Genomic DNA, 114,956 nt, shown 5'->3' with positions numbered 1-114,956 from the left:
CTTATTGTTGTGCTTTACAAATCATTTGCATCTTAAATATATATTTTTTTAACAACAGAAGTTTCCCTTCATAAATACGTATTCTACATTAACCCTGGGCCTAAGTTGCCTTATTGCTAAATCTGATTCTGATCATGTGAAATTCCTGAGTACAGGAAAATAATAAATATAGAACCTCATAATGTACGTGTTCTATTTCGTCACGTTTTAAAATATGTTAATTTATTTCATTAAGAGCTATATGCATTGCTAAACAGAACCATTCAACGAAAGAGATGATTCGCAACCCGTGTCAACTTTGTAAAATTTTTCGTCGCTTTTCTACCTTTTTCGCTAATCGCGACGATAAGAATGAGTGATGATCAGATGAAATTGAAGGGACACTCACAAAGTACACTTCTGCCCAGGACGGAATTCGAACTCGGGAACTTTAGTGGCGAGATCAAGTTGACCATTTACTTTCTATTTCTTACGCCCTGCACCCCCAAAGTACATAAAGCTATTTATTTCCATTTTTTGCAGAAATGATCTTGTTCAAACTAGAGATTCGAACCCAAGACCCCAGGCGTCGTAGCGTCTTGTGCTAACAGACAACATAATAATGCTTTGTTATTATTTCTTATAATATTGTTGTTATTATTATTATTATTTCAACTCTTCCATTTAATATCAATAGCCTGATTTCTTCCCCTAGAAAAGCTCTGGCGACTCCCATGGTCTCTAGGTGAAATTTTGGAATAGTGACACAAATGCAAGAGATTTTCACTCAAACCATTAAAAATCGTACTGTACGAAGACCATTGTTCTAAAGTCGAGACGAAAACGAGAGCAGACCTCTTGAAACTTATCGAGACAAGACATATGTAACAGTAACGGGTTAAGAACGTTCTATTGGAAAGGCTCTCTATACCTTTAAAGGTGTCACTTCCCACACTTATGGGAAATAACTATATTTCTCCTGCATTCAATAATTCCTATCCTTTGTCACTGCCCCGAACTTCGGCCCTCCCCATACATCTAGCAGCGCCCGTGGCATAAGCCCTCTTTCCCATATGTCTGCAGCCTTGCCATGTATATCCTCGTGCGCACGGAGGGGGGGGGGGCAAGGGAGTACAACTGTCCCCCGTAATCATGGACGTCCGCAGATATTTTTTTTTCCAGGAGGAGGCAAGCAAAGTATTTTTTCCATGGAGTAAATGAGGGGTATTGCCCTCATTATAGTGTTGCGCTTTCAAAAACACCACTTGAGTTTGAAATTACAGTAGAGCGTCGATTATCCGAAGTAATTGGGGGACATGGGTGTTCGGAAAACTGGTTTGTTCGGATAATAATCGAACTGTACATGTTTATTTGCCAAAAAGAAGTACTGTACAGTAAATTTATTCATAAAAACAGGCATCTCTTTAAGTATATATTACAAAGTAACGTACAAAGGCAACTTTAGTAGGAATATATAGTATGTGGTACAGTTTATTAAACAAAAATATGTACATATTACATACGCATTTTGCATGAACAATACACACAGTACACAAAATTAACGTTTAAAAAAATCCTTCATTTTGGTCTGTCTAAGCAAGCCTACACGCTTACGAGCAGCTAAGTCACGTACTTTTTTCATTACAGATATCTGAAAGTGAGCGAGTACACAGTTCGGTTAAGCGGTCGTTCGGTTGACCGACGTTCGGATAATCGACGCTCTACTGTATCACATTCCTGCATCCCCATTACAATAGTTAAGGTAAATGACTGTAACTGAAATCAAATTATATGGATGAAATGTGTACTATTAGGTTTACATTCATTTTCCAGGGGGGGATGTGTGGCCATCCTTGCCCCCCCCCCCCCCCAACCTCCATTTCGGACGTCCATGCCCCAATATAATGAAATATTTTTAAGCATATGAAAGTTCCAAGCAACTTCGGAGAATGAATGTGCATTGTTGCCTACGTAATTTAACTATCCAAATTTCTTGTTATTTACACTCGCACATGCTTTATTCGTCAGTTATGCTGCCTATATGTTGCTGCATTTAATATATAATACGCCTAAAATGACACTAAGGGTATTTTCAGTGGGTCCGTCCGGGCGCACACTATATACGCCCCTGTTTCGTACAGTAAAACAGTGAGATGGAATGAAGTTTTTCTTTTCCGACTGAACTTTCATCAAGATTTTTGTACCCCGTAATCGGAGGGTCTGCGCACGCCTGTGCAAATTACTTATCAATTTGAGAATACAAAATAAAGCCTTTATAGGAATGAGATCGTCCCCTCCTCTACAGAGGAGAGTGATTGCCCCCACACCCCTTGAATCTCCCTTGCAGCAAGATAATAAGATTGGTCCTTCTCCTAAAGCTATTTTCATCACCTTCCCATGTTTCGGCTCATAAACTATTCGTGTATAATGTAAAAATATTAATCTATAGGAACAATATATGATGTACAGTATTGGGCGATTGGATGGCAAAACTGGAAGGGTTGGGGACAGGTTCTTTTCTTGGTAGACAAGGTTTAGCATTAAAAAAAAACAAAAGTATCGTGCCGCCATAAGAATAAGAACCGCCCTCAATTCACAGCACAGAAAGGATATTTTTACAAAATCCTGTTTCTTGCTGGCTGCTTCGGGGAAGAGGATTTCAAAGGTTGCCGCTTGTTGCCCCAACAGGGGACAGCGATAGGCCTAATTGGTTGTTTGACCACAAGTTCCTTCGTAGGTAAACGCGGCAACAGCGGGTCACTGCCATAAAGACGGTCTCCGCGCCGGTTGTTCGGGTGACTTCACTTTAAGACTTGATTCACATCTACGCTGAAGTAACGCTCAGGTCTGGAAAGAATATTTGGCCTGAGCGTGAGCGGAGCGAAGCTTGACCGGACCGAAGTTGGATCGCTGATGTGAACCTACGCGGCCCAGTCTTCAGCCTGGTTACAAAGCCTGGTTACAAAGAACACGTAGCCCAGTTTGACGCTTAAAAGATGAGCGGCCAGAAGTAGAAGACATATTGGAACACAGAAAAATAGATTTTCTTCTCAATTCTGTTTGTACCTAAAATAGCTGTCAAACTATTCGTTTTCATGAACCCGGAAAAAAAACCTGGCTGAATTACAATTACAGCCAATGAAAAATTTCAGTGAGGAACAAATATGATCCAAGAGTACTAGTTGTTACGGCCCGCATCATTTAAAATCGTTAAATCGAAGAGCTAACATACAATGCCCAGAATTATCATAAAGAAACAGAATGTCATGAGTACCGGCAACCCTGAAGTTCGCACTGCAAAGGAAGATGTGTTTGTTTTTCTCCCCCTTATACCCTGCTTAGGTCACATATTTCTAATCTGTGTAGGTTACACCATTCGCTCTCATCCTGCGCTGCTAATTGCCGATCAGGTTACTTGTAAATTGTTTCCACAACTGTTTGAGATTTAAGTTTTGTCGTAAAGAGTACTGTCGCATAATGTTCGACTAGCGAATAGGAGTTCTAGCGAAAAGTTATGACGGAAATATTACACATTAATTTGATTGATTTGTTTTATTTTACTTCACATTTCTTCCATTTTTGGCTATTCGCGAAGATGAGGATGAGTGATGATATGATGAAGTTGGTGAAGGGACACACAAACAACACCCATGCCCAGGCCAGTATTTGAGCCCAACTACCAAGCTTTTGGATATATTTTTGAATACGAATGGTCTGCCTTGTAGAACCAAGTTTACCAGGTTCGGAAGGAGCTGGAATTGTAAAAATGGATGTTACATAACCGCGTTCTAGGGGAGGGATACACGATCAAATATTTCATAATTACTATTTGCAACTTTCGTGTTAGAGATTGTTCAAAGACAAGAAATTGTAATTGGGGGTCATTTTAGGACGGAGTTTCAGTTCTTGAGGGGCTGTATCACCCATCAGTCCCCTTCTGCGTACGCCAGTGTAGCGTAGCAATTGGAGGAATTATGATAACGACTTAGAATAATAAGAATCTATTCCTGCTAAAGACCCCTATTTTTGAAAAGCAATACTCTAAATTCTAGAAGATAAAAACCTGCTTGGATGAACAGTAGCGGCGATTGGGTTCCAAAACTGTAGGGATAAGGTGCCAAAACTGGGAGTCAAGGGGCCAAAACTGGGGGGCAAGGTGCCAAAACTGGGGGGGAAGGACAGTTTACTTTTCCTTGGTACATAAGGTTTAGCATAGTGCGGGAGCAAAAGTGGCAAAAAGTGTGGGGGCAACTGCCCCCCCTAATCGCCGCCACCGTGGACGATATATTGTTTAAATAATACAGTGCAAGTGTATGCTAGAATTGATTCTCGGCGAAGGGGAGTACCCGACTAAAATTCAACCCTCCCAACTGCAACGTCTGGATCTGTCACTGCTTACAGTTGATGTGTTGGGAGAGGAGAGGGGGACAAATTTGTGTGTGCGGCGCACAGGTTTCTGAAAGAGGAGTCCAAAATGAAATTCTATCTAGTATGTATTTATGAACAACACAAAAGTATTTCAAGGACTTCATCAAAATATAACATGAACAGAGAAGTATGAAGTGACGGGTCAATTTATGAAATTAGGAAAAATCTCGTTGACAATTTTTCTAATACTTGAGGTGGAGGTATGTAGTTGCTCGGATTCCACTTTAAACTTCGGGTCCTGTCTTCATTAGCTTTTCTGCGCATAAAGTGAGCTTTAAAAACCGGCGCTACTCGCGGTCGGATCTGCCACGCCGTTACTCCCTCATTTTCGCATTTGTAATTGACTTAGTTTGCTAAATTTGACTCGGATCTGGAAGTTTACTCAACATGTGTTTATTTGGTTTACGAATAATACACATTTTAATAAGTCTAGGATATTTTGATGAAATGATTTCATAACTCCTGCTAAGTACAGTAATCCAATCAGTGCCTTCATAGGCGCCGACTCCATGGGGCTTAGGGGGGCTCGAGCCCCCCCAATGTTAATGATGGGGGGCAGAGCCCCCCCAAATAATTTTGCTTGAGAGGATCTAATGTATTATTTTTCTTCTTTTGTAAAGTTCTCTGAATTGTACCACATGAACTTAACTTTAAATACACATTTCAAATGTTCTAGACCATCAACTTTGGGGTACTGCTATGATCGGAGACAGCAAAACACATGACTTATTACTATATACTAAGCATATAATTATTATTTACTATTATACATATATTAATCAATGACATAATGAATTTAGCCAACGACATGTTAAAAACTGTTTGGGAATCCCTAAAAGAATGCAAATATTTAATGGTATTATTGATGTGAATGAGAAGGCTGGCCATACTGGACTGCGATCATTTTGCCCTCGTCGGTGGACGTTGAGAGCCTCCAGTGTGCAACAGATCTTCAGGAACTATGAAAACCTTCTCAATTTTCTTGAGAAATTTTCTGAAGAAGATTCTACTGACGCAGCATCAAAATGTGCTGGATACCTGGAGACAATGCTTCACTTGAAGACATTTTTCTTTCTCTCCCTCTACTGCCATGTGATGGGTCCAATAGAAGAGGTAAACTATAAGATTCAGTCTCCACGCATTGGTTCTACAGAAGTGGAATCAAAACTAAAATACTTGACTGATATCTTTCAAGAAAAGCAAATGGGTTTTGAGTAGTTCTGACTGAAATGCACAGAGGGCAAACCGAGCCTAGTTGATGAGCCAGAATTGCCCCGACAACGTCACGTCCCTAAGAGACTTGAAAATCCTGATGCTGCCAAACATCACAAGTTCTACACTCCAAAATAGTATTATAAATCAATATACACTGACATGTGTGACACAGCAAAATCACGTGTTAAACAAGGACATGAATCTACAGGACTACAAAAAATAACAGTCGTAGAGAAAGAACGCATCTCAACTGTGAACAGTTGCACAACAAACTTTCAGCAAACGCGAGAATTCTTTCGCCAAGATTTGGATGCCGATAGGCTCTCCTTATAGCAAACGCTTTATACACATGTCCATGCTTGGTGATGTTGCCAAACAGAAGAAAGTGATTCTAACTACCATGCGTGACATAAGGAAGTTTTTTTTTGGAAGACAGCACCCTCCAGGAGCTTCTGCCTGAAGTTGCCAAATTCATGATGGTCCTCCGCACTGTGCCACTGACGACAACCACAGCCGAAAGGTCATTCAGTGCTATTCACCGACTAAAGACATATTTGAGATCTACAACGAGGTAGAAGAGACTAAGCAGCTTAGCGGTACTCCACATACATCAAACTGGGCTTGATAATTTGGACCTGAGGCCGCTCGTTAATGAGTTCATAAAAAAATAACCCACTGCGTAGAACAACTTTTGCTTTATTTTTAAATCATGTTCATATGTTTTTGTTGTGTATGTCACTTTATATCTTAGTGTACATCCTATTTTTTTTATTATTGCAAAATTAAATTTAAAAAGTTAAATATTGTAGCAAGAACAAAAGAGTAAACTATTTTCCTGCGATTTGTGTTAGCATTTATGTAAATAATTAAATAAAACTGTTAAATATTTTAAATATTCGTTATTTTATGGGTACGTCAACACTAAGGTTATTTGTAACCCTTCACATGTCTGTTGCGGACATTGAAACACACCCATGCCCTCGCCGGGACTCGAACCCGAGACATCTGGATCAAAGCGAGTTGAGACGACCACCCAACACGCTCGGCTACCGAGGCCGGCATAAAACTGTTAGGCTGGTCTCTTAATGTAAGTACATACTTTTCAATAAAAATGTTAATTGTTATCTAAAAAACAAATGAACAGACACAAAAGACATAAAGAGTCTTAAACATTTTCTAAACGTTTTTCATGTTACATTTCATTTGCATGAGGAATATAATAGCTGCTTAAAAACTGGTATACGAAGACGTAATTTTTATTTTTAAAAAAGGGAGGGAGTGAGTCATTCATTCATTTATTTCAGTGATCAGAGCCCCCCAATAATTTTGACAAGTCGGCGCCCCTGAGTGCCTTTATCTCGTTCACATTGTGTCAAACACGCCACGAGTGTAATTTTGTCTCATCTTCTGCAAACGAATAGGCCTATTTGTACAATTCACTAGTACAACAATCACATGATCAGGGGACAGCGGCGCCGATTGGGTAAGGTGCCAAAACGGGGGGGGGGGCAAGGACAGTTTACTTTCCCTTGGTAGATAAGGTTTAGCATGTGGGAGGGAAAGTGACAAAAAGTGTGGGGGGGGGAATGCCACCCCCTAATCGCCGCCACTGTCGGGGGAGAATAATTCCCAAAACTCAAAAACTGCCGTCGCATGCTGAACAGTTCCTTTCACACCTGGCGGATGAATAGCTCTGTTCATCTTGCTCCTTCGCCTGTTGCGTGGTGGAGGATGATTGTTCCACGCCGTGAAAATGTCCTTACCGATATAACGAGGCCCACTGTGCTCGCTCGCCGGTGTCAGTACCGTCAGCCGCCATTTCACTGCTGCTATCGTGATGACTGTAATGATAGGGCTCGGAAGTTGACGACCTAAAAAATCTAAAAAAAAAAAATGACTTACAGAATGACCTTAAAATTATAAAAAAATGGCCTAAAAATAATATCCGCCCATAAAATGAAAGCTTGATTTTTTTTCAGAAATTACAGGGGACTAGTTGAATAATTTGATGAAATCTGTAGTTTGGTGGTTGAAACGTTTTCTATATTTTTACTTCAAGGTTGTACATAAAATACTCCGCAAGGTTTTTCTGTGCAAGTCATTCACCTCCTTTCAGAGTCGGTCAGCATCTGAAAATACAGCTTTGTTTCGTGTGCATCAAATTATATTTTTGTTATGTTCAAAGTTGGCTTCACCCAAAGTTTTTTAAGTATTGCTGAAAGAAAACTAAATTTACCACAATTAATTCCACAAAATCCATTGCCAAAGATTTCAGTTGAAAAATAATATTGTGCTTTTACATATTTACGATTAATGGAGTACTTGCCAAAAATACCATGTTCGGAAATTTAAATATATAAGCTTTGTTAGCAAATGCATTTAAAATTCATGAAACAACTTTGCAGGTGAAAAAAGGAACTTCCAAAATTATAAAAAAATGCAATAAAACGGCAAAACTACTAAAAAAATGACCTAAAACCCCAAAAAGGCCGGAAAATGCAAAATAGAAACAATGTTTTCTGGTTCTAACTGAAGCGAAACGGACCCAGTGGCGGTGATTAGGGGGCTAAATTTTATCTACGAAGGGAAATGTACTGTCTTTGCCCCCCCCCCCCCGTTTTGGGACCCAATCGCTGCCGCTGCGGACTACTATCAGGTTTAGCATGTCTTCAAAGCCCAGAAAAAAAAAGATTTGTCATCATCAACTTTCTAGCCCTACAACTTCACCGTTCAAATCCTCACTATCATCGTCTGCCAGCAGGGGAAAGCCTACATTTTCCTCGTTAGGTTCCTCAAAAATCCAATACCGAATGAGTTCATCACGTTCACGTTCCATGTTCAGTGCGTATGTACAGTCACGGATAGTTCTGGGTTTTAACAATCACATTGTCTCCCAATGGAGACCCAGAAGTGTCCGTGACTGTCCAATACTACTTCGCGATCAGAATCTCACTACTTCGCACACTCTAGCTCCCTTCTGCTCGCCACACCCACACGACTCAAACAAAAACGGCTCAGACGCTCAGAGATAAATTAAATTCCAACCATCGAAACTATAAAATACTTGCAATGGCGTAGTGCCTCCCCCCCCATAATAGGTGGGTGCCTCGAGGTGTAGCGGAAAGCGGATTTCGGAGGCAATCAGGATTCGTAATAATTTTGCACTTTTTTTCTCCAGGTGAATTTTGTTCATGAAGCTCTTAAGCTTAACGCCCACTGAGACACGGAGAAACGCGGCAGCAGAACTTCTGTTGTCTGCTTCTATTGAAACCAAATTGATGTAACGCCCACTATAGGGAAACGAACGGAACCGAAGCTGGAATTTCTGTGCCAGAAGTCTTCAGGTTATCGCTCACCGAGATGAGTCTGTTGCGTTTCTCCGTGTCTCAGTGGGCGTCAAGCTTTAATGTTCTTTATTTTAACTTTCGTCTCCTCCTCATTTCACGATTATCTAGGACATGCTAGGTTGGTTGTAGCTCAGTATACATTTAAATTCAAGCCCAGAACAAGCTAGAGCTTTTTATTGATTGATTTTGTTTTATATTTAGCGTCGCTTTTCTTCCAATTCTGGCTAATCGCGGCGACGAGTGATGATATAATGTTGATGATAAAGGAACAGGGCGGGGTTAGAACTTGGGACCCTTGCGTCGTAGCGCGCTGTGCTAACCACTCCGCCACGGAGGTCGGCTTTCCTACTTACCATTACATGTATGCTTTACTTGAAATTTAAATGCATTACTTTTGCCAGCAGAATCACTAATCTTTTTCATGGGAGGCGATGAGGGGAGCGGGGGTCGAACGGGTCCATGGATCCCTTCGCCTGGAAATTTGCATGGCTCTTGATCACGTCTCGGAAGTTGATGACATTAAAAACCTCAAGAAATGGCCTACAGAACGACCTTAAAATTGTTAAAAAATTACCTAGAAATAATTTCCGCAATTAAAATGAAAGCTTGATTTTTCATAAATTACAAGAGACTAGTTGAATAATTTGAGAAAATCTGTTGTTTTAGTGGTTTAAATTATCGAAGCAAAGGGGAAAAGTACTAACGTAGTTTTTTGTAATATTTTTACTTCATTACATGCTATCAAATGCATTTCAAATTCATGAACGAACTGGGAAGGATAAAAAATATAAACTTAAAATATCATTAAAAATAATAAAGCGGCAAAAAATACTAAAAAATGACTTGAAAATAAAAAAATGCCGGAAAATGCAAAAAGATGCAAAATAAGAAAAATGTTTTCTGGTTCTAACTCAAGTGAAAGTGGCTACTATCAGGTTTAGCATTGTCTTCAAATCCCAGCAAAAATACGATTTGTCATCAACTTCCTAGCCCTACTAATGATAGTAAACATTTTTTTTTTTAAGTGGCACCCCTTTACCTACGAAGAAACTTGCAGTCTAACAGCCAATTAGGCCTACCGCTGCCACCATCTTTGGACAAGAGGCAACCTTAGAATCCCTCCTCCCTTAAGCAGCCAGCAGGGAAACAGGGTTTTGTCAAAATAACTATGAATGGGGGCCGGTTGTTAGCATGGTCCTAGTATAAGGCATAAATGAGAGACATGGCGACATTATGTGTTTTGTTATTTTACGCCAGGGGTGTATCCAGAATTTCTCATTTTGTGGAGGGTGTAAGTTTATGTTTAGGACTGTAAGGGTCTATTTAGAGCCAAAATGACCACAAATTGGGCCTTTGTGAAAAATTTAAGGATGTTGTGTTGGGGAAATTGTGGGGGGATCACCGCTTTACGCCATGATGATGAGGATGAATGATGATTAGATAAAATTGAGTGACATCCACAAAGGCACACCCAGAAAATAACTCAAACGTGGAACCTTCCTTGGTGAGATCGTGTCGATGATGCTTACGTTCTGTGCCACTGTAGTATATTTTATATAAAAAAGAACAAAATGTTTAAAATTAGGCTACGGCCTACAAGCTGGCCAGTCATACGATCGGATGTTGCCCAAAGATTTCTACTGTGTTTGCATAAGGTTTTATGTTGTTTCTACTGTAGTCCAGTACAGTGACGTATGCAAGGGTGGGGTTGCGGGGTTTAAACCTCCCCTTGAGCTTTTGAAATATTATGAAAAATGCTGTGAAGAAAAATAAAAATGGCCAATTTATCACAGTCAAAGATCTGGGACAATACTACTACTACTACTACTAAAAATAATAATAGCAACAACTTGAAGAATTCTTATTCCCATGCAGCATGGGGAAACACAGCATTCCAAACACACGCGTCTATCCGAGTGAATGCCTTGAAAATAAACACGAATTCTTGAAAATAAAATATGAAGGCACCTTTGATTCAAAGGAGAAAAAAAGTTGTTTTGTATCTCAGCTGCATCAATGTTCAATGAACCTGTATTTTGTGTGTGTGTGTGAACAATAAGCATTAAATAAAGAAAGTTCTTGGTTTGTTGTAAGTGGGTAATGTATAGCTAGGCGGATAAGAATACACAGCCACTAGTCCACCTTCCCTTTCTTTACACAGGCACGTGTACATTTCCGATTTCAAATGACAATAACATTAACTATTGTAAAATGTTATGTTGGTAAGAACAGCAATATATTCCAGATGTGAATTATCGGGGACATGAGCTGAAAAATTCCAACCAATTCCGGGAATCGAACCCTGATCTCCCCCGTGGTTGTCAGACGCCCTACCAACAACACCACCACAGTTCCTTGGATGAGTTCCATACTTTGATTATTTCCATTTATTTTAATATATTTTCTTGTTTCTATGGATTTTCTTCACACTTAAAGTGTCTCACCTCGTTGACTAGACAATAATTTCGTATCAAAGAAACAAAAAAATGCTCCTAGAATTTGTGAAAATTGAATAACTAGAAAGTAATTTCGTTCTATTCCTTTCATAAATACTACATTTATGTAGATCTCTACTACTTAATAGTAGTAGTGGTATTAGTAGTAATTCAACTAATTAATAAATTATAAGTATTATTAATTAATTATGATTATTATTATTTAATTAAAGTATAATAAAACAATGTGAATTGGAGAAAGCTTTAGAAATAACCCCCTTGATGAAATCCTGTGTACGCTACTGGTCCAGTAACATACAACAGGTTTTATCCGTTGTTCTCGCATTCACTGAAATATGTCATACAGTGTTATTCGGTGTAATGCTTCAATTGTGGAGTGCAATGTATAGAGTGCATAACAGATACAACGTCTCAATCGCCTGTGCATTATGGATGCCTACCAAAATGAATTACACACTACAAACTTCAGATGAAGCAACAGGACATCGTCAGTGAAGTCACAAGGCAATGGCCCTCAAATATCCAAATGACCCTGGTATTTTTTTTCCTTTTGCTGGAAATTTTACTTTGATGACAAATATTGTGAAGTAGTTCTAATACAACAAGATACAGGTTGTGCACTTTATATCCCATCCCACAATACAGGGTTAGCTTAGGAGAAATAGACACTTTCAAAGTTTCACAGAAATACTTACATGGATTGAAGAGTACGTCCTGAAGTTTACATTGGTAAGTTACAAGTGTTCTCTGTGTGTAGAGTTACCAGATCGCTGTAAGGTAAATGTAGGACATGCTGTCCCAAAATGTAGGACATTAAGTCAAAATGTAGGACACAAAACATTCTCAATAAATAATACATATTTCTATAGAACACGTTAGAAAGTAGTTGAAAAATGACACTTTTCAGTTTTAAGAAATGAAATCTCAATGAATATTTAAATGTAAAATTTCAAAACTTGCAATCATACTAATAAATGCACCTCTTACTACATGATTTAAGTGGCACTTCTCAGGAGACAATTTTTATCAATATCTCAGGATTAGTCAAACTATATTTATATTAGAGTGGACAGTCAATTTGAAATTATAGAGACCAGTCTCAAAAGAACATTTTACAGACTTTATGAAAAAATAATTTATCTCGTGAGTCTGTTGTGCTGACGGTAATGAAAGTACTCTCTCAAAATTTGCATTATGACCTGCAATGGCAAACAAATATTTAGCAATTACCGTAATTTAAAATTGTTTGTGAAGTTTCATTTTGGGTAGTTTTTAGTTCAATAACAGGGAGTCTACCAAAATAACACATCCAGAATTCTTGAATTTTTCTGGACTCTTCTAGACCTTTTTTCCATTTTCCTTAACGTTTATTTATTCGACCCCTACTTAGATAAAGCTGGAAATTAGTAATTAAGAAAATAAATATTTATTTAATGAAAATCGCTAACTGACAATAGCAGGACACCCTAAATATCTTTCTTCTCTATACCTCTGCTTTACAATCAAATTATATTGAATAACAATGGGCAACATCTTGTTCCATCAGTATAAACCCCAAGACAAGAAATTCTGCTCAGGCATTGAACAGTGACGTTATCAGAAAATTGTCCTAAAACTTTGTTCATTAAGTGCTTCCATTTTCCCGTTTGTTTAATAGCAGGACAAACATTTTTTTTCCTTTTTGTGCAATGACTGAATCAAAATAAATTTCGCCATTGAGTTTGGAAGCGCAGTCCATAGACTTGTAATTTGCATGATTTTTTTCTGTTACCAATTTTTAAAATTAATATTATGTAACTCTCAAAATGTAGGACATTCATGATATTTTTCAAATTCCTCCCGGATGCCGGACATAAGACTAAAATGTAGGACATGTCCAGGAAAATCCGGACATCTGGTAACCCTATGTGTGTGACCCTTTGGTAACAACAGATATCAATGCAAAAGTCCAGTTCTCCCCAAACACGTCTCAGCATGTCTGTGTCAACAGTCACAGCAGCTACTGTGATGCATTGGCTAAGATCGTCTACACTTTTAGGGGAGAAGGAACAAAAACTCTGTCCTATGTACCCCCATAAGAAGTAGTCACAGGGTGTTAAATCCGGACTTCTTGGTGGCCAACATGTAAGAGCCATGTTCTGGGTGGTTGAAGGTCCAATCCAATGCAGAGGCAAATTTTCATCCTGGTAATTTCTAACTTCAAGGTGCCAGTGCGGCAGAGCCATATCTTGGACAAATATGAAATTGAAATTGTCTTCTTGTAGTTGAGGCATCAGCCACTCACGTAACACGTGTAGCTAAGTTATTCCATACACTGTTTTTTCCTGGAAAAATAATGGTCCATACATCTTTTTACAGCATGCAGCAGAATAAACATTCACTTTAGGTGAATCTCTCACATGCTCCACTACAGCTCTCGGGTTTTCAGTTTCCCATATACAAACAGTGTGTTTGTTCACTTCACCACTAATGTGGAAAGTCCGTCAAAGAAATCATCACTTCCTTCACTCCGTTGCTGCATGTGCATGTCCATACAGAATGAGTGACAGAGGATTTTGTCGTTTTCACAGAGATTCTGCAATAATTGCAACTGGTAAGGGAACATTTGTAAACTTTTATGCAAGATTTTTCCACACAGTCTTTTGTCGAAATTGAAATTCTAAACTTGAACCTGTTGTCGACTTCTTCGGGCTGCACATGTAAGCCTCATGAACACTAGTCACTGTTTCCTCAGATACAGGTGGTCTCCCAGGACTTTTTCCCTTGCACAAACAACCAGTTTCCTTAAATTTCTTGCTCCAATCATAGATTGACTGCCTTGTGGGTGTTTGTTTATCATACAGTGTTCTAAAACGACACTGCACGATAGTAACGGAATTTGTTTTTGCAAATTCAATCACGCAGAAAGCCTTCTCCACCTGGCTAGTGACCATACTGCTCGACTTACGTGAAGGGTGCTCATGTGATGCTGACATCACAAAGACAAACGAAAAGCGGAGGTAAACTTGAAGACTTTCTCTATACTAAATGCTTTCTGATGTAACAAACAAATTTCAATTCATAAAGCATTTAAACTGTCTATTTCTTTTAAGCTAACCCGTGTTTTGCTTCTTTTATTATTGTTTACTACTTTCAATATTTCAATCGCAACTGCATAATTTTACAGTTTAGTTTTGTAAATGTGAGATACGTTCTTGTACATAAGCAAAGTTTAATTGTTAGTAAATAAAAAAAACATATTCATAAGTTTCTAATGATCAAAAGTACCGTAAAAAGCAGAAAACTTTTATTTGTATTTGTATTTGTAACCTTTATGCATCTGCGGATAAATGTAGTGAGTTTGCAACCTCTCTCTGCTCTGCAACCCTCCAGAAGTTACTTCTACCGTTATGCCTCCTTCAGAACCTACCACCCCCCTTGAAATGAACTCCACTGCTCTAGGGCATGTCCTCCGTCGCCCTCTCGCCGATGACAAAAGAACCGGCTGCTCCCTGGGTCTCAAAATAACAAATGTAAACGTCAGGTCATTATTCCCCAAACTTCAGGAAATATGCATCGAAATTACAGAGAAACAGATTGACATTCTTGTTATAACAGAAACGTGGTTAACTTGCAATATAACGGATAATGCATTGAAAATTCCAGGTTATGACTTAATACGCTCTGATCGCCATTACAGCATGGGTGGTGGTGTCTGCATATACGCACGGGAGGGACTAAAACTGCATCCGTTGTCTTTCGAAATCGAAGGAGAGTTTGACGTTGAGTACCTTGCAGCTACGGTTGAAATAAAAAAGGAACGTCTCGGTATTTGTGCCGTATACAGGCCTAAGCGTATTCCATATACACAGTTGTCAATTTTAGAAGATATATTGACCGAAATGTATCCCTTAGTTAATGACCTTGTTATAGCTGGAGATTTCAACATTAATTTCTTACATCCAGACTGTGCTGACGTCGTTTACATTCAAAATTTGTTTAATCAATTTCAATTAACGCAAATAATCAATAAACCGACCAGAATAACCTCCACGACTAAGTCATTAATTGATCTGACGTTTGTCAGCAACATGCAAAATATAATCCAACATGGTGTCGGTGAGCCAGTCAGCAATAGCGATCATAGAATGACCCACGTTGTACTTGCGTATACCAAACCAGAAAGCGTGAACAGAATTATATACCACAGAAAATACGGTGATATTGATTATGATAAATTCGTGAAGGATGCAGAAAAAATTAACTGGGGAAAAATATATAACACCGATAACTTGGATATGAAAGTAGAGTATTATGACGACGGGAAGTAATAAGAATCAGTTTCCTTGACTTACTATTTATTCGACACAAACACGTAAATGCAGGTATTACACCCCGTACAAACGTCTCGTCACTGCTCGGTTCCCAGTCCGACGTCAAGCGATCTGCCGTTTCAACTACTAGCCCCGCCCCCTTTCCACCTCGCTCGAGCCGCGAGGCATGAGGAGCTCTGAGGTAGTCTACCACGTCACAGCGACGTTCCTACCTCAATACACTCGAGTACAAAATTAATCAAATGATACAACTGTCATAACTCCCCTCTCTTGGGAGAAAAATTTCCTTCAAGTGAAATTTTTACAAAATAAAATACCCATTTATAATTTACACATTGTTATCTTATCTACACTCATACTTTGTGTAGTTACAGTTAAGCTGGTATACATCATGATCAAATACACTGGGTATAATCAATACAACAACATTTATGTTAAAGAAAATATAAAAATAACAAATAAATATAAATAATTTTAAACAAAATCTTTCTTTGATCTACCCAAACAAATGTTTGTACAATTTTGGATTTAGTTTTTCCAATTGGCTTAAATAACAACTTCTTTTTTCAACGGTACAATTCCAGATTTTTAGATTATCACTGTGATGGTTACCACTGATATTGCCAGTTTTCAAATCTATTACAATGTATACATTAGTTGCTTGTTTGTCAATTACCATATACGGACCTTCATAGACCTCGCAGTACTTTTTAGTGCGATTTTCTAGGAGGCTGCTAAGATAATGTGTTTTTACAAATACCAGATCTTTTATTTTAGCTTCAGGTCTATTTTCTTGTTGCAAGTTGTACCTGTCATTTCTTTTTTTTCTTGCTTGGAAACCCTTTACAAAAGCCATGTATAGTTTATCTTTCCACAGAGAAATTTCATTAGGCGGTAAATTAAAATGATTCAAAATACATGAGTTAAGATCTCTATTTAGTTGTAACTCGGAGGGAGCAAATCCTAGCTGTGTGTGTACACTATCATTTAATAAGCTTACAACTACATCTATATATTTCGGCCAATCTTTGTGGTTGTTTTTACAAAACACACGCATAAGCCGGTTGAGTTCAGAATGAATTCTCTCAACCAAATTAGAACTAGGGTGATATATTGGGGTATACGCCAATTTTATACCTAAGCTTGTTAAAGTGTCCACATATTTGTTAGAGTGAAACACCGTGGCGTTATCACTGACTAACTTGTGTGGAATGCCAAAATGCCTGACATATCCTTCTAGCAAGGCTTTTACAATACTGTTGGCTGTACCTGACCTCATTGGATAAGCGATCAGATATTTAGTGTTAGCATCTTGTAAGGTTAGAAGAAACCTTTCTCCTGACGAACCTTTAATTAATGGTCCTTGTATATCTAAAAACAAAAGAGTTTCACCCTGGTTACAATGTTGTTGGAATATGCCCTTGGGCGGATGTCTACTCGGCTTCGTTCTCATACATAGTTCACAATCTTTGATATAACTCAGAATACCTTTTCTCATACCAGGCCAAAAGTACAGTTTCCTAACTCTTCTGAGTACCTTTTCACAACCAAAGTGGCCCATATTGTCATGATAATTCCTTAGTATTACAGAAACTAAAGATTGAGGTATACATATTTTCCAGATGTTCTCAAAGTGAAAATCTCTTATCATCAAAATTCCATTGCATACTTTATAAAACTTTTTCCAATTTCTACACCTTTGAGGTAAACTTACATTTACATTTCCACAATTGTTCAAATAATCAATAATAGGTTGAAATAGCTTATCATTCTACTGTTCTTGGACTAACAACTCTACAGGTATATCCAATACTTCATTTTTAAACATTACATTATTGTTTATGTGCATCAAGATCGGCTCTGACTCTGAAAATTGTCTGGACAATAAGTCCGCTAGGCCATTGTCAGATCCTTTGCAGTATTCTACAATGAACTGGTATTTTTGAAGTTGAAGGGACCAACGCAATAAGCGAGGGTTCCAATTCTTCGAATGGTTCAGCCAAGTGAGACACTTATGATCACAAACTAAAGTAAATTCTTTACCCAAAAGATATTGATTACATTTCTCAATACAAAATAAAAGACTTAAACATTCTAGCTCGGTTATGGTGTATTGTTTCTCATAACCTTTCAGTGTATGACTTACATAACTTATTATTCTTTTCTCACCATCAATTATTTGATACAAATATCCTCCGATGCCAAGTAAGGAAGCATCTCCTTGGACATAAAACCTTTGATTAAGATCAGGATGAAATAGTTTAGCATCATTAGAAATTTCTTGTTTGAGCAAATCAAAACTCTCTTGTTCCTTCTTAGTCCATATCCATTTCTTACCTTTCCTTAACAATTCATATAAAGGTGCACATATGGTAGCAAAGTTTGGAATGAATCTTCTCATCCAAGAGAAACAACCTATTATTTTTTGAAGTGTCTTTACATCCTTCGGAGTAGGAAGATTAAGAATAGCCTCTACTCTTTCTGGATTTACTCTTATACCTGTTTTGTCAATAATGTGACCCAAGTACAATAACTTTTCTTTACAGAGGAATGTCTTTTTGAGACGTACAGTCATACCAGACTCTCTTAATTTAGAAAATACACTTCTTAAATGTTCTATGTGACTTTCTAAAGATTCACTTCTAATGCATAAATCATCAACATAAATGATAACATTCTCTGACAGAATGTCGCCTAATACCTTGGTCATTGCCATCGTAAATGCTTGTACTCCATTACATGTACCAAATACTAAACGTTTGTATTGGTATTGTCTACCTTCAAACAAAAATGCAGTATACTTTTTAGATGACTCTGACAACAAAATCTGGTGAAATCCAGAGGACATATCGACCAGTGATACATATGGTCTACCAACAAATCCTTGTAATGCCTCTTCAATATTAATTGGTCTAATTTGACTAACTTTTTGGTGTTGATTAATATTCCTGAAGTCAGTACATACCCTTACACTTCTATCAGACTTAGGAACTATTACTATTGGATTTAAATAAGGTGAATCAGAAAGTTCTATAATGTCCCACTCAAGTAATTTTTGAATATGATCTCTAACATTTTGTCTGTAATGATAAGGTATTCGATATGGCTTAGAAACTAAAGGTTCTGTTGTATCTAATTCAATATGATGTTCATATTTAGTACATAAACCATGTTTTTCATCAAACAGCATCCTAAATTCAAGTAACAAATCAAACAGTTGCTTCTTTTCATCTTCATCGAGTATTTCAGCTTGCATAGCTTTTAATTTAAGATCTTCTACACTAGCAACAGTTATTTCCTTCTTTGACTTTTGTGTTACATTAAGACAACTGCTCTCTGCCTCTTCACTCACATCAAAAGTTGGACAAGATATAGGTAATAATTTAACTAACCTTTCACCTTGTTTGGTGTGTAACAATAAAGAATTTTCCTTGAAGTTTACAAGAGCCTCTACATTATACAAAAAATCTAAACCTAAAAGAATGTCTACTGTCAAATCTTTGACGACAACAAACTGAACAAAAAACATAATATCTTCAATTTCTATATCAACACAAAATTTTCCAAGTACTTTCTGTTTTCTTTTTCCAGAATAGTCAACCAAAATAATATCTTCTATTGGCTCTAATTTAGGTCTGGTGACTTCGCTAGTAATACTTTTCCATTTGTTCTCTGACATCAAACAAATGTCACTACCACTATCTACTAAGCATTTACTCTCTATCCCATTAATATTTGCAAAGATAGAAGTTGTATTCTTGACTTTGTTCCTGAGGTTTACAGGTAACATTAAGTTATTAGAACTATATTTCGCTTCATCTTCTAACAAGTCTTCATAAAAATTAATATCTACCCTACATACATTTTTAAGGCATGCTTCACAGTTTGCTTTACTAGAATTTTCATTACAAAGTTTGTTTCTTAAATCTTCAGTATTAAGATTGGCTACTGACACAATATTCTCATCTTCGTCTATGCTATTCTGTGTCACAATAACAATAGACTCACTATCTAGTTTAAAGGTTGTTCAGGCACAAACCAGGGTGCATTCACCCTAAGTGAAGACCCACCATTACCATTTTCTATTTCTTCCCTAGTACTAGATCTAGGTTCACTTCTTTGAGGATTGTTTTGAACATCATCGTGTGACACAGTGTTTGTACTAGTATTTCTATACCTAGGTCTACTATTATCAGCATTTATATGATTTTGGTTACTATAATTGTATCTACCTCGAAAGTTACTATTTCTATAGTTATTACCAGAATATGGAAAACGGTTTACTCTCCAAGACCTTTGACCAGATCTACTATCATTACTACTATTATTATCAGTGGCATATCTCCTGAAATTACCAGAATTCCTTACATTAGTCTCATGGCTTGTATTAGAATTTTGCATATTGCTTACTCTACAGTGATTATTTCTTTTAGTTTCATTAACAACTTGTACTTGTCTAATACCAACAGGCCTTCCATCTCTCCTACTTTCACCTTCAGCACTTGCATACAAAGCTTCATGACGCGCAACCAATTCCGCAGCGGTACCAAGACTAATATTAGGTTGATTTAAGATTGCTTCTCTAACTCTATGTGGTAACTGTTGGGCTACTAAAATAGTTTTTTGCTGTTCTGGCATGTCTGGCTGAATGGAATTTAGTAAATTAATCTGTGACCAGAAATAATTTAACAGAGTTTGTCTACTTTCTTTGCTGTATCTCTTGCACAAGACATTTGCAAGACATGTTGACTTCCACGATGCACTTTCAAAGGCATTAAGGAAAAGAACTTTAAAAGAACTATAATCTACAATGTGTAGTTTCTCTTGAGAGAACCAATTTTTAGCAACACCTTTCAAAAGCATTGGTACATACTTCATGTAATCTTTTTTGGGAACATTTAACATATCCAAGCGATCCTCAACCTCTTGAAGAAATTGTGACGCCAAATAATCCATCCTAGTTGCAGTAAATTTAGGTAACCTATCTAGATCAGAGTACTTAAGTGTACTAGGTACAAACTTCCTTCTGTAACTACTACTTTTGTGATCAGTTCCACTTTCCGAACTACTATCATGAAATTTATCTCTTGACATGCTTTTCGCAACTCTACCTGTCTTATAGCTACTTACAGATTTACGTTTAAGCCCCCTTAACTGAACTTTAGTTTCAGAGCTAGAAGATTTTACATCTGAATCAGATTCTCCTTTACGTAACGGTCTTTGCTTTCTAAACGTGATATATTCAGTTTTTTCAATGGGTAAAGAAGCTTTCCTTGCTTCCCTTTGCTGTTCAGACAATCTAGGAACATCAGGACTAACTAAGCCTTGTACTCTAGTTTCTAATCCTAAAGAAGATTTTACCGGTTCAGCACTTACTCTTAAAATGGAAAAATCATTCGTTAAATCTCTAACTTGATACCGAATATTCTCCATCTTATCATCTAGAACCTCATATTTGTTAGTAATCTCTGTAAGTTGTTGTAAGCAACCCTTAACAGTAATGTCATTACTAGATATTTTCTGTTGAACGGTTTGAACGCTCAAGTTTAGATCTTGAATAGTTTGTCCAGATTTAACACTAATTTCGTTAAATTTACTATTCAACTCATCAATAGCAACTTCATGTCCACTAATGTTATTAAACAACTCCTTCATACTACTTTCATTTCCATGTACAAGGTTGACTAAACTTTCAAACTTCTTTTGATTTATTTCGAGTGTTTTCTTAATTTCTACACATTCATTTTCTACCTGTTTTACATGAGAATCGAAAACCTCTCTCAATTTTTTATGTTGATTTACAGACGTAACAGAAACCTCGTTTATCTTCTCTTCCAATTTCGTGCTCAAGTTGACCACTTGTTCCTTTAGTTCATGGGCGCATTCCTTTGTTTCGACCAAATTATCAGACACTTTCTTTTCGACTCGTGCTTCCAATAATTCGAAGTCTTGCCTTAAGAGACCTATGCTGGTGCCTACATTACTTACACTGGCCTCAACACTATTAATATCCGCTTTGACGTTCCTTTCAACACTGTTAATATCAGCTTTGACATTAGCTTCAACACTATTAATATCAGCTTTGACGTTAGCTTCAACACTATTAACTTGTTCCGCGAGTCTAGCTTCAAATTGTTTAAAGAGAAACTCCAATTCCTTTTTTGTAGCCATTTTCAATTTCAGTTACTGCTAGCTAAAAATTTTAGTCGCCGTATTCAGTACAACTATTTTATAATTTCGGTGCTACAATCACAGCACGGTAAAGTTATTCGTCACTCTTCTTTTCCACATAGAAAAAGTTCAGTACTTACGTTCCAACATCACAGACGAAAAAGTTGAATTCTTCCATCTAACAGCTACAACCAGATTCTAACGACGTAGACGATCGAGTCCTCCTGTTCGTGCGCCATACTTATGACGACGGGAAGTAATAAGAATCAGTTTCCTTGACTTACTATTTATTCGACACAAACACGTAAATGCAGGTATTACACCCCGTACAAACGTCTCGTCACTGCTCGGTTCCCAGTCCGACGTCAAGCGATCTGCCGTTTCAACTACTAGCCCCGCCCCCTTTCCACCTCGCTCGAGCCGCGAGGCATGAGGAGCTCTGAGGTAGTCTACCACGTCACAGCGACGTTCCTACCTCAATACACTCGAGTACAAAATTAATCAAATGATACAACTGTCATAGTATTTCCATGTCAACTTACTTGATCTCTTTGACAAGCATGCGCCAGTTCGTAACAAACGTATGCCGTGGATTACATCGAATGTGAAGCTGTTGATGAAACTAAGGGACAATGCGTTTCGTAAATTCAAGCGAATCGGAACTGAATCTGCATGGAAAGAATACAAAGAATTGAGAAATTTCACGACATCCGTTATTCGGCAAGAAAAAAAGTGTTATTTTGAGCATAACATCAATAAAACACCAAGACAACCAAAGCATTTATGGAAGCAGCTGAAATCTGTAGGCATTGGCTCAAATAAAAATGACCTCCCCTCCACGTTTGACAATGCGAACGAGATAAATGAACACTTTATTAATTCAATTGATAGTCTAAATATCGACCAACGTCTGATATCTCAAGAATGTTTAAAATTTAGTAACCAAAAGTTTAATAATATGCTTCCAGAATTTGCTTTTAAAAAAGTGGATGGCTATACTGTAAGAAAATGTTTGTACGAAATCAAGTCTACTGCTATTGGTGCAGATGGAATATCAACTACAATGCTGAAGTTATCGCTACGTTTTATTTTGCCTATTATCACACATATTATTAACTTTTCGCTCGAGAAATCCGTATTTCCCAGGAAATGGAAAGAAGCTTTGATAACACCACTCCCTAAGACGACCCGACCAACTAATGTAAACGACCTTCGACCTATTAGTGTTCTGCCTGTGTGTTCAAAACTACTAGAAAAAATAATTTATAAACAGACATTTAGCTTCATTGCCCAAAACAATATTCTTCCACCCTCACAGTCAGGATTTCGGCCGGCACACAGCACTGCTACGGCTTTGCTGAAAGTCACAAATGACATCCTCCAGGCTATGGATAAGAAATTCCTCACTGCATTAATATTATTGGACCTGTCCAAAGCATTTGATACGGTACAACATAAATTACTGCTCAGTAAACTGAAATATTACAGTTTTTCACAATCTACCCTTAACTGGTATTTTTCATATCTAAGTAACCGAAATCAACGTGTAAAACTGTCGCCTACTTTATTATCTAATAAATTATATATTTCATCTGGTGTTCCACAAGGATCTATACTAGGTCCCTTATTGTTTACGATTTATATTGCAGACCTACCCTCAGTTGTCAAATACTGTAACGTACATTCATATGCTGATGACACTCAACTAACCAAATCATTCAATCCAACAGAAATTGCCATAAGTATTGAATACATAAGTAATGATTTGGGTGCGATAAAAACATGGTGATGCAAATGGCCTTAAAATTAATGCTAATAAGTCATGTTATACATTTATTGGAACTCGAAATGCTATTGGTTCGGTCAAGCACACTAATACAACAATTACAATAAATGATGATGTCATACCTAAAGCTCAAGTAGTTAAAAGTCTTGGACTGATATTTGACACTCATCTATCATGGAATGAGCATATTAGCCACCAAATCAATAAATCATTTGGAACACTTAGATTCTTGTTTAAATTTAACAAACTATTATCTTCAGAAATCAAGCAGCGATTAGTTGAAACACTTATATATCCATTTCTCGACTATTGTGACGTAGTGTACTCTGGTAGAATAAATAAAACTTTACAAGCAAAGATTCAAAAATGCCAAAATGCGTGCATGCGGTTCATATTTTGCATCCCGAGACGTGAACATATTTTACCTTCCATAAATAATAAGAATATCCTCAATATGTGCCGTAGGCGGCTACTGCATACATATTGCCTTATACATAAAATTATTACATCTGGCAAGCCGTCGTATCTGGCAGACATGTTGATCCCTCGCACCAGTATTCACAGCCACCATACAAGAAATAATTTCAAATTTAACCTTCCACTCTGCAACACACAGGCATATCAGTCGTCGTTTTCATATTTTGCTGCAAAAATATGGAGTGCCCCACCTAAGACCATGTCGAGCATATCTAAAATAGAATCTTTCCGAAATGAAGTAAAGAATTTTCTTTTGGCAGAGCAGAGATTGTGTTCAAATACTATGATGTAACTTGTATGTTTATGTTATGTATTTTGTCTACATGTTTTTATTTTTACTTATTTTTCATTCATTTTATTTTATTTTTATGTAGTTGTCTTTTCACAATTTTTGTATCATTTTATTCATACATTTATTACAATTATTTTATCAATAGATTTTGTAATTAAATCATACAGTTTATTGCACACTGTATTAATTCTGTAATAACGTATGTATAAGAAATGTAAATTTAAATGTAATCGATGACACGGGTTAGGTGGCAGAACAGCCTTAGGCTGAACCTCGCCCACGTAAATAAAGAATTTGAATTTGAATTTGAACTACTTCAGACATGTCCATATTTTCAGCTGAATGCTATGCCTTGTATAGAGCTTTACTATACAAACTTACCTCAGGAATCCCCACTCTCACATCCTCACCAACACTTTGAGCATACTCCAAACATGATTACGAACAGGCATGTCAGTCTACAGACAAGAGTATTTATTATCAGCATAACATTATGACTACAAAAAATGGACAGGAAGTACCCTTCATATATATTAAGGCAACCACAATCAAAACAAATCCCAAGATGTAGTAGAGATTTATGCAAAACAAGCCAGAACATGCAACTACCCAGTGGCATGCCCAAGGAGGGGGAGGTGTTAGTGTGGGTTAGTGTGGGTCATAACCACCCTCCCTCCTTGGTGCAGTATTTCTAAAAAAGAAAGAAAATATGGCAAAATGAGGGCTGACTTGACTACAAAAAAAAAAGAACACGTAATCCCTCTTTCGAAAATCCAGGGAATGCCACTGTGACTACATTACACAGACTTACTGCCTTGGGTAAAATTAAAAATACAACAATGAAACGACTGGTGTGCATACAAACTCTAAATGAATCAATATTATTAAAAAAATAGTGCATCCATACTCCTCATTGATTTCAAATAATAATTCAATATGAAAAAAAGAATGTAGATTTAAACCAGCAAAAATCCATGTATTATACAGTGTCACAGAAAAAAGGCACTTTTAACAAGGCCCTCTCAAAATTTTCTGATTTTTCATACATAGGTTTACCTTAATGGATGTAGATAGATACCAAATACGAGCCTTGAAATGCTGTAAATTTTGGAATTATGGAGGGGAGAGTTTACATTTTGGAAGCACCTTGTCAACTTCAAATGTTCATAACTCAGTTAGTATTGCAGTTAAGAGATTTTTGGTTCACTGGAAAGCATTTGAAACAACTTTTAAAATGATATATAATACACTTATATAGCACATGTTGTATTAGAGCATTTTGAGGTTGGAATTTAGTATCTACTGTATATTACGCCCATTACAGTGAACCTATGTATGAAAAATCAGAAAATTGCTGAGGGTCAAGTTGGTGACACTTTGACATGGAATGACCGATAATGTTTCCTTCTCAACACTCATCTAGGACCACCTCTGGTTACTATAAATGTTCTGGACCAAAAGGTTTATATTACTCAGCATTTTATTGGAAAATTTGTTCATTCACAATTTCTTACAGCTACAGTCACAAGCAACATGATTGACTGCAATTACAAATGACTATCTCATTACAAGAGCAAGCTGCAAATAAACAAAACTTAAGGTAAAATTTAAAACAAAATATCACATACATAAACACATGCCTTATACTACTTAGAATAAAAATACCCTCTAATTGTGATCGTAGAAGTTTAAAAGAAATATTCATTTGAATGACAACAAGCTTTCACTTTTACTTTAATATATGTATGTAAATTGTGATTTTTGCAATTTATCTGTCAAATGTTTAAGGTTTCAAACAACTAAATAACAATTTTAATGTTACACCTTATAAACAAAGAAAATTTTAAAAATTGCATTTTGAATGCTGACTGACAATGCATGAAAATTAATTTGGAAAGTAGTGATTCACTATACAAATATTCTGTCTAATCCCAATAAATTTACACCAGTTGTTTAGCAACAAAATAGAAAAATAGGAAACATTTTGTATATTTACATTCTCAATCATTATTTGTAAGCAGATTATTCTCATGACTTATTAGCCTTACAAAATACAATCACATTCATGAAAATATTTATACAATTATCTCGTACCTGAAATTTGCTTATACGAGGGGGGGCTGGAAAGTTCGTGAAATCACCCAGAAGAAATAAAAATTGAAACAAATTGTTGTAGCCATTAGAAAGAGCATATATTGTAAACCTCTTATCCTGCATATGATCCTTTTGTCATTGTTATTTTTTTTGTTTCACGTTCAGTAAGAAGAGATGGCGGAGGACCTAAGGAAATTTGAGAAGAATGAGCTTCGCAGTGTCATCAAGTTTTTCGTGTTGCAAGACAAATCCCCCATGGATATCCATAAAACTTTGCATGAGACTTTGGGGGAACATGCCCCAGGATATACAACAGTAGCCAAATGGGTAAGGCATTTTAGGACTGGACATGGTGAGACTGAAGATGAACCCCGCTCTGGCAGGCCTGCAAGTGCAGTGACTAGGGAAAACATTGTCAAAGTGCACGACATGTTCATGGAGGATAAGCGCATATCCACCAAAACCATTGCTGCGTATCTGGGGATATTGCGTGAGTGTGTGGGTGTCATAATATCAGAGTATCTGGACATGCGGAAGCTCAGTGCGAAATGGAACCCAAAATGTCTGAATGCTGACCAGAAGAGAACACGAGTGCAGATGTCACGGGAGATTGTGCGCAAATTTCAACACCCTTATGATTTTTTGCGCTGTCTGGTGACTGAAGATGAAACATGTATTCACCATTATGATCCACAGACTAAAAAGCAACAAATGGAGATGCGCCACAGTGGGTCTCCTCGACCGAAAAGGTTCCGAAGTCAAAGGTCAGCAGGGAAGGTTCTGGCATCGGTCTTTTGGGATAAGGACTGTGTCATCCTCATAAAATATCTTAAACAGGGTGAAAACATCAGTGCTGCTGTTTATTCCCAATATTTGATTGAATTGAAGGCGGCTCTGAAGGAAAAACGTCGGGGAAAAGTGAGCCGTGGTGTGCAATTTCTCCAGGACAATGCGCCCTCGCACAAGGCCCATCAAACCATGCAATTGCTGGCGGATCTGGGCTTTACCTGTGTACCCCACCCACCCTATTCCCCTGATATCGCCCCATCCGACTATCACCTCTTTCCAAACCTCAAAAAACATCTCAAGGGCACACATTTTCCATCCGAAGAGGCACTGGTTGAGGAGGTGGAGGGCTGTTTTGCATGGCAGGACAAAACCTTCTATTTGAAAGGGTTACAAATGTTGAAACATTGTTGTGAAACGTGTATTGAGCTTCGGGGGGAATACCTTGAAAAATGTATTAAAATGGTTGTTCCAGCTGTATTCCTTCTGGGTGATTTCACGAACTTTCCAGCCCCCCTCGTATATGTACAACAGAGAATTGTAATGGAGACCAGTTGTTGGTATGGTAAACCTGAAGTTGTTGGACTTCTGCCTTTATTTTACTTGCATACCTACATTGGTGTTTTATTTATATTATACATAATGAATTAGAATTATTGCAGTAAACCAGTCAAATTTTCAGAATATGCCAGAATATGATTAATTCCCATACCAATCTGAATGTATATTCAGTGCTTGTATAGTGACTATGTATATTTTCTCCTTAATAATGTATTCTACTTTTTAAAAGTACATTAAGAACAAAAAGAATCTCAAGAGTTGTGAAAGTTTTGGTATAAATAAAAATAATTATTAAAAAATACACAATAATGAGCTCTTTCACTCAAATAAAAATATTGCAAGAAATATCATCTTTGAAAACCCTCAGTGCACATACAGTTGCACTCTGTATAATATTAACACCTAGATAATAGCAGGATTGAAACAGATGTGTACTCATGTATGAGCAACATCATCCATAAAAACAGCTTCTACAGACCATACATTGTATAATCAATTGGCACTTGGATATATTTGTGATCAGTATATACTAATAAAGGAAATCAAATTCTAATCTTTATACATGCACTGAAAGTTTTTTCATCTAAGAAATCATACTTCCCAGTCATTGTAAATAGATGTAATCATGACAGTCACGCTTTCCGATTTCTATTTCTTTTGGAGAAAGTGCAAGGATATACGTATAATCCAAGATCAGCAAGGTATGTAAAACTTATATATCAAAATTTGACATCAATGAAGTAGCAAAATTTCTATCTGTAAGGCTGATACAAAAAAAGAGAGAAATACTAAGGCATAAGGACAAAAGAGAAGTTCTGAACATTTATAGACACTATTGTAGTCGATATCATATGAAGTATGTTGGCAAACTGGCAGAAATATTGGAACATTTTTCATTTAGGAGTCTTCTATATGTTACAGAGCTACTTCCTTGTATTTATATTTTAGACACTTGTATATTTCACTGATATCTGTGAAAATACTGCAAACAGTAATTCAATTGTGCACAAGAAACCTTTGTGTAACTTTAATAATTAACCATACAATTGATATACAACCTGAATTCAATTTAAAATTAGACATGTTATTCCCTTTAAAAAAATATATGTGCATTTGAGTAAAGGATACAAATTGTATCTTCAAGTTGTATTACTTCTTGTAATTGTCTACACATAAGGATATCTTATTGCTGGGTTGTAATGTACTGTCGAAGGAGCACCAAATCTTCGGTGGACAAATGGATTGTGGACTAAAACTCTGTTCTGTGGTGGGTCAACCTTTGCTTTGCACTCAGTACATTGACCAACTTCCATGGCCCCTGCACAGTTACCCAAGGAATAATAATGGTTGTTCTGGCATTTAAACCAATCCCCAGCTGCATCCATTGCCACCACATCCTGCTCAATTAGCTTCATTTCCATTTCAGTTAAAATGTCAGGAAAATTCTTTGCTAAATCTTTGTGTAAGTTGCTCACTGTGGAATCAATTTCATATGAATATCTTTCGATGCTGAATATCATTTCCTCACTCTTGTTACATTCTAACTTTACATTCTCCTGATCAGGTACAGAATTCGATCTGGCCTTTATCTGGTAAAATTCAGCAATTCTGTGCAGACGTAACAATTCCAGTTTGAAATCATCCAATTCTTGATGACTAATAAACAGTTCATGTTCACTCATGATTTGTAACAGTTTGCAAGCATGCTCTGAAAATTTTGATTTCATATCAAGTGACACTTTTGATGCAACAGTGTTCATCAGCCTATGAACTGCTATGAGAATGTTGCAATGAGCACAGATAGATTGGATGACAAGACCATGAAGTTCTCGTAATCTTGAAAAATAATGTCCAAACTTTCCTCCAGTTCCATAATAATAATTCAATATCGTTGAAATATTTTGTACTATTGTATCTACAACTGTACAGCCTGTGGATTAAAAATAAAAAACTTTTTAGAAATTACATTGCAAGTTCAGTGCTGAAAATCTGGAAAACCTGGAGAAAAAAAAAAGCAAACAATGCATGAATTACATAAGAAAAACTAAGAAAAGTAACCCATATCAGAAAATACATAAATCAGACTTTGAGGTATCATATTAGATTATGAAGAACTATCCAGATTAACTTATGATAATTGGTTAATGACTGATTATGCAAGATAATTGGTTAATGACGTATTATGCAAGAAGAAATAATACGTGTATCACTTTTCTTCCACTTGAAATGATGTACCACTGCACAAGGTCTCACACTTCCAAAAGATAAATGATGTGTCCGAATCATTCATTTATTGTGAAAGCATTACCACATCCAAAGAGAAAGAACAGGGGAGAAAAAGAGAAACCTATATGATGAATTACAGCAAATATATTACAGAAAAGTGGAAACTGACATTTCAAAAGGGAACTGCAAAACACAACAAATACACATCTTTGATGTGAAACAAACATGCTGTGATAGGAAAAAAATGTACTGTAACACAGTTCAAATTATTTATTGTGGACAACTATGTGTCTATATTTAACACAGTCAAAATTTGCCAAAAAGGAACAGAAGCTCATTTGTTTCATATATATGATTTGACTTTCAACTGACTTCCTGCCATCTTATAGAATTTTGTTTTCTTTCCTGAGGCCTGATTGAGAGAGTACAGGGAATGTAACAAGATTCTTTGTGTTGAAGCTGAGATACTGAATTTTAGAGTATGTGACTATAGTTGTAACTTATTTCGCTGGGGCAAGCCCCCACCCCTCCTCTCCAAATTTTGAAGTCCATTAAAATTTACAAGTTAAGGATACTTTTGGTGACCTCTTTGAGCTTGAGTAGCATATTAATAAAGAGTAATATTTGTGATTTCACAAACGTATCAGTTATGTATCAAAGAATCCTGGACGCTATTGTTATGGGATAGAAAACTTTTTGGTTTGATTCTGTGTCCCCCCCCCCACTTTTTGCCCAACTTCTGACCCCAAAGTTAGAGTTCAAGTTGCAACCATGTGCATGTTGACCGAGAAAAGAAGTGGGGTCAACTGGGGCACTCACTCCCAGCCATAGGTGCCGACTCCATGGGGCTTGGGGGGCTCGAGCCCCCCCAATGTTAACGATGTGGGGGCAGAGTCCCCAAATAATTTTGCTTAACAGGATCTAATGTATTATTTTGCTCCTCTTGTAAAGTTTACTTTGAATTGTGCCACATGAACTTAACTTGAAATACACATTTGAAATGTTCTAGACCATCAATTTTGGGGGGGCTGAGACCGCTAAACCACCAACTTTGGAGGGGCTATGACCAGAGACAGCAAAACACATGACTTATTACTATATACTAAGTATATAATTATGAGTATTGTTACCATTTTTACTAAAAAGAGTTTCAAAAGACGATGTGCATGATCTAGGGGAGTGTATGGGACGTTCGGGCTACAAATGGCTCTCACGTGATATTCAGAACGAGATCGTTGATATATTAGGGAGATCTGTTTTGCACTCCGTGGTAGCAGATATTAAATGTCGGGAATATTTTGCTATTATGATTGATGAAACTTGTGACATATCCATTTGTGAACAATTGACAATCTGCATACGAACTGTGAATGAAAATTTTGATATTTTTGAGGAATTCATGGGCTTTTACCAGATTCTGAACACTGAGGCCAAAACTTAAAAAAGGGTGGGAGTCAGTCATTCATTAATTTATTTCAGTGATCACAGCCCCCCCCCCAATAATTTTGACAAGTCGGCACCCCTGCTCCCAGCACCATCTTTCAAGGAGGGCCCACCACTGATGAAATCCATACCCATGCAAAATGGGTCAACGGATGAATAAAGATTATGACTATTATTATTATAAGGAATATTGCAGATTTAGCACTTTCCATTTGAAATGGCAGTTAGGTGGAAAAGGCAACTTGGTTGGAACACAGGAAAGTATAAGTTTATGTGAAAGTATGTAAATTACTCCAGAATCACATGTAAAACTTACTGCCCTTACCAGTTCTTTGTGGAAGAACTCTAGTCATCCTAAACAATTTTGATCTCTTTCCTGAGGTATATTTTTCTTCAGTACATATCTTCTTCTGAATTACATGAAAATCACCATACCATTCCCTTATCACATTTCCAAAGCGAAAATTTCTTGTAATGGTGGTATTACATCTTGGGCATGTTTTTCTTGTGATTTCCTTGTCTCCTTCACCTGAGTGAGTCAACCAGTGTTCCAGCCCTTTTGCCTCAATGGTGTGCCCACAATCTTCCAAATAAACAAATCTAAAATATGAATTACAATGAATAAGATAAGATAAGATAAGATTTATTTCCATCCACTTGATCATATGAGTACAAATAGCACTATGATATGAGATAGGTCAATTACATGTATAATTTTGAATACAAAGGAATTAACACATACTTAAGCATATTAAAAAGTATAAAGAGTATAAAATAAAATTACATGTATGATTTTGAGTACAAAGGAATTAACACATACTTATGCATATTAAAAAGTATAAGAGAGTATGGAATAACATAGAAAATAGAAGAAAAATCAAAGGTTATGACTATTAGTGAACATAAAAATACAAGAAAAGTCAAAGGTTATGTCTATTAATGAAAAATATGATCTAAGTACTCCTCTGTGCTATAAAACAAATACTTCATAAGTAAGCTTTTTACTGTTATTTTAAATTTGGTTGGATTATGATTCTTGAATTCCTCTGGCAGCTTGTTATAGAGTTTTACACCTTGAAATCCTAGACCACTATGTGTTTTGGATGTGCGGACAGTAGAAAGGTGGAGGGAGTTATGCATACGAGTGCTGTACTTGTGTATGTCCAGATTTTTTGAGAAGATTTTAGAATTTGTATGAATAAAGTACAACGTTTCTAATATGTACAAACATGGAAGAGGTAATATTTTAAATTCATTCAAAATTTGTTTTGTTGGGTTTGAGAGGGATACATTCTTCATAATTTTTAATATGGGTTTTTGCCAAATAAAAATTTTCTGCATTTTGGGTGAACTGCCCCAGAAAGAGATACCATATGTGAGTACAGGTTGAATCTGTCCAAAACATACTGTCCTTAAATCATTCAAAGTTAAAACATTTCTCAAAATTCTCATCATGTAGCAGAGCCTGCTTAACTTTTGAGTTAAATTAGTAATATGCATGTCCCAAGACAGGTTTGTGTCTATCTATACTCCTAAGAATTTTATTGCATTGCATTCTTTGACAACTTCATTGTTAATAATCACATTTAAGTTTTTTATTTGTTTTGCTGGATTAAAATTTATTAGAAATGTTTTATTAACATTCAGGGAAAGCTTGTTGTTGTTTAGCCAGGTGTTTAGTTGTGTTGTTGTTGAAATGGAATTCTTTTGAAGTTGCTCATATTCCAGGCTTTTTACTATGATATTTGTATCATCCGCAAAAAGTATTGTTTGAGACTCTGATAAGGTTTCTGGAAGATCATTTATGTAGAGTAAAAGCCCGACCCTGTGGCCGAGTGGTTAGCACATCGCGCTGCGACGCCAAGGGTCCCGGGTTCGAATCCCGGTCGGGCTTGGTTGTTTGTGAATGTCAATTCATCAATTTCATCATTTCATCACTCATCCCCATCTTCGCAAATTAGCCAAGAGGCACAAAACGCGAAGTAAAATAAAGTAAATCAAATCAAATCAAATGTAGAGTAAAAATAAAACTGGTCCTAGAATTGAGCCTTGCGGTACACCTGTATTGAGGAACAGTTGGTCTGATTTGATTTTGTTAATATTTACATACTGACATCTGTCTTTTAAATAAGAGGTGAACCATTTTTTTGCTAAACCTCTGATACCATAATGGTCCATTTTATCTAGTAAAATGTCATGCTGAACCAAATCAAATGCTTTGGTGAAATCTAAAAATAATCCATGCACATGCATTTTTTTGTCTCTCGATTTTAGTATGTTATTTGTAAATTCAAAAATAGCTTCTGATATTGACTTACTTTTTTGGTATCCAAATTGATGTTTGGATAAGATGTCGTATTTTTCTAAGAAAGTTACTAATCTATTTAGCATAATTTTCTCGATTACTTTAGAGAAGACCGATAAAAGAGAAATTGGCCTATAGTTTGAGCATTCTTCTTTGTTGCCTTTCTTGAATAATGGTCTCACTTTTGCTATTTTGTACTCAGTAGGAAAAATACCTGTTTCTAAAGATGTGTTGCAAATACTTACTAGTGGTTGTAAAATACTATTCGCACATTTTTTTAGTAGAGAACTTGAAAATTCATCTGGCCCTGATGAATACTTATTTTTTTAAATTTATAATTACCTTCTCGACTTCTCCCTCAGTTACTGGTGTGAGAAACATAGTGTTTGTGTTTCTGGGACTGTTGAAATATGTTCTTAATCTAAGTGTAGAGATTACTGAATTTTTATTTACGGTATTGGGAATGTTCACAAAGTATGTATTAAAAATTTGTGCTACATCAAGGGGATTGCTTATTTTCTCTCCATCAGCCATAATTTCTTTCTTTTCATTCACGTTCTTTGTTTTCTTACCAGTTACATCATTAACAATTTCCCATAGTTTCTTTGATTTATTAGCAGATTTGCGTATTTTATCTGCAATGGCCAATTTCTTAGCATTGTTTATTACCTTCCTGAGAATAATTACACATTTTTTGTAGTGGTCTTTAAGTATGGGATTCTTGTTTTTCTGGATTTCTTTACATAATTTTCTTTTTGTTTCACAGGACTTTTTTACCCCTTTAGTTATCCAGGAAATTGATTTTGTTTGATTTAGGGGTTGTCTGTATGTTTTGTATGGAAATGCTACTTCAAAATGATATTTTACTGTCTTTGTGAATAAGCTTACTTTTGTATTTTAAATTTTCCTCCATGAGCACATCAGTCCAGTTTTCTTTCTTTAATGAATATACAAAGTTTCCTATATTTTCCTTTGAATTTTCTTTTTTCTACAGTAGTGATATGTTTTGCAGTTTTTTCTTTTATATTCTCTGGTATATGGACACTTATGAAAACTGCTTCATGATCGGACAAGGCTAAAGGTAAAATAGATGTGGTGTATTCAAAATCTTGGTTAATTATTATTTGATCAATACATGATTTACTTGTTGGTGTTATCCTTGTTGCTGAATTTATTGTTGCAATCAAATTATGGGAGGTTAGAATTGTATTTAGTTCATTTTTTTCCGGACTGTTCTTTAAAAAATCTATGTTTATATCGCCCATCACTATAATGGGTCGTTTCTTATGTAGTAAAATGGACAACATTGTTTCTAATTTTTCAAAAAATGTGCCTAAATGTCCATCTGGTGTTCGGTATAAGCAAACTACTGTTGCTTCATTTTGTTGTAATTTTAAATTCACTACTGCATGTTCAAAATTGAATTCTTCATTTAAATAATTAGTTTTTGTTACGTTTTCATATGGTATATTGCTTTTAACTAGTATGGCAGCACCACCTCGTTTGTGTTGTTTACGGCAATATGCGCTGGCTAAATTAAAATTTGGGATTTGTGTGGAAGAAAACTCTTCTTCTCGCAACCAATGTTCAGTGGCACAAATTATATGTGGGACTATTTTGAGGGATCCAAGAATCACATCCAGCTCATGGACCTTGTTCCTTAATGACTGAAAATTTTGACTCATTAACCTAAAAATATTTTTGTTTTCAGAGATAAGAAGTTGTTCATTTTTGTTTATGTGTCTATAAGGTGTGTGTGTTTGGTTTGTGTTTTCTAAATTAAGCGTTTTTGCTGTGGTGAGGCCTTGTAAGTTTTGATGAAATATATTTAATGTGTTTTCTTTTGCATTTACTTTTTTAACATGAGTACCTTTCCCTTCTTTTGTTTTTTTATCATCACTCTTGACACTTGGTTCTAAAATAAAAAAATCTTCATGAAATTTTTGTGGTACACGTTTTTCCCTTCTTGACAGTCTTGAAGCTCCGTCACTTCTGCTGGGAGAGCGTTCGACATGCCGCCTTTTCTCTTCAATGAAACCAATATCACTCACAGTTTTCATAGCAATGTCGCTAGCTTCTACACCCACCCTATCATTTTCATTGCTGCTCTTGTTGTTTGTCTCAGTCAAAGTGTTCTGTGTTTTTCCCTTGTCGGATTCAACTAGCGCTGCTCCACTTATCCACTTCCTTGTGTCAGTACACTTTTTCAAGCAGAGTGGGATGATTTGATTTTCCTGTGATTTTCTGTTAATAACACCATGGATCATTTGACATACATACTGTTTTCCTTGGTGGTTCAAGTGCTGTCCATGTCTTGTACGATATTCTCTGCTCATGGTGTCAAGGTCGATTATGGTTACATTTTTGAAGTGTTTACAAGTGTTCTTCATCTGTTTATTTATTTTTTGTATTTCGATGTTTACATACGACTGAGGGATGAGATCATATCTGTGGGGTATAGTAGTTACAATTACATTTGTATGAGTCAGTGAACCTAGTGAGTCACGTACTGCCATTATTGCATCGCTGCCCTGATTTGTCGCAATATCATTGGAGCCAGTGACTATAATAACATAGTCATTTGAGCTGAACCTCGAACACTCCTTCCTTGCTGCTTCTAGTACATGTTTTGACTTTGCCCCGGGTTTCACTGAACCATATATATTCATTGCTGGTAGAAAATCTTTCATATTGGTGGCCAGGTAGCGCCCATGGCTGTCGGCGAAGATCACTGCTTTGGGTCTCTTTTCTTTGATTTTCAGTTTTGTAGTACTTTGAACTTTCCCATCTCGAAGTGCATTGATTGGGTCTGTTGTATGCCTCTTTCTTCTTTCTTGGTATTTAAGCTCCCTACACTGATTGCGTGCACTTTCGATTTCACCAGGTTCATCGATCAATGCTGCAAAAGGGTTGGTATGCTCAAATGAATTATCCAAGCACTTTACTTTTGGGGCATTAGTGGATGGATAGTGCCGATTGAATAGAACTCTCCCATGTTTCACTACTTCACTCCAACTATCTTGCTTGTTTGTCTCGCACAGATTTTGGGCATTCCTTCTTTCTTCTTCTACATCTCGAAAGTCCAATTTCAGAACGTCGATAATTTTTTCCTTTGACGCTAGTTCCAGTTTCAGTCTCTCACACTCGAGGCGTAATGATTTACAGCTGTCACAATTCGGCATCCTGTTTTTTGACTTTTGTGATTCGTTTGCCACAATTTTTTGCACAGGTTCGATCAATACACCACACTCACGTCAAGGTTGAGAAATAGAACCTACACTGAATTTCTTATACTTTCGTTTTCACTGCACTTCCTCACTCCCGAGTTGGGAAACACGCCTGACAATGGTGTGAATACCTCATCTGGTTTATGAATGTGCTTCGTAAACAAATTACTTACTGCCTAATTATTATTATTATTATTATTATTATTATTTCACTGTTCACTTAAAGGACCCGTTCTTCCGTATGCATGTATATCTTGCGACTCATTGTCACTGTTCACTTAAATGATCCATTCTTCCGTATGCATGCATTTCTTGCGACTCGTTGTCACTGTTCACTTAAAGAACCCGTTCTTCCGTATGCATGTATGTCCTGCGACTCATTGTCACTGTTCACTTAATGACCCGTTCTTGTGAATCTGGACGAATCAAAACATATCGCTGTCTCTGTGTCTCAGGGGGTGCAGTTTTCGGAGATTCTTGGCAAATTGCTTTTCACAGTGGGATTAATTTACTTGCGATAGGCACTGGTTGGTATCTGAAAACACTACAGGAGACTCATTTGCTTCTACGATCATATTTTCCTTTCAGAATATAAATGTACATTTTGACCATTATAGGTAATACATGAAACATGTGAAAAAAAAATGGCAGATCAGTAGGAACATACAAATATAACTTGAAAAAGGGTGTTTTTCTAAATTACAACTATGATAATTAAAGTCTGAGATTCGATAATTTATCTGTCTGCATCTACATCTTTCGTCTATTACCTCTGACATACTCATATTGGTTTTTGTGACATGAATAATCACACAGGGTATTACTGTAGCCGAACACTTATTTCTCTTAACTCTTTTGGGGTGGTGCCTATAGATGTCAGAAGTAATATGTTTTGATAATAAAAGTTTTAATAAACAGGAAACCGAATTAAAAAAAACACACAGAATCTTTTTGGGTTTAATCTCTAAGCTTTCACCTCACATCTGCCATCATCGCCGAGTAGACTCTGATGTCATTCTTGCACCGCCAGGCTGATTGTTGTGCTGTCATATTCGCCTTTATATAACTTGGACAATCAGCGACCGACCATTGGTGGTTTGCCCTGATCGATGGGTGCATTTCTGATGACATATCTGTGGTCAGTTGTGATGAAAATTCTCCTTGATTTTGAGTTCTTTTTTATATAAATTTACTATTTGTATTATCGTTTTGATACTACGTATTCGCCTTTATATAACTTGGGGCAATCAGCGACTAGTGGTAGTTTGCGCAGATCGATGGGTGCTAGCGGATTGGTTCCATTTTGAGTTCTTTCTATCTTTCTTTTTTTTTAATAAAATTTACTATTTGTACTATCGTATTCGCCTTTATATAACTTGGGAAATCACCGAATAGTGGTGGTTTGCCCTGATCAATGGGTGCATTTCTGATGAAGTCTCTGCTGCCAGTTGTGATGAAAATTCTCCTTGATTTTCAGTTTTCTTATTTTTTTTTAATTTACTATTTGCATTATCGTTTTGATACTACGTATTCACCTTTATATAACTTGAGGCAATCAGCGACTAGTGGCGGTTTGCACAGATCGATGGGCGATAGCGGATGGGAGCTAGCCAAAAAAAAAAAAAAAAATGGAAATTCCTCTGTCCGTTGCTTCCGAAAATAGGCACACATAGACATGTTTACCTTACAGAACAAAAGGCTTGGAAATTCTGAATAAAACGAGTCCTCATTTGCATGTTTCGTGTTATTACAACGTTTGTAACAAAACATTTTCCAAAATGTTACATTTTGCTTCAAATGAGCCCCATCCTTGGGGGATTTCCATGTGTGACGAATATTTCATCATCCGCCTCGAAAGGGTTAAAGTCAAGTACTTTAATTATTTCTTTGTACAATATTTTTCATCATTTGTAAATGTTTTAAACTATTTTTCACGAATAATATTTCATACTTAAGAATTTTTAATGACAAAAGAAATGTGCCAATCCCAACAAATTAACAATTCAGAAAGGGAAATTAACAACTACAGCCTTAGTGCAACTTATAGAAATGTAGAAATGAAGGACTCAGGAGTAAAAATATTGAAACTGAGAAAAACCCAGATCTTCCCATGTGTTTTTCACTGTCACTGGCTAATGAAGGGTATTTATTCACTATTGTACAGCAACTGGAGACTGTGCAACAACTGAATTCAATTTCGAACAGAGTATGGGTTATCAAGTTTTACTCCAGGGCCACTCAAATAATCATGGATGCATTCTCAACTGAAATATTTTGGTGAATTGTAACAAATTGCATTAATTTGTAACCAAAAAGAAGATTGAAATTATTTTTGTTCAATTGTAACGCACCCGCAATCTGGAATAGATTATGTTCAACTGTAAGCAATCGTTGAATTGAAAGGAAAGAATTGCATTCTGTTGTAATCAATAGACTTGGCACAGAATGGAATCAATACATGATTCATCCCCATAATCATGATGAATGACAAACTGATAAAATTGGCAGAACAAACACATGCAGTACGTAGGGGATAAAAATTGCAGTTTTTTGAGAGTTACAAACACTGAAATGAGACCTGAAAGAGGGAAATATTACTGTATCTTGATGTTCTCTACACAAGGGCACCCAAGGATTTTATCTCAGGGGGGCAGAAGTGGTCGAGGAGGAGAGGCATGAGGGATGCTATTTCCATGAAGAAAATTCTCACCAAGCATCAAGGATAATTTGCACACACACTGTATGTTCTCCATGTTGATCCATAAAAGTATCCCCACAGCTAGGAATTTCCACTCCAAGAAACTGGGGAGGGGGCAAAGTAAAATTTCATATCTTGCCCTTCAAAAACCTCTATTTTACCTTCATTATTATTTATTTATTTTACAGATTATAAAATTAAAATTGAATTCAAATTTACTAAACATTGTTGTCAGGTCCAGACTATTGTAAGTCCTCCTCTTAAATAGAAACTGGATTCAACTTGCTTCCTTTCCATAAATATTTATCACTTTGTTGATGGACAGTTCTATGTCTTTTTCTACTTCTTCACAACCCAGATATCAAATAGAGACCACTTAGAATTTTCAGTGAAAAAATGCAGGCTCAACCAGGACTCAAACCTGGGTTTCTGGCATACCATGCCATTTCTCTATTTTCGTGGAAAATTCTACGTAGTACATCTTCCGTGTGTAACAAATATTTATGTTACTTACTTCTCTACGCTGGAAGTAACCCGGCAATGGTGATGTCTTCAGTGTTTCAAAAGGCAACAGATTCCATTGTGATTGCACTGACAAGAGACAATTCCACATGGGTAAAATGGTAAAAGCGAAAAATGTGGCGAAGCCAGGGTGGCTCGGTAGCTCAGTGGTGGAGCAATGGCACAGTATGCCAGAGACCCAGGTTTGAATCCTGGTCAAGCCTGTATTTCTCACTGAAAATTATATGTAGTTCATCTATGTGTGCCAAATCTTCATGTAAGAGACCACTTAATATGCTCTGTCATTGCACCCATCATCCATTTTCACCTTATAATTTGAATTATGTGAAATTTCTTTAGGATATCTTAGAAGCAGGAGGGGGCAAGTGTTCCCTCTGCAGGTGTCCTTGTCTACACATTGTGAAACTTTGTCAATGTTGCATGCAACCCCCCACCCTTCTCACTCTCCCCTCTCTCTATTTCTCTGTGTGTGTGTGAATGAGAGGAGAGAGAGAAATGGAGAGAGAGAGAAAGGGAGAGAGAGAGAGGGAGAGAGAGAGGGACGGAGATAGAGAGAGAGAGAGAGAGAGAGAGAGAGAGAGAGAGAGAGAGAGAGAGAGAGAGAGCAAATACAAGAAAATGGAGAATTGACTTCAGTCACTTACCTTGAGTCTACTTCGCCTTCCATTCCATATAAGAAGAACTCTTCAGTAAGTGCATGGGCATCGCATATTCTACACAGTGGTGGGCACATTTCTCCACAATAGCCAACACAAGGATGTCCACATTTCAGCTGCTTTTTACAAGGCTCATTGCAAGGGAGTCTGTCACATATCTCATAGCACTTCTTAGTGCATTTATAGTGCTCACATTTCCATTCACACTCTTCCTGCAGAAGGAAAACATATTTGATTACTATTTAGTTTATAAGTTACAAATATTATGCATATAATGTTGAAACAGAAAGGAATAGGAAACACTCACAAGATAAAATAAAGCAGTTGACATTTCACAGCCTGGCTGCATAATCAGCTGTGCATAAAGTAGCATGCTAATTGAATATTATTTCTCGAATAAGAAAAATGATAGTACAGTATGTCCAGTTGTAAAAGTAAAAAAAAAAAAAAAAAAAAAGTAAAGTGTTCCCCTGTGCTTAGCACCATACCATGAAGGCATATAGGGGGTGTGGGGATAACACCCCACACTTTCTTGATCCGGTCGTAAGTGGGGGTGATGTGATCAGCACCACGCCCCTGACTGCCTTTACCCCCAGGGTTTCCCCCAGGGTACCCATGTTATTCGACACTGGGTGGGCGCCGGGGCCGCTTCCATCTTTAGAAAAGTTCCCTTATTTGAACCGGCCAGGGATCGAACCCGGGACCTTTAGCATGGTAGTCAGACGCGTTACCGACTGAGCCACCGTGGCCAACTGTCCAGTTGATGAAGTGTAAAGTTCCTGATTAATGTTTTATGCATATTATTGTAAGTAGTAATGTGCATAAATCTTCTTAGGCACTGTCAACTCAAAACCATACGATCCCAATAAAATCCTTGCCTTCGTGTAAGTTCAGTGGAAATAAATAACCCTGGATTATACAACGAATGCTAAGCATCTATATTTTGATTATTTAAATTTAACACTTGGCAAGTATTTTTTTGGGGTGAGGGGGGAGTCCAGGTGTCCCAAACTCCTCCTCTAAATATGCCCTTAATTCCTTCTCAGAACACTGACAAGGATAAAGTCCAGGTGGTTTCACTGCCTAAATCGTATTGGAATAGCTGACAGTGACTGTATGATCAGTGTTGATTGGTTTCAGATGTGTTGTGCAACATAGACATTATGTGGTAAGTGTGATGTTAAGGTCAAGGTAACTTCAGAGGGAAGAGACATGTCCAATTTCTAATATACTTGCCCTACATTGTATGCATATGTTCCCACATTTATTTGGACATCGAAATTTCCTGTAGGCATGAATACAAGGTAATGGTTGCTTGCAATTCTTCCTTTTACATTTGTAGTTTGGAATAAGATGCCTACAACTGTATTCACATTTTCTGTCACAGGGAGAGCAGGAACGATTACATGCTAATCCACAACTAGAAAAAAAATTGATGTTTTTCAGTACATGCATAAACAAAGGACAGTTCAAGCATTAATACAAAATCAATTGGTCTTATCATCACTGAAACAACAGTTGTTCTTGGAGTAGGTAAGAGTTTTTTAATTAACATATGAAAATCTACATATACTGAATAAGCAAATTAACCTTTAGTATGCAGCACGGGTCTGACGAAAGTAAGCCCAGTGTCGCCGAGGCTTTTTAGCGCGAAATTTAAATTTGTATACTTAATGGAGAAAAATTGTAATAACTCTTGGCACTATGGGACCAATCTACTTCGGATAACTTTTGTTTTGCAGCTAGAACATCAGCGCATGCAACCTTGTAATTTGGAAGCCACAACCACGGGGGGTTACGGGCAGGGGCCGGATCCCACGAATGCCAATGAAAAAACTTAAAAATGTGGTTTGCCCCCTCTTCCCCTGCAATTTTGGTATGAAAACCCGAAGTTTTGCCTTTTTTTCAACGAATGGACCTCTTGCAACAGAATGAAACTTGTTTCATGTTTGTGGGTGCAATACAATTTGAATAATGAGCCAAAATGTAAATCTGTTCTTTTTACAAAAAAAAAGCCAATTTGCATATTACTCATAAAATTGCTATCACTCTGACACTATGGGACCAATCTACTTCGGATAACTTTTGTTTTTCAGCTAGAACATCAGAGCATGCAACTGTGTAAAATTTGGAAGCCCCAACTGCGAAGGGGGGGGTTACGGGTGGGGGCCGAATCCTCAGAATGTCAATGAAAAACATAAAAATGTGGAGTTTGCCCCTCTTCCCCTGCTATTTTGGTAAGAAAACCTGAACTTTTGCCTTTCTTTCAACGAATGGACCTTTCGCAACAGAATGAAACTTATTTCATGTTTGTGGGTGCAATACAATTTCAATAATGAGCCAAAATCTAAAACACTGTTTTTTACGAACACAAGTTCAAAGCACAAAGCAGGAAGCACAAAATGAGAAAAACACAAAACACAGTCTTCCACATTCACTGCTCAAACAGATTCTGCTGAGACCTCTCCTAAAAGTGCAGGGGAAAGCCTTTTCATCCAGCTTTGTTTTGTCCATGCTTCTTCCTAGATTCCAGCTGCATTCCATTTATAGCATAGAGGTGATAGAAATCTGACCCCCCCTCCCTCCCCCAAACACTTTAGCAGGACCTCCTGTTGCAAGCAAGCTCCAAAAATTCAAGAACAAAGACGATGGTGTGCCTTATCTCTGGTGAGTCACAGCATCTAAGCTTGAACGAAAACTGGGCATAAATACCAAGCATTTATTGCTTCTCTGTCAACTCAGGACTCCAACACGTGACATGGGCATGTTGGAAGGGGGAAGTTTGGAAACACGATTGCAAAATATGTTCCGGACAGGACTGTCAGTGTTCCCACCGCAATATACCAATATAAGGTTGGCAAACCCTCGATAATTGTATCTAAAGCTGCATGGTGCATATCTGCACCAAATTATAGATCCACCAAGCTTTCTGAAACCTCGGAAAATATGCGAACTAACCGGCCTCCCCCACCCCCTTCTTTCACCCCCGGTGTTTGCTCTGGCGCTGGTCAGGCAAGGACCTTCCCACTTCCGCTGACACAGTGTTGCTAATTTTACTCTCTTCAAGAATTCGAGGAGTATTGTTGATGTGCGTAGACGTGTTTTTGAGTAGGCTAAGTGTAAAGTGTCGAAAGTTGTGCACAGCAGTGAGCGAAATTTGCTACTACGAATCATCGAGAAGGGTGGAATTATCCTCGCGATCAATCCCTAAAGAGAGCAGTATATCTAACGGGCGCTACGACGCCAAGGGTCCCGGGTTCGAATCTCGTTCGGGCTTGGTTGTTTGTGAATGTCCTTTCATCAATTTCATCATTTCATCACTCATCCCCATCTTCGCAAATTAGCCAAGAGGCACAAAACGTGAAGTAAAATAAACTAAATCAAATCAAATCAAAATATCTAACGGGACGGTTGGAGTCATTGCTTAAAAAACTGAAAAGAGAGAAAAAAGATTTACAAACCCCTGACAAGAAATTGTCCATGAAATGTACCTAGTGAAAAGAGAAGTTCCTACAATATTGAAACTTTTAGCTATTGCTAAGGAAGAAATTAATTATCAGGGGGGGGGGGGGGGGGCAGAAACATTACGGAAAATTATGAAACAAATCGGCTTTAAATTTAAAAAATGTAGAAACTCTCGCTTAGATCTGGTTGAACGAAGCAACATTGTGGTTTGGAGAGCAAGATCAACAGATCCGCAATGAAGGGAGGCCTGTTGTTTACATTGATGAAACTTGGATTCATGCTTTTTTCTTTTTACATTTTTTTTTTTATAGTTTACATAATTTGAATATTAATCTTATGTGTTTAAATTGTTGATATCCTTCTGCGAGACAGCAGGCGTTTTTAACTTTAGTGTCCCCCTCCCTCCTCTCTCTTATGCTATATTATTTGAATTACCACGTCTAGAAACGAAACTTAATATTCGGCCTGCATATTTGTTTACTTGCAAACCTTTCACGGCACACGCCCACTTCTAGATTTGGCAACACAGGGGGAAAACACGTGTTTCTGCCATCCCTTCCCTTGCCCCAGAGTTCCCGAGCTCCCCTCATACACATTCGACACTAGCGCCACTTGTTTCTGGCCAGGGTTTCAAATAAGTTGGTGGATCTATACGACAAGGCACTTACTTTTTTCGTCCCATATCTGGGACAAATTTCAACTAAAGGTTAAATAATAAGTACATTTAAATAAAATTACGAGCACGTTAAAAGACTTGAAGGTTCACACCCATTATTTTTGCTCAATACGTATGTCACATAATCTTCAGTTTTGTATTGATTGATGAATTAATTTTTGCTTTACTGTTTTTCTGCAGGTAATGATGTGAGCTTTTATTGTCTGTCATTTTATTGTGTAAATATAAACCTTGGTATTGCAAGCCATCTTGGGCCTTGGAGATATGGACTGGATTGGCATGTGGTAGCCACAGAAAATTTCTACTGTGCATAAAAGGGGAAGAAATTCAGCATATCTCAAAGAGGTTAACATGGCACTATGGTCACTGTGGAAGAACCTTACTTATTCCCTATAATTGCGCACACACAGGTGATGTATGTACATGGAAATTCAAGTGAAAATGCAGACAATTTCACACATGTAAAATAACAGAAGTGAAAAATCAGACAAAAACACAGTTGGCTTGGTAGCTCATTTGGTAGAGCAATGACATGGTATGCCTGAGACCCAGGTTCAAGTCCTGGTTGAGTCTGCACTTTTGCATAAATTTCAATCTTGTTTCCATTGTCTAAAATACAATGCATATATATAAGGTAAAGTTTGGGATACACACAGGTATTATAAATATATTTTTTGATTTTGCAGTTACTTAGTTATTATTGTGGAGCTATGGCTGGTGATCATGCAGATGCACTCTATTACAACTAATAATAACATATCTTCAATCATAGAGTTCCAGTTGCTCAATGCATACAAATTTATGAGCAAAATGAATGTCTACAAAAGTGAATTTTGTACCTAAGGTCTAATATGAAAATCTTTTTGAGTTTTCTTTCTGCATGGCAGTTTTGGGCTTGTAGTCGGTGATTCATCCACATGCACCAAACATGCTATCCCTCCCTCCCTCCTGAATTTATTTATTTTACAGAGACCAAAATTTTGTTTCATTTAGATCTTACTGTGAAAAATTGCAAATGAGTGTTGGGGAAACTAATGACAAATGAGATTAGTTTTTTTCATTATCATGCCAACGCAATATATCACATCTGCTCATACCTCTTTACTTTTTTTAAAAAAGTAATATACTGTTGTGTAAAACTAACCTGTGACCACAGATTAAAGTCCTTCCACATTTTTCTTCACAAGCCTTGTGTATCCGTCCCTGGAGGCATGTGGCACATGTCCCTTGGCATTTATGGCCACACTGTAGAAGAACTTCACATGGTTCTCTGCATGAGGCCAACAAAATCTCAGACTTTGGGTTTGACATAATGTCTGCGAACAGAAGATTTATTTAAAATGAATTAAACATGAATGAAATTACAATGGAAAGAAAGGGAAAATGGACATGTATTAAACATGGTGAACTATCTATGATATCTTCCCTATCATGGATCTTGTTTAATTTTTTCTGTGCAAAAAAAGAAATCTGTGATACATGTATGGTGCCAGATGTCCTTTTTCCCAGATATGTCCAATATTTTGATACATGTAGGGCTGCCAGATGTCCGTTTTCCCAGACATGTCCAATATTCTCAATCTATTCTGGCATTGAGGAGGATTTTGAAAGAATCCCAAATGTCTCAATTTTGACCAGAAAATAATTTACATCAAGGAAACATGTTTTATTAAAGAAGAAACAGAAAATCAGAAGAAAAATTTGTAAAAATTTGCTCCTTTGAGAATTATACTTGAAACTAGATCTTCTGCTCCAAACTTTCAATACTAGGCTCAGGGGAAAAATTTCCCATCCAAATCCCAACTTTAAAAAATTGTTTCTCAATACTTGGTATTTTGAACAGTTGAAAAATTTTGAATGATAATGCTAAATTCTCAAAGATTTCTTGATGTACAAGAATTTTCTTGGAAATGACAAGAAAAAAGTTTCATTCAAGAAGTTGTGGAAACCATCAATTTGAGATTTTCAGTGCGTGGAAGTTCTGAACATTTTCCACACTGACAACTTCCATAATTTGTCTGAAAACAGTTTTGTCTGAAAACAGTTAACACTTCTTATTTCAAATGCTTGGATTTTTAAGTTTTCCATTCTGCTCCTGGAGCAGTTTTCAATATTGAGCACTTTCTAGTTGAAAAATATATGGTAGGGTTATTGATGAATGGTTTGAAAATTTTTCACTGAAGTGCTAATTTAAAAATTCATTACTATTTTCTTGTACTGACAATGTGTCATTTTCACATTATTTGCTAACATTCCAAGTAACATATTATATTTACTGCAAATGTGACTGTGTCCTACATTTTGGACAGTGTCTTCTACTTTTTGCTTGCAGAAATCTGGTAGCCATAAAAACTGTTTCCCCACAGTGCACAATGATCCAGAATGACAAAACAAAGTCAGCAAAAATAGAAATTTTGACTTTTCAGTAAGGGGATGAAACATGAACACTTCTCTAAACAACTAAATGGGGCATGAAACGGCCAGAGAAATTTCTCTCTAGTCTATCTTGATATTATTACCAGTGTGTAGTTACAGATCAGTTGGTTCATTGAACTCTCCAACCTAACTATTGCCTATTTTTGGGGGAGCAGGGAAAGGTTTTATAAGCTCTTGCCTTGACTCATATCATTCACCAGGTCGTTAGGTGCCGGGCTTGCCCGAGTTAATAGCTTCCTGGAGATGTGGCCTGCTCGAAAAAGGTTTCATAAAAAGTTCATCTCTAAATTGATTATTTATTCTTATTTTTGGGCCTCAAAATGGCAGTTCGTGAAAATAGAATTTTCGGACTATATTTTGTACTTATTTTTAAGACTTGATGTAGCAATATTTTCTTTGCCGTTTAATAACATTGTGCTAACTAGACAAGTAGACTCTCAACTTCTCAGTAATGCACAGGAAAAGAACACATATTTGAATTAAAGTAAAATATAGCCTTTTCATTATTGACTTGAAAATACAAAAGTTATCTTGAGTTAACATAGCTTTCGCCGAAGTTTCCCGCGATAATGTATAAATCAAAGGATAGGCCTACTTGAAAGTATTGTGAAAATGGGATGGGAGAAAAGTTTTGCTACTTTTGACAAAATTAGCTTATTTGTAAATGTGTGCTCTGCTGTTAATGGGGTCAGCTGGCAACCCTGACTCAAACATGGTTATGTGTGAGTGTGTTGGGGGAATGGGAGGTGTCCGATTTCGCTATCAGCTGATGCTTAATAAATATAGTAATAGTGTAGTATAACGCCCCCAACAACCTATAACAGGCCCCAAAACTTTCATTAACACCATCCCTAAAATTTCTACCAAAGGCTCACGCTGTGTACAAGTAAATATTACCCAGAAGCAAAATGAGTTTGTAAGTCCAAATTATAATTACATTAAAGCATTTGATTAACAATACCTTTATTGGTTAAAATGGTTAAAGTAAAATGTACTAATTTTGATCATCTTTATTGTATTTCACAATTGATAAAAAATATTTCAAAATCGCTTGGGTCATTTTTACCCATTCACGTGTCGTTACGGGTTAATGGCGGTGGTGTGTCATAGAAATGCACAAAACATTCATCATGAAAAATCTGATGAAGATAGGAATGATCAAATTAAGCATTTGTTTCATTCAGGTTAGATTCTGTAACTATTGACAATACCGCTGAAGATTGTGTTACGAACATTAGTGTTGATGTGACACAGTTCTGCAGCAAAGTATTTTAAGGATATGGAAACTGTCGCCAAATAGTAGATAAATTTCTTAAAAATAATTTCAGTTGGCTTTAAAAAATGCGTGTTTGTAGTTGCTTTTTCTTCTACTCTATGCACTCTCAAAAGAAGATTGTCAGTTTTGAAGAAAGTAGCGACAGAAATAAAATACAATAAACTGAAGAACTTAGCTGAGACAAAGCATCTAAGGAACTCGCATTAGCAATCAAAGCACATTTAAAGAAGGAAGGATAAGAAAAGGTATCGGAACTTGTGAATAAATATTTTTGAACGCCTTAAAAGACATTGATCTATCTGGAAAGATATTTGATAGGAAGTCTGTTTTCCTGGCTTTAAACATTTATTGTGCATTAATTCATTATAACGATATTTTTCACAATTATGATTATTATTGTTGTTTAATCTATTTCTGGGAATGTATTTCAATCGTCCAAGTGCATTGTGTACATTGTTTAGTTTTACAGTGGTCCCCATGTGTGTATTGAAATGTCAAAACTATACTTTTTTGTATAAAAATCAAAATAATCAATCTCATGTGAATTCTGTGAACCCAAAATATCAATTTTACCTTAAATATGCTAATCTTACACATTTGGATTGATTTAGGGATCAAATTGCGAACTCCTGATTTCTGCCGATTTTTTTGGCATTCTGGATCACTGGGCGGTATCAGATGTAAATTTGTACTTTTTTACAATTACGCAAGAGAAGCATAGGTCATTCTCATTAAGTAATTTTTAGTTTAGTGTGTTTCTAATTTATCATTATTTCACAATTCTTTACTTATAATGTCAAAAAAATATGAATTTGCATAAACTTTCTGACCTACTCTACGTCAATAGTATTTCTCTAAATATGCACTTTAAAGTAAGGTTACATTAGCTGTTACCTGCTAGCAACATCTTAATTGGTACTTCAGTTTTTTTAAAAAAATCCCCAAACCAGTATATGAGGAAAAGCAGCATGTATGAGAAAAATATAAATATGATGTTAATGATGTTTTTAGAAAAGTGTGAACTTACCATTATTGTTCTTCAGTGAACAGAAAATTGAAGATTTATGTCCACATGCAGGAAGAATTGGACTTGGAACTAATTCTTGACAGTCCAATGTGCAAATGTCCTTGCATAGTAGCTTACACTGATGTCCACATGGCAGCATTTTGTTACATTGGTTCCAGCATTGTTTTCTGTAGGGTTTATGGTAGCAACTGGTTTTGATGCTGTGTCCACATTCTTCAATAACTTTTGTGACCATTTCATAGCACCTTCCACATGGCGCGTAACACTGTAATTGGCACAGATGACCACAAGACAACATTTTGTTGCATAACTCATGACAAAATGTATATTTACGATCCCAACTGCATTGCATATCATAAAAATGTCCACATGAAAGTTTCAAGGTCACCCTATGTAAACATTTTCCACATTTTTCCCAGCACTTTTTAACACACGTGTGATTCTCAGTACATTCAGAATACTTCCTAGTACAAGGCTTCAGACATTTGTAATCTAAATGGTCTGGATCTTGCAAGACATGACATCTCTTCTCACAGCTATGACCACATTGTAAAGGAATTTCACACAGAAATGGACAAGTGACATTTAAGGGATTGACACTGCAGTCCATATTAACTTTGTGTTGACAGTGGGGAATCTCTTTCATTACTGCAATGGGACAATTGTACTGTTCAGGATTAACATGACAAGGCAATGCCACCTCATGTCCGCATGGTAAAACTTTCAACAGTGGAACCATGCATTTTTTACAATCCTCGTAACAAAATTTCTCACATTTATGCTCCAATTCGCACAGCACCTTCTGACATTTTACTCGGCACTTGTAGTTTTCATGATTCCTGTCCATGGTATGGCAAATTTGCATACACTGATGACCGCAAGTTAATGGTACGTTACATATCTGAAGGCATCCTCCCTCAGGAGTGTTCTTTCTGAAATCTGCAGTTGTTGCGACTTTAGTAACAGAAGAAGGGTGTACTTGGCATCTCAATGCCAAATGTGTCCCTACAGCATCTTGAGCTTTCAAAGTGGCATTAATTTTTGGCCAAACCTTGCTTTGGCTCACAAGCATGTCCATATTGCCCATGATGTAAAATCCTTTCCTGGCCCTGGAGAGTGCAACACAAACTCTGTTAGCAGTTTTCAGGAATCCAATCTTTCCTTCCTTGTTGTTCCTGACTAAAGACAGAAGAATTATGTCATTCTCTTCTCCCTGGAAGTTGTCGACCACAGACACTCGGACAGCATCAAGCAGGTCAAATTTCTGCTTCATCTGAAATTTATAAGTAAATAAGGTATCAGTTTCTTACAATAACTATTCCAAAATAGTTTTCAAGATAAAAATAAGACCCACGAAACAAATGTGCAAGATACAAGAACTAATAAGCAATCACTATCCCCGGAATCAAATCATTTAGGTCATATCAAACAAGTAAGAGCAGGAACATGAGGCCAGGGGGTGGCCATCCTCCCCACCCCCTTCCAAGACCCTGGACATAGACTCCCACAAAATCATTCATCATAATCCTCCAAAAATGATTTTGACAAATATATAGTAACTGATTTTAATTGAATGCAATAGCCTGTCAAGTGGTTGACAGTTTTATCTGAAAATGTAAATTTTCGACATGCAGAAAGCTAGCGCATACACTGGTTAGATAATTTGAGATGTAACAAAATGAATTATGTATAAACAATGTTTTGGATGGGGAATAAATGTTAAAAAGCCCGAGAGTTAATGATAAGGTAGAAAAATCTAACTAAGCACACCAGGCGTACGCAGGATGTTTTTCAGAGGGCTGGAATTTCAAAGGTATTACATAGCTGCATTCTGGGAGGAGTCGGGATACAGTATAAAATATTTTGCAAATATCATTTTTTTACATTTGTTTTAAATGCTGTTCAAAGACAAAAACGGTAATTGGGGGCTGTTTTAAGGGGAGTTTGCATTTATCATTTTGCCTTTTCACAAGTTCGTTACATCTTTCATTTGAAAAATTTGATTTTCTAAAAATTTCAGGAGCTGCAGCACCATCAGATACCACTCCCCAAACTCTGCGTACACCAGTGGGGTACAGCAAATATTCGTACTGCAGTTGTCTTAACCTAAACTGGTTTGTTAATGTGACTGATTCAATTATTGTTTTATACACAGAGCCGCAGACAGTGAAAATAGAATTTGGTGCCTACTGCAACAATTTCTCTTCCTATGCTTAGCCCGTGTCTGAAAGTTGCAAGAGCGTGCTTGAAGCAAGCATCCACCGAGAATGGTCTTGCAGTTCGATCTTGAAGTCATTGACTGGAAGTTAAAGTCTTTCGAATTGCACTTTGACTGCAGAGACAAATACAATCAGTAGGTAAAACTGAGGATGCATTGTTTTCCCCGTGCTTTAAACACTTGTTTTTCACCATATAAATCAGATACCATTTTCAAATGTTCTTATACACATTAGAAGAATTTCAACCAACAACTTGCTCGCCTATAATGTATATTTAACCTGTGTTGCTGGGATTCTACCTCTGTGATTTCAACCAAATGAACAATGAGTGTAGAAATTATGTGATCAAGTCAGCAACGATACGTACTTCGAGCTGTAGTCTTGATTGCTCGTGTACTTGGTACTTTTGAACTGCACTAGGTGACGTTACTTCTGTCAAAACTGCACTACAAGTCTGTACCTTGTACCTTTCGGACACAGCCTTAGAGTATTTCATAGTCAAAATATTCTGGATTGTATTTCAAGTACAAAATTCACTTCCTGTTCCTAGGACAAGTTACCTTATTTATTTTTCAGTTGTATTGGGTTATTTAAAATATGTTAGTATGTAGTATATTTAATAAAATTATTAGTAAACAGGGAATAGACAATACAGTAATATTTCTAATAGAACAACATCGTGCACCCACAGGAAGAAATCGCACAGGTTAATTCCTGTGAATAGGCCATTGCGATGCTGGATTTGTGGGAGGGGGCATTTTTCCTGATGGGAAAGTGATCTATTCACCTAATGAACTGCGGCATCATCTCCTGAAAACTTACAAAAATATTCAAACAACCCTCTTTTTGATGTCTCAAATAAATACAGTTTGACACTTCCATTGTAATGAAAAGTTCTTCACAGTGATGAAGCTAATGTTTATGTTCATGGTGAAGTGCAACACTTGTCATCTGATAACTCACTTTAGACAGAAACTGTCTCACGATGTCCTCATATAGTGTTGCCTGTTGTAAAAACTCTGGAAAAAGTACTATATATCAGTGTTGCCAGAAACAGTAGATAGAAAACAAAGTTACTTTCACCAGTGTTTCCTGCATGGTGCGTGGATGGTTTCGGGAAAAGGGGAAAGGGTTGTTGGTTGGCTAGGTTGAGTCCAGGGGGGTATAGTGGTATCCATGTCTGCAGTGACCCAGGAATGGGGGGTACAGGGGTACATTGTATCATCCTATATTTTTGATGGGGGGTACTGTACCCCCTAAATCCGTAGATCCAGTTGTACCCCTTGTACCCCTTCAGATTATTTGACAGACAGGGCCTACTTTCTGATCCCTCAACACAAAAAGTTTATATTGTTTATAACTTACAAGCATTATCTTCCTTGCCACAGGAATTCAAACCAGTGTAAACCTATTCTACGACATTGTGCTACTAGTTACTTCATTGACCTGTGTTCTTGGAAACCTCCTTAAGATGATGAAAACTGTTTAAAATGTATGTGGAACGATGGAATCAGATAAAGTTTACTTTCAGAAAATCATGCTGCAGACGATGCTCCTTTGCGTAAGAGGGGTATAATTTTCTAAAGAAATGGTTGTGTTGATTCGAAGATAAGATATAAAGCTGCATCAGAAGAGTACGTGGTTGACCTTCTTTCCTTTTGAATTTTTCAAATGGAATTTTCCAAAACGAGATGCTTCCACAACTTCTGTCTCATCTCGAAAACAAGACGAAACACGGCAGACCAATTTGGGGGTACAATGTACACCTGTACTTCACCGATTATTTTCATAACTTTGTCAGAGGGCGTTCAGAAAAATATACTTAAAACCTATAGAAAAAGATTTGTTGAAAATAGAGATGGTACCGAGACAAGAAAAGTCTCTCTTTCCTCTCAAGTTTGAGATGAGACTGAAATAGATTTCTACAGAATCAAAGCGAGACGATACTTGATGTCCGACACAATCTCGTTCGAAACTTTGGTATCATATTTGAAGAATTACTCTAAAAAATAAATTTAAATTACTATGTCTTGTTCAGACATGCTAAATGTATATCTTATTGATTTTTCAAATAAGTCGTATATTTTGAAATGAAGCAGCGATATTTCTTAGACATTAAAACAGGGTGCGATTTGTGATTTTATCAGAGGAGGAGGACTTATTTTTACCTTAGATTGATTGATTGAGTTGGTGTTTTAAGTTCACTTTGTGCATAGTAAGGCTAATCGGGACTGGACCTACAGTTTAAAATTGGATCCGAACCACCATGTGCCTCCACCGGGTATCGAACCCAGGATCCCTGGATTACAGGTATGCTTAGAATTCAACATTAATTTCTTAAAATATAATTTTGATATAGAATTCAACACAAACACAATGCCATTTTAAGTTAAAATTCCATTCAAACTGTAAGAAAAATTTTCTCTAGCTCTCAAGAGGCCAGTGCCTCAACTCATTCCCCTCATCCCGCCCAAACCACAACCTACAACTGCACCAAGCCCTAACTAACCATGGCTACCCCTCCACCCTCATCAACAAACAAATCACTAGAGTCACCTCCCACAAACGCACCAAACAACCCAAACCAATCCTCCAGCTCTGATCACCCAATATCACTCCCACATTATGAACATCAGACATACCCTCCACTCCCTCCTCCCCATCCTGCATAGTGATCCTGACACCAGGGACATCTTTCAGGATAAACCTAAGGTCGTCTTCCATCGCCCCACTCCCAACCTCAAGAACATCTTGGTCCAAAACACTCCCACCCCTTCCACACCACTCCCCCCAGCTTACAGGTGCAACAAACCCAGGTGCAAGACCTGCCCCATACTCATCACCTCCCCAACCCTCCTGATCCCAACAGCGGCAGGTGAGTTCACACTTCACCCCAAGGGCACCTGCCACTCATCCAAACTGATATACACCCTCACCTGCCAAATCTGTGGCAACTTCTACCTGGGCAAAAAATCCACCCCCTTGACCCTAAGGATTAACAATCACCGTTCCTCCACACAAAACTCCGATTTCACTGTTGCCATCCACATCAACAGCCACAATAACACCTTCAACAACTGTTTCTGTGTTGCCATTATCCATCTTTTACCCCCCCCTCCCCCATACACACAGACACGTCTTTTTGCAGGCGATGGGAAAGCACCTATATATCAGGCATGCATGCCACTATACCCCCTGGACTCAAATTAGCCAACCAATAACCCTTTCCCCTCTTCCCGAAACCACCCACCCCCCTTCCAGTAAACACTGGTGAAAGTAACTTTGTTTTCTATCTACTGTTTCTGGCAACACTGATGGTAGTGCCTCTACACTTTGTAACCACAATCTCTTTCTTCTCCGATGACAATGCAACCTGGGTCGTGAAATATCAAACTATTTATTTTCGTATGGTAAGTGTTTACTGTCTCCTTCTTCATTTGTGTGTGTATATATATACTGATTATATACATATATATACTGATTATATATATATATATATGTGTGTGTGTGTGTGTGTGTGTGTGTGTGTGTGTGTGTGTGTGTGTGTGTGTGTGTGTGTGTGTGTGTGTGTGTGTGTGTGTGTGTGTGTAGGTGAAGTAGGAGACAGTAAACTTACCAAACACAAAAGATAAAGGTTGATATTTTGTGACCTGGCCACATGTTCATAGAAGAGAATATCTTGGTATGAAATATGCTGACCTCCCTCATCCCCCCCCCCAACAAGTGCAATAAACCCAGGTGCAATACCTGCCCAATGTTCATCACCTCCACTACCCTCCAGATCCCTACTGCTGCTGGTGAATTCATTCTTCACCTGAAGGACACTTGAATCTCTTCCAATCTTATAGACATCTTCATCTGCTAAATCTGTGGTGATTTCTACCTTGGCAAAACCTCTACCACCCTGAACCTCACAATCAAAAAACCAGCATTACTCCACCCAAAACTCTGACTTCACTGTCACCACCCACACCAACAGCCGTAACACTACCTTAATGACTGTTTCCATGTCGCCATTATCCACTTATTACCGCCCATACAAAGACACCTTCTCCTACAGGCGATGGAAAAGGGCCTACATACAAGGCATGCATGCCACTATACCCTCATGACTCAACAGGGCCACCCAATAAAATGCCCCCACCCCCATTCCTGCCATTTCAAACTTCACCCACCACCTAACATGCAGTAAACATGGGCAAAAGCACCTTCACATCAACACCTTTATCTGTCCCTTCTTTCTGCCTACACTGTGATGTACCCATGCCATCTTCAATAGTCTGTGTTTCTACTTCGTGAACATGTGAGGACCCTCAAATATTTGGTACAGTAAACTGAGTAAGCTTTCATTCATTCACTCAACATCACACACTCCAGGACTTGTGGAAGTTAAGCCAAGTGATACACCACCACCTCTGTTCAAATTAAGCATTTGCTGCATTCATTTGTATCAAAAGGTACAGAACTATGTGCATTGGAATATGTACTATGTCATATCATTTTCATATGCAATTTTGAAGTACAAACTTTAACCTGTGAGGGGTCAGGCCTGGTCTTTTCGACCGGGTTTGTTTTATTTTCTTTGTATCTCCTGAACCTAGAAACCGAATGTTGCATCTCCCTCGGTACCTTCCTATGGACTCCCCAACTGCCTGGCCAGGAAGTTGTCATGGCCCTCCTCCCCTTTCTCAGTTGGTAATCAGATAGCTTTCCTTTCAACCTGGTCTATTCCTACGTGCAATGAGTAAACTTATTATGTGATTTTATTCATTAACAAGTACAATTATACACTAAACTTGTGATTAGATTACTTACTGATAAATAAAAACCTCATCTTGTACTTCTTTGTTATATTTTTTTACACCTGGTCTAAACGACCACGCACCGCCCTTCACATAACTTTTCCCGCACGACCCCTCATGGGTTAATTAACATAAGATGGTGTATCACTCACACCATTCACCATTCTCTTTTATCTACACATACTTATACTCACCTTGAACAATTATTCATGGAAGAAATAAAAAAGGAGAAATTTTTAACATCATCAATACAGTGATAACAGTAATCAAATGGCCTTACCTTTTTCATTAAAATCATTTGTCCTGAGTATGCTCCTAAAATAGTAATTTTTGATTGCTCATATCCCTGAAGAACAAGATGTCTACAAAACTGGATGAGGAATTCGGCTTCATATACATTTTGGTGACTTTGTGAGTCATCAGTCTGCAATATGAAAAGACATGATAGCTAACATTTACGAATAGAGAAGGGATTTTAAGGTGCAAAATTATGGCCGGGAAAGGGAAAAAATGGTTCTGAAAATATTTTCAAAAAGTGCAAAAAAGGTGCTGATAAAATACATTTATTCAGGTCTAAACAAGTTACATTAACATTCTTTATTCAACACTGTAGCAAATAACATAATTAGTAACAATTGCATAAAGTAACCAGCAGAGTGGATTGATTTAAATCTCGATTTAAATCAATAAATCACTCAAAAAAAATAATTTATAGAATAATGTACATGAGGATTTTGTAGATGTCACAAACACTTTTGGTGAAAGTAAGCTCGTAATCATTTAATGGTGATTATTATGATATGTTCTAAGATAGGAGAATAAAGGAAATAAAATATATGTACTGATGGTGTGAAGCTCATACGAAAGGAAATGTAAACTCTTGATTTAAAATTCAATAATTTTATGAGCAAAAATAGCAAACATTTTGTGTAGAAAAATATACAAAATACGTACTAATCAAGTTAAACCATAAAAAGTGTCAATATCATTAAACTGTAAATAAACATGGCAGCTGATATTTTTCAAACTATCATAAAAAAAAATCGTCCAAAATTCAGCTACAAAGACTAGAAATATTTAAGTTAATATTTTAAGTCACAATTATAGAGTACATCCAGAATGTTTTATTTTCACTGGAAGAAAAGTTACTGAAATTTTTATTAGTTTCATTAACACACTTAAATATTTCCATAGTAGTTACAGTATCAGAAACAGAAAAATGTATGTTTACGTATATATTTTATTTTTGCTTTAATCAAACTGTTCAACTATTTTACAGGGCCGTTTACTAGAGAAAGCCTTTCTATAAAAAACATATCTATGTGCATGGTGCCAAAAACCATGCAAGCAATTTTAAGCACATTTTTTTAAATTTAAAAATATCGATTTAAATCCAAAAATGAACAAAATTGATTTTTATGCACCCTGGTAACCAGTATTTAGGAAGTAAACATGGCATTTACTGGCTTTCAATCAACTTGTTATACTGAACATTTCTATGTTTTCGAATGGAAGCTGCTGACGTTTTGAGCTCAGGAGATCCTTATATGTGGAGAAAATGCATTACCTTGGGCACTATTGGGGCTGCAATGATTAACCATTTCATAGCTCTCGTTCTGCTCTACAAAATGAGAGTATAGAATTTTATGTAGCTGGTAAAGAAGAGTGAATATCTTTTATTTTATTTTGTCCAATTTTTTGACAAAACATGAATAAAAAGGAAGGAAAGAGGTGCTGAAGCATCAAAGGGGAAGGGGGGTAAAAGGAGATAAATGTGTCGATCTCACAAATAGGTGCAAAAAGGTGCAACAAAGTGTGTTCATTTTAATTGATTTCATGTCCTAAAATACATATCTCACAAGATTGGCATGAAAACAGCTATATTTTTGGAAAGGTGCTGCACCTTAAAATCTGTTCCATTTATGAAAAAGGATAACACTTTTTCCAGAAAAAGTCATTAGGGTAATTCTTGTATTTAAACATGTGTATGAGAGGATCACATTATTTTAGCTGAACACCACACTTAAAATCCCAATTAACTATACAGCGCATGTTTACAGAAGCGATATTGGGCGGGACCACACAGAGCAGTTCCTTGCCGACCAGCCTATGGCAGGAGTGAAACGTTGTAGTTAGGAAACTGCGGCACACAAGTTATAAACATCGTGTTCTGTATTCTTCTTGCACGCAAGAAGTTGCCATAAAACTCACCACTTCAAGGTTCATCATAGGATGGGGCACGGCATTTTGAACCTGACGGTCCAAGTCCCATGAATTTCTGTCGCCTACAGCCGGAGTTATCGTATATTGAAGAAACACGGGATACAGCACGTCTCAACACACACACACTAACCCTTTTATTTTCCTTCTGTCTGTCTTTTTTTGCTATCACAGTGTTGACACCGCTGAGTTGTTGTGTCTTTGGAAAGCTATGGGTGTTCATTTCGGCTGAATATACACAATGACCCTTCATTGTCGTGGACCTTCACCAACATTGCGAATGGGCCTCCCGGATGGCGCAGTGGTTGCATCGCTGCCTTGTAAACAAGGGGTCCCGGGTTCGATACCCGGTGGAGGCACATAGTGGTTCGGATTCCACTTTAAACTGTAGGTCCAGTCCCAATTAGCCTTACTGTGCATAAAGAGGACTTAAAACAGCAAATCAATCAATCAATCAATCAAACCAACATTGCGAGTCTGAGTCAGTTTGAGTTCAGCGTTTTCGTAGCAAGGGCGGTGTAAATTATTTTACTCGTACGCCACGAAGAACAATTGTGAGAGGATTAAATATAGCCCTTATTGATTGATTGATTTGATTTATTTTACTTTGCTTTTCTGCCACTTTTGGTTAATCGCGAAGATGAAGATAAGTGATAACATGATGAAATTGATGAAGGGACATTTACAAACACCCATGCCTGGGCCTGGATTCAAACCCGGTACCCCTGGCACTGTGCTATACAGCCCTTATGTTCGACTGTTGCCCAACAGTGTGTGCTCCATGAGTGTTATTTAATAATGTCACTCTCAAAATATAGCACCAGTAATACAGGCACCAAGGGGAAAATAATATCTTCACATGACAGAAATCATATTTTTAAAGTGTATTGTAACTTCAAGTAATTGGCGTTGGAAGAAGTGTGTGCTGAAAGAGTGTTTTCTCAAAGTCGAGAAGTTACGGCTAAAGCATGTGGTGTATGTGTGCATACGGTGTCACGTTTTATGAAACAGAGTAAAATATCTACCACAGAAATCTGTGAACCCCTATTCAAATCTCCTGTGAAACTTGCTAGTAAACAGAAACAAGAGCTATGATGAAGACCTTGTAGTTCCTCTACAATAACTACCTTCAAACTTATTTCAGGTACGAGTTTCTCTTAAATGCTGCAGTGATATGATATTATAATCCTGTGTAGAAATATTCACTATATTATTCCACTGTACTGAAATATAGTGTGCATACTTTATATATAAAAAAAGCTGAATACTGGACACAGCAAATTCTCTGCTTCCCTTCTGCTAGCAGTTGGTTTGACAACAGCACTGGCTACATATTGGCTGAACTCATGTTCCTTCTAAAAGTGTACACCATATAAGTTATTAGAATATTCACTTCACATGTTAAAAGTAATAACGAAAAGGGAAACTGAAAAGATATTAACTCTTTGATAGGAGTATCAGGGATGATATTTTACATAATACTTGCCACATACTGACTAATGGTTAACAAAGATTCTTTTTTTATAAAAAATTATAACTATTAGAGCATCAATAATATATACATAAAAGTGAAATAAAATTTACATTAATCCAAATGTCTATCAAACGCAACCTAAAATTTGCAACAAAACAGTGGTTAATTCCAATAGCATTTACTGTATTAGATCTCTTACTAGTTCAAAACACGAACTCCTTTTCCTACAGTACTTAATATACAATTTCTGCTGCAACTGAAGTGTAGTTTGTCCACAACCAATTAAAAATTTCTTGCTTGTCCTAATTTTCTTTGTTCAAAAAACTGCTTTTAGTGCACTACTGGAAAAATGTTGATTTTTCCAGAAAAGCAGTAAACTTCCCTGACTTTCCATGACTTTTCCAGAATAAGTAAATTACCTGACTTTTCCCCCAAACTTCCAGGTTTTCCATACTGTTAGTGTTAAACACCCTGACAAATGATGCAAAAACACAATGAAAAATCAAAGTTTACACTTACGTCTGCTTCTGGATAGTTGTGAGTTATGAAGAACAGATTCTTTGTTACTCCTTCTATATCCTTGAACTCCAGAACTGAAGGATGATTTTCCAGATTTGGGTAAATTGTTGGAACAATAAGCTGTGCTATTTCTGGTCTCATTCGATGTTGAACCTTCAGCTGGTCACAAGCCATGCCATTCTTAATCATCCTCTCAAACAGGGAAACATCAAAGTTGAAGTTCTTCGCCAAATTGTACACAGCTGTTGATGGTTTCAGTTGTTTGTGATCCCCTGCAAGAAGACATCATAAAAGAAATGAAATTTTTATGGATTTTATAAAATACACAAAATTTAGGTAACTATACTACATATTATGCTGATTGGATATAAAATAGTGAAAATTTTATGAAGAACTTGAGTAAATTCATCCCTCTCCATAAACAATATCCAACCCTGGCATGCATTCCTTTACAAAAAGAACCAGTACAGAAATTTATTTTACAAAAGCACTGTGCATGAATTATCAGCTTTTATATTCATAAAATTGTAATGAAATTGAAGAATAAGGTAAAGGTAAAGTTCTCCGTGCATATAGCACCATGCCATGAAGGCACATTTAGGGGATGTGGGGGTTGGGCCCCACACAATCTCGATCTTGGCCATTTTGAAAGTGATGTGATCAGCACCATGCTCCAGCCACTTTTACCCCTTAGGTTGCCCCAGGTACCCACTAATTTGAGACTGGGTGAGCTCCGAATCCACTTTATGTGGGAATAAGGATGGAACAATTCTGACCTTACATCACCCAGTCTAGGAATCAAACTCGGGTCACCCGCGTGGCAGTCAGATGCCCTACCAACTAAACCACCAGACTCCAATCCTTTTTAATTGGAAATTTGGAAATTTTCATCAAGCTGACGAAATCTCATCTATGTGAGAGAATGGAATGAAAGGCCGCGAAATGCAACTGATGGGAGGTCATCGGAATCGTGTCCAGCTGGGGTTATCTTTACAAGCATGAACAGCCCACGATCGCACAGTACTGATGTCTACACATTCATCCCCATAAAGTGTCCTCAGTCTCAGATGAATGTCAATTTGTAGCACATTTTCTGCGTTTAGAAACTCGATCACTGAACGCTACTTCAGGCGATTCACCGACATTGCATGGTTACATGCTGCCATTTTCCTCGCAATAGTTCAGCACCCCCCTGGCGATAGAAATTTGAAACCTTCAATTGAGAATCGGGAAAGTCTTATAAGTGCAATGTAAGGTTGCTCAAAATCCAAAATGAGTTTACAAGGTAACAAAGAAAATAAAAACATAGGAAGCGTTACTTTTCAGCATGCCCTCGTATATATACTTTATTGCAGAGCCATTTCAGGATTGTAATGTTGTTCATTGACATTCCAAATTACAGTTTGCATAATTTCAACACAAAATGTTAATAAGAAATGAAATTAGACATGCCACATTTAATGCAAAATGTTGAATTTTTCACGAGTTTTGTATCTCTTAAACCAATTAAATCTCAAACTCAAAATTTTTACTAAAGTTACTTATCATGAAGTACTGTATTGTGTACAAATTTCAGATTTTTGAACAACTGCCCACCAGAGATATTTAACCCTGAACTTGGAATTTTTTAACAAAAAGTACATGTTTATGACCCTGTAGAAAAATAAATATTGAAGTCTCAAGCTTCAAATAATTTTGACATACTCCATTGGTACACAGGTACTTGCACTTGTCATTTTGAGCGATTAAAATACTCAATTTTGACCTTAAAATTTATTATGAAGGAATAATATTTAGAAAATTACACAGAAATATAATTGTAGCCTATAATGTGCTTAACATCACAGATTTTGTCTCATTGTCGTAGGACTTACCAGAGCTGAGAGAAAAAACCTGCCGCTGTTGCTTACGAATGGAGAAAATGACGCGCGCCATGATAAAAAAAATGCCCGCCATCTTCAAATTGGTGATAGTAGAAATAAAATAAAAGTGGTTCTGAACTGTCAATATATGAGGCTCACACCCCACAAAAAATAAACTTTTTTAAAAATGGTCAAGCAACCAGGTTGTATGACTTCATATGGATTGACCCATTTCAGACTGTTGATGGAAATATACAGTTCTCACACAATGACATAAAACTTTTGTAACAATTGTAACATTATTATGCATGCACAAAAAATTGAGCTTATATTTTTCAAATACAACCAATTTACAGACAAATTATTGATGAAATTCTGTGAAAGGTTAAAGTTAGGGGTGTGCAGGATCCCGAAAAGTCAGGACTGGGATAGGGAAAAAAAATTCCCATCCTCATCCCGACTTCTGGAAATGACTTCCAGACTTTTCGGGATCCCGAGCAGTCAGGAAATACCGAATGGTCATTTTAAAAAGTCGTTAATTATAGACGTTTTCTGCATTGTAAATTTCTGGAACTTATCGGAAATTGTTACTTTTTATTCCAAAAATGCAAAAACAATCACTTAAAGTGAAAATGACATGTAGAATTCGAGATTTTCAGAGCCTCGGGAATTTTTCCCATCCCAAATGTCAGAATTTAAAAAAAAATGTCCCACACACCCTTAGTTAAAGTGGTTACTCACTTGAATATATTCTTACCATGAAAGAAAATTGTAGAAAATTATATCTTTTCTTAATTTCTGTGTTTTCATTTATGTCTTAATAATGAAAACAGTGTGTGTGCAAACACATTCATGATTACACATACAATTATACAATACATACATGATTGTACACACCTATCAGAATCAGATGTTCACAGTATGATGTTAGTGACACAATAATGTGTGATTCAAGGACTTCAGCAGCTTCTTCAATAATAACTAGAAAAATAAAGATAAAAGCATAATAATTATTATTACTAAAAAAATGTTACAGTATAGCAAGTGAAAGAGTAAAAAATATATATAATAAATTTACAAGACAAATATTATGAGAAAACGTAAAATACTGGGTGATTTTTTTAACCTGAATCATTTGAATATCTTGAAAAGAAATCATCCTACAAAAAAATGTTCCAAATAAAAAGTTGATAGTTTGGAGGGGGAAGTTTAGTGGTGCAACAAAAGAACACCCCCTCCCCCTCATGTAGGTGGGGCAGGGGGCAACTTTAAAATTTCAAATAAAAACCCCTATTTTTTATTACAGATTCGTATTTTACGGAAAAAAATACATAAGTTTTGTCTGAAACATTTTTTTCGATTTTTGTTAGATGGCGCTATAATCGACAAATTTTCATTTTGATTTTTTTTAACCTGAATCATTTGAATATCTTGAAGAAAAATCATCCTACAAAAAAAATGTTCTAAATAAAAAGTTAAAAGTTTGGAGGGGGAAGTTTAGTGGTGCAACAAAAGAACATGCCCTCCCCCTCTTGTAGGTGGGGCGGGGGGCAACTTTGAAATTTCAAATAGAAACCCCTATTTTTTATTACAGATTCGGATTTTACGGAAAAAAATACATAAGTTGTGTACATTCATTCGAAGCGCGGATCAATAAATGTATTGAAGTTGAAGGTCACCATTTTGAACACTTAATGTAATTGAGAAGTGAATGTAGTTTACTAGCCATTGAGATATCTAGAGCTAAGAATTGTCGAGTAATTTTGTATTTTCAAAATAAATTTATTTGTTTTACAACAATTTCAAGTCCTGGAACAAAAATGTTTTATTTTTTTAATTTAAATGAATTGCGAAATGAAATACATTGGTTTTAAAGTGTAAACATTCAAGAAATGAAAATTTGTCGATTATAGCGCCATCTATCACGAATCGAAAAAAATGTTTCAGACAAAACTTATGTATTTTTTTCCGTAAAATCCGAATCTGTAATAAAAAATAGGGGTTTCTATTTGAAATTTCAAAGTTGCCCCCCACCCCACCTACATGAGGGGGAGGGGTGTTCTTTTGTTGCACAACTAAACTTCCCCTCCAAACTATCAACTTTTTATTTGGAACATTTTTTTGTAGGATGATTTTTTTTCAAGATATTCAAATGATTCAGGTTAAAAAAATCAAAATGAAAATTTGTCGATTATAGCGCCATCTATCACAAATCGAAAAAAATGTTTCAGGCAAAACTTATGTATTTTTTTCCGTAAAATCCGAATCTGTAATAAAAAATAGGGGTTTCTATTTGAAATTCAAAGTTGCCCCCTGCCCCACCTACAAGAGGGGGATGGAGTGTTCTTTCGTTGCACAACTAAACTTCCCCCTCCTAACTATCAACTTTTTATTTGGAACATTTTTTTGTAGGATGATTTTTTTTCAAGATATTCAAATGATTCAGGTTAAAAAAATCACCCAGTATATTAAATCATTTGACCATTACGACACATGCCATTTCTCCATAATGGTATAATTATACCAAATCATCATCATCATTCACAATGCAATATGTCAGGTTCCTTCTTTGTATTATGTATCTTCTGACATAAGCACCATTTTATTCACATTTGTTAATCTTAAACTGCATTATGGTGCTCTACTGAAGCATTTTGAGCCTGATACACAGGTGTCTGAGCATTTTAGTGAAATAATCTGTAAATGTTTATTTCCATTCTTTGAAAAAGAGATAGAGAGTGCACAGACTAACAACAAATGGAAATTTAATATGGTAAAATCCATAAATTTAGGGTTTGTATGCACCCATGAAAGCATGACCATGCAGGAAAAGTGACTGACTGAAATGCATTCTTGCATCCCTCCCCTCTGTAATCATAATGGATTATCCCATGAACAGTGAGGTAGTGGGGAGCATAGACATATTCTTCTGTTGTTGGTTGCAGTGCTGATGCGAAATAAGAAACGTGGATTTTGAAGAGCAGCATAGAAACATTAAGTTTTGCTAGCATTTTGGAAAAAATGTCATCGTAGGCTTGTGCTATGCTAAGGGCAGTGTACGGTGAGTTGCCTGGCCATGTATTTTCACTGCACATCTTAACATGCATTGCGTTGTGAGCACACTGTCCCTAGTAACTTAAGCCAGGACCAAAAGGGAAAATGGATCAGAAATCAGGCAAGTTAAATTGATAATATAGTGATCATCTCTTTCAGAAAATACAATCACAGGTGATGAAACGTGGTTTTATTTTTTTTGATATTCGATCAAAGAGTGCTTCTTCAGCATGGAAGTCACTATCTTTACCAAAATCACAGAAAATCGTGCAGGATAGAAGAGAAAGTCATGTTCGTGGTTTTCTTTGATTCTCAAGGAATTGTCCATGCACAATTCATTCCAGAGGGCAGAACAGTAAACAAGGAGCTCTATGTGGAAGTTTTACATTGTTTGTGGGAGTTCATCTGCCATAAGCAGCCTGAGATGTGGCAAAGTGGACAATGGTCCCTTCTCCATGATAATGCGCCTGCTCACCAGTCCATACTCATCGTCGAGTTTATGGTCATACATGGAAAGTCTGTTTTGGAACATCCCACCTATTAACCAGACTTAGCCCTTGCGACTTCTACATTTTTTTCCAACATGAAAACCCATCTAAAGGGATGTTATTTCATGTCCGAAACTGAGGTGAAAGAAGCTTCACAGGAGGCATTATGAAAGGTTGCAAAACATGGCTTCTAGCACTACTTCCAACAGCTTTACCAGTTCTGGCAAAAGTGTATTGCCGGGTGTCTACCAGTGGCGAAGTGTGACATTTTTACGTAATCATCGCAAGATTTGCCAAACGTACGGGTCGATCTTTCAATGGAGGGGGAGGGGGTACAATATTTCTCTGCGATAAATGCTAAGGTCATTGCTAATTCATATCACAGACCTTACGACTACAAAGGCACATAATTCTATCCCATACGACGAGAATTATTAAATAAGATGGAAACTGAAATGCAAACACCTCAATTGTCGTATTTAAAGATAAGAAGAATCAGCTTTTTAGTCCATTTTTTCGTTTCCTTTCATACCGAACATGACTCGCGATGATGCTTACTTCATCTTGAAGCTATGGTCCACGAGAATCGTGTGGACCTCAGCTTCGAGGTGAGGTAAGTATCACTGAGCTCTGCTTCATTTACTGTCAATGTGCCATGCATCTGGGTCTTGTTTAAGCTCCCCGGAAGGTGAAGGCAAGCGTAGTGGTGAGTGTCCCGTTTTTTCACACTCCACGTGACTGGAGCACGGTGACGCTTACCTCATCTTGAAGCTGAGGTCCACGCGAACCATTGTTCGCTGCCAATTGTTTTGAGAATGAAAAGCAGATTTCATATTGTACAATGTGTGCTTTTCTTCTTAACAAGTGAAAATAGCAGACATTCGAAACTTCGAGTGGTGTGCCCAGGATTTTCGAAGGGGAAGGGGGTACGTGCACTTTTTAGTAGTCATTCCTGAATTCCTCATTTTGCCATCCTTCCTGCTTTTTCTTTCTTCCTTTTTTAGAATATTGAGCCTAAAAAGGGATTATGACCCTCATCAACCCCTCCTTGAGCATGCCACTGGACACTCGGAAGAATCTTTATGACTCCAGAGAAACCTTGCCGTGGCTGTAAACATGGGGATGGGGGTTGAAAAAAGGGCCTGTTATGACCCAGACCTTCAAGAGATTCAATTTCAACCTGGATGGGGAATGGCCACATTACTTTATTTTTTATTTTACAAAACTTCACGCATATAAGAATGTAATTCTTTAGAAACAAAGCAAGAAAATGTCAACTACAACTCAATACAATTCTAGATTTCCAAACATTCAATTTTATCAAATCTCAGCACAAGTATATAACAATCTAAATTCACTATTCTGTAATAATAATAATAAAAAAAAAGGAAAACATTCTTGACCACAAGCAAAATTTCTTGACGTTCTTGACCTACCTGTTGATTTATTGACATTTTCTGGACTTTCTTGACATTTTTGACTGGTAGACACCCTGGTATTGCCACCCAAAGGGATTACTTTAAAGACGGTTGTGCATTAGTGTTTTGAAGTCACCTCGGTAAGGAACTATGGGCCAAGTCCCCAAACTTTTGGATTGTACCTTGTAGACAACTGACAAAGTCTCAAAGAAAGAAGATTTTGGATTTTCCATGCGTAACATACTGTAGAAGTGTATGAAAGCAGAATGCTGATGGTTGAAACTTGAACTGTGCCAATTTGACGATTTCAGTGCAAGTGGGAGTGCATAATAGTACAGCATCTGCGATTTGTTCAAGACTGATACGTAAGAATATGTGCCATGCTTACAAGCAGATTAATTTTAAAAATGTTGTATTGTATTTGAGAATCTTATCTAAATACAAGGTAGTCCTGGAACATTACATAGAAATTATTTAAAAATATATAAATATGCTTGGCATATTATGTGATTGTTGCTACAGTTATCATATGAGGCAATTTGAATTGCCTTTGTAAAGGTATTGGGTATATCATTATTTTCAAATGTAAACCAATAACATTGTGAAGCCCCCTTAAATTCTATTATATTTGAACAATGCATGAGGCTAATACCTTAAATTAAATTTCAATTAAGTTATTTTACACCTATTAATTTACAAAATGCTGTATAATTTTTTAAAAAAAAAGACAAGAAAAGAAACTCACCAATCTTTGGTTTCAATGCTTGCAGTAAAGTCTGTTGTTTGGCAGCTCCCGTGGTGGTCATTCCAACAACATCATACTTTTGAAGAATTTCAAGGTCTGCCATTTGTTGAAGTTCAATGTACTCTTTCCAGACACTTTGGTACTCTTGTTCCAATCTCATCACCATTCCCTGAAGTGCTTTCTTCAACCTCAAAATCCAGTATTTGTAGATCTGCCATCTTTCCTCAATGGAAAATAACCATAGATTTTTATGACGTTCTAGTTTTCTTATGGTATTTTCACTCACATGGTGTGTCTGGAAAAGCTTTTGTCTAAAATATTTATTTCTTTCCAGCAAGAGTTGCATACTCTTTTCCTGATCAGAATCATGGTCAGATTTTAGATGAATCAATTGTTGAAGTGGATGCAGTTTCTCAAATGACAAATCAAAATGCAAAGTTGAACCAAGTAATGGTGCAGTAAGTTTATAATCTGCAACATCCTCTAAGGCAAATATTGCATCTTCAGCTTCCCTGTCCATTTCAACCTCCTCTTTTTCTGCAACTCCTTTGGTCAATGAATCAGATTCTTCATGCTGATCTTCAGACTTATCAGATGCCATATGATTCTCAAAGTCACATTCATCATCATCATCACTATCATGAGCCTCTGAATCACTCAACCAATTTATAAATTGTCCAGGAATTCCTAAATTAATTAACAATTTCCCCTGTCCCACGAAAGACATATAATGTTCTTGAGTAATTATTCCAAACCCATGAAAGGTTCTTGCTGAAACAATTCCATTGTTCTCTTCAATATCTCTTATACTTCTCTCTGTGGCTCTAATTTCTTCAAGAAGACTCTTTAATCGTCTATAAACACACTTCACAGCAACATTTTGATCTTTTGAATCACCTGTAGTATGCTTCCTAATCTCTTTCAAGTTATATGACTTCAGGGCATCATTACGAGACTGGCCTCCTACACGAACTAAACTCTGTGTGAATTTACTTATTCCTTCTAGGAACTGATCCAAAGCATGGTTTGTGAAACACACAACTAAGAGTGGGCTATTTCTTTCCAAATTACTCATAAGAACTTCAGCAATTCTCAGTCCTAAGTATGTCTTTCCAGTACCCGGAGGGCCTTGGATAATTGCAAATTCCTTAGTGAGAGCCGACTGAAAGGCGGAATATTGTGAAATGTCAAGCTGTAGATCTGTTGCACTTGGCCACTCATCAAGTTTCAAGACTGGAACACTGTGATCACCTACTCTATACACTGGATGAGGCATCCCTTTCAAATACGAAGGTGGCTCTACTTCACAGTTTACAGAAATGACGTACCGTTCCATGGGAAAATCAGTAACAGTCATCATTTGCAGAGCCCTTAAAACCTGCCGGTAAGGTTCAAAGTAAACATCTGATTCAACCATAACATACTCGCCATCCAAAGAATGCGTATCTGTTTGTCTACAAAATTCAATCAAAATTTCTCCCCTTTTAAGAAATTCTGTATCTCTTGCCAGCACTGTCCCAAAGATAATATTCCGGAAGTCGTCATTTGTGAACAACAGCAATGACCCATAGATAAGCCTCTTCGAGTATTGCCATTGTACATGCTTTAGTCTCTGTCTTGGGTCAAACGAGACAATATATCCTACTTTATTCTGAAATGTACTTGGTCCAAGAAATATGACATGTCTATAAATTCTGAGGCCATTGATAAGTCGAAATCCTGATTTCCTGCCGGAATACATCTGTTCTTTATACTCATGTATTCCATCTCTTAGAGGGCCCACAAAATCTTCATGAAGTAAACGGAATTGGACGTCTAAATAATGTTCAACATCTGCATAGGCACCTTTGATTATGTTAGGTCTTATGAAAGCAGGTTCCTTCGATAAAACATCCTCTCGTGATGGGAATATGTTAATTTCTCTAAAGTTATTTGGTGGAGTGCAATGATCCACTCGATACTTGTTCTCACATTTTTTCCTGTTTTCTTTAATTGTCTTCACATTTGAGTGCAACTGTAAGAATTGTGTTTTTACATCATCACTTACAACCTCAGAATGGAATTCTTGTATTCCATTTATTGACATTACAGAGCTAACAATGATATCTTCCAGTTTGTCACCAGCTGTATGTGGAAGGTGAGTCATAATATTCTGACAAAATTTCAGTATGTTGTTGAAAGTTATATCTCTGCCACTAACTCTTTTCAATGGAAGATCAAGGACAAACTTCTTCAACTGTCCCAAAAACTCATCACTCATGATGGGTGAAAGAATAGCAATCTTAATTTCATCAAATTTTACATCACAGGCCTTTGCTAAAACTTTCAAAATAAGTACCATGTTATCTGAACTTATGTTTGACTTTAACAAATCGTCAAAGCCAGAGTACTCATTTGCCAACACAAAAATGATTTGAGAGGCACTCTGCAGACTTAGTTCTTCTAATGTTTTGTAACTTAACCTTTGTCTTGTGATAGGCTTTCCTCCCACAACATTTGACTGTTGGTTAAAGGGTTCACTCACATTGTTATTCCTTGTGTAATCAATATTCCTTGCTTTATGTTCATACTGGAGAAAATTACTGTCACCACTTTTTTTGAAATGCATATTGGATTCTTCATGATTAGATCTAAAAGAGGGTTTTCGTTCTCTTGTGTATATGTGCTTATCTTTATTATCATACTGATCTCTGATTCTATTGAAATGTTTTCCATCGGAGAATGTAGATTTGTCATCTTCATCACTGTTTTTCTTCCTCCAGTTAATATGTTGATCAGATTGAACTTTATTTGTGATAAAATATCTGTTTGTTGTAATGCGTTCCTCATTAGAGTTTTTGGATCTCCATTGAAGATCGTAATCAGCTTGGCTACTACTACTTGTGATGTAGCCCTTTCTCGTCTTTGCAGAATCTTCATATTTTTTAACTCGGTAGTTGCTCTCTGAACTGTTCCTTAATTCTTGTTGTCTCTTGTGTTGATTAACTTCGCCTCTGTTTTCCAACTGGCCTGATGTGTGTTGAACTCTTTCTTCGTAAGACTTTTCTCCTGATTTCTGGTATTCATGTTGTTCACATGCAGCTTCAGCAGAATCTAGAGCTTTCCACAGTCTGTCTGACAGATTTTTTACCTCCTGTGCCATCTTACTTCATGATTTGTTCATTCCTTTAATATACACACATAATAAAATTTATTAATATGACTATCACTTTTTAATATTTGTTTGACACATTAAAATTAATTTACATGTGCAAGTTGCACGTACTGATAGAAAAGCTCAAAGCTTTTTTATTATTATCTTCAACCACCCGGAAGCCAGTGGAAGTAAAAATTCAAATGCACCGTAATCGGACCCTGATTACCATTTTTGTCTTTGAATAACTTTAAACGAATGTTAGAAATGGTAACTCCAAAACATTTTACAGTGTGTAACGCCCATCTCGAGAACACAGCTATCAGTAGCATGCCCAAGGGGGGATTGGTGGGGGTTATAAACCGCCCCTTTAGCTCAGTACTCCTAAAAAAAGAACATCAAAAGTAGGAAAAGATGGCGAAATGAGGGCTGACTACCAGAATAAGTGTACATAACCCCTCCCTTTCCAAAATCTTGGGCATGCTACTGACAGCAATGCAGGGCCGGCACTAGCCATTTCGCCACCCTGGGCAACTGTGGCAGATGTTGCTCCCTTTGGACCCCCCATTAAGCAGCAACGGGAAATTGAAAATCAAAATCAATATATTCTTAAGTAAAACATCATATAAAATAATAAATAAAATAAATAATGTTATACTATTGAACAAACAGATGTGCCTACCACAGCAAAACTTTAAAAAATGAAACACTAAATTACAATTTCGTTATACGTATATCTTAAATGTAACAAGTATTAGGAAAGAAATGCCTTGAAGACTTTGGCTCATATTTTTATCATTGAAGGCCTATGATATGATTGGATTTAAAAAAAAAAATACATGTAATGTTATTTTTCGTATGGTCTCCATTGGTGCACTATTCTGTTTTATGACAGCTTAAAGTACTTTCAGTTCATCTTTTAAATCAGTAGGGTAAATATATTTGGAGCCTTCATGTGTTAACATACAGGCAAGTTTTGTACACTTTTCAAACAAAAGATCAGATGAATGGACGTCGCCAGAATTTTTTATAGGGGCGGTCAGACCATTGATAAAACTTGAATAGTAGAATAGTCTTGATTATTATGATATCATAACTATTATAAACCAATGAAAATAAACCCACTTTCTTCCAAATTTACTATTATATCGTTGGGGAGAGACTTCTAATCGATCCACCAAATTAGTGAATATCCACTTCATACAGGTGAAATGCATAGCTATTGTATTTTGTTGTTAACTTCTGCATAACTATTTGGGAAAATTTTAGTAATAAATTTCTCTTGTTTTGCCTCACCCCATAGAACTGAAAGAACTCACTTTCTTTCGAATTTTGAAAACTGCAGGACCATTTATTATTTTAATTTAAATGGTAAAATATGAAAACATAACCTGGTTACTGTATTTTCGATCTAACGCTGTTTTTACTTTGGTTATTCTGTCTGAATATTAACTGGTTGTTATTTCTTCAATTAACAAGAAAAGTAATGAGATCCAGATCTGACAAAACTTTTTTTTTAACTTGAAATAAATTATGCCAATTTCTAGGAGTGATCGACGGACCAGTTCGAACCCCTTCCCCAGGAGTTTATCCAGGAATTTTCCCTTGGGGGGTGTTGGAAACTTTTGGGGGGTGTAAGTTTGGGGAAGTTAAGTGCATATTTTGGACCCTTTTAAAAATGTTCGCCCTAATTTTGTTCATAGATGTTTCCAAAGATTAATCCCCCCTCCCTTCCCTTCACGTAACATTTCAAAAGAAAAAAGGATGTCAAATGCAGGAAAAATGGAAAATAGATTTTTGTGATAATGTTGACATTCCAGTTTAACGTTTCGAGTATTGCTTTCCGATAATGTTCAGTACTTGATTTAATCAATCGTTAGACAAAACACAAGAGATGACATTAAAAAACACAAAATATTAACATATTGTTACCAGGAATCATTTCATGCAATTCTTAAGCTAGTTATAAAGAAATTAGGAACACTTGCGCAATATTTTTTAACTGTATTTGTATCGTTCTTGCCATAGGTGTAACTCTGAGTTCATCTTGGGGGTGCCCAATTGAAATATCAGTGAGAATGCATTGCATGGGTGTGCGCGCACTTGTCCGTCTGAAGTAGCATTAATAAATACAGATATAATATGAGTCCAATAAATCATCACATTGCAAGCGAAGCGAGCAAGAAAATTTTAGAACTATGACTTTGCAAACTGATTATTTATATTATTAATTAAACATAGTGACAGTATCTCACGATACTCTTTACAATCTTGCTTTGCTTATTCAGCATCATCTTTACCTCAGCACATGCCGCCTTACCCCCTCCTGTTCTAGCTTGTTAGACTATATGCATATATATAATTTTAATAGTTCTATGTTGCGAGTGAGTTCCAAATTCTGCTGGTGTTTTCAAATCTCTGTTTAAATAATGATTCATAAACTGAAATAAAGTAATGAAACTCTATATATTTAGAGCATGGCCATGAAGACTTTAAAATATAATGGGAAGTTGGGATGCACATTTGATAGATACCTGGTATTGCTTTTGATCTAAATTGGTCAAAGAATTTCATATTGAAGTCTTATACCCTTACAAAACTTTGGAAAATACGCTTGGCGCTGTTGAGAGTTTATCTTTCAAATACTAAATGAGAGACTCTAGGGAATTAGGAGTTATGTGCCTCTTTGCCTTGAAAAAAACAACGAAATAATATGTGCAAATAAATGCATCGCATGTTAACTGCAAAGCGAAGGCAAGGAATTTTGACTTCTAAATTGAGGTAATGCTTTATTTTCATTATTTAAAAATTTAATAGCATTTATTTCACTTTCCAACACAAAGAACACAATGAACCAAACAATTTTTTTCTCTCTGCGTTTTCCAGCAGGCAGTGGCAAGAGCCGTCGTGCCCCCACTGGTGCGCCTATGGTCAGATATAAATTTGGGACTTAATGTAAATTAATTTTCTTTTATTTAATTCCTTGCACTTCCTTTGCTTCCTCTGAAAAGTTGGATAAAATTGAAAATGTCATTATATCAGGAAACAGACTAGATAAAAATAGGAAGATACTAAAGCTATATCTTTGCAAGCTGGCAATAACTTTAATTTAATAGGGTGCCAGTAATTTCACAGAGCACTACATTAATGCTTTTCTATTTTTATCTGCTATGCTTGTTCGGCACCCAATTTGTCCTGAGCACCCAGGCAAGCACCCCACGTTGACCCTCCCCCTTTTACAACTCTCTTTCTAATAGTATATAATTTCTTTTACAAAGGCAAGAACTCTTAGAGCCACAAAAATGGTCACATACATCAACTATAGACGTGAATGAAATCACTTCGGTTTCATGAATACTTGACGTTTTATATCGACTACTAGGTCAGTAAATTTTATATTGATACTTCATGAATATCGGTTAGAAGAAATTATACCTACATATAGTGTCGCTGCTTTTCTACTCACCACTTTCGGTTTCTTTCTGTATGGTTTCATTTTCTCTACTTTCTTCAGCCAGTTTTGCAGTAAAGTTTCAGACATTGTTACAATGAACAGAACGACAACACACGAACTGAGATGCTACACTGAGACTGAGCTAAGGCCTAAAGCATTTGACTGTTCTCTACCACTCCAAAATCATTCATCTCACCCTAGTTACAAAAAATAGTGTTGCTAACCATAGAAACAGAATTCACTACAAGGAGTCAAACCTGTATCTTTGAATTTCTGCCCTTACTTTTATCGTACGTACATTTTTCACATGAAAGAATCGAAAGGAAAATGCATCAAAATGTAAATTCATTGACTCAGGGATTGAATAATTGAATTTACAAATCTGAAACGTATTTAAGAAAATATATATTTAGGTATTCAAATGCTGAACTGTCAACAATGTGTGTGGAATGTGCTTCCTTGAAGGAGGGCGAGAAGTGAGTTTGAAATTTTCTAGATGGCACTGTGTGTCCCTTCCCTAGAGCTGACCTAAGCCTTGTCAAGGGAGCTGGTGTTTTCAGGAAATGGCCATGTGCATTCCAACCTCCTTCTTTGCAACTTTGGTTTCAGTTGATTGAAAGGTCCATTGGACTACACTTCTTGAGCTACAAATGGTTCCTTTCTGTTAATGTTGAAGTATTGTCATTCTATTGCTGATATAAAAATCCATATTTACACCCCCCTGTAGGGGGAGGGGGTGTTCCACCTTTCTGCTTGGGGGGGGGTGTTCATCAAAATTTGGGAAGATGTTGGGGGTGTGTGGATAAATCACTGCCCCTCCCGACGCCCATGTTCAGTTGGCATGTCTTTAAGCTTACTAATATCAAGCAAGAAATCTACTTTGTACCGTGTTTGCGGATCTTCAACAAGTTTCGTCATACTGGAACTACTGCTTCTTTCGATTTCGGACCTGTACAGTATTGCCTATCTTTGGATCGTCTATATTTAAATTTGATACCATTCTTTCGCATCAAGTAAGGGTAACAGTTCCTTATATCGGACACATATTTTTACAGAAGAAACTACTTATGGAAATGAGTTTCTCTAAGGTTTCCAATGTTCGTCGAGGTATTTTCTTTCATCGCGGAATCTATTTGACCGGGAAATCATGTATTTTTCAACAGAAATATCTCACCAACACACAATTGCCATTGCTTTCCCTAAATGAACCGGATGCTGCATACATTTGATGACGTAATCCCCTCTCAGTATTTCTAACCCCCTTTTTTTTAACTATGCTTGCCTAACCTAACTTGATCGGAATGGTTCATAGGGCTATCCGTCAGCTACCTGTGCATAATGTACAATTTGCACACGTGACGAACACGATAGTAGGTATTTTTTGGTGAAGAAGGTTGGAAACACTGCATACCCACTACGGTATATTGTGGGTTAAGGAAGCGAAAAATGGAATAACAAAAATTACTCTCTATGTGAAAAATTGTGTTTGTTTTCGTGTATAAAGCATAATAAGACCTTGAACTATGTTTTGCAATACACAATTGGTAAGTACGAACCATGCTAATCACAAAATATCTGATTTCAATGTGTCTCCGATCTATGAAACTGGTACCCAAGTAAGTACAGTGGTGCGATTAGAGGGGCGGCGAGAGGGAGGCAGTACCCCCTAACTTCATGCCACTTGTGCCTCCGTACTATGCTAAACCTTATCTACAAAGGGAAATATAGCATTCTCCCCAACAGTTTTGGCACCTTGCCCCTCCTGATTTTGGAACCCAATTGCCGCCACTGACTAAGTAACTGGAATTTTTCATCACTTCCTCTTATTTCAAAGTGCTCTGATATATTTGCAAGAAATCTAACAGCATCGATCACATCGAGATTAATATTTTGTAGATCTTTGCTCACTACATTTATGTGGAGTAAAATTGAGCCTATTTCGAACAAGTTTTATCAGTAATATTATAACTTCCAACTTTTCAATAGGATTATTTTATCTTCTCTCAGGGTGCGAAATCACTGCAGATTGGTGGAGCAGACGGACACACGCACACTATATGTATATATATATATATTCATTCATTGTTTTCTGCCTAATTGGCAGGTTTTTCACTGCAATCTCCAGCTTTCCCTGTTCTCTGCCTTACGCTTCGTAATAGCATACGACCCAGTTAATTTAATATCATCCATAAGCTGATATCTCTTTCTTCCACGGACTTTTCTTCCTTCAACCATTCCCTCCAAGGCATCTCTTAGCAGGCAGTTTCTTCTTAGACAGTGTCCTAACCAGTTTCTTTTCCTCTTCTTGACGGTCTCCAGTATAGATCTTTTTTCACCAACTCTTTTCAGTACGGCTTCGTTTCTGACCTTGTCCGTCCATTTTACACGCTCCATTTTTCGCCATGTCCACATTTCAAAAGCTTCGAGTCGTTTCTCTTCATTTCTTCTCAACGTCCAGGTTTCTGCACCATATAGTGCTACACTCCACACAAAACATTTCACTAATCTCTTCCTTAGACCTATGTCCATGGGTCCACAAAAAACATTTTTTCTTCTATTGAAAGCTTCTTTTGCTATTGCGATTCTCATTTTCACTTCTTGGTTGCAGCTCATGTCACTGCTTATAGTGCATCCGAGGTACTTGAAGCTATCCACTTGCTGGATTCTTTCACTGTTTGCTCTCACATTAATATTCCTTGGTTTCCGTCTTATAACCATTGCCCTTGTCTTCTTTACATTAATCTTCATCCCATACTGCTCACAGCTGCTGTTTAACTCTTCTAACATACTATTTATGGTTATTTCATCCTCAGCGAATAATGCCATGTCATCAGCAAATCTTATGCAGTTTATTCTTCTTCCTCCTAATTTGACACCTCCTGTGCCCTGGAAACAAGTTTTCACTATATCTTCTAAATAAATATTAAACAAAGTAGGCGATAGGCAGCATCCTTGTCGTACTCCTCTTCCAATTTCACAGCCTTCTGTCATTTCGTCTCCTGTTCTCACTTTAACTCGTTGATTCATGTATAAGTTGCTTAGAAGTCTTCTCTCTTTCCAATCTACACCAATTTTCTTCAGAATTTCTAAAAGTTTAACCCAATTCACTCTATCAAAGGCTTTCTCCAGGTCTACAAATACTACAAACACCTCCTTTCCTTTCTCTAAATATCTTTCCCCAATGGTCCTCAGTAAACCAATTGCATCCCTTGTACCTCTTCCTTTCCTGAAACCAAACTGTTCTTCCTCTAACTCGCCACTGACCTTCGAGTATAGGCGTCTGTTCAGAATTCTTAGAAGATTTTTTGCCGAGTGAGATATCAAGCTGATTGTCCTGTACTCAGAACATTTTCTGGCATTGCTTTTCTTCTGCAGAGGTACCAAAACAGTCTCCGTGAAATCTTGTGGCCAATCCCTTTTCTCATAGATTTCATTGCATAAGTGCAGTATTTCTCTTTTTCCATCTCCCAGGCATTTGATAAGTTCAACAGGAATTTCATCAGTGCCCGTTGCTTTCCCATTCCTCATTTCTTTGAGTGCTTGCTCAAATTCTTCATTCAGGATATAGTATCCTTTCTCATCGTCAGGCACGTCGTCTTGATTTTCTACATTCAGACTGTCTGGGCAATTCTCTTTCTGGTAGAGCTCTTCAACGTACTTTCCCCACACATTCGATATTCCTTTTTTGTCTGTGATTTCCTCGTCTTCTATCATCCACATTGTTTTCCATTTCTTCTTTTGGAAGCCCGAGCAGTTTACTTCACGATACATCAAGTCATACCTTCCTCTTTTTTCCAGTTCTTCAATTTCTTCACATTTTTGTTTCATCCATTGTTCTTTTGCCCTGTCAGTTTCTCTTCTTAGCTGGTTATTCAGTATCTTGTAATTATGTCTTCCCTCTTCTGTATTTACATTCTTCCATTTTCTCCGTTCCTCCATTTTTTCCAGCATACTTTCAGTAATCCATGGTTTCTTTGCACTTTTCCTTTCCCTGTAGCCTATTGTTTCATCCACTGCCTTCTGTAAGCAGCTTTTTATTCCATCCCACATCTCATCCTTATTGTTACAACTAGCTTTAAACTTATTATAGTTTCATTGGAAATGTTCTGCAAATTTTTGTCTTTCGTCTTCTTCCCATTCCTCATTTCTAAGTGGGGTTTCTTGCTCACCTGGTTTTGGGTTATCTTCTTCAATGTAAGATTGATTTCTCCTATTAGCAAGATGTGGTCTGAATTAATGTCAGCTCCTGGCAATGTCTTCGCATTTTTCAAACAATTTCGAAATCTTTCTTGTACCAGTATGTAATCTATCTGGTATCTTTTACAATCTCTTGGACATATCCAGGTGTACCTCCTTCTCTTATGTTGCTGGAACAGTGTGTTTCCAACAATTAGGGAGTTTCTTTTACAGAAATTTACCAGGCTTTCCCCTCTCTCATTTCTCTCGATTAATCCATATCTTCCTACTGTACTTCCATCCTGCCTTTCTCCTACTACAGCATTCCAATCACCCATTACGATAATGCACGAACCCTTTCTCTCTTTTTCCATCAATTCCTCTATCTTCTCATAGTTTTCCTCCACTTCTTCTTCTGACAACCCACTACGTGGCATATACACTTGAATTAGCACTAAGTCTTTCTTCTTTCCTTGAAGTTTCACCATTATAATCCTGTCATCCACATAACGCACTGCTATAACTTTATGTTTCACACGTGGTCCTAGCACTATTCCCACACCACGGTTTCCTTGTTGATCACCTCCAGAATAAAACATCTTGAACTCATCACTCACTATTTCACCATTTTGTTCCCACCTCACTTCTGATATTCCCATACCATCTACTTTGTTTCTTCTCATTTCTGCCTTTAAGTTTTCTAGCTTTCCCGACTGTAACAGGGTTCTGACATTCCACGTTCCAATCCTTAATCTTACCTTCTGTTTGCTTCTCTTTTCCCCATAAGTGTCCTTTGTCATAACGTGTCCTTCCCAGACATCCCCCTCCTGGACATCCGAATGGGGGGCTAGTTTACGTCCGGAATATTTTGCCTTGGAATGACTCATCATGATTGCAGTTTTTCTAGGGAAAAGATATATGCGGTAGCTTCCCGTTGCTTTCCGCACACCACTCTCTCTTTCGCATCTTGAAAGATCCCAGGGGGCCCCAACGAGGAGGTGAGGAGAGTGGATTTGACTAAATGAGCCCTCCGGACTTCACCGAAATTCACTGCACCAAACGTATGGTGTTTGGATATAGGTTGCATATCAGTTCCATCAGGGTTTTTGACTCAAGGTCGAGAAATCCCATTTAGCCTTTGCCCCCCATATATATATATATATATATATATATATATATATATATATATATATATATATATATATATATATATATATATAGGCTTACCATACGTCCGGGATTGGCCCGGATAGTCCTGGTTTTTTAGTGCTGTCCGGGATTGCAAAATGTCCGTGGTTTTGAGAATCTGAACATGAAAATAGCTACCGGCAGTGGCGGCTCAAGGGGGAGAGCCACCGTGCCAAGGCACTACCCTCAGAAGAAACTCATACCTCGCCCAAGTATTGTTAAATTAATACATTGATAGTTTACAGACAAGGAGATTCGACGTAGAAATTTTTTGCTGAAAATTTCTACGTAGTACATCTCCTGTGTGTGTGAGTAATCTACAATAATAAGGAGATTCGAATCTTTCAATGGGTCAAGCTGACGTGACGACTGCCCCAACCTCCTCACTGCATCGCCAGCTGTTTCATACCCTTGCGAGGAAGCAGTCAGTCCGCGGTCGTACCACCCAAGAGCTGGCCTAACCAAGTTAACAGATATGCAGAGGGTTGAAGAAGTCTCAGCGAGGAACATTTCCACCATGAGCCGGGAACAAAGTGTCAGGGGGTGGGGTTAGCCCATAAGACTCCCTCCGTGCCAGTTTTTGCATGGCACAGCGATGGAACTTTCGCAGTGTTTTGACACAGTTGCCACCTTCAGAGATAAGTCGCTAAATACGAGGGATTTGTAAGACCTGTTGGGGAAGTAATTCGTGAGAAAGGTACTATTTACTTTTCTGCCTACTTTTGGAGAAACGAACCTAGTATTTTTCCAAAGTTAAATGAACATTTTGATAATAGATAGAGGGCGCCTAGAGGGCAATCCAGACTTTTTTTTAAAACATAAAAGTAAAAACCTATGGCGATGCGAGTTTCCTTTGGCATTTCGACAATTTCTTTTTACAACACATGTCTAGGATATATTCAACATCCAGTTGGAATATGTGTGCATGAGAGAGGAGAATGTGAGAGGATTTGCTTTCCCCCTTCCTCTTGTAATTGTTGTGTTTTTAGGGAAGTGTCCTGTGGTGTATAAAGATAGGTTGTGAAGATGAATAGGATTAGTGCGTTATTACTTAAACACACATTGTTTTCAATGTTACCAAATGAGGATAAACATATTGGGCAGTGGCGCAGCTTCAAGGAGGGGGCGGGGGTGGGCATTGCGAGGTGTTGTTTTTTTTCCAATTTCTTGATCACGTTGGCACTACCCATCATAGTTGCTGCCGGCCGCCACTGGCTACCGGTATTGAATATTCACGACCAGAATTTAAGACCGGCAAGGATCGATAAATTATTATCTGCTGAATGTTAAAATTAATTCAGAACTTTCATGTTGTGAATTTTATGATGTTATTAAAATAAACAAACCATTTCTGATTTTCATGTCTAGTGAAAAGTACAACTGAGTCAACTAACAGATAATGATACCTAGGACAGAGAGGTAAACATTTGAAAATTAATTGATTGATTTTAGAAAATAATGTTAATATATTTTCTTGTGCAATTTATAGTTTAATGTTCCAATAAAATGTTAAGGCTTTTAAGTAACTTCAATTTATTTTTGTAAAAAAAAACGGAAATTCAGCAGTAATGAGTTCATCGCGAATATGTCCTGGGTAGGACTCAAAAAAATATGGTAAGCCTATGTGTGTGTGTGTGTTATATATATATATATAACAGGACATATATATATATATATAAATCAAAGAAGGTAAAAGGAAACACTCACCGGACAGTAGAAAAATTCAAAATTTTCGCTAATTTCATAGCATCATTGGTGTGAGGAGAAATAGACGGAACCGGAAGTATATATATATATACAGCGGCGGCTCAAGCGGTAGAGCCGCCATGCCATGGCACTACCCTCAGAGGAAATGCATACCTCACCAAGTATTGTTAAATGAATACATTGCTAGTTTACAGAATACATTGATAGTTTACAGACAAGGAGATTCAAATCTTGCAATCAGTCAAGCTGACGAGAAGACCACCCCAACCTCCTCACTACATCGTTCGTACCCTCGCGAGGCAACAGTCCGTGCTGCCCAAGAGCTGGCCTAATCCATGGACCTAACCAAGTTGACACACATGCAGAGGGTTGAAGAAGTCCCCCTGAGGAACATTTCCACCATGAGTCATGAACAGAGTGGCAGGGGGCGGGGTTAGCCCATAAGAAACCGTGCCCATTTTTGCCTGGCACGGCGAGGGAACTTTTGCAGTGTTGACACAGAGAAAAGTCTCTAAATACGACCGATTTGTAAGATGGGAAGTAATTTCTGCCTACTTTTGGAGAAACGAACCTAGTATTTTTCCAAAGTTAAATGAACATTTTTGATAATAGATAAAGAGGGCCATCCAGACTTTTTTAAAATATAAAAGTAAAAAATCCTATGATGATGCGAGTTTCCTTTGGCATTTCGACAATTTCTTTTCATAACAAAGATATTTTCGACATCCAGTTAGAATACGTGTGCATGGAGGAGGGGAAGGTGATAGGATTTGTTTTTCCTTTCCTCTTGTAATTGTTATATTTTTAGGGAAGTGTCCTGTAGTGTATAAAGATAGGTTAGTGAGTGAAGATGAATCTGATTAGTACGTTATTACTTAAACACACGTTGTATTCCACGTTACCAAACGAGGATAAACATCTTGGCCAGTTGCGAAACCTCAAGGAGGGGGGACATTGCGGAGTTTTTTTTTTCGATTTCTTGACCACGTTGGTACTACCCATCATAGTTGCTGCCGGCCGCCACGATATATATATATATATATATATATATATATATATATATATATATATATATATATAATGTCATTAAATGATCAAATTATATTTTAAAATATACAATATATTATATCGACTGTTTTTCATTCAAAATGTAATTGCAAATTGAAGATTTTGATGTACTACTGATGCTATGAACAATGATTTGCGTAAGGGAGGAGGGACAAAAATTAAGAGACATTAAGGAGATAATAGTCCCTTAAAATGATAATAGTTTCCTGTATAAATTTCACATATAAGTGCTATTATGTGTTTCATTAATATATTTGGAGCGAATTGACAATAGAGAAAGTCTCCAATTTTGTTAATTTTCGGTATATAATTTTGGCCTCCTAATCACGAATCTGTTGTTAAAAACTGGGGGTTACGTATGGAAATTTTAAAAAAAAAGCCGATTGAATTTTTTATACATATAGGTGTATATGTGTAGTTTTACGAACGAAAATTTAATCCCCTGTCATTGTTTCCAACCACGCCGCTGTTTTACAAGAAAATGATTTATGGTGTTCAATTCTAGTACGAACCCTCTTTTTTTTATGAATTTAGGGGTGAAATGAGTGCTAATGGAACCTAACCTAACCTCGTGTGAATGGTTCGTGGGGCTACCCGTGGATGGTTTTTGGGGCTAACGTCAATGGTTTCTGGGGCTACTCGTGGATGGTTTTTGGGGCTAATGAACAATGTTTCATCAAAATGTACAATTTCCAGACGTGACCCCCGGTTTTTTACAACAGATTCGTGATTAGGAGGCCAAAATTAGTTAGTATACTGAAAATTAACAAAATTGGAGACTTTCTCTATATTGTCAATTCTTACCATATATTTATATACTTCGTGGGTGCTAACGAAAGGCGATGAGAAATGGAGAAGAAATAAGTAGGTCTAATTTCTGTGTTCTGGGGATTGCTGGATTCAGTGTCCTAAGAGATGAGGCTCTTGGTTGTCCGTTCTTTTTGTATGTTATCGATTTTATTCCAGTTAAGAATATCCGAATCCCATCGTTGTTAAAACAAAAACTTGCCCCCCTGGAAGAGTTTGGTGGGGGGGGGGAATTTACCCCTGGGATTTTGCACCCTGTCTTCTCTTCCAATTTTGCTGCTCTGGGTGGTGGCATGGTTCGCCCCCTTCCGCCGGCCCTGCAGCTATGCAATATCTACCTTTACAATTTTAGCCCCTTCCAAAGATTGTAGTCTCACTTTTCTGTGCTACTGAACGCAGCTATGCACTATCCAATTGTACAAGTTCACCCCCTTCCAGGATAATATATATTATATACCTATACAGGGTGCTCGGAAATTCCCCTTACAAACTCCTAGGGCTAGTAGAGGGGACTGAGTAGACAATATTTGGAATAGGAACCCATGTCCGGAAACGTACCGTTTCCGTGCTACAACCATGACAATGTGTCGGATGTGCCTGTGTTGGTATGCAATCGGGTAGGCAGTACATGACGTCAGAAGATCACCTGATAAGATAAAGTGTAATCAATTATTACAACCATGTCAAATGAGGTGTTACGTAAGGTACAGAATTGAATGACATGTGACTCAGTACATAATACAAACAAATTTATTTGGTAACAATGTCAAGGGAACAAAAAAGAAACGTCCTATTCATTGATCACAATAACACTTGTGTCGACAGTGGAACGCAAAAATTTGTTTCTGTCTTCTACATTGGATGTGTCGCATACGGCACTGCTCAACTATAACAGTGGCTCGATGTGAAGACCACCAACGTCGTTGCACACATTGTACCGACGTATCATGTTCCGGTGCACTCGCTCCATCACACCTGGTGCCCCGTCAATCTCTTGTGCATCAACCCCTCTGTCTCTACAGGAGTCTTGTACACCATACTCTTTATACGACCCCACAAGAAATAGTCCAATGGCGTTAAATCCGGCGATCGTGTGGGCCAAGTGGTTGGACCACCTCGGCCTATTCACAAACAGGCACGTGAATGGGGCTCCAGGCAGGATACCGCGGCAGGGTAGACGTCACGTGCCATCAGGTGATCTTCTGACGGCATGTACTGCCTACCCGGTTGCATACCAACACAGGCACATCCGACACATTGTAATGGTTGAAGCACAGAAACGGTACGTTTCCGGACATGGGTTCCTATTCCAAATATTGTCTACTCAGTCCCCTCTACTAGCCCTAGGAGTTTGTAAGGGGAATTTCCGAGCACCCTGTATTTATATGCACTGACGAACGCAGTAATTCTTTTTGGAAGGGGTTGTAATTGTAAAGGTGGATAGTGCATAGCTGCTTTCTAGCATGCTGGCATACACAATAAGTTATTTGGTATAGCTATTAAAAACTTTCCACTCTCAAAAACGGCATTCGGGGGTCATTTTAAGGCGAGTTTGCATTTAACATTGATTCTTTCCGAGTTCTTCACTGCTCTTGTTTGAAAATGTTCATTTTCTCATAATTTCGGAGGGATGCAATGTATATACGTGAACAGGGACGTCGTTAGGGGGGCACAGGGGGCACTGGCCCCGGCAAACGTCCACGTGGCCCCGGGAAACTGTTCTGTAGTTGCTGGAAATTTTACTTCGATAACAAATATTGTAAAATAATTCTTCAGTAAATTTTGCTTGCAGTTTGAAACACTTCTTCAATTTTCAGTAGCACGAACCCAAGCAAGGCATTACTTTCTTATTTCTCTGTTTCTTGCTTGTTGAACACAAACAGATGTATTGGTAGAGGATGCAGTTAATGGTTTTATGGTCCGCCTCGGTCAGGGAAGTCTGAGACCTTTTGAAAATGCACTTTTCCTCCCTGCTGCACACCAGATCCAGGATCACCCCAAAACCTGCACTTTAGTTACAAGGAGTTAGATGTAATAACGAGGGCCTTCCCGATGGCGCATCGTCGCCTTGTAATCAAGGGGTTCCGGGTTCGATACCCAGTGGATGCTCATAGTGGTTTGGACCCCGTTTTATACTGTAGGACCAGTCCCGATTAGCCTTACTATACACACACACACAGTATAGGCCTATATGGAGTATAAATAGTTTCTTAATTTATAATAGTATAGTTCGATAGAAAAAAATGTTACATTTGCCCCCCCACCCCTGATCAACCTAGCTACGTCCCTGTACGTGAATGCGTCAGTATTCGTGTTATCCCGGAGTACTTTCACCGCTTTTCTTTTTAAGCAAAATATCGTTGTGTGGACGCACATAAAGCCAAAAACTACGTACAAATGTTTACAGCATTAAACCTTCAACTCATAAGAAAGGCATAACATTACTATCAGTACTGCCACATAAAACAACTTCGCTCTCACACATCATCGCGAGATAAACCCAAAAGAATCAAGGCAAGATTGTCCGCTTTCTCGGAGTTACTATTCTATGGTTATAGGGAGTGTCATCCAGCCAAGAGATTAACCCAAGTGTTACAAAAGCGACAAAGTACCTGAAATAAACAGAAAGAAAAGTTCAACATCTCAACACTGCTCAGAATACTGGTTAGCGTTTGTTTCGTCTCCTTTCCCAGATGAATACACTCGGTCGGCACAAAATGCATTTCACTATTCAAAAACTGACCGTTAGCTTTTTCAAACATCGAACAAGCAACGTTTCTCGTAACTGCATTCCACAAAGGAACAGAAGAGCAGAGGAGCCAACCACAGGCAGAGAACGTGCGAACTGCGCAGTGCAAGCAGATACCATGCACATGCAGGTACCTGGTCTCTGATTACTGAGAAGACACAACACATTTCTCACCAGTGTTGCTTCCTACGTATCAAGAAATGTCTCTAAAATTGACGTTTCGGAAAAAAAAATCGCAAGTTCGCACAAACTTTGCGAGTTAGCGGCGGCCGATTTAAGATGATGGAATTGGTACATATTGCATTGGTGTGTGGTCTATATAAATTGAAATCCAGAGGAAAATAGGTGCCTGGCATAAGGAACGCAATCCGTTCCAGGGGACGGCGTTATGCGGGACTCTGTTTCCCATAGGTTACTACAGGAATAATTTTATTCCGTTCTCGAGCCTGGACCAAAATCGCGAAACAGCGTAAAGAAATGCATGGAAAACATCATAATGTTGGAAATGCTAGGGATTTATTAATTTATAAGTTAAGGAAAATACAGTACGTGCAATACAGTATGTATGAATACGTACCGAGTCTCTCGTTCGTTGTTATTTCGGTTCTCGACGCTCTGGTCGGTCTTTCTTTTAGTGCATTTAGAACAATCGTTCCTTTCGCACTGCTTTCTCTGCTTGTGTATACAGTAGGTCTACCCCACACAGTACACAAACATTTGTGTCGGAAGTTCTGGATATTATTTCGATATGAAAGGATGCATGCAACAGTCAACAACCAATGTTTGTTTTTAATTTTCTTGCTCCACTTTAAAATAGGCACTAGTCAAGTTGGATAGTTCAGTGAACTAACCGATCTGTAACACTGGTAATGAGAAGGCTGAAAAGTTCATATGAACTAACCGAGCTCTGAGTAAGTCTGGATAATAAACCTTTTCTTCGAGCAAGGCCTCATCTCCAGGAAGCTATCAACTCGCGGCAAGCCACGGCACCTAGCGACCTGTTGAGTGAGATGAGCCAAGGCAAAATGGATAATAAATCTTTTCTTGCTCCCACAAAAATAGGCAATGATTAGGCTGGAGAGTTCAATGAACTAACCGATCTCTAACTACGCACTGGTAATGATCAGGCTGGAAAGTTCATACGAACTAACTGATCACTGATCAGTTTTTAAACTTCTGTAATGATCAGGCTGGTTAATAAACCTTTTCGAGCAAGGCCTCATCTCCAGGAAGCTATCAACTCACGGCAAGCCACGGAACCTAGCGACCTTTTGAGTGAGATGAGTCAAGGCAAAATGGATAATAAACCTTTTCCTGCTCCCACAAAAATAGGCAATAATTAGGCTGGAGAGTTCATTAACTAACCGATCACTGATCTAATCAACGTATGATTGTAATGATCAGGATAATAAACCTTTTCCTGGATAATAAACCTTTTCCTGCTCCCACAAAAATAGGCAATAATTAGGCTGGTTTAGTAATAATATTCACGATTTCATAACCGGGCTATCCTCACTGAAAAAGGACATCGTACTGAATGAAACAGCAACACTAGCATCTCCATTTCTTTTTCTTGTTACATTTTACATTAATTCACTCTCAAACTATTTTCATCTTCTCTTGCACCTGTTCAGGGGCGCCGACTTGTCAAAATTATTGGGGGGCTCTGATCACTGAAATAAATGAATGAATGACTCACTTACTCCCTTTTTTAAAAACAAAATTACGTCTTCGTATAGCAGTTTTTGAGCAGTTATTATATTCCTCATGCAAATGAAATGTAACATGAAAAACGTTTAGAAAATGTTTCAAAGTCTCTTTATGTCTTTTGTGTCTGCTCATTTGTTTTTTTTTTAGATAATTAACATTTTTATTGAAAAGTATGTAGGATATTTACATTAAGAGGCCAACCTAACAGTTTTATGCCGGCCTCGGTAGCCGAGCGTGTTGGGTGGTCAACTCAACTCGCTTTGATCCAGAGGTCTCAGGTTCGAGTCCCTGCGAGGGCATGGGTGTGTTTTAATGTACGCAACAGACATGTGACGGATTCAAATAACCTTAGTGTTGACGTACCCATAAAATAACGAATATTTACAATATTTAACAGTTTTATTTAATTATTTACATAAATGCTAACACAAATCGCAGGAAAATAGTTTTACTTTTTTGTTCTTGCTACAATATTTTACTTTTTAAATTTAATTTTGCAATAATTAAAAAAATAGCATGTACACTAAGATATAAAGTGACATACACAACAAAACATATGAACATGATTTGAAAATAAAGCAAAAGTTGCTCTACGCACTGGGTTATTTTTTTATGAACTCATTAACGAGTGGTCTCAGGTCCAAATTATCAAGCACAGTTTGATGTATGTGGACTGCCACTAAACTGCTTAGTCTCTTCTGCCCATTGAAGATCTCAAATAGCACTGAATGACCTTTCGGCTGTGACTGTCGTCACTAGCACAGTGCGGAGGACCATCATGAATTTGGCAACTTCAGGCAGAAGCTCCTAGAGGGTGCTGTCTTCCAAAACAAACTTCCTTATGTTACGCATGGTAGTTAGAACCACTTTCTTCTGATTGGCGATATCACCAAGCATGGACATGTGTAAGGAAAGCCTATCGGCATCCAAATCTTGGCGAAAGAATTCTCACGTTTGCTGAAAGTTTATTGTGCAACTGTTCACAGCTGAGATACATTCTTTCTCTACGGCTGTTACTTTTTGTAGTCCTGTAGATTCATGTCCTTGTTTAACACATGATTATGCTGTCTCACACACGTCAGTGTATATTGATTTATAATACTATTTTGGAGTGTAGAACTTGTGAGGTTTGGCAGCATCAGGATTTTCAAGTCTCTTAGGGACGTGACATTGACGGGGCAATTCTGGCTCATCAAGGAGGCTTGGTTTGCCCTCTGTGCATTTCTGCCAGAACTGCTCAAAACTAGTGATGGGCATTAGTCGGAAACATTTCGACTAATATTAGTCGGAAACATTTTGACTGATTTCAGTCGGGAACATTCCGACTAATATTAGTCGAAATGACCGAACATGTCTCATTTCCAGACGAACAATCGACTACTTGAGCAGAGGGCTTATTGTCAAGAAGGGAAGCAAAGCAGGTAGGTATTTCTTGGAAAGGTCAGTGACTGGAATCTTTTATCCCTTGATGCCGCGACAGAGCTGGTATGCCATGCAAAGGGAAAGCTGACCCTGCTGTAGCTCTATCCCCCCCTACCTCCAGGGGGCGATGCCTACCGTCATTCATGTCGCTATTTTTGTTTTCTCTGAAGGGATACACATTCATAGTTCCGAGAGTTTCTTGTTATTCACAGGCCAGTGCACATTGTTGGTGCAAGAAAGACACCGCAACATTTTAAAAGCAAAACTATTCATTTCTGACCTTCAGATGGATTAGAGGGTTTATGATAAATGCATTTTACTGGAATGGAAATATTCTCAAACTTAAAAAACCGGTCGAATATAAGAAGAGAGTTTACAATCCACCAGCTCTGATGCAAGGTAAGGTAAAATTAATTTAATTAAAAATAAACATTAATTATGTTCGTGGGGCAAATACTAAAATATACGCTGTCCAGAACGATCTCAAACTTGCTGCAGTCGCTAGATGTTAATTTACCTTTCTGCCCCTTATGGGGTACAAATTTGCCAGCAACATCGGTGGCAGAGCGCGCAGGGTGGTTCATTCACATTCACGCCTTTTACGGCTCCGGGTTCGAATCCTGTGGTGGACATGGGTGTTTCTTGTAAGTTTCCACTCATCCATTTCCTGTAATCACAATTCATTCTCATCATCCCGATTAGCCTAAAGAGGCATAAAAGCGATGTAAAATGAGGATAATAATAAAGAAAGATAGAGGATGTATGTCACTTTGGGTAACCATGACGATGAGGACGAATTGATCAAAAAAAAACATCCATGTCCAGCCTAATACTCAAGGGGTGGGGCAATGGGGTCATTTACCCCCTCCAACTATGAAATGTTTTAATATGAAGCTGTAAAACCTACGAAAATAACATTGACGATTTTTCAGATTTTGCAAGAAATTCGATTTTATTCTTACATAAATGAATGGGTTGTTCGCGAAGCAGGCCCGTAGCCAGGAATTCTTAGTAGGGGGGGCAAAGTCAATTCTTGAGGGGGCAAAGTCAATTCTTGAGGGAGCAATTTTTTAATATATTATTTCGCATTGGCATATATAGTGGGGTACATACGAGGACGCGTTGCCCCCCCCCCCCCACACACACAAAGCAATTACTAACCGGAAAGGGATGATATTGTGAAACTCCAACGAACAAAAGAAAAAAAGTCTAACATCAAATATGTATAAAATTTAAGATAAATAGGCTAATCCGGACTGTGTCTACTTGAAATTTAAGTGTGCTGTCACCGAAAATCGAATCTGAGGCAACTAGATTGCAGGTCGATAATGTTAATAGTCGATTAACACGTACCAACTTTATAAATCGTGCTTCATAAGTTTTCCCTCTAGTTTCCAGTATGCAAGATTTTTACGTATAAACGGATCTAACAAAAATTCAATAACACCAATGTGTTGTCTTAAGCAATAAAATTCGAATAAAATGAATAATAGTGGTTACATATTATCTACACTTTGATGGATACTGTAAAAATTTGTAACGTACAACGTCTGTTACATTTTTTGTACATTAAAATATGGGTCTCTTAGGACTACCACGGATCCTATTTGCTTCAAAGGGGAGACTCTTACATCACTACAGAAAATGTTGGCTTACTGGTTACGTTAACCAATTTGCAAAATATTGTGTGAATTGTATTATTTTATTGTTGAAAACACATTTCTTTGACACCCGACAAACAAATGGGAACCCCTTGATTGACCAATGACTTCTTGAATTACGGTGTCATTTCATACTAATTTGTTTACAGGGGAATTTTGTATCCTCTTTACATTATAATAAAAATGTTCCTTTATGACTATAATATGAAATCAACTATACAGTGTATAAGGGGCCTCCTTCACCTTACTCTATCCTTGCTGCGTGAGGTCTCACGGATACCTGTCACCACCAAAGCGTACAAACCCCAAATATCAGGTTTTTTTAATACTGAAAAATTAAACTAAAACTAAAAAAAACTAAACTAAAATAAAAACTAAAATTTCCAATTCTTATAATAAGAAACCTGTCCTCATATTACCATTTTGAAAGAGAGAGAGTTAATTGTATAATCTTCCGTTGTTAGTTTCAAAGAAGACTAATTCAAATAGTAACAATGGGAACGAATAAAGTTTACGAAAAGTTTTTGCCATCGTGGGAATTTGAACCTACGACCATTAGAGTGACAACCCAGTGCGATAACCACTACCCCACGAGCTCGTTCCTTTGTACGGCATGATTATGAGTTAAGACCAATTCGTTCAATATGCATTAGAAATATAATCCCCACCCGCCTCTTTATAAACAACACACCCAAACGCTCCTTTGTAGCAAATGAAATAAAGGTGGTATGAATGTCACAAATATCAGGTTTCTTTAATACTGATATTGGTTTCTGTGAAAAACAGAATGGCTTAAGATGAGTAAAATTAGGAAAATCCACTCCACAGCAGAAGAGTTGACAGAATGTTTTGGCAAAAAATTAGGTTATAAAAAAGGCAAGGTCTCCTGTATATAGCACCGTGCCATGAAGACACATTTAGGGGATGTGGGGATAGATTCCCAAACATTGAAGGTGATGTGATCAGCACCATGCTCCGGCAGCCATGACACCCCAGAGTTACCCCCAGGTACCCATTGATTTGAGGCTGGATGAGCCCCAGAGCTGTTTTATGCCGGACAAGACCGGAAAAATTCCGATCTTAGATCACCCACCCCAGGAATTGAACCCCGGTCTCCCACGTGGCATACAAACGCCGTACCGACTTTTCTTATTTTTTAAAGGAATACCCCTAAGCGGTAGTATGCCCTGTTATTCACTTTCTCTCAGGTTGTCATTTTTTACATTTTTGGACAAACACAAACATCCATGTCCAAACCGGGATTCGAACCCGGGACATCTGGCAACGCAGCGTCTTCTTTTTTGAACCTATATACGCAGGGCAATTTTCACAGTGTGTTGAGGACATCAAGGCGAACAACTTTTCTTACATTTGCTCTTCCAGTTCTTGTTTCAATGCTACAATACAAGCCATCGAAAAATGGCATCATCTGCCATCCTTAATGTATGCAATCCCAATTAGCTTCACGGTTGCAAATGACATTTATTTTTACTGCCGCTAAAAATTATAAAAGCAATAGAATACTATGGAAATGATAGCATGCAAACAGGAAGTCAACACTTACCCTTTCCTTTATAAAATACATTTATCATATTACACACCCATGTTGCTTATCATATTTGCCCCCCAAAAAACACCATTTGAATTTGAAATCATCGCATTAATGTAAATTACTATGAAAAATCAAATTACACGTGTTAAATATATTATTTAAGGTTGACATTTGATTTCTAAGGGGGAGGGGTGGCTTTGCCCCCCCCTTCCGTGTCCCTACATTATTATACTTTCACCTAGAAATTTAATGTAGAGGAATCTTATCACCGATCTTAGACGACATTAGACTCTTAAAGAAAATCAAGTATTTTCAAGCGGTTAAAGTTCAAAGCACTACGGGGGAAGAGGGTGCAGTGGCGCAACCACACAGAGCATTGCCCCTCCCCAACCTTCGACAGAAAAAATTCTAGGGGGACAAACATTGAGATTAAAGAAAGCAAGACTAGGACAATCTAAGAGTAACAGGACAAAATGATACTCAAGATACTCTTTCTTACATTATTTCTTCCAGGCGGCCAAGACCACCTGCAGGGGGACACAAAGGGGCAATTGCCCCCTCGATATCAAATTTTATAGAGATAAAAATACAATTGGTAAAGTTTTCTTGATCGCTTCGCTCGCAATGTCTGCTTTTATTGCAGTTTTGTTAAGTTCAGAGCCGTAGCTAGTGGGCGGCGGGAGTTGGTTCTGGGTGGCGAACGATCTAAATGAAAAAAAAAATGTAAAAGAGAATGCCATGGCGTCTCAGGGAATTTTTAGTGCCATATTAAATCAATATTGTTTTCAGTTTGCAAAAATTTGGATGTAAAAGATTTCTTGCTCGCAATTTTATTTGGTTTGAGTTGGTGTTTTAAGTCCACTTTATGCACAGTAAGGCTAATCGGGACTGGACCTACAGTTTAAAGTGGGATCCGAACCACTTGTGCTTCCACCGGGTATCGAACCCGGGACCCCTCGATTACAAGGTAATGACGCTACCACTGCGCCATGGGGGAGGCCCCGCAATTTTATTATTTTCTCTAATGCATTGTAAATTACCAGAGAAGGAAGTTACAACTAAGTACTTCACACTCTTACTGCTAAACTATTTTGTCTTAAATGTATGAACACAATTATTTGATTGAAAAGGATGCCAGCATATTTCACAGATAATTTATTTATTCGTTATGGTGCCTCTATGTTACTGCATTATATATACCCACCAATGCAATGAAACTAAACAGAGAATAAAATGAGGATTTTCTTTCCCGACTGAACTTGCATCAAGGCTTTTGCCCCTTCTAATCAGAAGGTCTGTGCAAGAATCTCGATCAGTAAAGAAGAGGATGGTGGTCGCCTTTACTGTAAGTGGACTTGTGGAGCACGTGGTGCTATTAACACAGAAGACCGTCACTGCGAAGTGGTACACCGAGGAGTGCCTGCCCAACTAGTTCAAGCTCTCAAAAACACTCGTCCACGCTCGAAGGCAGACGCTTAGTTGGCATCAAGTATTTGGCACCTACGGGACTGAAAGTGCTGGAGTATCCTGCCTACGGTGCAGACCTCGCCATGCGACTCTGCACTGTTTCCTCACGTCAATAACAGGCTAAAAGGAATAGGTTTTCCAATTAAGAGAATCTTCTAAGGCCGTGGGATGACGAGTGTACCCACTTCCCTCAGGAAATATGGAAGAGTTGGTTCGACGAATGGTTTTGAAGGTTGAAGAAGTGGTGGAAAGTATTTTCAAAGATTTTGAAAATGAGAGGTGTATTGCAAAACTTTCCTAGAACCTTTTCTATTTACACTCCAAAAGATACCTGATGTAAGCGACATCATACTACAATTTTTATTGATTTCTAACAGAAATAATAAATGTGAAACACTATCACATTTTCGTCATGTATGATAACTGACCCAGTAATCTGTTCTACATCTTTCACTAGCCGACTTCCATGGTGGGGTGGTTATACAACGCACTGCGACGTCAGGGGTCGGTCGCAGTGCAAACCCCAGCCTGGGCATGGATGTTGTTTATGAGTGCCCCTAAATAAATTTCATATCATCACTCGTTCTCATAGTCACGATTAACTAGAAGTGGCAGAAAAGAGACGTTAAGTAAATAAAATAAAATATCCTCTCTCTCTCTCTCTCTCTCTCTCTCTCTCTCTCTCTCTCCCTCCCACATGCATCACGATTAGCAAAAGGTAGATGTGGGAAACAAAAAATTGAGCAGTTCAAACTCCATAGAAATACATTCAAAAAAACATATCCAAACACATTACGCATCTTTAATAATATAATAATATAAGGCCACTCAGAATGTCTAGATACTGAAAATCGTGAAATCATTTTCCGAAAACTGAATCTGGAAAGAATTTTTTTCCCAATTCTAGTACGACATTATGGAATCCAACACGCGTTCCTTAATGAATCACCAAATCCATAAGTGTCTTTGTTAAGTTTCTAGACCAATATGGGATATAATTGTAAAGAACAGTGAGAATTCCAGATAAAAATGGGAATGTGTTCTATATTTTTCACAGGGGGGGCAAGGCATGGTCTCAGGGGGGGCAGTTGCCCCCCCTGCCCCCCCTCTAGCTACGGGCCTGTCGCGAAGCGAGATAGGCTCCAGGACTCTGCAGTCTACAATATTTGGTTATTTTATAATTTTAGTATTTTAACCTTTAAAGGTTTAATTGATGCATATCTATCAGACGCCCGGATTCAGCCCAGAGTGTCCTTGTTTTAAATCCCCGTCCCGACTTTCTTCGAACTGCATTCACGATGAAAAAATGTCTTTTTTTTCATTTAATTATTTATTGAAATTTCCAGTACAGCAGAAGCCATTTTAAACCGGAAAGAAACAACAGTAAAAAGTACACTGATGTTAAAACGAACACATTAAACACTAAACAAGACCAAAAAATTAAAAAATTATAATAAAGAAAAGAAAATAAACAAAATATAAATAATAAACAAGACAAGACAGTACCAAGGTAAACAGATTATTTACACAATGCATTACTTATGTACAATGTTTTTCAAGTTGGTGATAAAAGACGAATATGCAGTGAATATATCTACTTGGTTTGAGATGTTGTTGAATTGTTTCGGTAGCCTTTGGAATATTGAACGTTGTATGAGCGAGAGTCTGGGCGTTGCAGTGTGGAAAGTTTCCTTGCTCCGTGTTTTATGTCTGGGCACTCTGAGGGAGAGTTCGTGGAGTTCAGACATGCTCTTCATTATAAGTATCATTGCTATCACATACTTAATTTAAAAATATATCATTTTCTATACATCTAATTATCATGATTGGTTAATTGATAGTCAAACATAGATGGTTTTGATTGATTGATTGATTGATGTTTTAAGTCCACTTTATGCACAGAAAGGCTAATCGGGACTGGACCTACAGTTTACAGTGGAATCGGAACCACTTGTGCTTCAACCGGGTATTGAACCTTGATTACAAGGCAAAGACGCTACCACTGCGCCATCGGGGAGGCCCTCAAACATAGATGGGATTGGGTGCCAAAACTTGAGGGGAGGGGGAGGATTCTATCTTGATTGACAAGGCTTAACACTATGAAAGCATAATATTTCATCTCGCAATCGTCGCATTAACGCATTGACGCATCAGATCACGAAACCAGTTAGAGCGACACATGATCTTTGGACGCAGAGAATTATTTTTTTAAGTAAGTACTTCGCAACATTAGTAAATTTTCTCACATTTAATATTAGTCGAAATAGTCACACGATTAATTTCAGTCAAAATCGACTTTATTTCCGACTAATATCAGTGGAAATCGAACACAACTGATTCTGATTCCGTTTCCAGACGAAGCGTAGACCACTGAAGTAGAGAGGGCTTATCGCTAAGAAGTGATGCGAGGGAGAATGGCCTAGGTGTATTTAATTTCTTGGAAAGGTGAGTGACTGGAAAATTCCGGTACCGCCTCACAGCATGCCAAATTGAAAGCGAAAGGTGCCCCTGCTGTAGTCATTCATGTGGCTATTTGTTGTTTACAATGGTGTCTTTTCTCAAGAGATACGCATTCAGGACTTGGAGAATTTCTTGGAATTCAAAGACCTAACCATCCCTAGGTATCATTAGTGGTGCAAGAAAGATATCGCAATATTTAAATCTCAATGTATGGCCTTCATGTGAACTAGAGATCTTATCTTAAAAGCATTGTACCGTAATGAAAATATTCTTAAACTTAAAACTAATGTCAAACTTAAGAATATAGTTTAAAATCAACCAGTTCTCACGCAAGGCAAGGGAAAATTAGTTTTAATAAAAATGAACACTAATTATGTTCTTGGAGCAAATACTAAACTTTACGCTGTAAAGTACAATCTCAAACTTGCTGCACTCGCTATAATACAACCTTGTATGTTGATCTTCACTTTGCGCTGAGTGGCCATTCACATTATCCGCCAATCACGACTCCGGGTTCGAATCCTTTCATGGGAGTGTTCCTTTGTAAGTTTCTACTCATTAATTTTCTTTAATCACCATTTATTCTCTCTTTGTCCTGATTAGCATAAAGAGACAGAAAAGCGACTAAAAATTTGGAAAATTATAACGAAAGACATAGGATTATTTACTGCAGAAACTTGTAACAAATAATCATCAGGTATGAGTAACGTTCTTTCAAGTTGTTTCATTATTGCTGTTTCACTACACAAAATAGGCATTTTACATTATGATATTGCTTCTAAGTTGTAAACCTTATTTTCGAACCGGAAAGTAATCATTACTTGAGAGAGGACCTCCCACATGGCGCAGTGGTAGCGTCATTGCCTTGTAATCAAGAGGTCCCGGGTTCGATACCCGGTGGAGGCACAAGTGGTTCAGATCCCACTTTAAACTGTAGGTTCAGTCCCGATTAGCCTTAGTGTGCATAAAGTGGACTTAAAACAGCAACTCATTACTTGAGAAGGGTGTATTGAAGCCTCTTATAGTATTCGAATTTTTATTTAGAGTCGCTTTTCTACCACTTTTGAGTAAACACGACGACGATGATGAGTGACGATTAAGAAATTAGTGAATCGAAACTCACAAAGAAAGCCATGTAGATCCGCGTAATCAAGGGGCGATGAGGGCATTTACCCCTTCGAATTATGAAATGTTTTAATGTGATGCTATATAAAACCTATCAAACTAATTGACGAATTAATTTTATTTCGTCCTTGCATAAATGAATGGGTTGTTCGCGGAGAGAGGCAGGCTCCAGTCTGCCATATTTGGTAATTGTACCCAGGTAGTTTTATAACAATTGATGCAAGTCTACCAGACATCCACATTTTTTGGGACAGTCAAATCTTTTTAATCCTTGTCCCGAGTTTCTTCTAACTAACCGTCGCACCCTGCTTTTTCAGTCAAAAAAATGGTTTATAATCTCTCATCTCGTAATCGTCGCATTGGTGCGTTAGAGAACAATTATAGCGGCGCATGATCTTTCGACGCAGTTTCGCAATACTCTGGTAAATTTTCTCAGGTGTAATATTTCGACTATAATGCACAAATCAATAACAACTAATGTCTTACTTTTTTGTTTCATACCGAAAAAAGGCGTACTGTCACAAATAAATTATGTTTGTCGTTTTAGACTATTCAATTTCAACTTATTCGCTAGTATTTCATTCATCCTAATATTGCACCAAAGGCAGTTTACATCGTAATAAATAATTTTTAACTGATCAGAACTATATTTTTAAAAGCTTCACATAATGCTCACACCCCTTTAAAAATTTCGACCAATATGTGTTGGATAGTATGGGAGCAAGAACTCGCCCCCACTGTTGATTAAAGGAAATTTGAAAACACTGTTAAGGAATACAGTACTATTAGAATACTATTAGAATACTTCTAAGAATATATGTAAACATCAAACATGAAGCTGTACGACGTATGCGAGGTATCTATCAGTGAGATTGATTTGTTCCGTTACTTTAGATTTTAATGTAGCATCTCTATAATTGTATGTCTAACTGTAATACTACTATAGTAAAGTTATCGGTCACATCTGACACTCCAACAAACAACATTTCGCATCTTTTCTTTGTTCCAATTAGGATTTGTCCCCCCCCCCCCACCCAAGACACATGATAATTCCCGTCTATGGGCCTGCCTATGTCTTCTTTACGTCTTTATTTGAAGCCGGAACCTTGATGGTGACTGACATCGTGAGTACACAACTCAACGTTTCGGGCCACAGAGACTGTTCTCAATGTTCTCATGCGTGACCTTGTAATGAAGAGATCCCGGGTCTATTCTCTGTGCGCCTACACACACACACACACACACACACACACACACACACACACACACACATATATACAGGGTGTTTCTAAAGGTCGTTTACAACGCTTGGGAGGTGATTCCTCACACGAAAACAAGCAAAAAGTCTAAGTTCCATTTTTACGACTGAGGCTTCGTTTCCGAGATAGGACCCTCGCAAAAGGTGACAAAGTGATCGTCACACCTAACTGGGACGAATACTATGACATATAGAGAGGCGGTTCCAAGGGAATCATAAAGGAATCGTATGTGCTCAGTCCGGAAGTCACTATGAAAAGTTCACTGCACGCATGCGCAATGGAGTCCTCAAAGGAATTGGGGATTTCCAGCAAGAACATGGAAAGGGTATGTAACGCAGCAAGAAGGACCGTGACAATGAGAAAAGCGTTCAAGACAACACATCCCAACCTCAAACATCAAAACATGAGCACCGAACACAAAATCCGAAAAGTTGAGCGCGGTTGCATACCCCAGTTACACGCGAGGAATGAACGAATCATGTCATGTGGCATACGAGAGACACATTACTCCACCAGGAGGAGGGAAAGAAAAACACAATATCAGATGATTGCGACAACGTGTATTTTAACACGCGACAACTACGTAATATCCCCCCCACACACACAACAAACAACAAATGCTACAATATCTTACGCACAGACAGTCCGTGTCACTGTACACCAACTGAAGATGTCACTTTCACCACACAAAGGGGGTGGGCAGCAATACCAAGAGTGTTCTCAGTGAGATTTGCCGAGGGCAATAATCACAGACAGTTTTCCAAATGTCTGCCGTTTACTTCTACACAGAGATGACAGCGACGAATCAAGGATTGTCGAGTATGAGCAAACAAGCCAGGTGTATCTGCTACCGTCGCGGCGGCGACGTTGATGCGAGCAACGAGGTCCTCAGCTGATGTGACAGGTGTGTCGTATACGAGGGTTTTCATTTCTCCCCAGAAGAAAAAAATCGAGAGGGTTGAGATCTGGCGACCTCGGTGACCAAGGCACAGGCTCATCCCTATCAATGAACCTATTGCAAAACACGTCATGCAGGAAATGTCGTACATTACAATCGAAATGAGCTGGTGCACCATCGTGTTGGTACCACATTTCTTGCCGCAGTGCCAAAGGTACAGTCTCCAACAGTTCAGGCAGAACCTCACTAAGAAATGCATGATACGTGCGACCATTCAGGCGAACAGGGAGAATGTATGGTCCAATTAAATGATCATGTACTATCCCGCACCACACATTCACTGAAAACCTGTGCTGGTGATGGGCCACAAAAAGTGCGTGTGGGTTGTCAAAGTCCCATACATGACTGTTTCTACTATTGAAGACATCCATCCTGGTGAAAATGGCTTCATCTGTCCACAATACGTTTGCCCCAAAGTGAGGGTTTGTGTCCAGCTGATGCAACAACCATTGGCAAAACTCCATATGAGGGCGAAAGTAACGAGGTAACAGTTCTTGTACTTTCTGCAGTTTAAAAGGGTGCATTCCTTCCTCTGACAACACTCGCCAAACATTCACATGAGACGTGTTTCGTGCCCGAGCGAGCACTCGCGTACTGGTGCCAGGATGTTCTGCGACCGCTGTTAACACATCTTCTGCAAACTGATGTGTGCCTACACTTCAGGGTCTTCCAACTTCTTGCCGCGGTGGTAACACTGACCCTGTTTCACGCAGTCGACTGTCCACTACCTGGAAGAAGGTGTGAGACGGTAAATGTCTATGTGGAAAGCATTCTCCATAAAGACACCTTGCCTCACAGCTATTACCACGTGCCTCCTCATACATGAGATGCATGTCTGCTAGCTGCTGGATCGTATATGCAGCCATCTGTGTAATAGGGAGCTGAAACTGCAAAGTATTGTTTTTGTTTAACACTGGAACACTGCACAAATTGGCCGGATCACCGTACGAACACCACAGATCAATTGTTGCGATACTTGACTTGCCCACTCTACCACGTCAACTTCTTTCAATACAACATACTAGTACTCTTCAATGCGTACGACAACCTAGAGCGAACTGCTGATCATATCCCAGCACCTGCAACACGACTGGAACGACTGCCGGAGAGAACCAACCCTTCCAGCTCCTCTCGCGGGAACAGCAGTCATGAAGGTCAAACGTAGACTACGAGAGCCAGACTTGCCTGTGCAGCGCTTCCAAAACTGGTCTCTTTTACGTCACAATGATCACGTGCAAACACTTTTCGTATTGCTCCCCACCCCCTTTGTGTGGTGAAAGTGACATCTTCAGTTGGTGTACAGTGACACGCACTGTCTGTGCATAAGACATTGTAGCATTTGTTGTTTGTTGTGTGTGTGTGGGGGGGGGGGATATTATGTAGTTGTCGCGTGTAAAAATACACGTTGTCGCAATCATCTGATATTGCGTTTTTCTTTCCCTCCTCCTGGTGGAGTAATGTGTCTCTCGTATGCCACATGACATGATTCGTTCATTCCTCGCGTGTAACTGGGGTATGCAACCGTGCTCAACTTTTCGGATTTTGTGTTCGGTGCTCATGTCTTGATGTTTGAGTTTGGGATGTGTTGTTTTGAACGCATTTCTCATTGTCACGGTAATTCTTGCTGCGTTACATACCTTTTCCATGCATTGTTCTTGCTGGAAATCCCCAATTCCTTTGAGGACTCCATTGCGCATGCGTGCAGTGAACTTTTCATAGTGACTTCCGGACTGAGCACATACGATTCCTTTATGATTCCCTTGGAACCGCCTCTCTATATGTCATAGTATTCGTCCCAGTTAGGTGTGACGATCACTTTGTCACCTTTTGCGAGGGTCCTATCTCGGAAACGAAGCCTCAGTCGTAAAAATGGAACTTAGACTTTTTGCTTGTTTTCGTGTGAGGAATCACCTCCCAAGCGTTGTAAACGACCTTTAGAAACACCCTGTATATATATATATATATATATATATATATATATATATATATGTGTGTGTGTGTGTGTGTGTGTGTGTGTGTGTGTGTATAAACATTCGTTTATAAACAGTCCAATTTAGGCTGGCTCAGCTCAGCACAAGAGTGGAGGAATTTGAAAATAATAAGAAAAATATATAGTTCCACTTTGACTAATATTTGTCGTTAACGACTGATTCGACTAATATTAGTCGAAAGACTAATTCGACTAATATTAGTCGAAAGACTAATTCGACTAATATTAGTCGAACGACTAATTCGACTAATATTAGTCAAACGACTAATTCGACTAATATTAGTGGAACGACTAATTAGTCGAAAAAATTAGTCGACTACTTTTTCGACTAATATTAGTCGAACGACTAATTCGACTAATATTAGTCAAACGACTAATTCGACTAATATTAGTCGAAAAAGTAGTCGACTAATTTTTTTCGACTAATTAGTCGATATTTTGTTTCGACTAACGACTAATTAGTCGATGGTGGAAATTAGTCGATGGTGCCCATCACTACTCAAAACCCATTCGCTTTTCTTGAAAGATGTCTGTCAAGTATTTTAGTTTTGATTCCACTTCTGTAGCACCAATGCGTTGAGATTGAATCTTACAGTTTCTTCTATTGGACCCATCGCATGGCAGTAGAGGAAGAAAAAGAAAAATGTCTTGAAGTGAAGCATTGTCTCCAGGTATCCAGCACATTTTGATGCTGCGTCAGTAGAAACTTCTTCACAAAATTTCTCCAAAAAAATTGAGGTTTTCATAGTTCCATAAGATCTGTTGCATACTGGAGGCTCTCAACGTCCACCGACGAGGGCAAACTTGTCACAGTCCAGTATGGCCAGCCTTTTCATTCACATCAATAATATTCCTAAATATTTGCATTCTTTTAGGGGATTCCCAAACAGTCTTTAACAAGTCGTTGGCTAAATTCATTATGACTGATTATTATATGTATAATAGTAAATAATAATTATATACTTAGTATATAGTAATAAGTCATGTGTTCTACTGTCTTCGGTCATAGCCCCCCAAAGTTGATGGTTTAGCGGTCTCAGCCCCCCAAATTGATAGTCTAGAACATTTCAAATGTGTATTTAAAGTTAAATTCATGTGGCACAATTCAGAGTAAACTTTACAAGAGAAGCAAAATAATACATTAGATCCTCTTAAGCAAAATTATTTGGGGGGGCTCTGCCCCCACATCGTTAACATTGGGGGGCTCGAGCCCCCCCCCCCCCAAGCCCCATGGAGTCGGCGCCTATGCACCTGTTACAAATTACACACATGCATAATACATGGATGCTGGGTAAGACGCTTCATGACTTTTCGAAAAAAAAAAGTTTTATTTATAAAGTACAATTTAAAACTTTACTTTCATGGTAATATATATTTATCTCTCGAAAATTAAAGTAAGCATACTCGTGCATTTGTCGTAATTTCCTTGCCGAATTACAGTTGTTACTCCCCATGCCAATCTTCTGTCAATCAATTACGTTTTCCCTGATTTATCTACAAATTTTATTGTGGTGATTCCATGGGGTGGAAATACATGCAATCTTTTAATTTGTTCTGACCCATAAAACGATTTAGAGCACTAGAAAACCTGAACAGTAGACCTTACTCTTTCGCATATTCCTCATGCTTTAAACGACTTCAACACAACGTATCCTACGTAGAGCAATTCCTGAAAACCCCACCAGATGGCATATCGGTTAATTTTAATCGCGAGGTTAGAAGGTCCAGCTCATCGCAGAATGGCGCGAATACCTCTGACCTCTGCCGGTGCCGAGAACAGCCGAACGCTTCCGAACAGGCAGACACCCTACAAGGTCCAACGACCTCTACTTTACCCCACTCTTGAAGGTCTGGATCATAACAGGTCCCTTTTTCAGCACCCATCCCCATGTTTACAGACACGGCAGGGTATTTCTGGAGTCATCAAGATGCTTCAGTGTGTCCAGTGGCGTGCTTAAGGAAGAGTTGGTGAGGGTCATAATCCCTGCTTAGGCTCAATATAATAATAATAATAATAATAATAATAATAATAATAATAAAGGTCAAAGGCAGGAAAAGATGGCAACATGAGGAATTGAGGAATGACTACTAAAAGTTCCCTTTTGAAAATCCAGGGCTCACTACTGCGAATGTCTGCTATTTCCACTTGTTAAGAGGAAAAACACACATTGAACGATATTAAATCTGCTTGTCATTATCAATACAATTGGCGGCAGACCATAAATGTTCTTACCTTTAAACGCGACAATTGAGGTGTTTGCATTTCACTTTCGATCATCGCATGTGATAGAATTATGTGTCGTTTGTAGTATAAGGCCTGTGGTATGAGCTTTTTCATTGAATTGACAATGACCTTGGAGTTTATCGCAGAGAAATATTGTGCACCCCCTCCCCCTCCGTTGAAAGACCCTGACGTTTGGCAAATCTTGCGATGATTACATAAAAATGTCACGCTTCGCCACTGGTAAGCACATCGCGCTACGACGCCAGGCCCGTAGCTCAGCTCCCCTGGCATCATCATCAGCCCCCCTGGCATCGTCGTCAGCCCTCCCTTGCATTGTCGGTAGCACCCGGTCATTAGATAAAACTATTGTATAATTTGTTTGTAGTGACAAGTGAAAATGTAGACAGCGGATATTATGTGGCCATAACTTGATGAAAGGACAAATTCACAGAACGAAGATCAGCTATCACATTCCTTCATCTTGTTTATGAACTGAAGTCTAAGTAGCGGAAAGTATAGGGTGTCTACAAATGATTGAAAGCGGTTTCATGATGTAACTGTACATGTATTATTGAACGCAGTGACGTGCGCAAGGGGGGGTTACCGGGTTTAAACCCCCCTTTAACCATTGAAATATTATGGAAAAGGCTGTAGAAAAAATAAAAATGGCTAATTTATTATAGTCAAAGATCTGCGACAGTAATAATAATAATAACAATAGTCTACTACTACTAATAATAATTTGAATTATTCCCATGCAGCATGGAGAAAAACATAACATTCCAAACACAATCTAAGCGGCCGTAAAGTTCAATTTTGCAATTTTTTTTGCAAAAAGTCGCGCAGCGACTCTCGCGAGAATTGTGAAAATTCCTTGCTTCGTCGCAGTGGGCCGACCTTATTGCAAACGTTCTTCCCGGTACTGATTTCACATCCCCTTGTGAACTCTCAAGTGATACTGAATCTACATCCACATCATTAAATAATGTTGAAGAAGTGCTTTGTGAATCACCTAGAAGTGACAAATGTGTTGGAATATCTATAAACCTACTTTTGAACGAAAACATAGACTCAGTGGAATTTAGCAACACGAATCCTCGCGCTTCATCATCATCCTGGGTGAGTTCCATAAATGTAAATTTCCCCGTGCATATAGCACCGTGCCATGAAGGCACACGTAGTGGTGTGGTGGGCCCCACACATTCTCGATCTCGGCCACTGTGCAGGTGATGCACCATGCTCCTGCAGCCTTTATCCCCCAGGATTGCTCTCAGGTACCCATTGATATTAGGCTGGGTGCGGATACAAGGCTGGATAAATTCCAACCAATTCCGGGAATTGAACCTGGATCTCCCACGAGGTTGTCAGACTAGACCACCGCGGCTCCTTGAATGAGTTTCATATTTTGATTATTTCAATAAATTTAATGTATTTGCTTGTTTTTATGGATTTTCTTCACACTTGAAATGTCTCATCTATCATATACAAATAACCGTTGACTAGACAATTATTTCGTAACAAAGAAACAAAAAAATGTAATTTTGTTCTATTGCTTTCATAAATATATTTATGTAGATCTCTACTACTTAACAATAGTAGTGATATAAGTTGTAACAGCAGCTGCATTAGTAGTATTATTAGTAGTAATTAAACCAATTAATTAATTATAAGTATTATTAATTAATTAATTAAAGTATAATAAAACAATGGTAATGTGAATTTGTAGAAAGTTTTCGAAATAACTCCCCCCCCTTGATGAAATCCTACGTACGCTACTGCACCACTGTACTTTCATTTACGCAAGCAATACGAGCATAGGCGCAACTGCGGACCTAACTTTGAGAGGCGGGGAAGTGAGGCAGAATCGAAGGGGAATCAAAAAGTTTTGAAGCCCATAAAAATATTATCCAGTACTATTTTGATAAATAACTGTTACATCATAAAATTGCTCATTACTTTTGGTCCCAAAGTTCCAGGAGGTTACAAAAGCAGCATTAACTTGTAAATTTTGGGGGGCGAATGCCCCTTTCCCCCCGCCAAGTTACGCCTATGAATACGAGAGTAGAAGTAGGCACGAACAAAAAAAAATGTGATCCACAATGTTAAAGTTAATGTCATCAATCCCCCCTCCCCCATCTTCGTGATTAGCTAAAAGTGGCAGAAAAGCGAATTAAAAAAAATAATACAATTTGTCGTCTCCTTTGGACTTTACAAGCCTTCAAAAAACGGAATTTTATCCTGAATATGTATGGAACCACGGAGCACAGGATCGGGGTTTAAGGGGGGTGTAATTTACGCCACTGACCGTCGCCTTGTAATCAAGAGGTCTCGGATAACTTGCCAATCCTAATCGAACTCTTTGTCCCGGTCTCCCGGATAAACTTTTTTTATCTAACGGAATGACGATTGATTGATTTGGTGTTTGAAGTCCACTTTATGCACAGTAAGGCTAATCGTGACTGGATCTACAGTTTAAAGTGGAATCCGAACCACTATGTGCCTCCACCGGGACCCCTTAAATACAAGCCGACGACGCTACCACTGCGCCATCGGGGAGGCCCGGAATGATGAGATTTGGTATCATTATATATACGTATATATAATCTTTGGATTTGCTTTTGGTATGCATTTACCGAGCGAAGAAATTTAAGAACATTTTAATCTAAATGGTTTGAAATCTGTAAAGAAACTCTCGAAATTTTGTTATTTAAATTTGGCAAGCCTAGTCGTAGGTGGAGGCACATAGTGGTTTGGATCCCACTTTAAATTGTAGGTCCAGTCCCGATTAACCTTTGTTTGTGCAAATCAAATCAAATTGCAAAGTCAACCTCTTAGTGGCAGTTTCAAAATTATTTTCATTTCCATCCGGATGTAGCCTACCCCTGGTGCGACGTTCATTACATTTAATTAAAAACGTGGAGATGTTCAATATCGAGCTGTTAATTTAACTATAGAAGTAGCAATATCGAATCATATCCAATACCATCATTTTTTCTTTACTTTTCACTGAATTTTGACACTATAGTGAATTTACATTGTGCCCATAAAATAATATTTTCATATCATCATTTCATTAGTCGGAATCGCGAACCTTACGTGGTAAGTAAACGAACAATACATATTAACTATTTTTCATGCAAATATCTGAAACACAATCTTTATGTATACTCTGTCCCAGCTAACTGTGGAGCATGCAAACGCAAACAAGTCTTTGCGCAAGTAGTGACGCGAGACGGCTCCACCCATGGGCGTCCGGAAGGGGGGGCATGAAAGTCAACCAAAAATGATGTATTTCACACATATAATTTCATTTTAGCCACAATAATATGTGTTAATTATTGCATGAACATCATAAATTCAAATTTAAGCAATGTTTTTTTTTAGAGAACAACACTTTTTGGAGAAAATGTGCCTTGTTTGGCCCCCCCTGGAAAAAAATACCTTCCTTGCCCCTCCCTGGAAAAAATCCTGCGGACGTCCATGGCTCCACCAATGAATTGCGTGGAGTGGCGGAGAGCGACTGCAGTTACCAGCCTTCCCAGCAGCGTGTACTGCTTCACTCTGCGCAGTCGATTTCCTCCCTTTCTCTGATGCTATGCACGGCCTTGCTTCACAGTTGGCTGGGACACGGAATAGAACTTTGTTTAGAATATGATTTCAGTAATTTTGGATTGTTTAAGCACCCTTATCTGTGGTTTAAGTAAGTCAAAATAATCCACGAATGCAAACTCTATCAGATTAGTTACTTAATTGGAAGCACCAGCATCCTATAAACTCGTAAACAAACAGTACACAATTACTTTTATCTAGCAAGGGGCCTCGGCGAGTGCCCGAGTAAACTCCCTAGAGTAAACTCCTATCACTCCTTGGTGCTGTCTACGGTGACAAACAAATATCTGGAAATATATTTCGGAGGGGTCCGAACCGAGTGTCTCAATAATAATAATAGTTTAAATTAAAATAATTATAGTTATATTAGTAATATTAATGTGTAAATTAATTAATATCGTATTATTGTTACATGAATAGGTAAAATATACTGTTTTAAGAATAGCGATATAACCGCAAGTATTCATTATCTAGCTTACATGTAGTTAATATCGCGAAAATTTATATAAAAACAACTGCTTGCCAAGGAAAGTTATGTCAAATACAGACAGAGAATTGAATATTTATTCAATAACAATGTTAGATCCAGTTGACGAAAAGTAAAGTTTCTGATTAATATTTTATACATAAGCCGATGTATGCCCCCAATCTAATCCTTGCCTTCCAGTAAGTTCGGAGGAAATAAATAACCTTTGATTGTACAAAAAAATGCTAAATAAGTATATTTTCATTATTTAAAATTTGTACTTGATAATTATTTCGGGGACGTCCGGACCCGCCCACCCTAAATACGTCCATGTATGATGACTATATTCTAAAAAAAATATTTCAATTCTCCTCACATTCTGTTTTAAGCGTTGGCGTTCTACACGGACGTTTTCCGTTTGTACTTTGACCTGGAATACGAACTAAGATCTTTGTCTTGCTTGTCTCAGCCCTTGTTATGGTTCTATTCTAGATAACGCTACTAAACAAGTGCACGAGCTGATACGATGTAGTGTTGCCAATTGTGTATAAATTCCAGCATGAACAGAACTTGGGGCCTAGCTCTGGGGAGACAGAATCGAAATTGGGCCTAAATATGGGGGAGGGGCAGAATCGAAAAGTTATTTTTCCATTCCATAAAAATAGGGTCCATGGCTATTTTGCTAAATAACTATGGCATTTTCAAATCATAAAAATTACTCTTCATTGCTTTGTAATGAAATAATACCATTAACTTGCAACTTTTTTTATCTTGAAAATTTTTTGGGCGAGGCGTCAATTTGCTCCCCACGAATTCCACTACTTATGGTGAGATGCAAAGGAACTGGCAATACAAATGTGTTCATATTTCAGGGAGAAAAGTTGGCATAGCGTAATTAAATGTATCACCTTCCAAATTAGTACTTTAAAGCATTGCATATTTTTTCCCCACCCCACCCCTCCACCCCCGAACATACAGACACAATTCCACAAATTGCAAAGTTGTACAGAAATATATTTTAGCAATTTTGTTAGAAGTGATAATTTGGAAAACCCTGAATTTTATTTATCCTTAGATAGGCTATCTGCATATTGATGATATAGTATAATGAGGCGCCAACTTCAAACTTCATGTAAACACTGGGAGGGCGGGGGATCAAGATTGGCAACAATATTTTTTTATGTACAATGGAAAACTTCTTGCGGAATTTGGGGGGCAGAGTGTCTTTTGCCCCCTCCCCCACCCAAATTCGCCGACTATACAGGGTGAACAGAAACTATAGGGACAAACTTCAGGAGGTGATTCCTGACAGGTAAAGGAACAAAAAAGTTCATATGAACATATGTCCGGAAATGGACGGTGAGTCTGCAATATAGTAATTAGTACCGGTACACATTATGGTACATGACATGACTTTCATCCATGTTACAACAGGTGTTCAAAGTGGCCTCAATGGGATGCAATGCAAGTGTCCACACGTCACATCATGGATTGCCTCACTCGTTCGAATGTTCCAACCCAAATAGCGTCACAGGCCACGCGGACACGCTGTTCAAGGGTATGTATATCAGGAACTGACTCAGCATACACAACACTTTTCAGTGGCCCCCACAAGTAAAACTCAAGGGGGTTTAAGTCCGGTGATAGAGCGGGCCATGCCACAGGGCCTTCTCGTCCGATCCATCTTCTGGGGAAGATGTTGTTGAGGTGTTGACGAATGATAATGCGAAAGTGGGCTGGCGCTCCATCATGCATCAGCCACATTACCTGTCGTATTGCCAAAGGCACATTCTGAAGCAAAAGAGGCAAAGTTTTCTGCAGGAAATCCAGATACGTCTGTCCGTTAAGGCATTGTGGAAGAACAAATGGTCCAAGTAGGTGGTCACCAATAATCTCTGCCCAAACATTGATGCTGAACCGTTGCTGATGAGACGATTCAACCATGCCCCGAGGATTGGCTGTAGCCCACAGATGACGATTGTGTAGGTTGACGATGCCATCTCTACCAAAGGTCGCTTCATCGGTGAAGAAGACTGGCGACAGACATCCCAATATGGTGGTGGCTTGTTGCAAAAACCAGCGACAAAACAGTTCCCTTGGAGGAAAATCCGCTGGTGATAATCATAATCACATGTTGCAGGTGATAGGGATAGTTGTCTTACACCATGCTGGCGGGCCAATTGCATGGAGCATGTACTGGGGTTGTTCTCAATCTCGTGTAGCACTTGTTCCTCCAGAACATAACGCGCCGTTCTCCATGTTCGCCTGTATGAAAGGATCCATGCTCACACAAACGCCCATAAATGGCTGCAAAGGTTTTGTGGTTTGGGTGGTGCTGTCTGTCCGGGTACGTGGATCGATAAATCCTAGCGGTCTCTCGACCGTTTCCATCAGTTTGACCGTATGCGAAGACCATCTCGGCTTGTTTCTGGTATGAATAACGGATCATGGTGCTTCCACGTATCTCCAGTCACACAATCTGATGTCGTTCTCCAGTGCCATCTACCTTGGCAAATATGCGTTTCCGGACATATGTTGATTAGAACTTTGTTGTTCCTTTACCTGTCAGGAATCACCTCCTGAAGTTTGTCCCTATAGTTTCTGTTCACCCTGTATACAACTTTTATGTTTACAATTGTTTACCCGTCATCGATTCCAAGAGTTCATTAACTAATTTTCATTTTTTTAGCTATATTTAATTGAAAATTCTAGAATAGTATTATGTAATGACAGAAAATGCAATATTGTAAATTGCTGAAAACTGATAACAAGACTTTTTGTCTAATTTCTACAATAATGCTTATTTAGGCTTTTTAGTGCAAAATTATTACAATGTGCACCCAGACCTTTCTAATTGAATGTCCATTCAACTGTTTGATTACCTTTCGTATTTACAGTGAAGGAAGTAGCATGTGTAAAGGAAATAACAGAGATTCTAGTTTGTTATTTACCCAATACACCTTTCGTACTGAGAAAAATTAAGGAAAACGTATCATTTTCCAATTTTGTATCTGTGAACATAATACTTTACCATGTCTTAATTAATAAACCATCAAACCATACAATTCCATTATGCTATTGTTTGCAAAATTTGTGATTTATGTACTAAAATGATTGTAAAAATCTCTCTCAGAATTTCTCGGATGAAATTAGTTTTGCGTTTAACTCCACTGTATGCGCCATCGGAACTGGACCTACAATTTAAAGTGAGATTCAAACCACTACGTGCTTCCATGGGGAATTGAACCCAGGACCCCTTGATTACAAGGTGACGACGTTACTGCACTATCGGAAAGGCTTAAGACCAGGCACGTAGCCAGGAGGAGGGCTCAGGAGGTTGACCCCCCCCCACCAAACCTACAAATATCTAATTTCAATAATATATAGCGGTAATAGACTGAGAAATTCATCTTCAGGGCTTCTACCCCCGCCAATTTTTCACCTTTTGATGGCAGCTACTGATAAGGGATGAATCCTTCCCCAAAACCATTCTCCTATAAGTTCCTGTAGGCGATAGGTTGGACTGGCTCAAACCATGTCCTTTGAATCATTGCAGCAGCCGACAACCTGGAGGTGAGAACTAAAAGAAATAAATATATATTCTGCCCAGGCATGTATTCAAGGCGGGCTTAGGGGGCTCGAGCCCCCTCCCCCCGAAAGTTCTCTGTTTACACTAGATGAAATGAGATTTTTTGTTTCTTGTGGTGTTAAATAAAATAATGTGACGTTAATTTAAGGAGAGAAGTAATTATCGAGGCAAGACGGAGGATATTCTATAACCCTGTTATTATTAATAGCTCGTATCCAAGGTGGGAATCAGGGGGCTCGAGCCCCCTTCACAAAATTTTCAGTTTACGGTAGATAAAATTAGGTTTCTGGCTTCTTGAATAATGTGGTGATAATTTGAGAGAGATAGTTATCGAGGCACGACGGAGAATGTTCTGTAACCCTGTTATTGGTAATAGCGCGTATCCAAGGTGGGGATCAGGATCAGTTTACACTGATAAAATTAGGTATTTCGCTTCTTGAATAATGTGACGACGATTTAAGGAGATAATTATCGAGACAAGACGTAGAATGTTATATAACCCTATTATTGTTAATAGCACGTATCCAAGGTGGGGATCAGGAGCTCGAGCCCCCCTCTTCAGGAAATTGTTTTGTTTACACTAGATAAAATTACGTAGGTTTTTGGCTTCTTGAATAATGTGATGATAATTTGAGATAAATAATTATGGAGACAAGACGGAGAATGTTCTATAACCCTGTTATTAATAATAGCGCGTATCCAAGGTGGGCATCAGGTGGCTCGAGCTCCCTCCCCCAAGAAATTTTTAAGTTTACACTGATAAAATTAGTTTTTTGTCTTCTTAAATAATGTGACGATAATTTAAGGAGATAAATAATTATCGAGGCAAGACGGAGAATGTTCTATAACCCTGTTATTGTTAATAGCGCTATCCAAGGTGGGGATCGGGCCTCCCCGATATCGCAGTAGTAGGGTCGTCGTCAAGGGGTCCCGGGTTCGATACTCGGTGGAGGCACATAGTGGTTCGGATCCCACTTTAAACTGTAGGTCCAGTCTCGATTAGCCTTACTGTGCATAAAGTTGACTTAAAATACCAAATCAATCAATCAATCAAACCAAGGTGGGGATCAGGTGGCTCGAGCCCCCCCCCTCCCCACCAGGAATTTTTTCAGTTTACATTACATAAAATTAGGTTCTCGTCTTCTTGAATAATGTGAGGATAATTTAAGGAGAGAAATACTTATCAACGCAAGACGGAGAATGTTCTACCGGGTGTCCGAGAAGTCTTTGTATGAAAACAAAAATTAACTGTATCCGCTATATGCAACATAGACATGAAAAAATAGTACCAAAATGTTCGGAAACTATTCAAGTTTTTTTTGTTTCAGATTTCTGTACCGTTGCAGTAGTGTAGCAGTGCCAGTGTCCAGCAAACCGGAAATGTACACAAATCAGAAAAAGGCTGAGTGTGTTCTGTGGTTTCACGAGAGCAGGTCACAAAAAACAGTGCAGAGACAGTTTCAAACATCGTGCGTATCTGGGGTAAAGAGCCCCCTCATGAGGTGAGGAAGTCGACTATGGGCAACCCGAAGGTGAACGTTTGGTGCGCGCTGCTGCATGACAGAATAATCGAACCATTCTTTTTCTGTGAGGACACCGTAACATCTGGAGTGTATCTCGACATGTTGCAATTGTTTGCTGTTCCTCAATTGCTAGAATACCACCCAGATGTTATCTTTCAACAAGACGGTGCACCGCCACATTGGAGTCTGGAGGTTCGTTCCTACCTTGAACAGACATTTCCTGGAAAATGGATTGGTCGAGATGGACCGACGGCGTGGCCTGAACGATCTCCAGACATAACCCCTTTAGATTTTTCTATGGAGTTATGTGAAAGACAATGTCTACAGAACTCCTGCATCCGATCTTGCAACTCTGCAACAACGGATAACCCAAGTCATCACATCAATCCCTCCTTTGATGTTGGCTAATGCATGGCGAAAAGTTGAATTTCGACTAGATGTACTCCGTGCTACCAAGGGTGCTCACGTGGAGATTTATTGATTTCTTTCCTATTGCCAATAAAACTTGAATAGTTTCCGAACATTTTGGTACCATTTTTTCATGTCTATGCTACATATAGCGGATACAGTTAATTTTTGTTTTCATACAAAGACTTCTCGGACACCCGGTATAACCCTGTTGTTGATAACATTGCACGTAAGCTTTTCTTGCGCTTTCGGTGTTGTCGCAGCGAACTTGAGCACTATGTAGACGTAGAGACTTGTCAGCATTTGTAAGCTGCACAACAAAGGTAGCGCAACACGTAGGGCGATTCGTTGTAATTTATAATCTCTGGAAAGGGCTAGAGCGAGAAGGAACGTTCTTGAATAAGAGAAGGAGTCGAACTACTGGCAATATTTATGAATCGTTTTATCTGCGGAACGTTTTAGAATATAATGAGGATATAAATACGCGGCTTCAATTTCCCGGTTGATCTGTATAACAGAATCGGTTGAGTCTTCAGAGGTTAGTGTGACAATTCATACAGTCGATTAGTGATCAGTCAGTGCCCATAG

The 114,956-nt window shown here is 37.9% G+C and overlaps 1 protein-coding gene across 3 annotated transcripts; it reads right to left on the bottom strand.

Annotated features, from left to right (window-relative positions):
• Positions 1–28,773: 28,773 nt before the first annotated feature.
• LOC145998392 (NFX1-type zinc finger-containing protein 1-like) lies at positions 28,774–87,073 on the bottom strand. 3 transcript variants are annotated; one of them, XM_083134802.1, is made up of 11 exons: positions 86,940–87,073; positions 68,664–71,828; positions 63,856–63,939; positions 61,097–61,368; positions 57,164–57,307; positions 49,863–51,135; positions 46,268–46,439; positions 42,215–42,402; positions 40,971–41,190; positions 31,900–32,174; positions 28,774–29,835 (listed from the first exon to the last, which is right to left on the bottom strand). In XM_083134802.1, the coding sequence occupies exons 2-11, from the start codon at positions 71,803–71,805 to the stop codon at positions 29,072–29,074; spliced, it is 6,534 nt and encodes a 2,177-aa protein (XP_082990928.1). In that variant the 5' UTR covers positions 71,806–71,828; positions 86,940–87,073; the 3' UTR covers positions 28,774–29,071. The 3 variants fall into 3 exon arrangements, with proteins under 3 accessions (XP_082990928.1, XP_082990923.1, XP_082990932.1); XM_083134797.1 differs by having other exon boundaries at positions 86,809–87,054; XM_083134806.1 differs by lacking the exon at positions 86,940–87,073 and adding an exon at positions 80,185–80,234.
• Between the last annotated feature and the right edge of the window lie 27,883 nt (positions 87,074–114,956).

The sequence above is a fragment of the Lepisma saccharinum genome, chromosome 1, assembly GCF_977018435.1.
Source record: "Lepisma saccharinum chromosome 1, izLepSacc3.1, whole genome shotgun sequence".
NCBI classification, from domain to species: domain Eukaryota; kingdom Metazoa; phylum Arthropoda; class Insecta; order Zygentoma; family Lepismatidae; genus Lepisma; species Lepisma saccharinum.
The sequence above is the reverse complement of the archived record's forward strand: the minus strand, read 5'-3'. Positions and strand labels throughout refer to the sequence as shown.

Bases quoted from the DNA above. Each gene is read 5' to 3' on its own strand.
- LOC145998392 (XM_083134802.1), bottom strand. From the start codon at position 71,805: ATGGCACAGGAGGTAAAAAATCTGTCAGACAGACTGTGGAAAGCTCTA. The intron at 61,369-63,855 runs GTGTGTACAATC...GTCTTCTTGCAG, and splicing joins TGAACATCTGATTCTGATAG to GGGATCACAAACAACTGAAA. The intron at 29,836-31,899 runs GTAAGGGCAGTA...TTTAATCCACAG, and splicing joins AGTTCTTCCACAAAGAACTG to GCTGTACAGTTGTAGATACA.